This window comes from Sceloporus occidentalis, unplaced genomic scaffold (assembly GCF_023333645.1).
Source record: "Sceloporus occidentalis isolate IW3139 unplaced genomic scaffold, rSceOcc1.0.p SCAF_5, whole genome shotgun sequence".
Classification (NCBI taxonomy): Eukaryota; Metazoa; Chordata; class Lepidosauria; order Squamata; family Phrynosomatidae; genus Sceloporus; species Sceloporus occidentalis.
Genome location: NW_028316985.1, coordinates 102,528,464 through 102,672,642, shown reverse-complemented (window position 1 = coordinate 102,672,642; position 144,179 = coordinate 102,528,464). Strand labels below are relative to the sequence as shown.

Here is a 144,179-nt window from a genome sequence, read left to right as displayed (position 1 = left end):
CTGGAGGTCGCAGCCCAATACCTGGGGGCCCCTACCATAAGTACCTCCGTTTTGTCTGGATTCAACTTGAGCTTGAGCTTGAGTCTTTTTAGCTGATAAGGACTGGGTTTTTAATGTTGTGGTATACAAATTTTAATGGTTGGCATTTTTAACATGTTATTTTTTAACTTATATCTGTTTTAACTCTTAAAATTGTTTAATTGTTTTTTAATTTTATATTATATATTTTAATATTGTTGTACTGTTTTAAAATTGCATTGTTTTATACTTGTTGTTCACCACCTTGAGTCCCTATATTGAAAGGCAGCATATAAGAAAATACTACTACTACTACTCCTAATAATAATAATGTAAAAATTGTGTCTGTTGGGATTTTGTAAGTCCTTTGGCACTATTTTCCCTGGGTTCATCCTTTACATCCTTTGTTACATGCTCCTATGTTTTACTCTTGACTTATTCACAGGTCATATAAAAATACATAATTTTGGCCCCCAAACCTGCCCTCGACTTATACCTGAGGTCAACTTATAGTCAAGTATATACATTAGGTCTAAAATATCATTTAGGATTGTGCCAATAAATAGACAGGAAACTACTGGGATAATGGTATTTAATAATCTTCCGTTTGCCACTTTCTCGTGCACTTTGCCACCCAACTTTTTTCCTAGCCCGAAACACCCCCCCCCAAAAAAAAAAACTATCTTTTTCCTATGGATGAAATGTGATGTGGTTGTCAAAAAAGCCAATGCAGTTCTAGGCTACATCAAAAGGAGCATTGTGTCTAGACTGAGGAGAGTTATAATATCATTCTATGCTATTTTGGCCAGACCTCACCTGGAATACTGTGTTCATTCCTTGGCACAACAATTCAAGAGGGATATTGACAAGTTGGAGCATGGCCAAAGGAGGGCAACCAAGATGGTAAAAAATCTGGAAACCAAGCCCCATCAGGGACATCTTAGAGAGCTGGGTATGTTTAGCTTACAGTAGAGAAGACTCAGAGATAATATAGTAGCCATATTTAAATACCTGAAGATGGTATGTAGAAGATGGGCTGAACTTGTTTTCTGCTGCTCCAGATAGAAGAACTAGAAATTCTGCATTTCTAGTCTGCCCTGTAAGAATAGGCATGTCTTGTGGTTTCCTTCTGCTTTGGCATCATTTGCTTTGGGAAGGAGTCAAGGAAATGCATCCGGATCAGTGTCATCAGTGAAGTCACCAGTGTTGCTTAATACAAGTTGGAAGGAATGTGAACTTAACACAGGGTTGCTGTTTTTATTTTTAGTTCTCCTCCGCCTTTCTTAATGATTTTTTTGGGTGAGGCTGCAATAATGGTTATGTCCAAGGCCAGGCTTTCAAAACCATGATTTGGAAAAAGCTGAAAAAAACTTTAAATTTGGGGAAGAGCTCTTGTATTCATATACCCACAGATTGGTACTAGATATGATTTGTGCTCTCTCTCTCTCTCTCTCTCTCTCTCTCTCTCTCTCTCTCTCTCTGTTGGATTTGCTTTTTTACATTGCACTGGATTGATGGGATTTTCTGAGCTTGAAATAAACCTTTGCCTGGAACAGTTAAATAAAATGAAATAAAGTATTTTGAGCCATTCCATTTTATAGTCCCATTTTTCTGCTGAAACACAAACACCTTTAAAGGAAGTGAGAGATAGCATGTAGGGAAAAAAGAAAAGAGAAGAAAGAAAATCTTTTGGAAAGCAGAAAGCACCTTTCTGCTCCAGTCCTTTGATCATAATCTGCAGCAACTGTTTTGACGCTGATGTTTCATAGTTCATCGTTTTCTGTTTTTGCTTATTTTACCTTTTGATCTTGCTTTGTTATCCATCTCACATCTTGTGTACGTGAGAGGAATAAACAAATCTGACAGCCTTCTTGGCACAAGAGAGAAAGATTGCTTGAGCTACGGTACTTAATTAAGTTGGATGTTTTGGAAATTCATCTGGGGAATCCGAATTTAGTGATTCTCTTGGATAGTAAATCTGACATTTGCCTGGCACAAATTGGACGTCATCTGCCTGCTTAAAATTCCTTTAAGTTTGGCTTGCGATTTTCTGTGGAAATGTCATTGAGTCTCACTGGTGCTTATCTTTTGGGCTCTCAAGATTAAACTTTTTGGAACATGATGTTTTTTCATGTCAGTCTCCAAGGCTATAATGGATGGCATCAAAGCACTAGACATTAAACATGAATATTGGCAAAAGTTATCCACATTTAAGTCCAGAGGTGCCTTCTAGAAGTCCTGTGTCTGGAGTCTATATTGCAGTAATACCATTATTATGCTCACCAATAAGGTAAACAAATCTCTGTGCAAGCTTTTTACAGTGAAAAAATGATTCACTGGGTAAAGATGTTTTTAAAAAGCATGCTGGAGAAGCAGTGGGAGGAAGTCATAGTGTTAGAGTTATATGGTCTGCATGTAAGGCTTGCAGATTATCGAACTAGGTCCATCTGGCCACACCCCAACATACACAACCTAAACACAGGTCAATGCCATTCAAACATTTCAAAGTTTTTACGATTGCTGCTTTTGCTGTTTGTTTGTTTTGGTACCGAGAATGGTGACAAATGGTTCAATAACACATTTTGCTTCAGAAACCCAGAGCAGGTTTACAGGTAAAACTTAAATACAGCCTTAGGCAGACTGTAATTTTCAGCAATGTGGAATGAGAGCTTGGTGGCAGGAGGACTCAGCCAGTGATTCATTGTATGAGAAGCATGGTATCCTTTTACCAATGTGGCATTGGAGAGCAACATGAGTATTATTAGGTAAGCTGAGACAGACCCTAGAGGTTGAGGCAGGGTAGAAATTTATTGGTGTCAAATGTGCATCACACAGACCATCCTGTGCCTTCTAAGGCAGCCTGCTGTCATCAGGTAGAGGAGACAAAGCCAGGGTTGAGGTAAGCCTAAACTGCTACCCTTGTCTTTTTCTGGAAATGGAATGGAAGAAGCAGATGCCCTCTTATCCTTGCTTGATGCAGCAAAGCATCTTGCTCCAGGCCTTATGAGTAAGGATAATAATAATATTCAATAATAATATTTATTTACAGCCCGCCTCTCCCTGGAGGATCGGGGTGGGTTACAATTAAGAATAAAACATAGTCAAATAATAACACAACCTCTAACCCACAATTAAAATACAACAGCATAAAAATCAGTTATTAAAATGGCATTAAAATTACAATAAAATTTAATCTCCATTACAATGAGGTGATTTAAGGGAGAGTCAAGGAGGCAGAGTTGTGGGACAGTGGACAGGGCTCATGTATTAGTCTGGGAATGCCCGCCAGAAGAGATCTGTTTTGATGGCTTTTTTAAAGGCCTCAAGAGATGTTATATGATGGATCTCCTCCAGTAGGTCATTTCAAAGTTTAGGAGAGGCCGATGAGAAAGTCCTCTGGGTAACCACAGCAAGTCTGGTCTTCTTTGTCTGTAGTAAATTTGTCCCAGAGGACCTGAGTGTTGCAGGGTGGATTGTATTGAAGGAGACGTTCCTTTAAGTAAGCTGGACCTAAGCCATATAAGGCTTTAAAGTTGATTACCAACACCTTGTACTGTGCCTGGAAAGTAATTGGCAGCTAGTGTAAAGATTTCAGAACTGGAGTTATATGGTTGCCTCTTGATTTTCCAGCAACCAACCTGGCTGCCATGTTTTGGATCAACTGAAGTTTCTGAGTTAGGTACAAGAGTGGCACCATGTAGAGCACATTGCAGAAATCCAATCAAGATGTTAGCAGAGCGTATACTACTGTTTCTAGATCACCTGATGCCAGGTAGGGTCATAGTTGGCGTATCAGCCGAAGCTGATAACAAGTGCTCCTGGCCGTTGTATCTATCTGAGCTGTCAACTGAAGGAATGAGTCCATGAGCACTTCCAAACTACAAACACAGTCCTCTAGGGGAAGTGTAACCCCATCTTGGAACGGATGTTTTTGAAACTTTGATGTTTCATTATTGGAATGAAATGGAACAAAGTTACAGCCAGTCCTCCTTATCCATGGATCCCTTATGCACAGATTCAACCATTCATGGCTTCAAAATATTAAACAATATATATACGTTCCAAAAAACATACCTTGATTTTGTCATTTTATAAAAGAGATGCTATTTTACTACACAATTGAACACCTACAGATTTTGCTATCCAAGGGGAGTCCTGGAACCAAACCTCAGAGGATACCAAGAGTTTACTATATTTGAGTATTAGTTCTGATGTTCTAGAGTTCACATTATCAAATGCATAAAGAAACACACATACATAAGTATATAGAGGTATATAGCAGGGGGAAATATAAGCAATGGATATAAAAGGTCTGAAATGCAAGAAGCATCAGTGGGTCTGAGATATTTTCCACTGAATGCTCAAATGCATACTAGTGACCATTCACAATGTTAGTTTTGCCATGCGAAGCAAATATCTGAGGTGGAAAAGAAATAAACAGCCTTAAGATGTAGACCAGGGATGGGCATATTGTGGCCCTGCAGTTGTTGTCAGACCTCAACCCATTTCTCATCAGTATAAGTGAAGGATGAGGCGAGCTGTAGCCCAAAACCACCTGCAGGGCCACAAGATGCTCTCATTTAGGTGAAGAGTCTGATTTGTTAGCAGCTCTTAGCTTATTTTTTTAAAGTAAATTCCAAGAAAGGATTCCTTTAATATCTTCCTGCATACAATAGCAGCACTACAGAATTAAACTAGTTTCAAGAAATAAGCAAGAAACCAACAGATCTGCACAGGACAGGCAGGCCCACTGATGCAAATTTGCCTCTGCCTCTTAATCAACTGAAGTTTTAGTTGACTGAACTGATTTTAATCTCTGATTACAGTTTGCCTTTGCCTATAAATCACCTAAAGCATTAGTTGATTCCTGATTAAACCATCCAGTCCTGAAAGAAATCATAATATACAGAGGAGATGTGATACCCTGTGAGGTACTGGAGATTATTTATTACATTTATTGATTTTTAAAAAGCATTTTAGCCCCCTCTTAGCCAAAGAAAGAAAAAGGCTTCCGGAGAGGTTTACAACGCTTAATAATAAGACTAATAAATAGTAAGTTTCTCTTTTGAACTGAATACTAGGTCATGGTAACATTTAGAATGTAGAAAATATAATAAATTAACAAATGCTGGTCATAATATTAATTTGTGAGAACGTTTTGCCCTTCTGTTTTCCTGTGTAATTTAGATGGGGCAGCTCATATCATCCTGTTTCATTTATCTGTTGCCACTTTACAGCTGCCTTTTCCTGAAGCCAGCATTTTGAAAGCCATTTCTGTTTTTTTAATGCTCACTGAGGTGCAGTATGCCAGGTCTCTGCTGTGTAAGAAGGATGCCATGAACTGATCATTCACCCACAAGAGCAGACACTCAGGCCTGGCAAGATAACGGGGAGAACACTCACCATCTGTGAAGATAGATTGGATTTTCTGAAAACAGTGCAGTGTGGCAAACAAAGAGCCTTTTCTAATATCAGTTTATAGTCCTGGAAAAAATGTCATCCTGATATTACATTTGCTAGCATTTCAATTGAACTTGGAGATGTTTTGCCAAGCACTGTCAAGCTGAGTTTACAGTGAATATATTTTTTTCATGCAGAGTGCAGACTGGACTTTTCATATTATGCAAAGGGTTCTTGTAGCACCTTTGAGACTAACTGAAAGAAAGAAGCTGGTAGCATGAACTTTTATAGACTTGAGTCTACTTCCAGTCCACCCCATGAATCTGAGCAAGTAGACTCAAGTCTATGAAAGCTCAGGCTACCAAGTTCTTTCAGTTAGTCTGAAAGGTGCTACTAGATCCCTTTGCATACTGATTTTCCAGACTAACACAGCTACGTCTTTTCATATTGTTTTTAGAGAAGGAGCTGGTAGATATGTTTTTCATCCTTCTCCTCTTTCTTTTCACTCTTTTTGCCCAACCACCAGAATTATAAGGAGATTATCCCATTACAAAAAAACCTGATTTACCTTTCCTATTTTACAGTCGAATACAGGATGCAGACGGGTATTATCACAGGGAAAATGCCACTGATGCCGCCGATGCTACCACCTGACTGCATCCCACCTAAAACCCGGTTGCATGCTGTACTTAGCTGGCCAATTTGTAAACTTGGCAGCTCCCTGGCTTTTCAAATCAGCCGGCTGAGGGCAGCTTGCAGCTGGGTTTTAGGCAGGATGCAGCTGGGCAGTGGCATTGGTGGCATTTTCCCTGTGGTAATACCCGACTGCATCCCGTATTCGACTGTAAAATGAGAGAGGTAAGTTGTTTTTTTTTTTTGTAATGGGATAATCTCCTAAAACAAAACAAATGGCCAAGAAAGAGGGTTCCTTGGCAGTATTAAATCTAAAGAAAACTGTACAGCCATTCTCTCTACAGTTCATTTTCTAGCTAAGTGTTAACATGAGGAAGTGCTGTGGAGTCTGGACATACTCCTAGAGAGGCTCTTTGCTGGTCTAGGTGTGCAGTAATAATTCTAGGCCAGAGCACCCCAACTCAAGACCTTTTGCTCCTACTGTGTCTGTGGAGCAATAGAGTGGGTGATAAATTCTGAAATGCAGGATGTCACCATGAAAGTGGTGTAAACCCAACTTGGCATGGGTTCTTGACTACTGGCACACTTGGAGGTTTCTCCCTACTCGAAAACCTGTTCCTAATAATTTTCCACCACTCCAAAGCCAGTTTTCAGGGCATATGGGGAGAGAAAGAACTACACATCACAATTCCACCAGTGGAAGGAGTTCCATTAGCTGAACATCCTGGTTGGATTCTGCCTAGCAATTGTGGGTTCCATGTCTCTGGGACTGAGGAATCCATTTTGGGTTTTAACTAGTGGAGGCGTCAACATCTCAAATAACTCCTTTAAACTTCAGACTCTCTCCCCGACTGATATGGCAACCACCAGCCACCATTGCTGTTCAGTGGTATCGTATGAACAGTTACCTGGGAATAAACTCCATTTAAAATGGTTCTTATTTCTGACTGCTTACGTTGTAAAACACTATGGGAGTTTTAATAAAAGACCTGCCAGCTGAAATGCAGCCAAGGCTAGACGTTCAACTCATGTTAGACATTTTCTGTGCCAACTACATATGTTGCCTCTTCATTTCTGGACCTGATTTAAGGTACTGGAATAGACTATCTGAAGGACCACCCACATTCACACAAATCTGCCAGAGTTTTCAGATCAGCATCTGATAGTCTGCTCTCTGTTCTGTATGTAATAGATGTAAGATTGGTAAGAACTAAGAACAGGGCCTTTTCCGTACTAACATCACATTTTTGGAATGGATACCTCTGTAAGTGGTTGGGGCATCCTCTTTGGTGCTTTTCAGAAATTGTTGAAAGACACATTTCTTCAGTTCTGCATTTCATTAACTTTAATGTATTATGCTTCTAATAGTTATTATCTGCAGCTGTCACTTTATATGTTTGGTCTGTTTAATTGTTGTTTTAATTATTTATGTAGTATTTTTTTAAAAAATGTTATTTATGCAGTGAATTCTGATTTTAGGATTTGCATACGTAGTTTATTTTTAATTGTGAAGGTTTTACTCTGAAAAATAAGTTATAAATCTGTTCAGTCATAAACTGACAACAAAACAATAAAAATGTGAACATTTCCCAACTTGCAAACTTTTTTCAGCTCTAATTAAGACATACATTTCAGTCTGCTTTGTAAATCAATGAGGCTTTAATGTTTTGCTCCATCACGCTCAGTTAGTGTACACTACTGTCTTGGTCTGTGATAACCGGCAGAGAATCTCATTCTTTGTTAAACAAAAATAGGCAATTCCCAATAGTACTAAAAATAACATTAATTAAGTTGGTGACAAATTCCATCCAAAACAGTTAGTGGGACATTTGGGTGAATTTTCATCATTTCTTGAAAGCCAATGCAAGGACAGTTTCTGTGCAAAGTGGTAGGAACAAATTCCAGTTGCAATGTATGAATCTGACAGCAAGGGCAACATTGTCAAGGAGATTTGAAAATGCAAAAATGTGGGTGCTACCTGGGTTAGGCATTGTCCCTTATGAAAAGAATTCAGGTGGATACACTTTGTACGTCCACCATGACACTACATTTCCATGGTGGTGGGATTGCTTCTCCAGTGAGGCAAGAGGCTATGCTGATGATAGCAGTGCTGTTGGTAGGGTCTCCATGTCTAGACAGTCTTTTGAGGAGGAGCCAGACTAAAGTTCCAAAAAGCTACTGGGCAGCAGCAGTACTGGGAGGTGACACTAAGGAAGGATCTTTCAGAGACTACAGCAATAGCACACTAGTTAATACTTGTTAGTATTGTGCAAAAGGAAGCATGGCAACACCCCTTTGAATACATTTTACTACGAAAACCCTATGATGAAATAATCCAAAATGAAACAAGAAATAGTGCCAGAAGATGAGAATCCCAAGTCAGAAGGCACTCAACAAGCTACGGAGTACTGTTGTGGCTAATGACTGAACTGGACTCAAGTCAAAAGGACATTCATAGTTTTACCATGTATGGAGCAAGAACTGCCAGATGTCCAAGCTGGTTTCAGAAGAGTAATATTACAAACATACGTTGGATAAAGGAGCACACTAAAGAGTTTCAGACGAAAATCAGCCTGTGCTTTATAGATTATAGCAAAGCCTTTGATTGCATTGATTATGATAAACTTTAGATTGCACAATTGACTGTCCTGATTCATAACTTATACTCAGGACAAGGGGCTACTGTCAAGACAGAATATGGACAGAGTGGTTTCCAATTGGCAAGGGAGGGGGGGGGGGTCAGGAAAGGCTACATTTTATCACCCTGTTTGTTTAACTTGTACAATGAATGTATCATATGCAAAACAGGTTAAGACTTGGAGGAAGGAGGCATGAAAATTGGAGAAGTGGAGGAATGAACAATTTAAGATATGGAGATGATACCATATCACTATAAAAAAACAGCAAAGAGTTGGAACAACTACTGAAGAAAATCACAGGAGAAAATGCAAAAGCAGGTTTAAAGTTGAATATTAAGAAAAGAAAAATAACAATCACAGATGATTTACATAACTTTATAGTAATAATAATAATAATAATAATAATAATAATGATTTATTTCTATTCTACTTTTTTCTCACGAAATCAAAGTGGATTACAACAAAAGCACTAGATACAAAGTATGCTCCCCACCAAATAAAACTTAACTGACATAATAATAATAATAATAATAATAATAATAATAATAATAATAAAGCAGAATAATTATTGAAGATACAGCAAACATAGTCAATAGTAGATGAAGAAGACACTGAAATAGTTCAAGATTTTCCAGATGCTGACTCAATCATTCTTCAGAATGGAGACTGCAGTCTAGAAATCAGAAGAAGATTAGGATTTGAAGGGCAGCTATAAAGGAACTAGATAAGATCCAGAAGTGTCATTTCTAAAGGCAGAAAGCTGTAAATGAGTTTGAGAGCACAAATGCAAGATTTCTCTTCTCTAGTCAATTTGGTGAATCCTAAAGATAGAATTTTTCATGCCATTGTATTTCCCATTTCTATGTATGGTTGTGAAAGCTGAACAGTAAAGGAGGCTGACAGGAAGAAAATAAACTCATATAAAATGTGGTGCTGGAGAAGACTTCTATGGATATTGTGGACTGTAAAAATACCAATAACGTATCCTAGATAAAATCAAGGCTCAACTCTCCATAGATGTCATGACGACTAAACTGAGAACACCATACTTTGGTTGTAACAAGAGAAGACATGACTCACTAGAAAAAGGTATACAGTTGCCCCTGCCCTCCCACATTCACAGGGGTTGTGGACATAGCCCCCACCCCCAAAATGGGGAAATCATGAATATAAATAAATCTAAATAAAAATAGTAAACACCATTTTTTTTAACCTGCGAGAAAACTTCTTTAGGAACCTCTAAGTACTCCAGCATAACTCAACGGTCAACTTCCATTTGGGTCCTCCACATTTCAGAATTATAGCACTATGTTTCCACTTTAACTCCCATGACTGCATCCTAGAATCTTGGGAATTATAGTTTGGCGAGCCACAAGAGCTCTTTGACTGAGAATTCTGAATAACTGTCCCTAAACTTCAAATCCCAGGATTCCATAGAATGCCACCATGGCAGTTAAACATGGAACCATATTGTTATAATTGTGTACTGTGAAAGGATTTCTGGTCTGATATTGTCTTATGAAGTGTCTGACCCTTACTATATTGCTAGAGCAATCCTCCTGTGAGTTGGCCTCTGTGTTGTTTACATGACTAGATGGCAAACTGAGTTCAGTAGTGAGATGGTCCTCCTCCTTTCACATCCTTCACCATCTAAAAGGCTGGTTCAGCACAGTTTTGTTTTGCTTCAAGACTTACCTTCACAGGATAATATCATAATCTGTATTAGTGTAATACTTTTGTTTTGGCAACTGAAATATTACAAGCAGTGTACAAGCTTTCAGGATCTTCAGATCTCCCCAGTAGATGGGATGCTTCCAAAAGCAAGTTGCGAAGAGCAGAGAGAAAAATGGGAACTGGCACTTTCTACCACCTAAGTATGACAACACAGGAGGAAGTTGATCAATCTTTCTTTGTGTTCTTTCTGAACTTCAGACATGAGGGCACAACCAATGGATAAAAGGTTTCATCAATCATAGGCTCGCACAAGACTGATCTTGTGACTGACTCATCCTGTCCAAATTGATTAGAGAAGAGAAATCTTGCATTCGTGCTCTCAAACTCATTTGCCGCTTTCTGTCTTTAGAAATGATAAAGCATGTGTGTGCATGTTTCATACAGATTCATTGTGGATCATTATATTTTTAGATGAGATTGTGTGAAGATTATGTTAAATATTCAGATTGCATGTGGGAAATACATTTTGTTCCTTCTGCCATAATCATCAGAGTTTGTGAAACTTACACAACATGGCTTTTCTCCACCATTCTCCAGCTCAGGACATTTATGCATGTTTTAAAATTTCTCTGATGGCTGATTTTACATATGCCAAGAGAATCAGTTTCATTAATCTTGTAGTGCTTGGGCTTCTCATCTTTACTTTCTGATTAAACTTTACACAGTAGATGTGAAGAATCTCTTTATAGCTGTGGTAGGCAATCCTTTTGTCAGGGATCTTTTGGACACCCTGTTCCCCTCCCATTTGAAAGCTCAAACAAGAAGTACAACAGGAAAAATTAAGACAGTTTTAGGTCTAGTGAGATAGAAATTATGGAAAAGATTTGCGAATCTTTCTCCCCATGAGACAAATGGAGGTGATAGAAATTTGGCACTTTTATTGCTTCATGATGCTTGGCACATGAAATAATATTCACAAATAATCTAATGACCAATGAAATTTCTATTTAAAACAAACTAATATACCATGGGTAAAAGTTAGATCCCTCTCCTTGGTACACTAGTTTATAATCAGTAGGGAAGTTCTTCAATATGAGGGTAGTAATGCTGGCCTGTCTAACAGGCCTCTTGCAATGATTGCTGAATTCCACTGATGGCCATTGCTGAACACTCTAAATAATATTGATGTGCGATATATTGTTAGAAAAGTACTATCTGATAGCTCTGCAGGAACTCTAGGTTTGGAGTAAAGAATGGCATTGAAGGCAGGTCTGGATTAAGAATTTTAGAGGCCCTAGGCCTTAAAATATTTTGGTGTCCCCATATATATCACGATCACATGAGCCTCGGTGCACCATGTGGCAGTTTACCAGTTACCAAATTCTATAATTGTGTTGTATTCCCAAAATGAATGTATATCATTAACCTCTATTATTACTATTTTATTATTTTTTTATTTTAGCTATCACACCCACCCACATGTACAGTGGACCCTTGTTATACGCTGGGGTTTGGTTCCAGGATCCCCTGTGGATAATCCATGGATGCTCAAGTCCCATTAAATATAACGACATAGCAAAATGGTGTCCCTTATAAAAAATGGAAAATCAAGGTTTGATATTTGAAGTTTATACTTTTTTTGAACATTTTCAAACTGAGGGTGCTTGAATCTGTGTATAAAAAATCTGTGTATAAGAAGGGCTAATTTTGTGTGTGTGTGTGTGTGTGTGTGTGTGTGTGCATTTCATTTATTATGGGAATACTTTTTGTGGAACCTGATTCAATGTGAAGTCGAAGGCTTTCATGGCCGGCAGTTTTGCACCATATGGTCCATAATAAATTCAGCAATGGAAAATTTCTGTGGTGCTCCCCTTCCCTTGATGCCATAAGCATGTGCGTATTTTGTTTAATAGTTGGTCCAGCCCTGGTTGATTTGGTGAGGACCAGTTAGCAGGTATATGTGATAGCCACATTCCTTTATGGTCATCAGACAGGTGTTGAAGCCACATCTTTGCTTAGAGAAATCACAGGTAACTGACACAAAATTTGACCCATTTCTTTCTGTATAGCTGAAGAGAGAGTGGAGGCAAGCTGAATGGTTAAAATGAAACAAGAAAGATAGAAGGAAAGAAGGAAAGACATGCTGAATTGAAGGTCTCGCTCTTGCAGGATGAGAAGCAGAAGATTTCTGCTTTTAAAAGTGCAGTAGTTCTTTTATCCCCATCCATGCTTCAATTTTCTACTTGTGATGAAAACCAAAACATTATGGAATGTCGTGCCTAGTTATCTCTCCTTCCAAAAAACCCCAAAACAATAAAAAAAACAAAACAAAAAACTAAAGCTAGGTAAGCTCTTGAATCTCTTGTGGCCGAGGAAAGAAAGTAAGCACATATTTCCCCCCACTACAGATTTTCTGGATCAAACTATGACACAGCAATCATTCCTTTTCTTAAAAAAAAAGAGCAGTTTTGAAAGAGATGACTGTGTTGTCTGTTTCAGTATAAAAAGAAGAGGAATATTGGAAATGAGGTCACTGTAAGTGTACCGATGTAACAGTAGTGTGTGAGTGAGTTACACCCACACCCACATCCATCTTGTACTCATAACTTACCATTATATGGAAATAAAATACACACAAAATTTTAGGGAACTCTAGTGAAGAGATTGTGTCTGAGTCCAAATGGATGTAATGAGTTCCATGTATAATATTTCTAGATAAAATTGTTCTCTTGAGCATCGTTGTGTTAATATTATTTTATTCCAGAGAAATAGATTTGTCTTAGTGGAAGACTTTCATGGCCAGCATCTATATATTTTTTGTGGGTTTTTCGGGCTATGTGGCCATGTTCTAGAAGAGTTTCTTCCTGATGTTTCACCAGCATCTGTGGCTGTCTGAATGATTCAGATTCTCTGAAGATGCCAGCCACAGATGCTGGCGAAACGTCAGGAAGAAACTCTTTTAGAACATGGCCACATAGCCTGAAAAACCCACAAAAAACTATAGATTTGTCTTAGTTTTTCTGTATCTCACTTAGGATGTTGGGGGGAAATAGAGATCCACTGTATCTTCTATATAGATCCCTATATCATCTGCTACATTTCAGAATAAGTCTCTTTTTCACACTGTCCCTTCTCCTCTTCAAAGTTTAGAAAAATATTTTCTGCTTTACACTAGATCTGCCTCTGTTTCTGGCAGTTTCCAGCATGGCTCTCCAGCATTTCATGCCTGTTGGACCCATCGTCATCTCACCTTTCATCTTGCTTGTTATCATGTCTTTTTCAGCACTACACATACAGCAGATGGTCATGTAATTAAAGGGCTGAGATCAGAGCTAGGAGAATTCTGTTTTTTCCCCTGCAAGTTGACTTGGTGTGCAATATTTGACATCAATTTGCAGTTACTGTTTTCAGCATCAGTTTTTTTTATCAAGTATACAGAAACAGACTTTTGTTCCTCATGTGATTGTTCTCTGTACTTTGTTGATGGAAAAATATAGTTCTTTAATCTTTCTGGAACATGGCTGAGTGAGAACTGGCATATATACAATAGTTTTTCCCAGTCTATCTCTATCAGGTGATGGATCAGATGATTGAAGACTCTACCACAATATATTTTACTAGAAGAATTAACCTTTGGGGAGAAGTGTTCTGCCTTGGTCTTTCCTTTAACATGGTTGCCTCAAATGTCTTTGCTTTTGCTTTTTTCAGAAAAATAGCACAGAAACACCTGTGGATAGATATGGTGCAATCAATTTGCTTCGTGACCAGTTCAAGAGATTTTGCTGCCTGAGGCAAAGGACATGTCCATTCCAAATGTGCTGGACTGGCAGTTGAATTTTATTTCAACATTGGCAGTGGCAAAGTATCCTTTTGAAGTCAGGAGGTTTGTTGTGGTATTTGTCTGTATTGGACAGGAGGTCATGGGTTGTGATAAATGGGAGTTCCTCCATTTATCAGAGATTTCTTCCCATATAGGAAAGGGTTAAATGTTGGGTTGGGGGGGGGGTTACATCACAGGTGATGAGATGGCAACTGCCCAGTGAGATGTGGAGTTGGGCAGAAGCATGAACCTTCAAGATGCTTCTAAGAGAGTGGTTTTTAAAAGACTGGATACAACAGGAGGGTAGAAAGTCTGCCTTTTGGGGCCTGGCTGTGTAGATCTGCCTGCCTGCTGTCAGGGAGAGGAAGCTGGTAGAGCTGGATGATGGAGTCCAGGCTCTCAGCTGTTCTGAAACATCAAGAACTACAAATCCCATCTGAGCTGTGGGTACGATTAGGAACGTGTAATAGTGACATTAAGATTTTTGGTTTGTTTTACTGGCTTGGCTGAAATGATTGTACAATGAGCCAGTGCCATACGCAGACACATTACAGGAGAACGGGAGAATGGCGTGAGCGCACATGGCATGCATGCATGGCCACGCAGCAAGCACAAGCCCCATTATATCTAATGAGACTTGAGCATACACGCTTTTTGCCTTATGTGGGGGGAGGGGGTCTGGAACGGATCCCCCACGAAAGGCAAGAGGGGACTGTACTCTGGAACTTACACTTTCTGTTTGTGTTTGGAGGACAAGTTGGTCCTTCATATAGTGACTAGAATTCGAACAGTTGGTAGAAAGGGTAATATGTGCTTTGTCAATCATTATTAATAGGTTGCAATAGTTTGCAAGCTGCCTTGAATCCCAATACTGGGGGGGGGGGGGGGGAGGATTGAGAAATAAATGAAATCATCATCATCATCTGAAAAATCTCATTCAATTATAACTATGTTAGACATGGGACAATTTTAATGATAGGTTTGTTTTGTGGAAGAATGTCTCTCCCCTCTCCTCGCCTACAAAGTAGAAGAGTCCTGCTGTGAAAATGAAACCTTGATAACTTCCTTTCTTCTTGTTCTTCAACAGCTGCATGCTGTTCTTTTTTTGCTAGGACACTGTTGTTGTTGTTTTGGTCATTCTGGACTTGCACCTAAAGTGGAATATTAGAGCCAATGTGTCCAAAACATAAATCAGAAAAGGGGGAATTCATCACAAAAATAAATTAAAGGGGAGAGAGATGGAGAGAGAGATGGAGAGAGCGAGAGCGAGAGCGAGAGAGAGCGTGTGTGCCATGTTATTTTCTATTCCTGGTAGGGCCCATACAGAAACTCAGCTGGCAGAGCTGGCCATCCCTATCCCTGCAAAAATCCCACCTCTTGGAATTTGGGTTTGCCTGTCTGCCAATTGTTGAAATCCTGTAGAGAGGGTACGGAGGGGGAAGATAGGTGAACTTTCATTAATTAAATTAATGTCTTGATTCAGAATAATTTCTGATTTTTTTTCTATGTGCTGATTTGATCACGATGAAGACCATGACAGTAATAATAATACAACTGAAATATGCAATAAAACAATGTTAAATGTCAAGATGTGTGTGTGTGTGTATTTTGCTGATAATCTGCCCAATCCAGTCCCATATACTTTTGTCCCGGTTTTGTAGAAGAGAACTATGGCAATGCTACCTCTGAAAATGCAGCCTAAATGTCCTGCAACTTTTTCATTCTAGGCCCCCTGAATGCATTGTTCAGGATTCATGCTGGTTCCAGGATTGAGAGGCTTGTAGTACAAAATGAAAACTTCCCTGTGTTTTGAGTGCAGCAGTCAAACAATGCTACCACCACTGGGGTGAAAGGAAGGGTGTTTTTGCCTTGTCCTCAAATCTACTGCTTTCTTTACACCTTGTGTAGTAGGATAAGTGGAAGAGAACAGAAGAGAATGACTAATTAAAAAAGGCCTCTGCTATCAGTGCTGATGTTTAATTATGACTTGGGGACAATTACTTGGCGGCATTAGCTTCTCCTTTTTAACAACATCATTAATCTGAAAATCAGTAGAAATAATGTATCTCATTCAACATACTCACATCCCTAGGTCTTGCAGTCACTTTCTACGGTTTTCTAAATCAAAATGGTAGTTTCTTTATAGCTCAAAACCCAGGCTGTTTGGCTTTGTACAAAGGTATGCCATATGTGGTAGCTGATGCAAACAGTCCAATGCTACCTGCAGTTATTAATTTTGGAAGCCATAGGTAGCGATTTGGAAGTCATTTTGTGTCACTGTACTTAAAGCCATCCTTTTATATTCTGTTCCATCTGTAGCATTCATTCAGTCCAATTGCTTATTATGTTATGTAATGTATCTTGGTCTTAATGAGGGATTGTTAGGCACATAAAAAGATTTAACCTTGGCCTGATCTTGTGCTATATTCTTCAAAATCTTCATAATATTAATGAGACCATTAAGTGTGTATTTCTCTCTCTCTCTCTCAAAATTGCTAAATTTTGGTTCAAATTACTGATACAATATTTTTAATTTTTAAAGCTTTCTGGAAAATCTAATGGGGAGTCATGATCTAAAGTAACTTTTTGGTTTTTAAATGTATTTATTTTAAAAAGAAGTTGTTACAACACCATAACAAATGAAATATGAAACGGTTTTCAAACAAATAAACAATGGCTTAAGTACTTGGATCACTACTTAACACAGTTCTCTTTTCTGCTTTGTTCTCAGGAAATGCCATACAGGAAAATATATCAAACCATTATGTCACATTGATGTGGCTAGGAGAATTTTCTTCACATAGAGAAGATGAATCCCAAAACAATATGTCCTTCCAGAAATCTTTTTGGTCACATGGAGGTTGTATTTGGCATGGATTTTATTGACATATTCAATAAAGATGAACCAGTCTTCTTGGAATGTATTATGTCTGTTGTGTCAATGGGAGTATCTATACTATGTGAAAATTTTCCAGTAGCCAGATGTTCCATATTCTTGACCACCATGTCATATTAAGAAACCCTATCTTCCAGTGTTTAAACAGGGCTAACATATCACCTCTTAACCTTCTCTTCTCCAGGCTAAACAGCCCCAGCTCCCTAAGTCGTTCCTCATAGGGCATGTCATATTTCAATTCTCCTGTCATGAGGTCATAGACTGTCTCCTCCTTAAAAACTCTAATAAATTGAATATGAAAAGTTTGCTTTAAGAAATTACTCATCAGTGAGAGCTGAATAGGTACAAGAGACTGTTTAAATATCAATATTATGCATTTAATTCTTCCTACACCAGGTAAATATTGGTACTCACTCAAGTCAATGGTTTCTTTTTGATAATTTAAAAGTTGGGAGAGTTGTGACACTATAGTCTCCTGACTGTTTCATCTGTAGACATTCCCATGCACTTCTAGTAAAAGTTGTCTCCTCTGCAATGTACGATAATAATCTATTGCCCAGATAGGTCTTTATGTCTTCTAAATTTAGGACACGCTGTAAGATCACCAACAACTTTAGGTTCCTCTGCCAGAGCAGTCTACTGTTTACCATGCAAACTTTGCTGTTTCAAAGTCTGCTGAAGGCTGACCATCATAACTGTTTGAAGCATCATTCAAATGGTGATGTATTAAAATCAATGTTTCTGCAGCCAGAAGAAAAATCTCTTTCTTGGTAAGTCTGTATTGTATAAATAATTATGAACAGCTAGCTTTTGAAGACTATCACTGTGATTTTTCAGAATTAGAGTCTTGCTTGGATTGCAGTTCTGTGATAATGAAGAGAGGGTTGTTTTGAAACATACATTTGTGATAGAAATCAGAGAAAATTCAGAAGCAGTAAAACAGGTATGCAACTTTTGCACTACCTCCGTAGTAGTAAGATATGTGTCAATCTTCCTCTGTTGCTTTGCTTTGGTAGTTTCAAAAACCTCTATCATGTTGCTAGGGCTAGTCCAATATCTTTTTAAAGCTTACCGTCAGATAAATCTGTTGATAGTTTTGCCCTTCACAAAATCATAGAGTTGGAAGGGGACACACAAGTCATCTGGTCTAACCCCTTGCCTGCAGGAATTGATTTTAATACATAACTAAAGAACTTCTTAAAGACGGCTATTCAACTTCTTTTTGAAGACCTCCAAAGGAGGACCGTCCACCACACTCCAAGGCAATTGATTCCACTGTTGAAAAATGTGGATCAGGTTTGGAGAGAAAGGGAAATGGGAGCTTTGATCAGAGTGCTCCCTAGAATCATGGGTCAGATGATGTTAAAGGTAAAGGTCCACCCCAAGTCCCTCCACTGACCATTTCCCTATTTCTCAGTACAGAGAGAGTATCCATTTTACCTTTGTCAGTGCCAAGAGTGAGGGAGGGCAGAAAGCTTCCCTTAGCCCAGTGCCTTAATCTAACCTTGCATCCAGTACCACTGGCAATGAAAGGATGTCATTTGATGCTGCCATGGATATGTACACCTCTTTCCAGATATGCTAGGAAGTGCTGCAGATATTCACAAACGCTTCTGTACTTGCTGCAGCTTTGACTGGTTATGCATGGAATCATCGAGTCTGCGCTTTCTGGGTGCCTAGATATCCTGGTCATTGCTGTGTATGCTTGGGAAACATCTAGTAGAACATTGGAAATAACACGATATAAATAACAATTATAACATAATTGCAACACTTTTAGGGTAATTATGAGGTGGCATTAATTTAAATAAACAATGTAAAACCTGCTAGATTCCCAAGTGTTTCTTTTTGATACACCAAATAGTATTTATTAATTACTTCAGAACACAAGGGGGTTCATGGATTTGGGGGGCATTTTTATATTTTAAAGCATTTTTTTAAAAAAGCAATGAGTAATGAGCAATGAATTGCTTTTTTTAAAAAAAAAGTAATGTTAATGCAAACACTCTAGTTTTGGCAATATACTTCCCTGGCCTCTAGGATTTAACAGAGGACCCCCACCACCACTTCAACCCTTCCCACCCATGCCTTTCCTCTTTGGTAAAATGAAGAAAAGGATTTGGGTAGTGGGGAGAGCTTCAGAAAACCAAAACAGGATTGATTCCAGGTTGGTGTAGACACAGGGTCCAATCTAAAATGATCTAGTGGTGGACCTATGAATGTGGCATCTGAATTTATCTCTGTGGCTTGCTGTGTTTGAGCTTAAGCCCTGTACAAAGTCAGCTTTTCCTTTGATTATAATTTGTTTTTCATCTCTCATATAAACAAAAATCTTGTCTAATGTAAGCTGTTGCAGCTCTCCAGAGAGTTTCATCTGCTCCTCTTTAACCCTCTAAATACTTTACAGCAAGAAGAAACCACACTCTGTTGCAAGAATTGATCAGAGCACGTTCTCTGCTAAGAATTGATCACTGCAGTTTCAGAAATGCCTTCCTTGCCATTAAGAAATGTTGGATAATGTATCTGATGCTAGCTTTGAAATATTTCTTTTATTTCTAGGGACTGAAATTTATGTATTTAAAATAAATCTTAATATTGCTGAAATCTGCATTAAAAGTCTGTTCTACAATAAACTTGAATGGCTTTTAATGGGATTTGAGCAATTCATGAAGGATAGGACTTCAGTGATTATTTACTGTATAAATGAAATAGGACCACCATGTATATAGTCAGTATACTCCTGAATGAATGCCAAATGTTGGGACAAGCTAGGCCTGTTACAGACAGCCAAAATAAAGCTGCTTCGAGTCACAGTGGAGGTATGGTGTTTCAATGATGCATGCGTCCTAAGAGTCCAGAAGTTGCACCAAAGCCACACTCCAGCCCTAAGGACTGGAGCGTGGCTTTGGTGTGGCTTCTGGACTCTTAGGACGCATGCATCATTGAAACACCATACCTCCACTGTGACTCGAAGCAGCTTTATTTTGGCTGTCTGTAACAGGCCATAGGGAAGCTGTGGTCCTCCAGGTATCATCATCATCATCACCATCGTTGTTGTTGTCGTCTCCCTTCAAGTCATTTCTGACTTATGTTGAACCTATCATGGGGTTTTCCTGACAAGTTTTCTTTATAGGAGATTTGCCATTTTCTTCCCCTGAGAGAGTGTGATTTGCCCAGGGTAACCCAATGGGTTCTTTTTGGATGAGAGGGGATTTGAACCTTTATCTCCCAATCTTCTAAGGAATTTATCAGACAAGGGGAATTGGAAGTATAATCCAATGGCAATCTGAATGCAATCATGGAGTTTCACGTTATTGCGTGATAACCCACTACACACAAATTCGGGCAATGAGAAGTCAGTCTGAACGCAATCATATGGTTTCATGTTATTGCGTAATAGACTGCCACACACAAATTCGGGCAATGGCATGCTATTTTCAGGCAATGGGAAGCCAGTTCGAATGCAATGTGTATTCACTTAATTGCGCGAAACTAGTGACTTTAAGTGAATGTGTTCTGGTCCCACTTTCTTTTCATTTGAATTTAAGAGAAATTCCTCCCATTTGATAAACTCCTAAGCTGCATCTACACTTCAGAATTAATGCAACTTGACAATGTTTTAACTGCTGTGGCTCAATGCTATGGAATTTTGGGATTTGTAGTTTTGTGAGATAGTCTTCTCTATCAGAGAGCTCTAGTGCTGCAACAAACTATCAATCCCAGGATTCTATAGGATGGAGCCGTGACAATTAAAGTGGTGTCAAACTGCATTAATTCTGCAGTGTGGCAGCACCTCTTTTCCACCACTCAAACAATAACACTGCACTGGCTCTCAACTATACCTTGTGAAATTCCCTCATCTACAAAACTATTAAAGGGAAAGAAGTCATATCTTTTCATGTGGCCACTCTACCTCCTATCAGGACCTCTACACCAGACTGGCTGCAACTTCCATAATTCCATGGAACTGGCTATGTTGGCTGTTCATTCTGGGAATTAATGTCCAAAATAGCTGGAGTAGCAAAGGCTCCCCACCCTTGCTATCGAACATCTCCAGCAGATCTGGGGGCTGCCTTTATGTCCTGGGACCCTCTAGGTATGTTGTTGTTGTTGTTGTTGTTGTTGAAGTTGTATGCCTTCAAGTCATTTCTGACTTGGGGTCAGAATAATCTATCATGGGGTTTTCCTGGCAAGATTTCTTTACAGGAGATTTGCCTGGATTAATGAAAAATAAAACACCCCTCCACAAAGTGGCCAGAAATCCACTTCAGGTTCTCAGAAATGGCTGTTGTTTAATATTAAACAATACAATGATAACTTACAGCCTAATGACACAGGGCTATTGTACATAGAGCTTCCATGATCAGCAATTCACTCTCTCTTTTTTGGCCAGGGAAAGGTCAGTCTGGGGATTGTGGAAGGTTTAATGCACCACAAAAATAGAGTTTGCCCACTCTTGCTATAGAGGAAGGGCACCTGCTTGGGCATCTTCAGAAGCACCTGGCTGAATGTCACTGGGGAAAAGAATATGGGACTAAATGGATTTCTTCTGATCCAGCAGAATGTTAATTCCTTCTTACAGTAGGTCTCTTTCTTTTTCTCTATCCTCACCCTTCCTCTCCTCTTATTTCTTTTAAATCAAGTTATCATTTGATATCTACAAGAATTCCCCCCTTTTCTTGTCTTGCCTTTGGTGATATAAAGCTTTGATTCCTGAATGCAAAGGTTGCTCACTCCAGTTGCTAATTTATGCTCTAAGGATGAAAACCAGGGTGACCGTTTTCCCACTAGAGATGACTCAGAGGTTACCTGTTGTTGCACCTTGTGGCACTGGGAAATGCTTGCCACATCTGAGGCTTGAAAGCTGGGCTCTTAGTTCAGGTTTGTACTTATTTAAGGACATGACTGGGAGTGCTTACAATGATATTCAAAGCACATTGGGTTCTATCTGTGTGATTTTAAAAAATGAATTAGAATTCTAAGGTTGCATATATTTTAGAAGGTTACATTGGGTGGTATCCAATTAAATGCTCCTGCTGTTGACGTTGCTTGGTAGTGGAACAAGTGAAACCTCCCTTCCCTTCCCTCCTGCACTATATGTGTTGGAAATCTGCTATGGGGAGTACTTTGTAACATTGGGCGACACTGCAGGATGCTGTTCTGGGGAGAGAAAGTCTCATTCTTTGACCACACATCTGTTTGTGTGATGTGGGATTTAACCCATATTTTATAAGCAAATTAGCTTGCCTTGAGTTATAAAGGCTACATAAAAAATCTCTATAAATGAAGAAAAAATCAGCTACATGAATAATTCTTTTGGTTTAGGCTCAGCTAGGGTATTTAGGGAGAATGTAACTTCCTCTCATCTGGTGAAATGGCACCTCTGTGGTCAAGGGAATCACTTCTCAATAACATCCCAAAGTTGATCGGTGCCTCGATTTCAAAGGTGAAAGAAACCAATAATAGAAAAGCAGCAGCATTTTCTTTCAGTCAGTTGGTTACAAAAGGATTATAAAATTTTAAAACACAATTTAAAACAGTCTGGGAGCATTAATGCATGATTTAGTAGAGTGATGTAAATTTTAACTTGTTAAAATCTCAATCCCTCTTTGACAGATTTCTTATGTGGGTTCTATGAATCCATCTAGATATGAAGAAATGTAAAGAACTGTGGTCCAGGTACACAACTTCAGTGTCCTGTGATGTTTGTCTTGTCTGGATCAGTGGTTCCCAACCTGTGGGTCAGGACTCCTTTGGGGGTCGAATGACCCTTTCATGGGGGTCGCCTAAGACCATTGGAAAACATCTATTTAATTACAGTTATGAAGTAGCACCAAAAATAATTTCATGGGTTTGGGTCACCACAACATGAGGAACTGTATTAACGGGTCATGGCATTAGGAAGGTTGGGAACCACTGGTCTAGATGGTTTCATGGGACCCAAATAAGAATCGAATGTCGAGGACAATCAGAGGATGATGGGCATTCTGTTTGTAAACTTTCAGGAGTACCTGATTGCTCACCATTGGAGACATAATCTAAGGCTAGATAAGACTGTCTGTCTGACCTGTAAAGAATGTGATGCAAGTTTTTACATTGTTCTCCTATGCAAGGCAGTAGTTTATTTCCTTGGTTGCTTCTTTGGAAAGACAACATAATTTAACAAGAGACAGGGAGCTATAATTAGCAAAACAGAGTATGCCTGGTTCTGTTGTATTGAAGACCAGCTGTTGTGAAAGTAATCCCATTTTCAAGGTAATGAGAAAACCCAAACAAATAGGGGGCACTGCAACCCAAGGATTTCTCATTAGACAGTTACAGAACTGAAAATCTGACTGCTGTGGCCGGTTCGGCTATGAATGCAAAGCAGGAAGCTCTTAGTGTAGGTTGTTATGAATCAGATGTATGAGAAGAAATGGCAGTATAGGAATGGGGAACAAGTGGCCCTCCAGAGGTTGTCAGCTTGTACCTCCCATCAGTGGAATAGGATGAGAGGACCCTGCAGAATGGAGATAGGGGAAAGATAAGAAGACATATCACTGCCTGGCATAGGGTTGGACTGGATGGCCTTTGTGCTACCTCCCAACTATGATTCTATATGATGTTGGGGGTGAATTCTCAATGACAACAATGATCGTTACAAAGTTTCATACTTTGTTACTGCAAAAAACACCTGCAACAACAGGTGTTCTTTTAGCAGTTTTGGATGGCTTTTGTGCCAGATTTAGTGTTCACACTGAGAAACCAATTAAACCAGAAGAGAACAGAATGTGTGGGAAAAGCAGCAGATCTTTTGAGAGCATGCTGTTCTGTGTAAAATTCAAGTACTACCTGACTCTTGGATAGTAAACTCATTATGTGATCCCTTTTCTTTCTTGCAGCCCCAAATCCAGGCTTAAATGTTAACCAAGGCAACATCTTTGGATGAAAAAGCAGTGTCTTTCATCTGATCCCTTTTCTGAAACAAATCAACATTTCCTTCAGTTTGAAGATTTGGGAGCTGCATTGCCTGTTTCAAGCACATTCTGGAAAATCTTACATTCAAACAGCAAACTCATTCTTCCAAGTGCTGTGTCTTATGTTGGTAAAGCAGCTTCATCCCAGATCTTGGAAAAGCTGTAGCTGGACTGAAACTCCCAATGTTCTTCACCATTAATATTTATCAGTATATACCATTGCAATTTCACTCTTACATGCAGTATGGGGTGAATTGTGGTATGGACAAAGTAGAGTCTTCATCTGTGAGTGCCGCCATCCCACTCACAAAAGGAAGACTCAGAATTAATGGTTGAATGACAGGAGTTACTCTTGCAAAAATAACAGGACTTCAACCCAGACACAAATCTCTTTGGAGCAGAGGGTGATGTCAGATGTTATAGTAAATCTTGGGGTGGGCAGCAAGGTGAACACCAGTGATACTTTTCTATTTTAAGGACCAAAAGGAAACTTGACACATCTCCGCTCCATCAGGAAAATGGATAAGTTACTTCACATTGCAAAATGCATGGATGTTCATGGTGGTCAAAGGATCACCAAATGTCCACATAAGGTAAGGAAAGTACTGTCATTTCTGGAAGGTCTTTCACCATTCCCTGTATTTCATAGTGTCTGAAGTTCTACTTTCAGTAGTCCTATCATGCACCACTTCAAACTGAATTGGGTGGAAAGCTTTCCTATGAAAAAGTTCTCTGTCCATAGAGAAGCAGCAGATTGAGCAAATTACTAGGCAGACTATTTTGTTCCTGAAAAGCCTTGTTTTTGTCCATCTTTCTTCTTTTAATAGGTAGGAAAACAGTCAGTCGTAGTCTTTCACCCAAATCACCAGGCATCAGAAGGAGTATTACTGTTTAATTTGCTGTTCATGTGTGTGATTTATGACTATGGATTTTAATGGGCTTTTATGCACTAGACATGGACCTGGATTCAAAGAGTGAGGTCTTGAAAGCGGATCTGAAAGCTGTAACACCATATTTCTGCACATTGCTTGTGCAAGGTGTGATTTTATTACACCTGATCAGATGGAGTGGGTTTAGTAATATATGGCTCACAGCTATGGAGTCTTTAACTGAGGTATGGACAACAAGCACTAGAAAGAAGTTCTGTAGTCTAGCAACTCTCTTTAAGCTGGAGTTTGAGTCCTAGATTTTACTGGAAATATTAATTTTTTATTGATGGTTACTCTGAAACATTACAAACAGCAAATGATGAGGGGTTATGAACTATTTTTATATACAACATTAAATTTAAGGCCAGGTTATTCATTAATCCCAGTCATGATCCAACATTCAGCTAAAATAAAGGACTATTTTGTTTTATTATTACTGACCATTGGCACACTGTTCTATTACAATATGGATTTTATCAACATATGCAAATATTTTCGGCAATATGAAAATCTCAACCAGATTGATATCTATCGAATATCAATCTATTCCTTACAGGGAGTCAAAAAGCACATCAGTTACAACATACACAAACTAGAAGCATAAAACTGCTCATTAAATACACACAGTTCCCAAAGGGAAATCAACCCTTTACAAAATACAGTGAGTCACACAAACCATTATCTAATACAAATTCCTTCATAAACACAAGCTTTTTACAAAGATCTCTGTGACAATCTCAACTTCACAATGAAATAGATCATTAAAAAAAAACCCACGCAATTCAGAATTTTTAGTTTGGAAGAAAACCAAATGAATATGTACAGAAAAATAACATGTTTCAGTATATATATATATATATTGGGTAAAATAATATTTGTTGAAAATGTTGCTTAAGATAAAACATAATATTGCCTGATCAATCCTTCTGTTTCTGCCATTCAATTAAGCTTTATTTTTAGATGTATATGTACTCAGACTAAAAAAGAAAATAAAATATGCACCCAGGCAATCCCAGTTCTGAACAAACTATGTCATCTGAAGGAATATACTGACTTTACTAATTTACTCTGATTTTCCTAGTGATGGGTTTGGGTCTATGTCAATGCTCTAGCCATTCAAGCCTTTTTAGCCACTCCTCTAGGTTATAAGAATCAGCAAACTTTTCCTACATTTCCAAAGTAGGAGTTGTGAAATCCTCCTTATGGTACATGAAGGGATCTTGTAACACCTTTGAGACTAACTGTGTGAAAGAAATTGTAGTATAATATTTTGTCAACTTGGTCTGTTTCCTGTTGGATCTCCATGCATCTGAGGAAACAGACCAAGTCCATGAAAGCTTATGATGTGACTTCTTTCACACAGTTAGTCACAAAGGTGCATACTGATATTCCAGACTAAGATGGCGGTGGCCCTATACAGACAGGCCAAAGTAAAGCTGCTTCAAGTCACTTTGGAGGTATGGTGTTTCAATGATGCATGCATCTTAAGAGTCTGGAAGCTGCACCAAAGCTGCACTCCGTTCCTTAGGATTGGAGCATGGCTTTGGTGCAGTTTCTGGACTCTTAGGACACATGTATCATTTAAACAGCATACCTCCAAAAAGACTCGAAGCAGCTTTATTTTGGCCTGTCTGTATCAGGCCTATGTCTCTGAATTTCCCCTTCCGCATGGTATTTAACTGCAGATGGCAGTATTCTGCAACATTGCCTGTGCTGGATAGGACTACTGGGAATTGCAGACCAACCAGTGGCATCCCCACCCATGCTGTAATCCGGTACAAGTGGGAGGCTGTTGGTAGGAGGGTGGTGGCCAATAGGGCGCACTCAGCTCCCTTTTGCACCAGTGGAGGTCTCCTTATGAGGACCCTCTGCCTCTGTGGCAAGCTGGGAGTGTCTGACTAGGTGTCACCCCTCTTTTGGGGTGTCACCTGGTGCAGACTGCATCCCCTGCAGTCCTAGTGATGCCACTGAACCCAACAACAGTTAGAGAACCACACAACCCACTGTCGACCTTCCTACCTACCCCTCTCCCCAATATATGTTCACAGCCATTAGCAATTGTCAGCAATGTGGCAAGAGTCCTAATCCATGTATGTCACTGCTACACAATGTGGCAGGGGAGAGGGGTTTTGGAAATTTCCCACAGAAATAAAGATCCCGGTGTGGGAAATTGTGTGGCCCGGGCTTTAAAGTGTTGCCTAAATCACATTCTTAGTCCCAATCAGCATACGCTATGTGAAGTGCTGGCCTACAAAGCTCCTACTGGTTCAATGGGTCTACTCTAGTGGATAGAGTAGAATAACAATTTGATTTAGGTCTCTCTCAGAAGACATCTGTTCAGAAATTTGTGGTGGCATTTGGTTGCCTGGGGAGGGAAGTGTTGGTTATTCGGTTTTAATACTGAGCCAAATCAAAGGATGAATGGGACTTTCTTGGGCTGAATAGTAGAGAAAATATATTATTTAACCAAATTAATTCTGTTACACCCTGTTCAGACAAGGGGTCTTTAGTGCCTCTGAACTGTGAGGTTCATTGGAGCCCTAATGAACTGGCTATTGATGTGAATGAGGATGTGTATCTGCAATCCAAAGTTCCCCATGCTTATGGGTGACCAGTTGCCTGCAACTGTAATTGGACTGGAGTTTTTTCCTGCTGACCCTATTTCCTCCTTTGCTCAGCCCTGTGAGTTTGAGGAAGATGCTAGGGAACAGTTAAATTAATTCTAAAATATAACATGTATTACTTTGAATCCGACTGAAGAAGCATTACTTGACACAGTTTATTGTATATCCATTAATTCTGGCTATGCCAGCAGAATGTGTAACCCATTAACCATGTATGATTTCTCATCTTGAAAGAACTGGTGTCACTCATCAGGGGAATGCATCTGGCACAAGGCATAGATAGCAAGCAATATTTGGCCTGCCCTACTCTGTAGAATGTCTGCAGTTCTGCTACATTAATACAGTGGATATGACTGGTCCATATATAGTTTCAAGGCCAAGTGTATACTGTAGTTATAAAGAAATGAGTGAGAAGGTTCAAGACTTAGGAGAGGGAACTGCAGAAATGTCTGCATATCAACTGGCGAGTAACTAGCGCAAAGGAATGCAAGATGCCTGCACCTTGTAATAGGCATGCAGAAGAGGCTTTCATGAAATGCAGCTTTCTTCAGCTCTGCATGACAAACTGCATTTGCCAAAATGTCCTTTTCTAGCCAGCTACTGAAGCTACAGAGGTCTATTGTCTTCTACACTTGATTATCTCAGACAGTGGGGGTTTCTGATTGAATGAGAAGTAAATGGAAGAAGTAGCTTTGCTGCTTTAGTGGTCAGACCAAAAGCAGAGGTATTTCATCTTTATGCTCCTGGCAAGAGGAGTAGCAGGACAAATCAGGCCATAGGGTCTACCTACAGAATATGCTTTTGCCTAAACATTGCTTGCATGTCCAGGACTTAGTATGGATGCCTTTTTGGTAGCGTGCTTTCTCTGCTCCTGCCACCTTTGATTAAAGTGCATCAGATGAGGCTGCTACAGTATTGAGAACATCTTTTCTAGAAAGCAGGAAGCTCAAAGGCTGAAACAAACTAATGACTTGAAAACCTGTCGACTCTGTTAATTCAAATGCTACATCCACTGCTGTGTAAATAAAACAAAGGCTATTCTAAGGATTTGCAAAATCCTGGTCCTAGTGGAGTATGAGGGAGCCCTGTTCATGTCAGAGCTGGTAGAAGAATAGAGCACAAGAGAGATGGTGTCTCTAGGAATGCTGTAGGAAATATGTGCTGAGACTCTAGGACCCAAAACAGATGGCCTGGATGGAGAAGCCTTGTGCTGCTCTGGCACTGTTCACGCCGCAGCAACCTCACTTGCCCAGTCCCGATCAGGGCTCCTGCCAACACCACAGTCATGAACTGGGCTGCCAGAAGGAGCAGATTCTGGTGGCGCAGTGGTTAAATGCCTATACTGAAGCCACTCACTCACAAACCATAAGGTTGTGAGTTCAATACCAGCTCGGGGCTCAAGTTCGACTCAGGCTTGCATCCTTCCAAAGTTGCTAAAATGAGTACTCAGATTGTCAGGGACAATTAGCTTACACTTTGTAAACTGCTTAGGGAGTGCTTAAGTGCACTGATAAGTAGTATAGAAATATACCTGCTATTGCTATTCTATCTGCTCCTTCTTGGCTTGGTTTTTCTGTGATGGCATGGTGTCAGGCCATGTTCGGGGCATGCGTAATGTAAACAACATGCCCCCAACATGGCCTGAAGCCCATCATGTTGCCTGTGTGTTTCAGGCCTACATTGCAGTGGTAGAATCTTCCTCATGGGAGGTGGCAAAGGCTGTCTGCTTTCCACAGCACAAAACAATTTCTGGAACCTGCTGGGTGCAGCTTGATCTCCCTGGGCACTGACTGGTTGCATGGATGCCCCTGGGCTAGTTCTGACTGCTCTTGAAAAAGGAAAGAAGCACTGACTGCCTCCAATGTACGGCTGCTCCTTTCTCAGTCAGTGATCAAGAGTAGCCAGAACACAATTAGCCACATGCTGTCCTGGTTTATATCTGGGCAGATGGTGCTGAGATGAGTGGGCCTTGCAGAATGAGGTGGCCCCTTCTGCATGGTCCAGAAAAGTACATATGCAGGCATAACCCCATTAGTCATTAATTGCGTGTTGGCCATAATCCCCTGCAGGGTTATATATAGGGCGATTAAAAAAGAATGGTGCAAAAGTAAAACTGTTCTCATCTGGTTTTGCACCATTCTCTTTGAATCACCCATTACCTCTTTAGATTATGCCCTGCGAAGAGGAGAGATAAACTCTTCCCTTTCCTATGTGTCCTTGTCTAATTTGGAACAGGCCCATGTAATCCTAGGATAGGATTCTGGCTCAGCAATTGGCAATGTGCACAGCACACATAAGGTGACAGGTTGAACTCTGGGCAGCAATATAACGATGCAGGAAATCAGGGACAAGGAACATGTAGTGGACCAAATGTTGTTAGACTGTTATGCCCATCAGCCCTAGCAAGCCCTAGCCAGCATGGCCAACAGTGGAAGATGAGAGTTGCAGTCTGACAACACAAGGATCACATGCTCCCAGTTTCTATAGTAAAGGGTATGTGACAGCAAAGCCTTTGGCAGAAAGTGGCTGAGCTGTCTGAATAACAGAAAGACAACAATAAAAAAGAGGAGGAGGAGGAGGAGGAGGAGGAGGAGGAGGAGGAGGAGGAGTGGGCCTAGTTTCTAAGTGCTCTAAGGACAGTGAGGGAGCTTGGTCCACAGGAAGAGAAATCTGGTGAAAGCATCCTAAGGGAAATGTACGACCTCATCCCATGGGCCCTGGAGAACAGGCCCGGTGTGGAATGAAAGGGGGCGGGAAGGGAGGGGAATGGGGTTATTACCCATTTTACCACACACTGGAACACCAACGGTGCCGGAAGTTCCTGTTCTGTTCCCCATCCGTCCCGCAGAGGCCGATTTTCAGAAACTATTCTGAACAGTTCCTGAAAATCAGCCTCTCTGGCATGGATGGGGAATGGAACAGGGACTTCCTGTGGCGTTGACGGCATTCCAGTGTGCTGTAAAATGGGTAATAATCCAGTTCTGCTCCCTTCCCACCCCCTTTTGTTCTGCACTGGGCCTGTTCCCCAAGGTCCAAGCAATAGGAGAGAAAGGGCAGATGGACATGGCTAGCAATGCAGAGGTGATAAATTTCAAACTGACTGGAAATAAATAGCTAAATCTTTGGCTATTAAATCTGATCTCCAATTAAAGGTTGGAGGGACCACTATTCTGATTTAGCATCAGACAGTTCTTTATACAACCCAATCTGCACCAACCAGTGTGGTACAAGAAATAAACACACAGGGTTGGATGTTTGTGTATGCATGCACATACTCTCACAGGTCCACACCCACTTCCATAATCTATTATATCCCTACGATCAAACAACCCATGTTTTTTCAGCATAAAAATCCCAAAGTCAAATGCCTTCCTTGATGGAAATACTTTTCTAGAGAAGACCTAAGAATAACTGAACAAATGCAATGTGCCTTTTCAATACTGATTTGTTATCTTGCAGGGTTGTATTCTTTGTTTTACATGTCAGGTGCCTAACTAAAATTTTGTAAGAACACACTTCAAATCCTCAAATTATATTCCCTTTATATTCCCTCTGTCTTTTTTCAGAGTGCACAATACCCAACTATTGCCATAATCCTCAGTAAGAGAATCAGTGCCAACCTGCGTTTTAAGGATGTCATCAAGTTCCTGAGGGGCAGGTAATTTTTAAGGCCAGTGTATGGGCAAGTGGTACCTCACAATAACAAAACTGAACTATGGCCTTGTTTAATGGAGGACATCTATTTTATTGCTTTATATTATTACAGGTGTTTTTATTTTTATTTTTTTCCAGTTGCGGGTCACAATGAAAGAGGTACCCTCCCTCAAATTCCCCATCAGCGCAGGCAAGAGAAGCTGCTGCAGTGTGCTCAGGAACATGAAACCAAAGCTTGCCATGTGTCATGGATAAAAATGGGAAGATCACATGATCTAAAATGAGAGCTGTTCTCCCTTCCTGGGTTCCAAAAGAGGGCTCTCTTGTGTAAGAAAAAAAATTGAAACAATGCGGATCTCTATCTACCTTATTGTAACAGTATTCACTAGAGAACTTTGGAAAAAACTTGCATTTATTATTTTGACATGTAAGAGTAGGCTCAAATGGCAATTTAATAGATGAGGGAGGCAAATAAACTATAACTACCAAAGGTTCACATTATAGTATGTGTCCACTCTCCGCTTGGATTCCAACTGGAACAACATGGTTTTCATTGCTGTAAGCATTCCCTCAAATACATTTGTCCTTTTTCATGAAAACTGTTCCTTCTCTCAAGATATTGCTTGCATACTGTCTCCTCACCACTATTTCTTCATGTCATCGAGTGCCACCGTGACGGTTCTCTCCAAACAGCTAGATGAATTGCCATGTCCTCTGAGGGTTTTTTTCAGTTCAGTAATTTCTCCTCCTTGTTGGACAAAGCTGCTCTTCTCGCACTGTAATCTTACCTCTCCCATCTTGAGGCACATCAAAATGTTTTTCTAGAAAATAAATAAAAGAATTATTATTGTATTATTTTCTATAATTATTTGTAACCTGCATGCTAAAAACATAAATAAATCTGAATGATTTTTCCAACATTTTTTCCTAAATGATGGGAAATTGCTTTCTATTTGCCTCTTTAACAGATACATTAACAAAATTAAATTCTGGGCTACAATTCCTGACTAGGATCTTGACTGGGAGTTATAATGTTGTAGCTACACACCATCTCCAAATCTGACCCCCTAAAACTCTCCTTTAAAGCTAGGCAGCTGTTGGCAAGTGGGAGGCTGAAGGATGATGTATCCAGACCCCTCTTGTCAGTGTAATGAACAGAAGCAGAGTCCTGTTGCAACTCATTGCACTCCAGCTTGCTGGCTGGATGCGTCATCCTTCAGTACCACAGAATTTGTTTGCCTGGTACAGCTGCCTGACTTTTAAGGTGGGTCTTAGGGGCATTTGAGGTCATGGCAATGGTGCCATGATCATAAACGTGAATATGAAACAGGTACAAGGTTTTAAGGCTAACTTATGACATTGTAACTGCTCAACAAGTTGCCAGTCCCCATTGTTAAGTGAGTGTCACTACATCTATTGTGCATCTTTCTATGTATTGACATTCACAATGCAATAAAGTTAATTTTTTACTTCTTCCTTCCCTCTGGACTGTTCTATCTATATATTTGTACATATTGTAATTTTGACTGCAAATAAATGTAGCTCACAAAGATCTTGATGTGACATTTGTCTACTCAAAACCATACAAATGGGTGTCAGCTAACCAGTAAATGGCTTGTGGACTCTGTTCAGCTTGATGGTGTTTAGGCCTGAACTAGTGGCACTGGAACCTGATTCTTCATGCTGGTTTGATAACATCTATTCGTATTATCATCTTGATGAAGTATATGGAATATTATCAGTGTGATAGGATGATGCAAATCATAGAGGAGGAAAAAGAAGTATTCCATGTTCTGCAGTTATACAACTATCCATGTTCCTTGGGAACAAGTCTCATAGAGTTCAGTGGATAGTATTGAATGATTTTTGTTTCAGAACATTTTATGCCACTTGCCATTTAAAAAAAATTCAAACAATTTTAGACCAAAATTATTGTACTATCTGTAAGTGTCTATAAATATAGAGGATTCTATACAGGGGATTCAGGTGTTCAAAACAGATTTAAGCTTGGGATTTTTAGTCACCTCCTCACATTTCACAAGTGATCCCAATCACACCCCCCAAAATCTAAACATGATCATTAGCTTCACCAGATACAAGGTACCATGGATATAGTAGAGTCAGCAATAATACTTCAAGCACAGCATATTTCTATTGTAAACTAAAGTGAACTATTTATTGTAGATCACAAAAAAAGCACATAAAGCAAATATGTTTAAAACAGAATACAGCACACAAATGAGTGGTTAAATGTCTGTATTGCAGCCACAAGGTTGTGAGTTCAGTCCCAGGGGCTCCAAGGCCTATTCAGCCTTGCACCTTTCTGTAGGTCACTAAAAGCTTGTTGGGGGCAATTAGCTTACACTTTGTAAACCACTTAGAGAGTGCTAGTTCACTGATAAGTAGTATAGAAATGTACTTGCTGTTGCTATTAGTACATTTAGTATGTCAAGAAATTAAAGTCTTACAAAGTTATAAGGTAGAGCAGCAAAGCATTTGCTGTAGAAGCAGCCAACTTTCTAAGCTAAGTCGCAGTGGCCAACTTTCAGCACCAATCATCGATAGCTCCATGGTTCTTTTTGTGCATCCAGCTGAAGGTGAATTCTGCCCTCTGACAATAGATTCTTAAAGCAAAAGATGAAATTGGACCTATATAATATGTGGTCCATCAAATCAAATGCAATTCACCACTAGTTCACAGGGGGGCTGTTAATAGTTGTTGGTTTTTTTGGCTGATGCTACATTGCAAAACAGAGTGATCAAACATCTGGCTGCCTACAGCACATGAATGATGAACTGCTTGGCTTGATGGGCCATAAGTTGTGCAAATTTGCACTAAAGGATTGGGCAAAAGATAATGTGAGTCCGATGACAGCTGGCCAGTTTTAAGGATTCAACCAAGCAAGTCATTGGTTTAATTTTCCCAGGCTTATTTAACACTGCTCTATCTATGGTTGGGCCAGTGTGCTGTAGTGGTTTGGACGTTGGACTAAGACTCTGCATATCAGGGTTCAAATCCTGGTTTAACCATTTAAGCCCACTGGGTGACTTTGGGTAAGTCACACTCTCTCAGCTTTGCATAAGCCAGTAATAACTTGAAGGCACACAACAACAACAGCAACAATCTATTCAACACACCTGACATACAGTTGAGTTTATCCAAAAAACTAAGAAGTGATCCAATCTATTTGAATCTGTTTGAAGTCCAGCCTCGTTTTTTTACAAAGAGGACCTTCTGAGGACCTTCATGGATGAATTCACTCTATTGTCTAGAAGTGGTAAAATCTCAATCTAATCTTGTGGCATATCAAACTGCAGGTGCAGCCTCACATGATCCATGTGGTTTTCAAAAAATAAATACATTTCCTTCACTTGGAAAAATAGCATGTTGGCGAGATGGGATCTGGCCTAGCTTCTTCAAACAAGTTAGTTGGGTTATTTTAAAATGTGGATAAAGGTTTTTCCCTTTTTGAATGGAAGAATATTCAATAATTTGGCGTCCCCTCTGCCATTTTAAGTGACATAGCAAGACATAAATTTTGTTCTAGAGAAACATGAGAATGTTACCAAACCAATGGAAGACCATCACAACAGCTGTAAAAAAAAGGAGTGTAAAATATTATTTGTTTTATTTATATATTTCCCTCCCTCCCAACCCAGGGTGAGTCAAAACATAATGAAATACATGTAATATATAATAATTTAAACAATAAGGTACAAAACCAAAATCTCAATGTAACACAATGAACAAGATCTCAGCATGAAAGTTCCACTAAAGTGCATCCCCCAAGCTGCAGAAAATGAACAAATACATTTTTAATCATTGCTTTAAACTAAGTGGAGTGGTAGCGTTCATGCTTGCCTAGAGAGAGAATTCCACTGGAAAATGGGGGGAAACTGCATTATTAGTAGAAGCTGTAAGGTGACTAAATTATAAGTTCATGGCAACTGAATGACATTTCTGCAGTTTCTAACACCAGCACAGCAACACAGCATGTCCCCAAACATAACTGAACAATTCATTTGTTACACACTTGGGGGATAATATCAGCATTCGTTGAGTAGGAACTCCTTCAAGTGTTTTCCAAGGTAAAAGGGACACCATGAGTCCAAACAGGTTTTCTCGGGATCATACTATGCTTTTTTAAAAAAGGTACATTTCTAAAAAGAGGGTGATGACAAAGAGAAAGAAAGAACTAAATAAACAAATAAATTGGAGGAAGTCGCTCAAAAGCTGATGCAAGTGGTAATTCAACATGAAGGGAGAGATTCTGTTGATTGATCCTGGGATGGTAATGAATTCCAAATGGTAAGAGGAAGGTAAGAGAAAGAAGAGTGGAGATGACATGGAGGAGGAAGCAGCAGCATATGTAATCCCGCACCTCTGTCTGACACAACCGAGGCAGCTTACAGCAATTAAAACATACATTCCACATCCCAAAATCCCACCCTCCTTAAAATACAATTAAACAATTTGCAACTAAAACATAGCACATAAAATAGCTTAAAATAATAGACAGACAAACAATAACTGTAGCCAAGTAGGGTATAACAAGTGGGCCTTATATTGGTGACCGGGATTTAGTCGGGAAAAGTCTGCCAGAAGAGATCCATCTTAACAGCTTTTAAAAAAACTGTTTAAGGTGGTAATGTGATGGATCTCCTCTGGCAGGTCATTCCATAATCTGAGAGCGGTTGCCAAAAAGGTCCTCTGTCCGATAGCAGCCAACCTAGTTTTTATAGGTTGCAACAGATTCCTCCCAGAACACCAGAGTACACGGGGTGGATTATATGGGAGGAAGCGGTCTTGGATGTAGGTTGGACCCAAGCCATTTAGGGCTTTAAAGGTGATAACCAACACCTTGTACTGGGCCCGGAAACTGATGCAATGTTTGATTTGTCTTGTTTTGGTCTGCTTCTAGGCATCAAGTTGAAGTTGTAAGTGAACCTGACTAAACTGACTGTAGTGCCTCTTCACTGACAGTTAAAATACTGCTCAATATTATGTTGAATGGATATCATCTAGATTGCGCTGCAATGAATTCCATCAGCCATTTTATTTCCCAGTTGCTACGTGTAGAGATTCTGTGCTGATAGTTTCAAATCTTCATTAGTTGACATTATTTCCTAATGTAAGAAAAATCTGGAGTGTAAGTGAGGGGGTAAAACTTTTTCCCCCTTTAGCAGAAGCACAAAAGCTGAATATGAAAGTCTATTCCATAGATGAAAAATATACAAGTGTAGCAAGACTGAAGGGAGATGAAATAGGAAACGAAGAGTAGGGACATCAGTAAATCCAGGAAGCTTATCACTTGTCTAAATTCATTACCGTTTGGAAAGAAGAGCCGCTTTATAAATTCCCTGGACAGCTCAGACTGCCAATGAGTTTAACATTGTGTTGACAGAAGAGGTATTCCACTGTAAAAACATAATGATTTATGGGAACCTTTTAAATTAAATCAATTAACAATATCTAATGTGGGCTAAATGAAACAAATCCTACTGAAATGTCTTTCTTTGGATACTGATGATCAAACATAGTTCAGCTCCTTGGAAAAGTGGGCACTGATGTGCTTAAAAAAATTTATTAACCAAATAAGCAAAATCATACATGGGCAGTTAACCAAGGTATTTACTATGTCCAGGATCCAAAATGAACCAAGTGGAAAGCTCTTCTTTGAATATTCCCAGAGTTTAACATTTTTCATTCATCATCTATTAATAATTCATTCAGAATTAAATTCAATTCAGGAAGTTCTTTTTAACATTTGAAACATCTTTATGGTGATGGAGGGCAAGGTTTGTTGTTGTTATTATTATGCACTCTTGAGTTGATCTTGACCCATGGCAATCATGTAGATGAGACATCTCCAAGACTCCCTGTCCTCCACTGCTCTGCTCAGTTCCCGCAAATTCATACTCATGACCTCTTTTATAGTCCACCCATCTAACATGTGGCCTTTGTCTCTTTCTGCTTCCTTCCATCTTTCCTAGTATCATTGTGTTTTCCAATGAAAACTTCTCTTGAAGTGGCCAAAATACGGCAGCATTAGTATAGTCATCTTGGCTTCCAGAGAGATTTCTGGCTTAATCTGTTCTAGCACCCATTTGTTTGACTTCTTGGCTGTCCATGGTATCCTCAGCACTTTTCTCCAGCACCACATTTTGAATGAATGGATTTTCTTCCTATCAGCTTTCTTAACTGTCTAGCTTTTGCATCCATAATGGTAACAGGGAATACAGTGGCTTGTGTGATTTTAACGTTTGTGCTCAGTTGTACATCATTACATTTTAGGAACTTTTCTAGTTCTTTCATAGCTGCCTTCCCCTTTCTTAGTTTTCTTATGATTTCTCGACTGCAGTCCCCATTCCTATCAATGTTTGATCCCAGGTATGAGAACTCTTTTACTATTTCTGTTTCTAGGTTGAATTTGTGTAATGTCTCCATAGGCATTATACTTGTTTTCTTTATGTTCAGCAATAAGCCTGCCTTTGCACTTTCTTCCTTGATCTTCCTCAGTCTGTGATGTTTTCTGCTAGTAGTAATGTCTCATCTGCATACCTTAAACTGTTGATATCCCTTCCTCCTGTTTTCTCTCCTTATTCTTCTGTGTTAAAGCCTGCTTCTTGTATAATATGGATGGCAAGGTACTATTATCAAATGGGTTGAAACATCTGATTACAGCTAGCAATGTTTACCGGGATATAGAAGTCTCCGTTTTTGAAAACACATGTGTAATTTGATACCACACATACCACTAAGTTATGCAGTCTAAAACCTCTACCAAAGGGCTCAGTTTAGTTGCAGACTTCAAGACCACATTTGGCCAAATATATACATTTCTCAGCTTCGTCTACACCCTTCTAATTTTTTATACCATCAAACCTCATGAAGACGTCAGGACAGGTCAAAAGCTTACACATTTTGCTGAAATTTTAATTGACTTAGTTAAAAATATTGCCCACCTGTGCAGTTTGGTTTAGTTCTCATGAACCAACCTGGCTACCTTTGCTTTTACAGTTTCTGACATGAATTGGAGCAATATGACCATTTGCCTTCAACAAGCAAACATGTAGTCACATTCTGCATCTGAGGTTTTCACATGGTTTTGAAAGGTAGCCCCATGTAGAACACACTACTCATTCTTGAAGCAAGTAGTACAGGCACAACTGAGCACTTGGCATTCCAGGCCTAAGCTGCTAAAAGGCATTCTTGGCTGATGCAAGGATCACTTGTACTTTTACAGCCAGTGTCAAATCCAAAAGAAACCACAAATGGTGAAATTCAAGGTGAGTGCAACCCATATACACAGATCACCTTGTTTTCCTTCCCACAGCACCTCTTTCATGCCCTGTTTTCTTTGGTATGACACTTTTATTCACTCCCAAACTGCTTCTATATGACTCTTCAAGAATTTTGTGCAGTCCCATTGGATTTGCTAGTAAAGCTGAAGGTCATCATCACGTTAACAACACCAAGCACAAACTGTTGGAGGACTTTCCCAAGTAGTTGCATGTAGATGCTGTTTAGTTTTCTAGCAATGTATCTGAGTGAAATTAATTATTTGAACTGTTCCATCAGAAAGAGAGAGAAACCAGTGAGAGTTTTTTGTGGGTTTTTCGGGCTATGTGGCCATGTTCTATAAGAGTTTATTCCTGATGTTTCACCAGCATCTGTGGCTGGCATCTTTCTCTGAAGATGCCAGCCACAGATGCTGGTGAAACATCAGGAATAAACTCTTATAGAACATGACCATATAGCCTGAAAAACCCACAAAAAGCTATGGATGCTGGCCATAAAAGCCTGCAGCTTCACATACGAGTGAGACATTGGAGATGATTACATGCGACTATTCACAATGGGATAGATGCATGTTTAACCATCAATGGCAGATCTTACTGCATTCCCCTTTAGCTGGGCTGTAGGTAGCCCATATGCAACCACCAGCTTTCAAGCTTATAACATGGCTTTTCAAGAACGGGAAAATCCAATTTTCAAGCTTATCCCACAGCTTTTCAAGAATGGGGGAATGCAGCAAGATCCATCATTGATGGTTAAACACATGTCTCTCCTGTCAAGGATAGTTGGGTGCAATAATCTGTTAACAAGAGGGTTGCAGTGGGCCACTGTTCTCTTCTGGCTACAATTTATCCCAATGAACAAATGTGCATGCCAGATTGTTTCAGAGCATTTAGTAGGTGACAAACTGATTTTTTAAAATAAGATCTCAGTAAACAATGAGGGCTAGGACCAATCTATTAAACAAATGTAGGTTCTGGAAAACTTGATGGAGGTTCTAGAGAACCCATACACACAACCAAATTCTGAATTTTCCTATACAATCCTGGCTGGGTTGAAAAATAACTGAGTCTGGATTCACGACCTAGAGTTATGTACACATTCATAACTGATCTGTATTTACAATCCCTATGTAGTGTAGGAAATGTAGAGATGGTAAAAGTACTCTAATCCCAACTAACTGGGCAGCAGCCACTGCCAGTGATGGTAGTCTGTTCTCCTCTTGATTGGGATGCAGCAGACTGACATTTCCACCACACTCTTGCCAGTGATCTCTGTTGCAAGGATGAATCACAATAAGTACTGTATCCTGTTTCTGACTGTCACATTGGAGATCACTGGAGGCAGAAATGTGATCCTTCTGCATTCGATCTTCTGTTGACAGGAGAATAGACTCCCATTGCTCACAGTAGTGGCTGCCCAGTAAGTTAGGAAGTGGTGGGTATGGTAGAAGATGCTATTTAACTATGCAGCTAAGGTAGTTATATGACTAGGTAGCACATCTAGAACTCTGGCCACCATTTGTAATTAAAGTGTAAATCGAAAAGATGAAGTGATTGCATATATTTTTGGCCTTCTGACTGCAAATGGCACTGGGAAGAGGCAACTTGTGGTTCAGTCACCAAATTGTTGCAGGTCCATAAAAAAGTATCAAATGTCACTATGTCAAGTTTTCACAGAGGTTGTACACATTTGCTCTTAGTCTATGCTTCTTTTGATTGAAACCACAAGTCTAACTCCACACTGAAGATGAAAATGTCAGAGAGAAGGCTCAACTAGAACTCTTTACCTGGACTGCCCATGGTCTATGTTAGTGGTGGCGAACCTATGGCACGCGTGTCAGAGGTGGCACTCAGAGCCCTCTCTGTGGGCACATGCACCATCTTCCCAGCACAGAATTCACCAGAGTTTGTTACTAGAAAACCAGAGGGATGTGCCACTTTGCGATAAATAAATGTGTTTTGGGTTGCAGTTTGGATACTCTGTCTCTAAAAGATTTACCATCACTGGTCTAGGCTTAGGGCCACAGCCCTAAATGGCAAGGCAAGGTGCCCCCTTGCTTGGACCACAAGCTGCTGGTGTTCTTAACCCTGTTGACTAGTTTTAAATAGGGAAGGTTTTTTTTCTTTATGGAAAAATATACAAAACCATGACTCTTCAGCTGAAACTAATACAGCCTCCAAAGATTCCCCACTTCAGTGATCATTTGGGCCTGGCCTGACAGGATTTCAGCTCTTGATGTCAACAACAGGGTGGCATTAGTTCACTAAAACAGTTTTCTACCATAAGAGTTGTTAAATCTGGATGGTATGAAATGAACATAAATTCTCATCAAAATTATTCACTGTTTCTGAATTATTAATGATACTTTACAAACTTTCAAAGTATGCTTTTGCAAAAGCTCTTCTAGCATTTTTGGGAGATGTTCTGCACTAAATTTACAATTCACACTGAGCAACCTATTAAATTGGAACATAATCGGTGGGAAAAGCAGGGAAGGCTTTAAGACAGCATGCAGTTTTGCATACATTTCTGGTGTTTTAAAGTTCTGGTGTTTTAAAAGTTGAGGGCAGAGGGACTCTTGGCTAGTGCATTCCTTAAGTGATACTATTTTTGTTTCAAATTCAAGTTTAAATGCTAACCAAAGAAAGAAGTTATTGGGAAATGCAGTGTGTTTCATCTTATCTTAATTAAGTAACAAAACAGCAATCCCTTCAATTTGGACATTTGCGAGTTTTGCTATGGGACAGTTTGGTGAGAGAGACTCTGAATGTCTTAAGAGTTGCACAAGTATGCATTTTTTGTCTTGTTTAATTATAAAATACCATTTCCATAATGGGTATGCCTGTCCTGACAATGGTTTATACAATTATGTATGGTGCGGAGATAGAGGATAGAGAGAACTTTCTTCTCTCTCATCATTTTAGTGTTTGAGATTGTCCAGTGACATTGTATGGCAATATAAAACCAGCACAGACAACAGGAACTACTTCACAGAACCAAGATTTAATTTCTGTAACACATTCTTGAAAGATGCAGTGGTGGCCATGGAATTAAAAAAAAAAGGAGGGGGTTGTTAGACAAGTTGATGTAGGATGTGCATACCAGTATCTGTAACTTGTGATGCATATATGAATCTTCATGCTCAAAAGCAACATGGCTCTGGATTCCAGTCACCAAGAAATGGCTTGCGGGGAGGGGGCACAATTTATCCAATGCTTTTCAAACTAAAAAGGAATACCTTGTAACAAGCCCATCTTCCTCAGTCATATGTTTATCATTCTCAGTATCCACAGCCAGCTTTAGTGGGGATGTGATGTGTGGGATGCATTCCTTTTGCTGCAGACCTTGCCAATGAGTAGAAAAAGCAATCAAGTGCAGATAATGTCTTCTAAATCTTTCTGATGCTTAAGCTGGGCAGCAAGTTTGAACACAAATCATATTTGGTCATGTTTTTGTATAATGGTGATTTCTTGGCATACAGTTGTGCAAAAATAATAATAATGTTAACATGTTATTTGTACCCATCAGGATTAAGACTACCAATTTTCCAGATCTTTCTCTATCGTACAGCTGACTCATGCACCACACAGATAAACTAATGTTTGTAGCTTTCAAAGTTAAAAACTTCCCCTCACAAGGAGTTAAGTTATAACCGGGTAAGAATTTCTTGTATGGCTAACCTCACTACCATTTTGAAATGGTCATTTTGGGCTCCTTGTAAATATCCACAGAAATAAATATAAACAGTAATAAAACCCACAGTTCTCAAGTTTCCAATGTTCCAGCACAAACACAAGTTTAAGCAAATACGGCTAAGCAAGTCAACAGGACCAAGTTTCAGTTTTGAAAGCAAGACTTTTGCTTACATGTGCTTTTAGGAACCGGGGCTGGAAAGTTCAGCCACATGACATTTCTTAAAAACAAGGCTGGGAATAAAATTCTATAATGTTTACATTTCTTGCATTTTATGAGATATCTGTCTTTCCATGGTAGAATATCCTTGTGAGTCACAAATCACACAAACTTCAAAAGAAATAGCGTTTGTGAAATTAAACATACACAATCCACCCACTGCCTGGCTGCCCCTTGTCCTCCAGTTCACTCCACTTGATATACATACCTGAAATGTAAACAGTAGGTATAAAAGCTGTTGACTATGGTTTATTGCTTCTGTCTGCGTCACATCATTTTCACTAAGGTCAAGCCAAAAGAGGTCACCAATCTTCAGTTGTGATTTCTAAAAAGGCTTTCTGGTTGTGCAATAATTTTTGCAATGCTTAGGGGGGAAAGACTTTTCATTTAGAATTTCCCTCACTGCCAATAGTTTGTAGTGGCATAGCTACATTTGATTAGGCATGATTTCCCCCCCTGATTTCCAGAGGCAGTTACTGTGCCAGGCTGCAAAACCATCTTCTCCATTATCTGGGGCACTTCCACACTACATAAATATAGCATTATGTGTCCACTTTAACTGTCATGGCTACATCCTATGAAATTCTGAGGTTTGTAGTTGGATGAGGGACTAGACATCTGTAGATGAGAATTCAAAATATCCCACCCTAAACTCCAAATCCCAGGATTCCTTGATGGGACCATGGCAATTTTAAAGTGGAAGTACTCTCAGTTTAGTGTGAAAGGGCCTTAATCTCTGACATTGAACACAATAGACTACACTGGAGTTGGGTGAAGGTAGAGGTGGAGAATAACACTGAGATGGCAAAAAGGGTTATAGCATGATCATAAATCTATTTCAGGAAAAATATTTTATCCAGCCAAAATTGTGATCTGTGTAAAAAACGAAACCTTAGGAATATTTGCCTTAGCTTTTAACATTTCTTTTAGGGAAACGTGGACTGGCAATACACATAAAGATACAAAGTCACAAGTTTCACTGACACACCACATAAACACACAGACAAATACACACTTATGCATTAACTGTGTAACTGCACTAATTATTAATGGACATTTACAAGAGGTCTACATAACACAGTCTGTAATCTTCAGCCTGCTTGGGTCTTCCTTTAGTTTCTTCCATCTTTTTATGAAAATCTGTTGCAATGGTTGCGGGGGCAATATGAATACAATGCTTTTCAGTTCTAAGATAGAGAAGCTCTCTATGTTAAAGCACCCTTAGTTTATCTTCTACTTGGTATGATTTCATCCCAAGATATATTGCTGATTGCCACTATAATTAAAAACATAACCTAAGAGGCAACCCATGGCTTTACCCTTTATTCAGAAGCCATGTTCCTCCAACCTTTCTCACATTAAACATGTCCCTAACTCTGTAGCAGCAATATGGCAAGGTCCCACCATCACCTCTAAAATGTTCTCTAACATGTGCCCTAAGTAATGATGTGATCATTTATGATGTGCAGATCCTTACCATCACAGTCCTCACCCTAAAGACAGGTCACAAATGCACACATCTGTGTTTGAATACTTTTAAAAAGGCATTTGATGCAGCTTTCTTAACTAGGTAGTTTATAAAGCTAATTGTTGTTCCCCATATAAGACAGGAATTTGGATTACAACAGGGGCAGTTCACTACTCTATACTGTTGCTTGGAACATCCATTTCACCTCCTGCTAATATTGCAACTAAACACAGAGGGAACTGGGAAGTGAGCATTGTGAGATGGGTGGTGTGGTAAGTCTCTGCTCATGTCCAGGGTTGTGATCTTACAAATCCTGGCTCAGTCACACCACCAGTCCTAAGTTTTTATGCCTGCATATCTGCTCTTCATACTTATCTATTTACTGGGGCGAAGACTGTTGAATCTTGCTGCCACTGCTTGCAGGAATGATCACTTTTTAAAATAAAATAAAATAAAAACCTAAGATGAAAACATTTTTTTTCTTATTGGCACTATTTATTGTTATTAGTTTACATGGTACCATCCATCCAAATCTTCTCCAGAACTTAAGATGAATTCACAGGACAAGAAATGGGAAAACAATCATCTGATATCCTGAGGAATCAATGGCAACCACTCTCTGACAGCTTTTGAGAAAGCAATCTGACCTACTGCCAGTTTCATTTGCATTTATACATTTTAATTAAGACCAGTCCTCAGCTTCTGCATCACCTTTTCAAATGCAAAGTGAAACTGATATTAACCAATCCAGACTGCTTTGAAGAGCTTTTGAGAGCCAAGCACAGAATGACTAATGTCTCCCTTTTGAAATGCAGTTGTTACACATGGCTCAGAAAAAGATTGCTGGGCCAGTGTCCAGATTTATTATCAAATGCAAACAACTAAAACAAAACAAAACAAGACAAGACAAGAGCTTTTAAACAGCTCCTAGATTTGTTGTTGCAATGAAACATCAGAGATTCAAGTGCATCAGAACAGGTTATGGTAGATAGATCTATGGATCAGGATACATACAAGACACTAAATGTGTATTTGTATTTTAAGATTAGGATTCTACTCTTCCCCCTCCTCTCATTCTTTAGAACAGGCACTTTTAAGATCACCCAGAAATGTGCATTTGGACATTAGAAATAAGGTTTAAACCATTTTCCCACCCCTCTGTGCAATGTTATCATTTCCCTCCTCCAAATACTATTAATAGTTTTGTGCTTAGCCAGCAAGAAATCACAGAATCATAGAATCTTAAGAGTTGGAAGAGACCAGAAGGGCCATTCAGGCTAACCTCTTGCCATGCAGGAACTCTCAGTGAAAGCATCCCCAACAGATGGCCATCCAGCCTCTGTTTAAAGATCTCCAAGGAAGGAGACTCCACCACTCTCCTAGGAAGTGTGTTCCATAGTCAAACAGCCCTTATTGTCAGTGAAAGTGGTCTCAGACTGGATTATTTCTTCAGTGTGTTTTGGATGACACTCTTTGAATTAGTCTTCTGTCTCAAGTGCTCTGAAAGGACCTATCCCATCACTAGCATTGAAATAAACATCACCTGCTGGGCCACTTTACTTCTGCATGTGGAACTAGAGTTGTGGTATCATTTCTTTGTTTCAAACCAGCCCAAGATATGATGGAAGAACTCTCATGGGCTAAAAAAATTCTAAATTCTGGGTGATGCTTAGGAAAAGCCCAGCTCTGCCCCTCCCAATAATTCTCCAAAAGAGCTCATAAGTAGTGATGTAATCAAACATGATTAATTTTGCATGTATTTCATCAGATCAGGTGCTCTCATCTGCAAAGAACTCTTTTCGGATGCTAGAAGAGTTTGGAGGGAAAATAATATGCAAAATGATCCACACTTTTTCTTCTGGGCACCATTCTACAGTGAACTCACTTACATGCATCTGTATATGCAAAAATACTCCCTCCTCCCTTCTCTTTCATTTGCATTTCTTTCATCATCAACACATTCAAAAATAATGCAATATTTCCCACAGGCATATACACAGATATTTTTGCAAATTTCAAAGGCAGTGGATCCTTCCCACCAGGTCACAGATCCCACTGAGACAAGGCAGTCCAACATCACAAAGATGTTACCCCATTGGAACAAAGAAAAACTGGTGCTGACTGGCTTGCTGGCAGATTTCACTGGCATTCCTTCGCATAATATGCAGATGGATCCCGATAAGCAGGGCTCACCTTTGCTACTTCTGAAATGCTACCACCGCAGGGGAAATTTGGGAAGGAGAAAGCGTCAGTCCCACTAATTTCATGTCCATGCATTAGATCATGGCAAGAAAAAGGGCACACCCTGATAAATGAAATGTCATATGGGTAATCATTAATGTATTTTATTTATTTATTATGAGAATGTAAACCCTGCTTTTCCATCAGGAACTTAAGCTTACAACAACAAAAATATATATACAATAACATATGCAGCATCAAGTGGAACAAAATTCACAACCAAACAAGTTGAAATACTTTCAAAAGTTAGCAATAGTCCACATTTATATCAAATGTAGTGGTTGTTGTGGTTGTTTTTAAACATAGAAATAAATGTTCTTAACTGCCCATCTAAAGGCAAACAGCAATGGGAATAAATAGGACTTTCTTGAGAGATGCAGGATTAGACTTATGTTGTTAGCAACTGTTTATCAGAGTAATGGAAAGTATGGGCTGAGGTTGGCATGTTTTGGAGTGAAGGCAATATGTTTGTTTGGATGAAGTTCTATCTTTGTGATGGTAGTAGGAACAGCATGGTTTCAGTCAAGGAATACTGAAGCTCTTCATCACACTAGGGTTGTGTGTGTGTGTGTGTGTGTCCACATAAACTGTAGAGGCTAGGACTCAGACCATAACAAAAGGCTATGACCTTACCAAGCAATGGGCACACAGTTATACACTCATGAATACCACTGATTTTGACAAAGAATTCATAATGCGAATTGAATTATAGCCAATTTTATAGTGCTTTTGGTATCCAAAATGTTACATACATCTTTTACAAGACATGTGAAACATGGCATTAACAATCCTATTTCACAGATAGGTATCTGGGACCACAAAACTGGCTTGTTTAAAATCTCATCAAGAAATTCACCAAAGAGGCACAATTTAAGCACAAAGCACCCACATGTCCATGTTCAATGCTTCATTCAGCAGCCTCACAAAATAAATGCTGAATCACAATAGGCTTGTCGATTTCAAAACGTATTGCTCTTGGATATAGACAGAATATGCAAAATGTTGCATTGTTTTGTTCTTTTTGCAGTGACTGTTCTGACATTTGGCATTAGTCATCTAGTGCAAATCAGGTTTCAACTCCCCTAACTCTCTTTCATAAAACGAGGAAATTTGATCCAGTTGTCTTGCTTTTTTCTCCACAAATATCATCATTATTCAGTCATCCAGAATGCTTCCGGTAATGTCATCAATGCAAAGGAACACAACAAACTCAAAAGTTAAAAAAATAAAATTAAACTTCATTGTAGAGGAACTGTAATAATAATCACAGAAGCAATTAGCCTAAGGTTAATAATGGGATAATTTTGCGAAATTATAATTTTATGAACACCTTAATCTAAGTGGTCATAATTATACATGATTGACACAATCTGAAATGAGAATCATATATATATATATATATATATATATACACACACACACACACACACACACACACACACACACACACACACAAAGCTAGGTATCCAGAATGTGATTTCTTTCATCTAGGATGGGCATGGAACTACAGTGCCATCACCCCTAGCAAAAAAATGAAACTGATATTGTTTGTTTTACATGGATAGGGGGGAAAAACCTACCATTTTGACACGACTCCCAGAATCCTCAGCTAGCAGTATGACCACTGGCCATGTGGCCTAAGGGATTCATTCTTCAAGTTCTAGTCCAAACAAACAATAAAATTCCAAACTCTGATTTTCAACTCCCAACATTCACAGTTCAACTCCAATGAACTCAGGTTTCAGATGTGGTCTTCCACTATGAAAAAAGCATAGGAAAAGAACAGGCCCAATGAAGTACCCCCATGTTCTGTGCTACTGCAGGAGCTGCAGCGTAGTGTCCCATTCTGGCCCCTATGACAAGCTTTGGGGGAACCAAGGGGTTACATGGATCCTATTTTGGGTTCTAGGTTACTGAGGAAAAGGAATAAATAACCTCTGGAATGGAATGGAGAAGTATTTGGTTTGGCTCATATACAGTACAGCTGACTATTTCCTGTTGGAAAAGGCAGATATTTCTCTCTTTTGGAATTTGTTGGAATGAGTAAAACACAGATGAATGGCCAAGCTGTAAGACAGTGGAACAGTATAGAAAAGCTACCAAGTTGGATACTTTTGATACTATCAATTGCTTTATGCCTAAACTGTATTGCAATAAGATCCTGTGGTCATATTATTTGACCAAAGACAAAAGAATGCTGTAGTGTGGTGTGGCGTCCTTTTCTTCAGAACTTAGCATCTACCGATCTGAAACTTAATTTTAGTGATGATGGACAAGAAACCAGTTAGAAAGGAGAAAAATTAGGATGCCCAATGATCAAAAAGGTCTCTTCTGTTTTCCGCTTCTCTTATTTGAATTTAAAATTTTACATTCCTTTTTTGTTTGATTTAAAAACCATTAAACTAGATTATTGGTATCATTTCATCTTCACTATAAACCTCTAACAAATTCATCTAACATATTGATAGTTATTGCCTTTCCATTCTAATCTGGCATTAAAAGATAAAAGAAAAGGAGATGAAAGAAAGTGGTAATGTCTTTACCACTTTGAACAGTACTGAAGTTTTCAAATGCAACTGTGCTGAAGTCTTTGTAGTCCTGAAAACCTTCTTGAATACAACTAAAGACTGGCTAACATTTCTTCATTATCCAACACATGTGTTGACATTTACACCGGCAGTGTCAGATCTGTGACAGTTTATTGTATGAAAGTCATCCTCTGAAATTATGGCTGCCAAGCAAACAACATGCATGACTGAAGAAGGAGATTATTGTATTAGCTTCACTGCTGGGCTAGACCCGGGATGTAACTTTCTTAAGGCGAATTTTATCTCATTTACTTATTGCTGGGCAGTATGCAGCCTGTATGCAACCCAGGTTTCTCTGGGCTTGTTCCGCATTTTTTCAAGAATGGGAAAATCCTGTTCCTGAAAAGCTGCGAGAGAAGCCCGGGTTGCATACAGGCTGCATACTGCCCAGCGATGGTTGAATACAATAAGATCTGCTTTAAGAAAGTTACATCCTGGGTCTATCCCAGCAGCAAAACTAATGAGATAATCTCCTGAATCAAGAGGGACAGGGGAGCCCCAAGCACCATGGCTACATCCTTCCTGTTTCCTGGGAGCAAGCCAGCTGCCCCTTGGGAGCCAAATCACAGCAGAAGCAGGAAGATGGTGTTCCTGATGCCTGGGTCTTCCTGCCCCAGCCTCCTTCCCTTTCCTGAGACTTCTTCTTAGCCTGGCTGCCATCAATTGCAGATTAAAAAAAAATTAAATGTTTCTTAATTCAAGTCTGCATATGCTGAAATCCATGGATACCAAATCAGCTGATACAGAGGGCCCACTGTACTGTATATACGAGTGGTGTATCAGGAAAAGAAGATTTAAAAGTGTAAAAATGAAAGATTAAAGCAGCACAAATTAACATTCACTTGCCTACACAAACTTCCCTTCCCTATTCACTGATATCAGGCTGAGGAAAATCCTAATGAAAGCTGGGATTGTGCCAGTGAAAACCAGAATGAGCCTGGTTTTCAAACATTCTCACTGATGGGGAAGGAAGGGGAAACAATCTTTACATTGTGAAGGCAAAGGCTTTCATGGCAGGCATCCATAGTTTTTTGTGAGTTTTGCATTCTCTGAAGATGCCAGCCACAGATACCAGCGAAACGTCAGGAATAAACATGGCCACATAGCCCAGAAAACCCACAAAAAATGCTCTTTACATTCCTCCTGTCTGTGTACTGGGGGAAAGGGAAGCCAATCCAGTGGTTATTCCCAGTGAATCAGTATGAACTTGGTAAGTCAACATGTATGTAAGTTTCATTGAACTCATCATTGCATTTATGCTGGGGTCATGGGCAACAGGGAGAGAAATACAGAAAAAAGGTCCCTGCAAACCCTGGGGTCCTGATCAAAGATGCTGGTTTTTCCACTGGACCAAAAGGTCTTGACTGCATCAGGTTATACCCTGCATGCACATCCACCTTTATCAAGTTTCGTCCTCAGCCACATGGCCACAGCATCTAGCAGCTACATGCTCCCATTTGCAGCTACTAATTTGTTCTGTCAGCATTTGCTTTGTCCTGAAACTCTTGGGGAAAACAGATGCAAAACAAACAAGGCCCTCTAGAAAGAATGCTTTTCAGTCAAAAATCTCATCCACAGAGCCTTTATTTGGCTTATTATCTAAAACTGGCAGGTTCAAAATTCTGGCTTAACTGTCTTCAATAAATTAGTTTCCCTCAAGCTTTAACAGCTGTTGGGACTGGGTGAACTTATGATCTTGCTGATGACTGGAGTAGGACAAAAGGAGATGCCTTTTTTTTATTCAGAGGCCTCTTATTCTAAAAGACTGGTGCCAAGTGTGGTGCCGTTTTGTTTATGTTGCGGATGCATATCTAACAGAATCTTGATTCAGATCACACAGCAATCAGATGGTTTCCAGACTAAAGAGAAAGAAATTCTGTAATTAGTGAGAGAATCTACTTGCTGTTAGAAGTGTGCTGCAGCATCAAAGTCAATGTTACGGTTGCTGAACGTAATTATTCTTGCCTCTTCCTTTATAAAACTCCAAGTCTGGTACAGAGTAGCCAAGAATGTATGATAGATCCCAGACTCCGCTGGCTATAATAATATTTTGACTATACATAGACATCTTTGCAGCAAACAAATAACTAAGGTGCCTGCTAGAACCAAAAAGTCCAAACAATTCCAAAACCTTTGCTTTCTCATCTTGCTTTTGTGTTTTTTTCAAAAGGGAGACTTGTCCTGTTCTTTCAAGGCACTATTGCATTTTTGCAGCATATAAAATGAAAGCTGTTTATATAAATGAGGCCTCATGTCGATTTTGTTTCAATTAAATTGTAACACGTACATAAAATGCACATTGAGAGAATGATGATTTATATTACAAACGCATGCTCTCCTGTCATTACAACAGGGACTCTTAATCTGGGATCGATGGACTCTGGGATGTCCATGGATGGGTTTCAGGGAGACTGTGAACTGGCTACAAAAATTGTAGTTTCCTTTCTCTTACTATGAATTTTTCCTGTAATGGAGAATTTTAAAATATCTTTTTGTTGTTGTAACACTGTTTATTGTAAATGTTTTTGTTCCAGACTAGCCTATATGAAATAAATTTCACATAATCCAACAAAAGAAATTGAATTCTTTGTTGTATATGATTATGTTTTTTTTATTCTGGGAAGGGATTTATAGCTTTCATCAAATTATCAAAGGTATCCATGGATGAGACCACCAGTTTACAGCAGTTAAGAAGACATTGATGCATATAGGTGAAAAGAGGTTCAAAGATGCTTTCATCTGGGAAAATCCAAGGATTTGGTTGGAAAGAGATGCAAGGGACTGTTTGACGTAAGTAAGAGCAGCATGCATGTAAGATATTATTTTATCCTGAAACAGCTCATCGGTTTCTTATCTAACTGGAAGTTGTGGACCACTGTTAATTTGTCAGAGGCACTAGTCAGTAAGTTACATCACAGAACAGATTTGCTCTTTCTCCTTCCAACAACTAATCATAATATGGAGAAGGCCTCATTCATGAGGTGAGTGCTGAAATAATGAAAGGCAAGTATGTGCATTGGGAGGTGAGGGTTGAAGGAAAGCTGGCCATAGAATCATAGAATCATAGAGCTGGAAGAGACCACAAGGGCCATCCAGTCCAACCCCCTGCCATGCAGGAACTCTCAATCAAAGCATACCTGACAGATAGCCATCCAGCCTCTGTTTAAAGACCTCTAAGGAAGGAGACTCCACCACTCTATGAGGAAGTGTGTTCCACTTTTGAACAGCCCTTATGGCCAGGAAGTTCCTCCTAATGTTCAGATGGAATCTCTTTTCCTGTAGCTTGCATCGATTGTCTGGGTCCTGTTCTCTGGAGCAGCAGAAAACAAGCTTGCTCCATCCTCAATATGACATCCCTTTAAACATTTAAACAGGGCTTTCATATCACCTCTTAACCTCCTTTTCTCCAACCTAAACATCCCCAGCCCCCTAAGTGGTTCCTCATAGGGCATGGTTTCAAGACCCATTACCATTTTAGTCGGCTGCCTTTGGATACACTCCAGTTTCTCAACGTCCTTTTTGAGTTGTGGTGTCCAGTACTGGACACAGTATTCGGGGTGGGACCTGACCAAAGAAGAATAGAGTGGCACTATTGCTTCCTTTGACCTAGGCACTATACTTGTATTGATGCAGCCTAAAATTGCATTGGACTTTTTAGCTGCCACATTGCACTGTTGACTCATGTTCAAGTTGTGGTCTACTTGGACTCCTAGATCCCTTTCACATATAGTATCGTTCAGCCAGGTGTCTCCCATCCTATATCTGTGCATTTTGTTTTTCTGCCCTAAGTGCAGTACCTTACATTTTTCCATATTTCACTGAATTTCATTTTGTTAGCTTTGGCCCAGGTTTCTAGTCTATTCAGGTCATTTTGAAATTTGATCTTTTCCTCTGGGGTATTAGCTACTTCTCTTAATTTGGTGTCATCTGCAAATTTGATAAATATGCCCCCAATTCTGCCATCCAAGTCATTGATAAAGATGTTGAATAGCACTGGGCCCAGGACAGAGCTCTGTGGGCCGTAGTTACTTATTTTCACAAGTATTGTATAGTTTGAGAAGGGGACTAGAACCATCCCCTCTTTGACCTGTTAAAACTTTATGACATTCTCTTATTAATCCTAAAGTTTCTTCTGTCAGAAAACAAGTGATAGAAAAGTACTGAGCAGGACAACAAGTAACAAAACATGTTACTTTTTCAATTAGCATTGCAACAAGTACTGTTATGTGTAATGAGATTCATTACTTTTAAAATTAACCTTCCAAGTGCTAGAAGTAATGCAGTATTTTAAAACTAAACTGTATTTGAGAATGCTATGAAATCACTATCACAGTACCCATGGTGATTTGGCATCCTTTTATCATCCTACCAATTATGTAGTGGAACTCTATATGCTCTTCTTGTCTGAGTATGGAAAATATTTGCTATGTAGTGACTGACATTTTTTTGTTGGTGATAAATGAGCTGTTTTTAACATTTGCACTGGGAATATTATTACTGTTGAAAGGAAACAGAGCAAGTTCATAAACAGAAACTATGTTAAGTAGTAAAACACTGCTGTGAATCAAAGCAATAAAAGCATTAGCCTTTGAAATTGTTGAGCAGAGAGAATGATTTGTTTATTCCTGAATTTCATGACTGATTTGGGATGTGGCATTCTCTAGGTTTTCTGCAATATTTTGTGTTCACTGCCTGCTGCTGGTTAAATGTGAACTTAGCTCTTCTTTAGATTGGTGAGGCTATAAACTGTCAAATGCAATAAAACAACCTTAATTTTAAAAATAAACATAAATTCAGCTTAAAATATTTCATAGACTGGATGGATCCACTTGGAGAAATGAACAAAAAGGTAGTCTTTTGTAGATGGTGATGGTAAATTAAACCATGACCTTAGATATATGCACCAACATCTCCTTTTAATACAAGAATCTCTAACTTTAGCACTGCTTCCATTATGGATTATGAACACAGAAGATGAAAGTGGACATTGTGGCTGCAAACTTCAGCCCAAATTGTGAATATTCAGAAGAAAGGAGGTGGATATTGTGGATATTCACTTGAAAGGTTTTCAAACATTCTCACTGATGGGTCTTGTAAGACAGTCTTACAAACAGCCCCCCCCCCCAACTTATATTTAATGAAGATGCACACATTGGTTGACATCTGGTTGCACATTTAAAAATTAAATTGGTATTACAAATATTTTGCCAGTGTTCTTTATATCAGATGAAAGACGAAATGAAAATTAATGATTGTTTTTGTTTATTTTTAGTATGATTAAGTGTGTTTAAGTCTATGTTCAAGGGTAGCTACTAGTTTCTATACTGAATAGTAAATTTTATAAGTGTAGGTCACATAAATGCTGAGAGTGAGGTATATTGCATTTGGGGAGCTAGGGTAAATCAGGGAAAATCTACAGCAGTAGCACAAGGATTGAGGGAACAGCTAAGCAGGAGATGTCATTGTTCTTCCAGACATTATGGCCAACAAATACTACCAAACTCAGTGTTATTAAGACCCACTGGTTTCACTGAGAAAGCTAAGCTAAACACATTCAAACACACAGACATCTGCATATCGAAGGAGAAAGAGGGCACACTCTGTCACTGTGAAGCAGTGAAAGATATTGGGAAAAATCAGGAACAAGTGGGTCACGCACAGGAAATGTAAATATTAATCCTTCAAAATGCTTGAGATTTTTAGGGGGGGGGGGAAAGGAATAGCTAGGGAAAGAACATGGAAAAATCAGGGTTGGGGGGCTTCCCCATCACAGATGTGATTACAGATGTATCACCTGTATGGGACGTGCTCACCTGATCCTAACATAGGTTCCTCGTTTAATGCTTTAGAAGACAAATGAGAACAAAAACACACACAAAAAAATACATGTTAACAATGTAACAGTATATATCTTATATACGGTACTTGCATTTCCTTTTCAAGACTAAGAAAACTACTACATACTAATGAAAAAGTTTAAATTGTGGACCCTTATATTCCCTGGAAGTCACCATTAATATTCAACACACACATAGGCTGCAGCATTCTTAACAGGTACATTGTCTAATGGTTATTCAGGTTTATTTATACTTAACACAAGCTCAAGCCTGACCCTAGTCTACACTTGTACTGCATCTCTGCACTTAATCCCCCTGTGGCATCTCACTCTGCGTGTTGGCTACAGCAGTCAAGAGTCAGGGGAGAAGACCGAGTGTGTACTCATGACAAAAAGCTCCCCCAGTGCAGTACCTAGGACATGAATCACTCAACACAGAAGAAACTAAGAACCAGGACAGACAGGCCAAAAGCAGCGTGCCGTCGCTGATACTAAGGTTCGGGAACATGGTGGCATCCCATCCACATGGGCACCGCCATGATGACATAAGCGACATGCAGCATACAGACATAGCTGCATGTCGCTTATGTCACCGGTGTGTCAATGGTGCACTTGTGACGTGCGCCAGGTGCCTTTAAAAGAACCCAGTTTTTCTGGGTTCTATTTGCTGCGGAGGGACTCCACGCAGTTTGGCTGCTGCGGCATCCCTCCGGAAGAAAAATGGATACCTTCAGCCCACCCTTTCAGAGTGGTATGTACCACACCTAAAAGAGTATGCTTCTTTCTGCCTAAAATCTAAGACACTGAGAATTGAACCTTCTTTCTACCTCTGTAGTCCATCTGGCATTATCTCAAACTAGAATCAGACAGAATGTTGGCAACCTGAAAGTTAAACCATTTCATAGGTGGCCAGCTTGATTCTAGGGTCCATCAAAGATGACTGGAAAACTAGCTAGAATGTTTCAAAAAAAGTCAAATTTTAGTGGGAAACTCCTCAATCTGTGCAGGTGCCATTAACATGTTTATATACTGTATCATTAAATAAAGACATATAACCTGTCAGAAACCCACAGATGGTGAATATAGAGCCTAAGATTCATAGCATTGTCTGCCCATTTTCTTACTTGAAATAAAAGAAAGGAAAAAAGTTGTTTAGATTTCAAGTTTGGGAAGTTTGTTTCCTTAAAATATGTATGCAAAACCCATAAAGAATGACCTCAGATCACCCTGCAAGTTAGTACACTGGAGATATCTTAAATCAGCTAGTAGAGTAAATGTAGCCTTCCTGAGAAAAGTTCCTGATAAGCCCTGCTAGTAAGAATAGTTCATGAAGAATAGTTTCAGTAACAGTTGAGATTGTATTCTATCATGGATAATTGTTTGAGTATTGATAAAAAAGTCCAGATAAACATGGCTATATAACTTAAAATAAGATGCCTTACAGATAATATAATGGAACATATTGGAATAATAATAAAGGGGATGCACATATATGTATACATCAGTGAATAATTATAATAATTATAATATATACCCTAAAAGAGTAACAAAAGAGTCTCTTCCTTCTCATGTAAATATCCTGAAATTCCTATACTTGAAAATGTTTGGTTTAACCACTATTGTAAGATGAGAACTCTGGTGATAAGAAGTTGATAAAGGAGACCCCAAAAAGGACCCAGACAACTGGCAAGGACTTCCTCAAGCTCTCTGCATGAGGGGTGGGAAACCATGCCTGTTTGAAATTACCAAAGGTGGTTGTGACAGAACATGTGCTTCAAATTCGACAGCAAGAGTACCTCTTTTCTAGCAAAGAAAATTCAGAGAACAGCCTTAACAGCTGCACAAAGTATCAATCACCATGTTTAATGTCACTCCTGTGATGGTGATAACGGTCCATACCCAATCAGCACATCAATACACCAAATTGTATTTGTGATTTCATCCACAATGCACAATCTGTTTTATACATTGCAGAATGGATCCAGACTAACATGGCTTTCATGCTACAGTCAGCCCTCAACTTTCCCAGGAGTTAGGGTGTAGGACCCCCACAAGAGTAGAAAAAACATAAATATCTCTAGCCCCTCCAAAAACCATCTTACACACACACACACACACACACACCTGTACTGGTGGGGCGGGCGGGCCTGGTGACTCACTGACTTGTTCTGAGGAATGGGGGTGGAGGGAACAGGATGGAAGGGTGAGTGGAAGGAAAAGGGGGACACCAACCCCATCCCCTTCCCCCTGCATGAGAAAGGGAATATGCGAACCCTCCCTCCTTGCACTTCCCCATCTTATTCCCCTTCTGCTACCTGCCTGCATGAGTGAAAGCACAGCCTTCCTCCTCAGACTCCCCCATCTCATTCCCTTCCCCACTCCATACATGTGAGTGAGGCAACACATGTACACTTCCTCTTTCTGTTCCCCGTCCCATTCTCTTCCCTCTGCCTGCCCATGTGAATGTGCAAAGGAACATTACCATCACATTTCTGCTGATCTCCTATCACATCACCTTTTCCACTCCTGTGTACATGAGCAAGTGGAATGCACATGCAGCCAGGCCCAGCCATCCTACCAGTTTGATTTCTTCCCAGCGACACCTGTGTTATTGAAGTCCCTGTTAAAAGTGGTGTAGGGCAGCAGTGGAGCTGGTGGCAAATACAGTACACTCGTCCCTTGGTATCCAAGGACTTGCCATTCATGGTTTTGATCATTCATGGATGACAAGTCCTTCCTCCCTCCCCTCCTTCTTCTCCTCAGTGCTAGGGCTGCCGGGGCCTGTAATCCATGGGGACTCACTTTCCCAGCAGCGCTTGGGGCCCAGTGTGTGCACACCATGCCCCTTCTGCCACAGCCAACTGACGTATCGCGCACCCATTGGCTGCGGCAGAGTTGGGCATGGCTCTCCTCCAGCAACACTGAATTGTTCAGGGAGAGGGAATTTCCTCTGAATGCAGTTTCCATTCAGGGGAAATTGCCTTTCCCCAAACGATTCAGGGATGCTGGAGGAGAGCCGGTGATTCCCTGATGCTGAGGAAGTGTGCCAGGCTTTCTCACACACACAGTTCCTCATTGTTTTAGAGGTGATTTACCAGTGCTTAAGCGCTGGTTTGATAATCTTCAGTGTCTGACTACAACCAATGTATTTTGTGTCCCTAAAATATAAAATTAGTTTTGATATTTGAAGAAAGGAAGTACTGAATAAATTTATTACTTCATGTTAAAATGTGTATGTCAGTTTTTAGACACCAAAGATATTCCAAAGCAGTTTACAATCAAACAGAAATAGGCAGCAAGTGGCCTAAATACAAGATCATCTCTCTCTGGCTTTGCTTCACGAACGAAGATTCAGGAAGGACTCATCCCGCGCTTTGTACAAGCGCGTTGGTGACTAAAAAGGCCAATTCGGGATAAACAAGATCATACTGGTGAATTTATTTCCCCTTCTCTGGCCTACACTCTGTTCTCTGGCTGCAGCCCCCTAGAGAACATTCTGGGGGAAGACAAGGGCCTGTCTTTGGAAAGGAGTCATCACCTATATTTTGACTAGAATCCATAGTTCAACATCAGCAGGCGAGCCAAACGGAAGAAAAATCAACTCTTCTGCTAGATAAATCAACCCTATCAATTAAATATCTGACTAAAGAAGACTGTCTTTGCTACCCTTTAAAAAGTTAGAAGGGGACATATGAGATGTTCCTCTGATAGAAGAGTGTTCCAGTGCCATTATCCAGAAGGCCTGTTCTACATAAACCCCAGCTACATTTCAGAGAGGTGGTGGAATATTTAAGTGGAATATGAAGTAGCAACACCTATCAAGCTACAACCAGGCAACCAGAATCTTGTAAGTAGGGAGGGTCCTTCAGATATCTTATTATCAAGCTATTTAGTGGGATAAATGTGAATGACAAGAGCACTGAGCTGGTGGAAAGGCACTGTGAGGCAATGCAGATCAACGAAGGCACACATTATTTCAGTAACCCCACACAATCTCCTTTGTAAAAAATACAACCTGGAGGGAACATAACATACTAGGGCAGAAATAACTTGGAAATAATAGGGCTAGGTTTCTGGACCACAAAAAATAAGAGATGATTGGACATGTTTTGGCAGACTTTTAATCCAGAACTAAGGATGTGCACATGTGAAATGGAGCAACCAGATCAGGTAAGCATTGCACAAGTAACAAAAACATGTGGAATCTTCTAGAGAGCACTTCAAGGCTTCTTCCAAAATGCATCGTTCACCAGCTTCCACTTCTCAAAATAATTTCCATTTTGGTGGCCAAATTTGAGGAGCTATGCTTTTTTCTTTTCTTTAAAAAAACATGCTAGAGAGATTTGGTGAGGCTTCTCTGGTCTTCTCTTTTCTCTGTTTTGCTGTTTATACATGCTCAGTAACAGATTCCAAAGGCAGCTGCTGTTTATCTTGCCTGTTGTAAGAAGGCACATGTAGCTACAGCTGGATCAGCTAGAGTAGAATTCTGTTATTTCCCTACTCAAGCTTTATAGTATGGTTTACTGCAGACATGCTTCTGCAGCCCAACACCAAAAGTTTGTATTTCCTCAGGACTCCTTCACCATCCTCCTAATATTGATGCTGCTGAAAAAGTCTAGATAGACAGGGAAGAAAAGGATGCTGCGGAGGCATAAAAAGATTTTGTAAAAAGAAGCTTCTTTCTCAGAGGCTGATTTTAATAATTGTCATTGGTATTATTGTAGCCGTATATGTAAGAGTAATTGTTTGTATTGCATTGTTTGTATTATATATTCTGTTGTAATCCTGCTTCGATCCTTGGGAGAAGCGGGAAATACAAATAAATCGTATTATTATTATTATTATTATTATTATTATTATTATTGAGTTATGTCTATATAAAAGAGGAGCCCTGCACTTACATCTTGGCTCATTTGGGCTATGGAGCTCCCCAAGGTTTAGTTGACAAGCTCAAAAACTTCACTACAATCTTCTCCTCTAGGACCAAAAATCCTCTGAGTAGTGTAGGGCCTTAACTCAGGTCCTGTACAGTTCCCTGCAGCCTTAAACACCTCTCTTTATGTACTTCTTCTGCACAGATGGACTCAAGCTGTGAGTAAAGCCCAATGCTTGGGGGGGAAAAAACAGCAGCTGAAAACAGTAGGCAGGATCATAAAGTACAAGCAACCCTACAAGCAGTGAAAGAACTTTTGGGAATCAGTGAGCTTTCTTCTTTGATAGTTCTCTGAGAAGGTTGAGTTCTATCTGAACTGAGCTGAGGGGAGTTTGCCCAACATTAATGCTACACTACACATACGGGATATTTATTATTCCACTTTCAAGAGGTGGAGTGGAGGATTTTTAATAGAGAACAAAGTTGGCTTCCTCTCAACCTGTATAATCACTGTAAAATAAGCAAGTTTTTATTGTTGAACAATATGGTATACTCAATTTTCCATTTTCTTTTCATTCACATAAAACCCCAGCTCTGTGGAACAACCCTTTTAGAGTTTAGGAATGTTATTTTTTATCTTTTGATAGAACTCAAATAACTCACAACATATCCCTTGCATTGTGTGTGTGTGTGTGTGTGTCATTCTAGCAGGTCAGAGGAGAATGCTGGAGATGGCCTCCAGTTTACACACCTTGCATGCCTGGTTGATTCAACAAGTCCAAGTCAAGTTCTACAAATGGAAGAAAAAGATCTTGTTCTTTGACTCAGGCAGTCATTGACCCCCCTCTCTATATACATAGTTATGCAAGAGACTGAGCTTGCATAATGACAGATGATGGAACTTGTAGGAGGGGAGTAAACATTGAAACATTTTCTTATATTTGCTATGAGAAAGTTTCTGAACACACTGACACATTCCACTTCAAAAACAATCAATGTTTTGATATTTTTCACATTTCAGAATTTTGTAGTGAAAGCCCGGTTTACATTAAAAACGTCTCTCATCCTCTTTTTGTGCAAAAACAAAGACCTGTTTGCATAAAACCTTTTTTTGACATCTTCATTTTGTGGATCACCTTGAATCCCAAGAGGAGAAAAAGATAGGGTGTTAAATAAATAAATGCCGGCTTTGAACTTTTTGTGCAAACAAATTTTTCACAAACAGTCCTGGATGTGAGAAATAATCTAAAAATCCTGTAAAAACTTTTGTAATCTCATTAATAACTTTTGAAACAATTTGCTCTTTGATGTGCAAATGAAATAAGCAAAGATTTACATCTATTTTCAGGAGCTGGAACATGGAGGTTTACATGGAAATGGACAATAATGTAGGCTCAGTATAAGGTATCTCTATGTGTTTTTATGCAAAAGGTCCCAGTTTTGACCATGTGAAGCTTAGCATTGAGCCAGAAACAGCTGCAGTTTAAACTACAAACAAAAATGCAATGCAATGTTTTGGTACTGTGCAGCAAAGAACATTATCACATCTAGCAGAGACAGCAAGAAAAAAAGGAGGGGAAAAAAGTAGCTTTAGCTTTCTAGACTGAAACACATTAACACAGGTGTGTCTCATATTCATTTTATTAATATATTTTTTTGTAAAAATAAAACCCTCTCTGTTTCCCACAGAAACAGCATTAATCCCCAGATATAGATTCACAATATTAAAAAAGTAAGTTAAGTTTGTTTTTGGTGTTTTCATTTCCATAGTTTTAAAGACAAGGCCTATTTTTCATTTTTCAATTACTGCATATACTCGACTATAAGTCGACCTCGTGTATACGTCAAGAGCAAGTTTTGTAGCCACAATTATGGATTTTGATATGATCCGTGGATAAGTCGAGGGTAAAACTTAGGAACATGTAACAAAGGATATAAAGAACAAAGTAACAAATGATGCCAAAGAACACCATTATTTTCCCAGACTGGCTTTAAAAAAGGCCAGAAGTATAGCAGCAATGGAGGGAGCAGAGGGGACTAGTGCTTCTTTTAGGTTCTCCCAGGATGGACTAAACTCTCACCGTTCACTACTCAGAAAAGAGAATAGTTTCCATTTTGATAAGAGTTAAAGTACAGTACATACACTGACCCAAAGTCAACACAGGGTTTTTTGGGTTGAATTTTTTGACTAATATTTTTAGACTTATACATGAGTATATACAACAGTGTACAGCAAACACAATACAGCATTTCAGGACAAAGGTTTCTGTTTGGATTCATCTCTAACCAATAAGACATTTAAAAAATAAGCTGATAGAAGTCACATAAAATTAGAGATGGGCAAATGCTCTTGTGCCTGCATCAGCAAGGCTAATAAAATTTAGCCACATGACTTCCTCCCAAAATCAGAAACAAACTATTGCTAACAGATTGTATAAAGCTGCCAGCGGGAAACAGCATACAGAAAGATTTATGATATCAAATGGGGAGTAGTTTATTTCCCAGGGAAGTAAGATTTCAGTGTCATTATTTGTTACATATTAATTTTTGGGAGATAATGGGTATTTCATGATGTTACTTTTATGTTTACAATTTTTTTGGAAAGTGTGTGGAAAAAGTGGCATCTTAGAGATTGGATTTTGGAGTCTATACTTAGCTGGGATATATAGTTCACTACAATTGATGAAGATATATCAAAACCGCTTCAAAAAACCTCTGGAGGAAGTCATCTTTTCCGTGCTACTTTCCCACTATCATTGCTTTCGGTTTACTTTTGACAGTATCTACAATCAGTATGCTGTATTGCTGCAACCACTTAAGTGGGGACCATTATCTATGAGTTGTGGAAACAAAGCTTGGAATTGGAGCTCTGAAGATCAGAGAAAGTAGTAATCTACCATTTGTGGAACCTTTTGCCAACCTCCACTAATAGAACCTTTTTCACTGCAGCAGAGGTTTGGACCTAGTTTGGGATACATTGCTCTCTATAGCACTTTGGATGTATATTTATTGCTTTTCAGAATTACTACGAGACTACTGTATGTTAGCAATTTATTATTATTTGTAAGTTTAGAGCAGAGATGTCCAAATGCTGGTCCTACAGGTGTTTTGGACTTCAGCTCCCAGAAGCCTCAGCCATTGTGGATAATGGTCTGGGATTCTGGGAGCTGATGTCCAAAACACCTGGTAGGCCAGAGTTTGGACATCACTGGTTTAGAGTGATGCTTTTATTCCTTGGGAACATTTAGTCCTTTGACATATTGAAGTTCAGTGCATTGTCCGTTTCTCTCTTCTACTTTTTCCTGTGTTGTTTGTGAAACCCTCATATTGTGTTTGTACTGTTGAATGCCTTCAAGTCATCTCTGATTTATGGGGATCCTATCCTAGGATTTTCTTGGCATGTTTTATTCAGAGGAGGTTTGCTATTGTTTTCCTCTTAATCTGAGAGAGTGTGACTTGCTCAAGGGCACACAGTGGGTTTCCATGGGAGGTTATTCAAAGCATTTCATCATATTGGCTCTCCACTTGCTGAACTATAGGCGGGATACAGACCGCCCAAAAAGGGCAGTCTGCTGCTGCCTCCATTTCTGCTGGTGGGAAGCTTCAGCTGCCAAACGGCAAGGCTTCCCGGTGGCGGAAAAAGAACCCGCAAAAGTGGGTTCTTTTTGCGTCGGGCTTGCGACGCCCGAGTGTGCAAATGGTGCACTCGTGACGTCGCAAGTGCGACAGGATGTGCGGATGCTACGTGTCCATCACGTCAAAATGGTGGTGCCCATGTGAATAGGGTGCTGCCATTTTGACGTCCCCGTCACATGCTAGGGGTGAGACCAATATGGATGGTGCGCCTTCGGCCAACCCCTACCACGTGATGGGGGCAGCGCAAAGGCCCATCTAAATCAGGGCATAGTAAGAAAAAAAAGATACTTGCATCTGTATCTCATTGGAATGTAAAATCTGAAGTGTTGCAGCAATAAAGTAAACCATAGGGCTATAACAATTCTTTTTCTAAGAAAAGATACTTGGTGTTTGCTGCACTTGCTGGGTGTATTTGTATATAAGCATATTCTTTCCCAAATGTTATTATTCCACAGCTGTTTAGACGGTTGCTTTGGAGATTAACAATTACATGCTGTGCAAAACTTCAGTGCCACAGACAAGTGCTTGAGAAGGTTTTGATTCAGAAATACAGGTCATCGGGTTTAAAATCATGAAAAGCAGAGCTGGGAGGAGAGAGAAGATAGACAACCACACTTTTCATTTAGTTTATGTGTACATCAACCCACTGTAACATATGCTAACGTTTCAGTAGGTGAACTCACTGAAATACAACTTTTAAGTCATTCCCACACGGATGCTCCTGATGTTAGTATCTCTAATTAGGATTGTTATCCACTTCTAACTGTTTTATATGACTAACATTTAGTGTTTACACGTTCTTTAAACCCTGGAAACAGATTAATTGTTTGATACACATTCCAAAAAACTTTCTTCAACTAGAGACAGTCACTAGCACATGGAATTAATGTATTAACTGGGTGCACCAGAACTAGGCACCATGCTGCCAGACATTCAAACAGAGCATATAAGATAATCTCAGTTTTTCAGCTCCTCTGCGAACAGACAGTACTCATTTGTCGGTGGGGAAAATAAAAATGTCATTGTTTTTTCTGAGGACACTGATCATATTAAGTATCTCAGCATTGTTTTGATCAGTGAGTCCATTGCAGAATTCATACTACACCTTTTAAAATGTACTTCTCCTACTGCTACATCAGGCCTCTGCTCCTTTTGTCTTCTCAAAATGAAACTCAAAACCGAGGAGTATATCAGCAGAGCTTGGAAAATGTACTTTTGAATTACAAGTCTCATAATTCCCCAGTTGTAATGAGCACTGGCCATGCCGCTGGGGGATTCTGGGTGTTGTAGTCCAAAATGTAACTTTCAAAAGCACTGCAAATCAGTTATGTAAAGCTATCACCAGTTTGGCTGATATGGTCTGCATCTCTATTTTCACAATGGCTACCTGAAATCTAACTTTTATTTATCTGGATATTATCACTTAGCAGCATAATGACATTATGACAGATGTACATTTTTGACAAGGTGGACTCCACTCATTGTTGCACACTGCATACATTTTAGTACCAACTGAAGGCCTCAGGTTATCTGTTTAAAAGGGCAGACAGTAGTACAGTGTAGATCCAAATCACTGTTGCACATTAAGTGCATACTAGTATTTACAGTGCATTTAATTATATAATAGACTTTCTACAGTGGTACCCCGGGATACGAATGCGCCGCCTTACGAAATTTCCGGGTTACGAAAAAAATCCATTGAAAAAAACATTTCCGGGTTACGAAGGTTATTTCGGGTTACGAAGAAAAATTTGGTGCTTTTCGGCGCGATTTCACACGGAATCGCGGCTTTCGCTATTAGCGCCTATGGGCTTTTCGGCTAGCGAAAGTTTCCGGGTTACGAAAGCGGCGGCGGAACGAATTAATTTCGTAACCCGGGGTACCACTGTATGAAAAAGCATAGAAAGTGGTATATAAAATTATGGCATATGTACTTGTATCAAAAATAATTTACTCACTTATCGTGTTCTATATTCAAAAGTACAGCACTATAATGCCATTGTTCTGTATCATAACTGCAGATCCAGCAGGTTTTAAAAATTTAGAGCCACTGTGATGTAGTGGTTTGATTCCTCAGGTGTAGAAGTCGATCAAATCTATGAAAGCTTATGCTACAATTTCTTTTGCTCAGTTAGTCTCAAAGGTGCTACAAGACCCATCTGCATACAGATATTCCAGACTAATGTGGCTATTTATCTGAATTCTAACAACATAAGAGATTTAAGACAAAAAATAAAAAAGCAAATATTTCTCCTTCACCTTTTATAATATTCACATTTTCCCTAAGCATAATAGCATTCCATGTTCTTTCAACATTAGTTTTTGAAAAGGTTTTAAAATTCCATATGAACATTAAAAGGAATTTTAATGTGTACACATTTTCACCTCTTCTATACATTTGTCTAAACACTTCCATTATATATATATTGTGTGCATGCCGCTTCCCCTGATATCACTATTTTTACAAACAGTTTCCAGGAAGATATATATTTTTAAAAAACTAGAGAACTGTATCATAAAATTCAGAAGCATGAAAACATGGAAAGATAATTTCATTCTGGTTTGTGTACTAGTTTCAGTTAATGCAGATTGTATTGCTTCATTGTAAAATATGAACAAAAGTAGTATTTTTTTTGGAGTAGTGAATAAATCCAGAATGTTGAGAAAATGTCACTGGCACCATCACAAAATGGCTGCTGTAGTGGGCATAGACAGGTATAAAACACACATTTCACAAAGGCAAATCAATGAGACTCAAGACAAGCAATCAGCCCAAGAAACTGAGTAGAAGGTAGGCAAGAGGGCTGACCCATAGAATACAAAACCACACCTCTGAATCGACAATTTTCTGAACAATATATCCATTTCAAAGATAATGCAACCTGGTAAGGTTAAAAAACTTGAAACACAGCACCCTGCACAGAAAAGACACACAAGAAACTCACTGCAAAGAAAGTCACAAAGAAAACATATTCAGCTTTCCTCTTCTTGCAACTTTCCTCTTCTTGCAACCTCTGCATTGGACTTCCCTAACACCACAGTAGTTCCTGGTGGCTTCCCTTTTTCCCCTACTGCCTGCTTCTAGCCCCCAAGCAGGGCCCAGGCAAACAGAAGTAGAAATCTCTGTGCTCAGATGTGGCTTTGTATTCAAAGTTTTGTTTACACAAGCAGACAGCAGACAGTGCTTGGAAACCCAGTTTTAGGATGAATGAATATAACATGCTGTTACCACCTATAAGCTTAAACTAAAGGGTTGGAAACCCTCTTTCAGTCTATCCCTGCTCATTTATACAAGGGTCCTCCAGGTTATTACATGCAATGTGCCCTTGCTTTACATGGGGGATTTGTTCCGGATGCCCCCCCCCCCCATGTAAGGCAAATTCTGTGTATGCTTGAATCCCATTGAAAATAATGGGGCTCATGTATGTGGTGCAGTGCCTGTGCCATGGGCTATTTCCTGTTTGTATGACGTAGGCACACTGTATTGAAAAGTAACTCTTCTGAAGTTTCTTCTTATTTGTTCTTGTGAGCTTTCTAGTTGTTTCCAACTTATGGCAACCAAAAGGCGCACTTACCATGGCATTTTCTTGGCAAGATTTATGCAGAGGCAGTTGGCCACTGGTCTCCTCTGGGGCTGAGAGAGAGAGAGAGTTCTCCATGGTTATCCAGTGGGTTGCCAGGCTGAGGAGGGATTCAAACTCTAGTTTCCTGGAGTCCTAGTCCAACACTCAAACCACTACATCTTACCAGCTCCAGGTATATTCTCCCTATACCCATCCCCAATTACGATTTAAATATTGGCAGAAGGTGGGTTGCCTCTACACAGAGTAATTACTACAAGGAATGGTTCAGAATTATCACTTCCACCTGAAATAGTACAGTCAACTCTATCGTGGAATTCTATCAACTTTTCCTTCAGAATGCAGAGATCTAGTGTAAGCCACTGAATTATTGAGGTTTGCATTCTCTTTCTCACTACAGACACCAAGTGTTTTAAAATAACCAAAACTTTCCACTCATTGTCAGAAATGAGTCAGTATTACAACATTTGAAAAGGCACTGTGGGCTAAAAAACTTACCAGGCAGTTGAACTTGGAAAAGACATCAGCGGTGGATTTAAAGCTTCTCCTTTTAACGCATGTACTGCCTGCGATGTTTGAGGTGTAGGCTGAGGTTGAGCCTGAGTCTGTACTTGTCTTGGGTCCTGAGAAGGTTTAATCCACCGGCTTGGTTCCGGTTTCATCCATTTCCCCTGGATTCCCCAACTTGCTAGGTATAGTTTGCAAATATCGTAGTTCATTGAGGAGTAATACAAAAGGTCCAGTACCAGCAAGACCACAACAAAAAAGCCATAGATCCACACTCCTAGTAATGCACTGTAATTACTGCGAAGAGAAATGACAAAATAAATGTTAACAATGAGCAATTACTTGTTGCCATTGTCTTCAACCAATAAATATTTTAAAATACATATTCTCACTATCTATTTGCCAGTTAACTATTTTTACTTATTACACTTTTACATCTCTAAAAGCAGCTTACCTTACAGAAAACTCTCCAGATATTGATAATATCTGTACATACTTAGGGTCTTTCATCATTATATCCTAACTCCATTCAAAATACCTATAATAATGGTACAGTTCATCATGAAAGTTATTTATTACCTATGAGTCAGGCAAAAATACAAGCTTCCTTTGCAGGAGTGTTTTATTATTAGGGATGTGCAATAAGAATTGCTACAAAATCCTGCAAGAACAGTGTACCTAGGAATGTAGTATGATAGGGGAAAAACGGAGATGCCTAAATGTTGATACTAGTTTCTCACGTCTAAGGGCTTCTGTTGTTGTGTGCCTTCAAGCCATTCCTGGCTTATGGTGACCCTCAGGTGACCCAATCATGGGGTTTTCTGGGATGGAGAGTACTTTATATATTCATGTATAAGTCTAGAAATTTTAGTCAAAAATTGACCCAAAAAACCTAGGTCGATTTATCCATGGGTCAATGTAAGTATCCATGGGTCAATGTACTACTTTAACTCTCTCTCTCTCTCACACACGAAGTATCCCCTTTCTCTGAACAGAGTGGTAAAAGGCGAGAGCTTTGTCCATCCTGGGAGCACCAAAAAGAAGCATGGATGCCCTCTACTCTCTCTCATCTATCCATCCATCCATCCTTTAGGATAAGCACAAACAATTATGCCTGCCAGAATTTTCTAAGTTCTTTGGCATCATTTTCCTTTGCATCATCCTTAACATCCTTTGTTACATGCCGCTATGTTTTACCCTCGACTTATTTATGGATCATATCAAAATCCATAATTTTGGCCCCATAACCTGCCCTTGCCTTATACATGAGATCAACTTATGGTTGAGTATATACAGTATGTGACTTGTCAAAAGTCACCCAGTGGTGATCTTTCCATGCCCAAAGGGAGAGTTGAATGCTGGCCTCCAGAGTCGCACTCCAACACTCAAACTCCTAGACCATGTTGGCTCTAAGGGCTATTCTACACTGATGAAAAGATGGCCTCACTTCACAACTGCCATAAGCCAGGCATGCACTGTTCTTGACAATTTGCAGCCATGAGATCAGTAGTGAGGGGTTAGATTGGGCTATTTCTCCCTCTTTCTCTTCCATGACAAAGTCCAACCCACCAGCAGTATTGTCTTTGCTTTAATTTCAGTGAATGGAGAGCATGCATTACCTCTACCCCCATCTTTCAGTCACTTTTCATGCAGAGATCTGCAATGTATGACTGGACAGTATGTTTGAGAGCCAGTGTGGCATAGTGGTTTGAGTGTTGGACTACAACTCTAGAGACCAGGCTTCGATTCCCAGCTTGGCTATGAAATCCAGTGGGTGACCTTGGGCAAGGCACAAGCTCTCACCCTTAGGGGAAAGGAATGACAAGCTTCCTCTGAACAAACCTTGCAAAGAAAACCCCATGATAAGTTTGTTTTAGGGTCACCATAGGTTGGAAGCGACTTGAAGGCACACAACAACAAATGGGCATTTCAGTCTTATCTGTACCAACTGTGTGTCAATGTCATACCTACACACAGTTCTTTCTGAAATCCAAATTGTATAACTAGTCCAAAAGGGTACATCTGTGAACCTGGTTCACTCCATCAAGTTCTGCCTGTTACTGTGGAACTAGCAAAAATACCAAGCTTTGTTTGGGTTCAAATTCACTCACTTTCCACCAGTATTATAACCAGTAGTATTTGTTCAATACTTATTGAGCCACACATGTTTTGCTTGGGTTGGAAACTACAGTGGTGTAGTTTGGTTGGAACAGAAGATTAAAAAAAACAAACTCCTAGCTTGAAGAACTTTGTAAATTGTTTTGTGATGATAGATTTCCCCCCTTCTGAGACCTTAAGAAGTGTGAATATTGTGACGAATTGAAGCCACCCATAACTTTTCAAGCTCGGCATTTAAGCATGAAATTGCTCAGTCCAATAAGTACTGCACCATATGATTCCGCCAACTGTGTAGTTCAGCTCTAAGAAAAAACACAGGTACTGCCAAATTATTCCCTCTGGTCTTGCTTTCAGGCTGTTGAGTGCTGCATCTTTAAATGGAGGACCAACTTAATGGAACACAGTGTGCTGTAAACAAAAACAGTATGAAATGTGTGTGTGCATGCGGGGCGGATGGGTTTGGGAGTCACTGAATCAGCCTGAAAACTAAATGCCTTGTTGTTTCTGTCAATGCTTTTGCAAAACCTATTATACAATTATGTTCACAGTCTGCTTCACTTACAGAATACCTCACTGTCCAGAATGTCATGCATATTACATTTGAATGCCTCAAATTTCTTTTGGAGCATATTATATGTAAATTTTATTTCTCCAACAAGCATGGAAAACAAAAGACAAAAAGAGGATTTTTTTTTTTGGGGGGGGGGGCAATTTAAAAACTCTAAAGAGAGCTGCTAAGTGATTTCCCTTCTTTCCAAGTGTGATGGTTTGATACTCACCTGACGAGCTGCATCACACTACTCCACTGTTGTACAGTAGTGGATGTGATACCACTAACACAGTGGTATTTTAATTTTAATTAGGACCACCATATGTTTTACACTACAGAAAGTATATTGCAGCTGAGATTTGCTTAATTGTTGTGTGGACTCTCTTACTCTAAAGGAATTGGAGAGTCCTCTTCAGGGACTGCTATGCTCCATCACCTGCAGTTAGAGACTAAAGTTGCCCAAAACCCTAATTAGCTGTGCTTGAATTAGCTGTTCAAGAGGAAAATTTGCCACACAGTCATCTGCCCATTAGAGTGGGACTTTCAGAATGGCACTACTCATGTCATTCTAAGCTGGAAGGGTGGCAACATGACAACTAACACATTTATGACTTGGTGAACTTTCAGTGATTACACAGCCACAGACCAACAGTTTTCAAACATTTTATAAGCAAAGCTGCCAACAGAAATTCCAAAGGAGTTGTCATAAAAACAAGACTCATAAACCTGTAGGACAAGACTAATGCTCCTGAACACCAACCTTTTACTGGGAACTGTTTTGATGTTACCACTGACAAAGTAGAAACCACACCAATATATACTAAATAAAATTCATAGCTTTTACACAGTGCTTTCCTGTGGTTGTTAAAGCATTTATAATACTTTATGTCTTTCGTTTTTGTAAATATTTCATTTTGTAAATATTGTAATCTTCCACATTACAGCTGGGGACTTGAGGCAGAGTGCAAGTGATTTACCAAAGGCTACCAGTCAGTTTGTGCCCAAGGAGCAATTGTAAGTATAGCGCGTGTGCAGACCATCAGTTCTCCAGCTATGTACCATTAGTTGTGAAATGTGTACTGCACATTGGAAGTACAGGGTAGTAAACAAATACAAAACCCCATTCAAAGAGAACACAATAAAACAAAATTCAATGAATACGATATTTTAAATGACCAATGCTATTCCAGTGCCAGCATTCAGCCGCAGATTTACATTTGAACATCTCCCTGTTTCTTTGAAGTATTCTTAGTTAAAATTAAACCTTTGGAGGTGGGTCCTCAGGCATAGCCAGTTCTTCAGTGTATGAGAATGAACTTAGTAGAGTGTCTAGCCAGTAACATTTTCCTCTTTTTCACACCCTGGCATAACAAAAAGAATAATGGTGGGGAACTGAAATCAGTCTGGCATGTAAAACAGCAGCATATCAAATATGTAAGTGAGAGAAAGAGGTTTTAAAAAATCTTTTGAGATTGAATAATAGATAGAATTATAGAATTACAAAATTGGAAGGGTTGCCCCCCAGGGTAAGCAATCCCTCGCTAGTATAAGCATTTAGTATTCTTCACAGATGGTCATCCAATCTCTGCCTTAAAACCTCAAAGAAAGGAGAAAATTTATTCTTTATTTTGAGTGATTTGAAGTAGGGAATCAAAGAAATTAAGAAAAAACTAATGGCAAAGATAGAACTGATTCTGCTGAAATTACCTTTTTTAAAAAACCCTACAAGTTTTTAGCATCCGAATTGAATGGTGTGAAAATGGGAATGTTATCCAGATCAGGCCACTCATAGGAAACCTCTTCTCAGTGAACGAGAGCTTGGAAAAGTTACATATAGAATTATAATTTCCAGAAGCCAGCAGTCAACATTGGCAGAGCTCATGCAAGCTAAGGGGTTCTGTGAGATGTAGTAAGTAAAGTAATATTTCCATGTTCTACAGCAAATCAACGTGGGCCTTCAGTGTTTGGGAAGGATATGAAGGATGCTTCCAATATCAGTTTGAAAGTTTTTACATGCTTTCTATATTTTTAGAAGTCACATCCCTTGTGGAAGAATAAGGACTTGGCGACACAAACATTAGCACCTCTCACAATTGCATCATCTGTCTCTCTGTATATATTGTTCTGGAGGCATTCAGTTCAGTTCATTAAAACCATTTAGTGAAAAATGAACACTATTTTAAAACAACATTTTATTAGATGGGGCCATATGTAGGATCTCCATCTGTTCCTTAAAAACAACATCTGCTTCTGACAATTACAAAAAAGGGGAAAAAAGAAACAAAGAGTGCTTTAGCTTAATTTAAATATAACAGCTATTGCTTTACTTTTGTTGAAAAAATGTTTTATTTAAATCAGAAGATAAAAAAGGGTACATCTTTGAACCTGTTTCAAAGTTCTGCCTTTTATTGTGGAACTAGTAAAAATATCAAGCTTTGTCTGGGTTCAAATTCACTCTCTTTCCACTAGTATTATAACCAGTAGTATTTCTTCAATACTTATTGAGCCGCACATGTTTTACTTGGGTCGGAAACTACAATTCTTTCCCACCCTCAACTCACAAACTTGCCTTTTCTCCTCTGCTCCTTCTCCTCTGCACTATGTTTTAATATTATAGTATTGAACTGATTATTTTGGAAGCATGGAACAAATTCACAAGCACCATCTTGATGGTTTCTATAGGAAAAATCGTGTTGTTGTGTGCTGAGTTATGGTGACTATAAGGCATGCCTATCACAGGGTTTTCTTGGTGACTTTGTTCAGCAGGGGTCTCCTTTGCTTTCCTCTGAGGCTGAGAGAGTGTGACTTGTCCAAGTCACCCAGTGTGCAAGTAGAAAGACACATATTTCTGCCATCACATTGGCATTACCAGTGTTGGGGGGCGAGGAGAATAATTTCTGTTTCCCCTCAACCATTACTGCAGTTGTAGCTCTGTTATATTTTACCGCAGAGCCAGTGGAACCCATGCACATGTAAGAGAAAATGAATTCAAGTCCATGATAAGTAAATGCATGTCAGGTAGCTGGTTATAAATATAGACTATGTAGGATGTATTTGTCAAGAGAGAATATGCCAGTATACACACTGCTGTCTAATCTGATACATCAGCAGTCCTACTGCATTAGTTGGTAACATTCATGCACATGAAACTTCAGCCCCTTTATTTGTTATGGATAAGTATGCATAGCAGCACTTATTTCTTGTAAATTGGTAATGCCAGGAAAAATTACAAATTTTTCTTGCCCTTGATGAAAAAGTGTATCTTGAATTAAAAAAAAATTGCCACATTTCTTACACAGAAAACAATGCCTTCTGCACAAAAGACACTGTTTCTCTCTCTCTCTGGCTTTGCTTCACGAACGAAGATTCAGGAAGGACTCATCCCGCACTTTGTACAAGCACGTTGCTGACTAAAAAGGCCAATTCGGGATAAACAGGTCCAGTTTGCTTCTGCACAAAAGACACTGTTTACTGCACAAAGAAATCCACCTTGTTTTATACACATTAAACATTTCTGTGCTAATGAATTTTTCTTTGCAAAAAAGGTCCCAAAATGCAAACAATCATTAAAACATGCAAAATGCTTGTAATCTCAGCCAATGGGGAATTAGAGAATCTTTGGAAATTCTTGGTTTTTACATGCACAAAGTAAATGAGAGTTTACATTCTCAACATAATTTATGACAGATCTGTAGTTCAGATTCACTTTGCAAAACAAAAAAAGTGCAGAGGAACAGAACTGAGTACCTGAAAAACAGCCTGAAATTTTGAAACAAATCACATTTTTCAATTGAATTTTCACCATTCTCATAACTGTAGTTCATTCTGAAGAACCCCATATTTTCAGTATATATTACAATTTAGGTTCTTTTCCATATCAGCAATGATATTGCAAAGCATGGAATGCTGACCTTGGAACACTGTGTAGATCTCTGGAAACTATACTTTTTGATTTTTTTTTTAATTTAAAAAGCATTTGATGATGATCCGTGAATTAATAGCACTTTGAAGTCCACTGATTACAAAGGGTTAAGATATTTGGCCATGACTCCAACCAATGCAAAGTAAAGACTATTCATGAACAAGAAAACACCTCCCTTCCTTCTTTATACTATAAAGAAATTAAATAACATCCAAACAATGATACCTTTATTGGGCCAACCAAAATACACAGTTCAGATGTTCAGATGCTGTGGCAATGGAGATAGCAACAAAATAGACAAACTAGGTAGCCCAAGAGGGGGGGGGGGAATGGAGTGAAAGGGGAGCATGCTTGTACCTTGCTAGTGTCTTAATGGGCGAACCTCTGCTCTGATGCCCTGTCCTGGTGGAGGGCTGCATATGTGACTGTGTGAAGGATCAAGGGGATGGCCATCCAATGCAATGGCAGGCACTGGTGGTTTGATAGTGTGCAGGGATAGTGGGGGGGGGGGAGTAAAAAAGAGCACTCAGTGGTGCAGCTTGATGGAGGCTCAATGTGGCTTCAGAAAAAGCAGCTTCAAGCCACTTTTTCTTGCCCATCTGCTTTGCCCCTAGACTTATAAACCATGCCCTATAAGGAACGCCTTAGGGAGCTGGGGATGTTTAGCCTGGAGAAGAGAAGGTTAAGAGGTGATATGATAGACCCGTTTAAATGTCAGGAACTTCCTGGCAGTAAGGGCTGTTTGACAGCAGAACACACTCCCTCGGAGAGTAGTGGAGTCTCCTTCCTTGGAGGTCTTTAAGCAGAGGCTGGATGGCCATCTGTTGGGGATGCTTTGATTGAGAGTTCCTGCATGGCAAAGGGTTGGACTGGATGGTCCTTGTAGTCTCTTCCAACTCTACGATTCTATGATTCTAAGCTTACCTCAAAGTAGACAAGCACAGGATTGTACTCTTAATCTTTAAAAATTCACAGAGAGAGAGAGAGAGAGAGAGAGAGAGAGAGAGAGAGAGAGTGCCAGTGTGCTCACAAAATGCCCAAATGCAAAGCCCATGAAGAATTCAAATGAATAATTCATAAAAATTTGATGGCCTTAACCATAAAACACTTTTAAAATGAAGTGAAACTTATATAAAATTGAAGCATAAAAAGAGAAAGTGGAATGAATTCAATTTGCTGGTAAGGTGCTTTAATTGTCATTAGCACATTAAACACTAAGCATTTATGTGCATTAATTACTGTACTCCATAATTGCATGAAACCTACAAGCTAGTGAAGTACCTCTTTCCATACTTAAGACATGAGAAAAATCTACAGCAAAAGACTAATCATGATGCTGAATGTCATCAGCTAAGGGAATAAATTTTCTGGTTGGTTCCCCTTGACTAAATTGGAAAGAGTGTTAAAGCACTTTTAAGCCACTGGGAGAATTGGACATGAATGCCCATCTCTTTGTAATAGGAAAAAACCATGTGGTGTCCACCTTTCCTATTCTTGAATCCCAGTCACTGCACAGTTGTAATTGCTTCCTCCTGTGGAATGTAAACCACCTGCCCACAGAAGAAGATATCATATGGTCACTAGTTGGGGTGGGCAGTTCTCTTATTTCTGTGCCAGGTCCAAGTGGACCATTCACTCATTCTCAAACTGGGCTGAATATGGAGGAATCCATATAGGTCACCACTAGTTGAATGTGTGTGCTTCTCCCAGGAAAGATCAAGAGTATACTCTGAAATAAATTCAGATTGAGTGTTTCCTCAGGAGATCGGATTTTAGACATACCATGCAAAAGAATGGCTGAGCGGGTGACTATACTTGGCTACATTCTTCCAATGAAATGAGACAGACACAAAGTAATTAACTTTGGTTGGATAGATAAGTGGTGGCAGGTGTTGCACAAATATATAATTTACCTATTATAATTAACAGGTACAGCTAGCTTATAATGAACAGGTTCTAAACTGGGCAAACATTTGCTTGATTTGCACCAATTTGGCCTAAATGTATACTGCATATATAAGAAGGGCTGACTATCTATCTATCTATCTATCTATCTATCTATCTATCTATCTATCTATCTATCTATCTATCTATATGTTTCCTTGTTGTTAACTGCTGTTAAGTCAACCTTGACCTCTGGATACTCCATAAACGAGAGACCTCCAAGACACCCTGTCATCAATAGCCCTGCTCAGGTCTTGCAAACTCAGGGCTATAGCTATCTTGATTGAGTCTATCCACGTTTAATGTGGTCTTCTTAGTTTCTTCCTGCCTTCTACCTCAGCAAGCATTATTGTCTTTTTTTTTTTGTGTGTGGTTTTTTTGGGCTATGTGGCCATGTTCTAGAAGAGTTGTCTTCTAGAACATGGCCACATTTTTGTCTTCTCACGATGAAGCTAAAGTCTAGTTTTGTCCTCTTGGCTTCTAGGGAGAGTTCAGGCTTGATTTCCTTTAGGACCTATTTATTTGTCCTTTTACCAATCCAGAGTACTCACAGAACTCTCCTCCAGCACCGTATTTTAAATGAGTTGATTTTTTTTTCTTATCAGCTTCTTTCATTGTCTAGCTTTCACAAGAATACATAGAGAATGGAAATACAATGGCATGGACCATCCTAACTTTAGTATTTAGTGATATATCTTGACACTTCAAGATCTTGTCTAGCTCCTTGATAGCTGCCCTTCCAAGACCTGATCTTCTTTTGATTTCTTGACTTGGATTATTTCAAGGTTTCCATCATCTCCTTTAAAGTTATGTAAATCATCTGTGGTCATTACAGTTGGCTCTCTATATCCATCGATTCCTTGCCCATGGAGTCAACCATTCACAGTTTAAAAATATTTTAAAATATATATAAATTCAAAAAACTTGATTTTCCATTTTATATAAGGGACACCATATTACTGTACCATTGTATTTAATGGGATTTGAGCATCAACCAATTTTGATATCCATGAGGGGTCCTGAAACCAAACCCCAGCAGATACCAAAGGTCCACTGTATTTGTTTCTTAATGTTCAACTGTAAACCTGCCTTTGCACTTTTTTCCTTGACCTTCCTCAGTAATCTTTCCAAGTGTTTGCTATTTGTTGCTAGTAGTATGGTGCCAACTGCATATCTTAAATTATTGATGTTCCTTCCTCCAATTTTCACACCTCCTTCTTCTGAGTCTAATTCTGCTTTATGTATGATATATTCAGCATATGTTAAACTGTGACCTGCTGATCCCACCGATTCTTTGTGTCTATGCTACAGTGGCAATTGGATTTAGGCCCAAAACAGAAGTAAAAAAGAATAAATGATGCAAGGTAAAAAGAAAGAAAGAAAGAAAAGATCACAGAGGTGTTGTTAATTTGCACAATTCAGACTTTCATTTCCTCCCTGCACATAATGTGAAGATGCTGTGTAAAAGGCCTGCTACTCAGTGATGTCAATGGCTGCTACATATGATATTCATAAAACAATTTCCACTGGTTCCACAGCAGAATGTTAGATACTTGTTCAATTTTTGATAACATATTTGTAAGTAAAACTGTTGGCTTTATTCAGAAAATGGAAACTGGCAAATATTCACTGGATCTGTAGATTCATCAGTCCAGTGACATTTACTGTTTGTTTTCTGAAAAGATGCATATATATGAGGGAACAGGCAATGGAACAGTCAGGTTCCTTGTCACATCTATCAACATTGTCCATGTTTATTTCATTAGCGTAACCTTAGTGACATTAGTAGCAACTGGGGTTTAGAGCCTTCATTACTAGTTACAGAATTATTTCTCAAAAAAGCTACCAGTGTTACAAAATGTTATTTCTACTTTTGCATCACATTTCACATGGAGTTAACTTAGGGCAACACTGGTTGCGAGCAATTCACCTTTATAAAGAAATAATGCCAAGAGAGTAATATATCCCCGGGGCTATTTAGAAGAGCAAAGATCAAAATGCAGGGAATTCTAGTACAGCTCAATTTCGTTATAGAATTGATCTAAGACCATAGAATGATATCACTTTCCTCAGAGATCATTGAAGCCTCTCATTTCAAAATCACAAACTTGAAAGGGAAAAAATGAATTGCATCCAAGAGTCCTATGACTTTCATCTTGCATAGAATGCCAAACAGTATACATTGTGTATATGTGTGCATATATATACACACACACTTTTCTGTTTACTGCCTGTCTTCTGTAGCCTGACAGCTAGATTAATTCATACGTACAAGTTTCAGCATCCACTAATGTGACACACATGCATGTCTGCACTTAATTGAGATAAATTTTAGCAAATAATCCCAGCTGCCAACAGCCAACTTCAGTGTTCAACAGTTGTGTGATAAGCTTGTTGTGTGCCTTCAAGTCATTCCCGGCATGTCAATCCTAAAGTGAACATATCACAGGGTTTTCTCGGCAACATTTGTTCTGATGAGATTTACCATTTTCTTCCTCTGAGGATGAGGGAATATGACTTGCCCAAGATCATCCAGTGAGCTTTCACAAATGAGTAGAGATTTGAGTCTTGGGAGATTATCGCACTGCGTTCTGAGACCGTTCTCATCACGTGATGAGAACGGAACGCATTTGAGTATACCGCACGTATGTGTTCCAATCGGGTTCTCAGAACGCTTAAATGTGTTCCAAATGTGTTCCAGGAGGGTACAGATATGAATGTGTTCCCAGAGAGCTGAAATGGGATGAGAACGTTCCAACAGAAGTGTGTGTGATATTCTTATGTGTTCTCAAATCCGTTCTCTCATTCCTCCGTCTCCTGATTGGCTGAAAGAATGACAGGCAGGGAGGGAGGCAGGCAGGCAAGCGACTGCAGTGAGGGAAGGGGTGTGTGTGTGTGAGGGGGGAAAGAAGGAGGGAGGGAAGGGAGGAAAGTTGGGACAAGTGAGAGAAGAGGAAAGAAGGGAAAGAGAGAGAAAGAGAGAGGGAAACAGGGGGGCCAGAGCAGAGAGCAAGAGGGAGAGGGTCTGGCTGCTTCTGCGGGGGCCTCTAGTGTCATGTCCAGCGGGGCTCCTGTGCTGGCAGCCTGCAGGAGGCAAGGATGGCACGGATGCCCAGGACCTTCTCCTCCTTCCCTCCAGGAAGGAACCCACAAAAGCTCCTCTGTTTGGAGCAACACACAAAAGCAAGCAAACAACTCCCAGAATTCCATAGCAAAGAGCCAGACAAGAATTAAAGCGGGGAGGGAAGCTCACAGGCCCCACCTGGAATATTGTGTCCAGTTCTGGGCACCACAATTCAAAAAGGAGCGTGTCCAAAGGAGGGCGACTAAAATGGTGAAAGGTCTGGAAACCATGCCCTACAAGGAACGACTTAGGGAGCTGGGGATGTTTAGCCTGGAGAAGAGAAGATTAAGAGGTGATATGATAGCCCTGTTTAAATATTTGAAGGGATGTCATATTGATGAGGGAGCAAGCTTGTTTTCTGCTGCTCCAGAGACTAGGACCCGGAGCAATGGATGCAAGCTCCAGGAAAAGAGATCCCACTTCAATATTAGGAGGAACTTCCTGAGAGTAAGGGCTGTTCGACAGTGGAACACACTCTTTCCTCAGAGTGTAGTGGAGTCTCCTTCCTTGGAGGTCTTTAAGCAGAGGCTGGATGGCCATCTGTTGGGGATGCTTTGATTGTGATTTCCTGCATGGCAGAATGGGGTTGGACTGGATGGCCCTTGTGGTCTCTTCCAACTCTATGATTCTATGATTCTATGAAGGCACACATTACATGCGCACACACACAGGAGGCAAAAGGCTGACAAGCAGCCAAAATGGGGAATTGGGATGACAGCAGAGGACTCTTCTTTTCTAACCGGTTTAAAGAGCTGCTATGGCTGCCGGGGCTCTGCCCTTGGCCCAGTCCCCTCCCTGGCAACTTGCTTTTCTTCGGCTTGAAGAGACCTGCATGGAGCTCCTCCTTCTTCCCAGCCTTGCAAAGGAGGTTTGGGATGTAACTTGCATCCCCATTTCTCTTTCTCCCTGCCTTCCTCCCGATCCCTCCTTCTTCCCTCCCTTCCCTCCCTCCTCCTTTCCCCCCTCTCTCTCTCACACACACCCCTTCCCTCACTGCAGTCGCTCGCCTGCCTGCTTCAATGCCTCCCTGCCTGTCATTCTTTCAGCCAATCAGGAGACGGAGGCGGCCTTGGTGGAATATGTTCTCGGAACGGTTTCAGGAATCGCTGTGCGGTAAAATGCAGTTCTGATCACGTTTTGATCACGTTCTAGTTTACTAATGCAGTAATATCTGTTCCAGGAACGTTCTCATCACGTGATGATAGGAACGGTCTCAGAACGCAGTGCGATAATCTCCTTGGTCTCACAGAGACCTAATCCAGCACTCAAAGTAGTACAGCATGCTAGTTCTTTAATTTTAGGCCTAAAAACACCTTCTTCTTTCAGTGATCAATGCATTCTATAAAGTCATGTTCTTACATAGTTATTGCATAATGCTTACATGGTGCTATATTCACCAATACCTTGTTCACCATTAACACAGTTTTCATAATTACAGACCTTGGAGCAGAAAGCAAGTTGCACGCATTCTATAGCAGGGAATCTTTGCTCCTTTACATGCTTTGGACAACTCAGCCAGCATGACCAATGGTAAAGAATTATGGAGCTTGTAACCTAAAACATCTGGCAGTTCAAAGGTTTCCTGCTCCTATTCTACAAAAGAACTACTGCTCACACAGGCAAAGGAAAAGGTTAAGAGGTTAGGCAGGCTGGTGCCAAGTATACACAGATTTTACAACAAAAAGGTTTGCAAATGTACAGCCAAACGTACATAAGAATATTTTGCTCTTTTGCAGATAATCCATACTGATTTGAAAAAGGGTTTTCAACACAGTGAAGCAAACAAATTAAAAAAAAAAACAGCTACAATGAAACAAGCCTTTACTCTCACAACCAAATTTTAACAGTAGAGGATTAAAATTCTGTGGAAGGGAAAAAAAGAAGAGAAGGGAGTGTGGTAGCAAAAAGGGGAAGGAGCAATGGTACATGATGTTGTGTGTGCCTTCAAGTTGTTTCTGACTTATGAAGGTCCTAAGACAAACTTATCAAAGGTTTTTCTGAGGTTGAGAGCATGTGACTCACCGAAGGTAATCTAGCAGATTTCCATAGCCAAGTGAGGAACTGAACCTTGGTCTCCAGCATCCTAGACCTACCCTCAAACCACTACACCAGTCTGGTTTTGTTTCCTACAGAAATTTTCACTGCCACTTTTCTTGAATGATATATTTCATTTGCAAGCACTCTACACTGGGGATTGACAGAGGGTTATCAATGCACAGTTCATTGCAGGCAGCACAGAAATATTTTCAGATAAAATAAATAAGGGCTGGCATCTTATTCAATATGCATGAGCTTGTAATCCTATCACCACATCTTGTAACATTTGGAATTCACACTTATGGTAATTAATGACCAAATATAATACACACACCCCAAACCATTTTCTCAAGGCAACCAGCATTCCAGCTGAACATTTTCCAAGGTGGAGATTAAGGCCCTGGGAAATAATGGACCCGAACAGACAGGTCAAAATAAAGCTGCTTCAGGTCACTTTGGAGGTATACTGTTTAAATGATGCATGCATCCTAAGAGGCCGGAAGCTGTGCCAAAGCCACACTCCAGTCCTAAGAACTGCAGTGCAGCTTTGGCACAGCTTCTGGTCTCTTAAGATGCATGTGTCATTTAAACAGCACACTTCCAAAGTGACCCGAAGCAGCTTTATTTTGCCCTGTCTGTTCGGGCCCAATGTCTGCGGTGCTCTTCCAGTTTCAGGACATGCAAGAGAACCAGTTCTGACAAGAACCTAAGGGATATTTAAATGTGCCCCATAACAGAACTTCTCTTGTTTATGCTCCAATTTCCAAATATGTAGTGCTTCAAAAACTCTTTGATTGGGGTACTTGCTGGCTTAGGAGATAGAATTTTTGGGGAGCAGGGTGAGGTAGCATTGACCGAAATAACTATGTCTGATAATGATGAAGGATCTTGGCCGAAGCTTCTAAAGCCTCACTGATGGCCTTTTGTCTAGCTTCTGGAAGAGCATCTGATGCTTGCTTGTTGTTGGGATTTTTGTAAATAGTGCTGCACTCCATGGTCTTCCTTACATCCTTAAGTATATGTACATCCTTAGTATAATGGACAACAGATTAAGACATCTTGAGTCAGCAATCTTAACTGGAAAATTCTATGCACATTAATGGACTGCAGATTAAAAATAAAAAGTAGATCATCATGGAAGACTTGCCTCAGTCTTGCTTTAAGCCTTCTCTTCCTGCTAATAAGGACAAGCTCAGTTGCCTGGTACATAGCAATTATGGAGGTTGTTTAGCTGGAACACCTGAAGTATAAATTATGCTTAATAAAGCACAATCAGTTTGTTCTTACAGTGAAAAGACCTCCTCCCCAGCTCCTCGTTCAATCTCGTTTAGAAAGATGTAATTACAGACTGAAAATAAGCCAGCAAATTGATAATTCACATCATGTCTGAAATAATAATAAACTATGTGTGCAGTTATTATGACCAAATCATGTTTTGTGCAAGAAAGGATAGGGGAATAAGCAGGGTGTAATATTCTCCAGAAAATTCTCCCCCAATTTTCATTTTGCTCTTCTCTGCTACTCTACCCTTCCATAGGAGTAGTTTTGATGCAGTTTTGTGAAAAAAGAAAAGAATTCCTCTTAATTCTAGCTATGTGCGCCAAATCAATCAAGTATCATCAGGCCACCCCAATGATATAGCACTGAAGTTGGGGAAAGCTACTTTTAGAACAACTCCCAGAATCTCTCAGCCAACACAAACAGGTTGTAGTCCAAAAATTCCACATGGAACCATGTAGCAGTTATGATCAGCCCTGTGATATCTCAGAACTGCAAATGAATGAAGACAATGCTTTCCTCAAACTCTGGCTCTTTTGAAAAACTCCTTTCCAATATGCCTGCATATATGCCCACCCTCCAGGGGATGCTCTACTTTCCCTGTAGGCATAAACATTATATTTTCAGCTATGGAAAGGGAAGTCAAAGGATATACTTAGGGCCACTATATGACTGAAGGTGATCATCCCTGTTCTTACTTGCAGCAGCTCTTTCAGGTTCTGTTTTTGGTAAACTGGTGTGATCAAATATTAATTTCATCACACCAGTTTCAATATTGTTTCATATTTCCCATTTCTTCAAGCAGTGAGAGGTTCTGTTGTGTTCTCTGGAAGTCAGAGAAGGTTTATGGTGTTTTAGTAACATTTGTTTATTTACAGATATCCAACTATAGCATAACTGGAGGCAAGCAGCATTCCATTCCCATGAGCCAGTGAATCTGTTCCTATCTCAGATCAAATCACCAGAGAGGAACAATCTTCCCTCCCAGGAGCTTCTGGCAAACCTTTCTGTTGCAAAATATCTTCTATTGTTACAGAGACCTTTCTCTATCTCTTTTCAAAAGGTGAGGAAGGCATCACTGAATATCTGGCAAACATTAGCTTGCATTAAAAATACCCCCATGGCTATGCTACATAATTAGCATGCAATCTCTCTCAGAAAGAAAATTGTCTAGTCACTAACTGTTTCTCTATAAATTACAAACTAGGAGGAACAGAGAAGGCCTGACTGGTAACGGTTGCAGATTTTTTCAACCCTGGTACTGGACTACAGCTCTCATTCTGTCATGGCCAAGATGGCCAAATGTGATCTAAGTATAGTCCCACAACATCTGAGAACCTAAAATGGGAGAAAATGCTAAGGCCCTGCAGTTAGTGTATGGCCTCATTCCCACTTACAGATAATTCGGTTTCTGAACCAAATTGATGAAATGGTTCAGCAGCAGAGCATGGTTCACACTACATTTGTGCCGATCGAAGCTGCTCCTTCACCCCCCCCCCCCCCCCCGGTCAAGCCAGCGGCAGAGGTTCCCTCCCCACGCCTGATGCTTCACCCATGGTGGGAGCGATACATGCAGTAGGGGCCATCTGGGCCAGGCACCAGGCAGGAGGGAGTGAGGGAAGGGTGGCTAGTGGCTGGAAAGCCCATGCTGGATCCCTCCTGTCCTTTCTCCTGGAACGGGATCCACGGCAGGTCTCCCGGCAAGAGTTGAGGCAAGGCAGGTGCATTGGCTTTCCTCATACGGTGGCAGCCTCCTCCTCCTCCTCTTCTTCCGTCTCTCCTTTCGCCCTGCTCTTGCCAAGTGGTTTCTGGAGGAGGATGCCAGCTTGAAGCTATTTGTGGGCAGCATCCATTTCACAATACTCCGATAAAAAGACCCACCATGACATTTTAATACTGTGCACTAAAATCAGGCAAATTTAAAGCTAATTTGTATTAGTAGTCATTTCCAACTCATGGTGACCCTAAGGAAATCTATCACAGGGTTTTCTTGCCAAGATTTGTTCAGAAGGGGTTTGCCTTTGCCTTTCTCTGAGGTTGAAAGAATGTGATTTGCCAGTGCATTTCTATGGCCAAGTAGGGATTCAAACCACTACACCATGCTGGCTCTATTTAATACTAATAGATGTATTACACTGTAGAGGAAAGTTTTTTGTACAGCAGGGAAGAGTTCTTAATAAGCTTTAAGAGATTTAATCAGACTTTTAATTAAGAGTTTTGTAGACTAGAAGAGCAAGGATTTCCTTTTGAAGGGAAAAAGAAACATACAGGATATTCCTTTCACTATGGATATTACCAGAGACAGGCAGCATTAGAAGGTGATGTGGCTCCCCTTCCTACTATTATAAACTGTACTTTATTTGAATTCACACAGTTCCTCAGTCACCAATGAAAGAAGTTATAGTCTAAAAGATAGGTTTCCCAAGCTCTGTCTTGCCATTTAGTGGCATAGTTTCTGAAGATTTTAGGTCAAAGGTGAGAAAAGTGTGGCCCATGGAGTGCACACAGCCACTAGACCCACTTTTGTGGCCCCTGAAGCCATTGGTACCACAAAGCCCCCTAACCGCCTCAACCCCAAGCACCCCAAAACTGCTCTGTGTCAATGTGAGAGAAAAGCAGAAAATCAATCTATTATTTAAAAATTCAGGATTCCTCTTCTGAAAATCACATAGAACCACCACCACCCCACCATGTGGGAAAACATACAAAGATGTTCCCCATCACCCACCTCTACTGAATAGTAATTATTAGCAATACTATATTTTATTTGTTATATGCTTATACCTGCTGCTTTTGTTTTAGTATAATCCTATCAGAGGTTTTGCAGTTCTGTGCTTAGTATTACTGTTAGTTGTTTTGAGTCCCAAACTTGAACGAGGTAGGAATCAGATCATCATCATCATCATCATCATCATCATCCTCATCATCAAACAGCAATAGCAATAGCAAGTACATTTCTACACCGCTTATCAGTGAACTAGCACTCCTTAAGCAGTGTACAATGTATAACAAGCTGGTTACTCATTTTACCAACCTATGAAAAGGTGGAAGGCTGAGTTGATCTTGGAGCCTTCCATGATCAAACTTACAATGCTGTGGCTGCAGGACTGGCATATGAACTAGTTCTTGTTATTTAACAGTAAGGGTACTAAGTATGCATATGCTCAACAGCACTCTATTGCTGGGTTCAGATGCAACAGTACATAATTGTTTAGTATTTAAAGAACAAGATTCAGGACTGTGTACTCCTCCCTCTTCTTTCCTCCTTTGGCATAGTTGTGTAGAGAGTGAAATCATTCATCTCCATTTTCCACTAGCCACAGTGCGTGATTTTGTCTGAACTGGTACAACCTATGGTTAATATAGTTTGCCCAAACAAGCCAAAGCAATCCATGTTTTCTAACCTTAGATTTTTTTTTTTACAAGCTATACTTACAACTAACCAGAGTATGTCTCAGTTTTGGCAAAGTAAGTAACATTGACAGAAATATGGAGACTATCAAATGGGGGGAAATCATGGCATTTTCCTTGCAAAGTCTTGTGATCACGGCAAAGATTTTCAGATGATGTTGTGATCAGAGAGGACTTATCCCGGGAAGAACCAGGAATGCTCCAGCAAGAAATCACTCATAGGATTTCATGTTCAAGGTGAAGATTTTCTGAGAGATAAATCCTCTCAGAAAATCTTCACCATGAACCGAGTGTGTCCTTTACTCCCAGCTTCCCCTCACCCCCATGTGATAGTCTCCATTGTCTCCTAAAAACATGCTATTGGAGGACAGGGAGTAGGGTTCAGGTGCCTCCCTTCTGGGTGCTATATTTGAATTAGGTCACTGTTCCTACTTTATCTTTTGCTGGGACAGAGTTCTCAGAAAGAAAACAGATTGTGATTTTAGTGGGCTTGGCTTAAGTGCAATCTTGATTTGAAATTAGCTTCCATCTTTCATGGTTCTTCAAATCCTGTTCTAAAAGACATTTGTATGATTAAAAATGTAGACAAATGGGGGAAATAAAGCGGGCCACAGAGTTTAAGATTAAATTGTACAATGGATTCTTAAGGAGAACTTACACTCCAATAAGATACCTTCCAATGCACCTTGCTGTTTAAGTGCAAGTGGTTGTAGGCAATTAATATGCAGCTTGCACAAATTTAAAACAGCAATTAGGCACACATAACATTTTGGGCTACATGGAAAATGTCAATTCCCCGTCTTCCTCGCTTGTCACTTTTACTGCTTTCTTTATTTTTTATTTTTAGTTATGGACATGCGTTTAAACATTCTGCTACCTGCTTCGATGACTCACTACAGTTTTGATTATATTCAGAATAAATTTTGAAGAAGAACAACAAAAAAGAGATTCCATCTTATTTACTTACTTATGCATATATCCATCTGTTTCCACTGTTAGGTTCATCTGCATAACAGTCTGAAACTCTGTCTCATTACAGCAATATTTAAACACGGTGTTGTTATGGTGACAGCAAAAGATGTATGATTTATTGTCAGAAAGACGTGGACAGTGGAATCCAAAATGGGAGCGGCCTTTGTAGTCTGTATATGGCTCACAGACGCGAAAATGTGCGGATAGTGCTGTAAGGCAAAAAGCAAATCTCTTTGTAACTCAGTTGCAACAGTAAGATAAGAGTTAGTTTTTATAGAACACCATATATACCTCTAAAATCCCAGTTCTTTTCTGTGCTATGGGGGCTGGGATGGGGCAGGGAGCTGGTGGAAAGAATATTTTTTTTCTAAGGCAGGGGTGAGGATTTTGTGGCCCTCTAGATGTTGCTGAACTGCACCACCCAGTATTCGTCTCCATTGGGTATACTGGAGGCATAGTTCAGCAATCTGTGCAAGGCTTACAGTTCTCACCCTTGGCATAAGGCCACATTGTAGATACTATCTTGTGGCTGCAGTGAGATTTAAACTAGGGACTTACCAGCCCACCTTCTTCACTACACTCTTACATATATGACAACTGAACAGCCATTTGTCTATTTTCTGCAAAGCTGAGGAACATGTAGGTCTTATACATTGTTGGATCACAATTTCTCCCATCATTCCCTTTTGGTTACACTAACTAGGACTGAGGAAACTGCAGATCAACATCTGGAAGGTCATATGTTATTCAATCCAAATTTGCAGTGCAATCTTCTGTACATTTTTTCAAAAGGAAATCCCATTGACCTCAATTATACTTAGCATCAAATAAGTGGTTATATGATTACAGCCTAATAGCATAAATGTAGTAGGAGAGCAACTTCTTGTTAGAGGAAATTACTTAAATGCTACAAAACAATAAAATAAAATTCAAAATTATGACAATCAATGAGACTGTAATATAGAAAATAAAACCCTTTGAAGCCCCATTGATTTTCAATGTGAGAGGTGTAACCATGTATTTAATTTTTTATTCAAATCAATGGGACAAACTGAGGCAGAATTATGTGTTTATTGTGTTGTGCAAAACACAGAATCTATTTCCATGGTATTTGATGTTGTTGTAATCAGTCCTTAACTGATTTGAAACAAGGGATAGCCCTAGCAGCTAGAATAAATACATGACAAACTTTAGTTTTGAAGTGTAGATACAGTACAGAGGGCCTGTTCTTAAATAAAATGTAAAGACATTGTAAGTTATTTATGACAATATTCATTTTTAAAAAAATTTCCAAAAGCAGGGCATAATGATAAAACAGTTTAACAATATGAACAAAGCAACAGTGTTTGTGACCAGATTCCTATAGTCCTAAGAAGCAAGAAAGCTCCTATTCCTTCCTTTGTTGTGAAACTCCATGGGCTGCTACTGCCACCAAGAGAAAACCCATTGAATCTTACATGAGTAAAGTATTGACTTATCATTCAGTAACTGATTCACTGGGTCTACTCCAGTTAGGACTACTGATTGGATTTAGTTCCATGATGTTACTTCCAAATGTAGTCTACCATTCCTACATAAAGACCATTCCTGGAGCCATGATATTTTTAGTCAACAAATACAGTTGGCACTCTGTATCCATGGATTTTTTATCCATGGATTCAAGCATCCACGGCTTGAAAATATATTGCCATTTTATATAAAAGACACCATTTTACTGTGCCATTGTATATAATGGGACTTGAGCATCCATAGATTTTGTTATCCATGGGGGATCCTGGAACCAAACCCCAGCAGATGCCAAGGCCCCATTGTAATAGATATTGCAGCCCTTGTATGTAAAATCTTTGGCTTATCTGAACATCCTAGATTTTTATGACCTTATGGGTGCACAGCTATTGAAAGTATCGTTCCTAAACAAGAAGCTTTGCTTTCTTTAAACAAAGCTTTCTTTGCTTTCTTTCATTATTAACTATATCCTGAGCCCATGCAATTTAATAGTTTATTTTAGGGGGGAGTAACAACTGACTCACTTGGCCAAAGTATGACAGCCTCAGTTTAATCATCTTGGCTTCCAGGGAGATTTCAGGCTTGATCTGTTCTAGGACCCATTTATTTGTTTTTGTTTTTTTGGGTTGTCCACAGTATCCTCAGCACTCTTCTCCAGCACCACATTTCAAATGAATTTATTTTCTTTTTATCTGTTTTCTTTGTTATCCACCTCTCACATCTGTACATGGCAATGGAGAATACAACTGCTTGTATGATTCTAATTTTCATGCTTAGTTATATATCTTTGCTCTTTATGATCTTTTCTAGTTCTTTCATAGCTGCCTCCCCCATTCTTTTCTTCTTCTGATTTCTATGTTTGATCCAAGTATAGGAATTGTTTACTGTTTCTATTTCCTCATTGTCTAGGCACATCTAGCCACAATGTTCATGCCTTAATTATCTCCCAATTAGGCTACTGTAATGTGCTCTATGTGGGGCTGCCCTTGAAAAGTGTTTGGAAGCTGCACCTAGAGAAAAATGCAGCAACCAGGCTGGTCTCAGATTTGCATTTTAGAGAATCTATAAAACTGCTTTTGCTTTCAATTTGCTTCCAAGCTCATTTCAAGGTGCTGTTGTCCTGCAAAGCCCTAAATGACTTTGGGTCAGCAAAGCTGAAAGACTGTTTCCTCTCATATAATCCATCTAGAAATCTGAGATCTTTAGAAGAGACCCCATTGCAGGTCTCAATACCTTGTGAAGTTAGGTTGGTGGGTAGACATAACATGGCTTTCACTACAGCAGCGCTTCGACTGTGGAACTCCCTACCCAAAGAGGTTAGGCTGGTGGGTAGCTGGAACAGTGCTGTTCTGCATGGCACCCAGTGTTTGAAACTGCTATTTAACTGTTTTAAAACTGGATTCTAGGATTGTTTTTAGACTGATTTTAGGAGTTTTTTTAAAGAGTATTTCAAAGTATATTAAAAATATTGTTAGAATTGTAATGTTTTAATTGTTTTTTTATTTGCTCATCATCTCAGGAGCCTTTGTGGGTTGGTAGGTCATACAGAAATACATTAAATAAATAAATAAATAAATTCAGAATAGCTTATGTTGCACGTAAATATATATTAAGTTTGTCATTTAAACTCACAGGATTCCTCAACACATACCTTATGGACATGTTTGTAATGTAGCTTGAAATTGGATGTAAATTATTTCCTATGTGAAAGTGGTGGCAACAACAACAGCATATAATATTAGTAGACAAGAGAAGATGGATTGTAATGGCTGAATGTTTGATATGCTCTCCAGCCATATGATTTCCTCTGGTTTTCGACAAAGTAATTTTCGAAACTTTTGAAAAAGGACAGGTGCAAAATATTACAGTTCCTCACAGCTTATATAAGACTTTAAAGTTACTGGATGTTCATACAAGATTTTGTTAGATACTTTTTTCCCCCTTGACCAAAGGAAATCAATTCTTTCGAATGACAGAATGTCACAGTCCAATAAATACTGAGACTCACAGTCTGGGATTCACTACAGTAAAAGACAGTTAAAGCAAAGCAGATTATGTGATATCTATGTAAAATGTTATAAATAATCATTTGGTAGAAATTCATATATTCTCAGTGTCCTCTTGGTTGCTTATTTAGGACTGCATTACTGGTCACATTAACATCTGCTTGCCCCAAACAAAGCAGGGCTTCATTTTAGTCACTGAAACCAATAAAGGATATCTGTGCACACTGTGCAAATACAGGTCTGAATGCAAAATAGCAACCCAAGCATGATCCTTATGTAGGTCCAATGAACTAAGCAAGATGCAACAACTGAGAAATGGGGAGGTACATCTACTAACACGAGTCATGAGCTATAGGCCTGATGAGAGTAGATTTTGACTGAGACCCAAAATATGTATCTACCATTCTACAAATGGAAGAAGAGGAATATGTACCACCTGTAGATGGAATTTTAACCTTTGTACGCTTCTCTCCAGCCACTAAGTAACAGCACCAATTTGGCTTCTTGCGTGTGATTTTTTTAACCTAGATCATAACCCCAAATTATGCTCCAACTTTGCTAATATACTTTTCTTATCTGCCTATGGAAAGGATAGGTGTACTTCAACTAAGAATAGAGAAAAACATAAATAACACTTGCACTTTACACTTTCAAAAACAGTACAAATGTCTATGACATAAAATAAGACAACTCTTTATGCTAGTAGTCCCAGGTATTGATTTAAGTGTTCATCTCTTTCTCCAATACAACTGATGACTCTGACCATGCAATTTTCATGACCTATACCAAGTCTGCCTTTTCATTCTTTTCTTGCTCTTTGATCTTGCCTGATAAAAAGATACAGAAATCATGAACTTGCATACAATTCTGTATCTATTTGGTTCATCCCAAGAAACATAATTACTTGAGCACAGATTTTCCTCATGGGTTCACATGTCTTTCCCCAAGCCATAATGCAGATATTTTAAGGGGCAAAATATTATCAAGCACACTCTTGTGAGTACACTAAGCTTTCTTTTCTTTTTCAGTCTCTCTTGGTCTTTCCTGAGAAATGAAACAAACCCAAAGTATCCTTTAAAACTCTTCATTCCCTATGCACACGGTCTAAATTTTAAATCAGTGGGCAAGGAGTAATACTAAATCAGGGACAGGGAACATATGGCTCTCCAGCTGTTGTTGGACAGCAATTTCCAGCATTCCTCACTGTTAGCTATGCTGGCTAGAGCTGCTGAGAGGTGCAGTCCAACAATTCCTGGATGGCTACACGCTTTCTGTCCTGGACTAAACAGAAGTATTGTGGCATAAGCTTTTGCGGACAGGTGTTTGCTTCCTCTAATTCACCTGATCAAATCTGACCAATGGAAACTCATACTTTAAAGTGCTGTGAGAAATGTTGTTTTTGCAAGACAAGGTTAGTAGAATTTAGCAAGCAAGCACCCCCAAAGAAATGATAGCATAAACTTTACCTGCTGGCAAGAGCACAGAGAACACGACCATCAGTGTATTTAAGGACTGTAGACCACAACTTGTCATCGTTTTGTTTTCATTGATCCGTCTGAGAATTACCTGCTTAAGAAAGATGAAATTTTGGCATTAGAAGGTACTGGTGATTTGGCATGTGTGCATTATATATTTAACTGACCAAAAACCTAAACACTGTGGCTTAATGTATGAAAGTTGTACAAGGTTCTAAGACACAGTTCTGCAGGAACTTCAACTCTTTTCTCCAAGCATTGTACAGTCAGTACCACTGGGCACCATCATCTGCACTGTGCATACATTTAGTAAGGTTAACTGGGTATCTTTATCACAAATTGCGGCAGGGGTGAGACAATATAACTTACTGTTGGCAAAGAATCTACAAGAGCACTGTTCAAATTTCCCTGTCATTTGCATAGATGGATTCTCAGTTACAGTATTTTGTAGTGCCAGAAACTAGAGTCTAAGGATTTAAAGCTGCAAAAGGTCAGGTTAAAGGTGATTCTTCTAATCCTTGCCCAATTTGTCATGGTGGCTGTCATGAGCAAACACAAATCAACTGCCAAAACCTAAGCTTCAAAAACTAACTTTTAGAGGACTAGCCAAAATATAGTGATTTACATGATATACCACTTAGGCTGCTCTTTTTGGGGGAACATTACTTATGTTCCTTCCTTTATGTCACATGAGCTTCCTCTTCTCTTCTCCCCCTTCCAGCACTCCTTTTTCAGACTATACATTTCTACTGCACTTTCACCATCTCTTGTATTAGTTACTACAGCAAGTCTGCACATTTTACTACTCTCAAGTTCCAAAATGCTGGGTTAGTTCCTGACATGTAGAACTTAATACATGAAGGGAAGAAGCTTGCTTTAGTTTTTCAGTCTCTTGAGCTTTCCTCAGAAATGGAACATAAACCCAAAGTATCCTTTAAACCTCTCCTCATTCCCCCCCCCCCCCCCACACACACACTTTTAAATCTGTGGGCAATGAGTGACCCTTCAGATGTTGTTGAAATGTATCTCTTATAATTCCTCAGAACTGATTACTCTGGCTCACCCTGATGGGAATTGCAGTGCAGTAACATCTGGAAGGTGACTTGTTCCCAGACCTGCTTTTAAATCATCAACTTGTTGAGCGTGATACCACTTTACTTTTGATTCTGTTGTAAGCATCACAGAGATTGATAACTATATATTTATCCTGATACTTTTCTTTAGAGCAATTCAGGTATCTCACAGTCATCATTTTGACCTAAAAAACTCTTTTAAGTATAGAGCTTGGAAACTTTGGGAGACTACAGTTCTCAGTGTCCCCGAGCCACTATGGTTACTGCACATACTGTTTGGGGGATCTGGGGATCTGTCTATGGTCTCCAAAAGTTACTTTTCCAAACTCTGTTGCCTATTAGTATCAAACAGCTGATGAGATAAGTTGAAAGGCTGGAAAAAAAATAATGATTTGCCTACCCACCTTGCATATATGTGGCCAAAGCATGACCTACAATCAGTCACACCTAGAAATACAATACTTGACACCCCCAAAGAGGTACCTCCAAAGAGATAATCAAAAGACATTGCAGTATAATAGTATTTTTAACTGGTACAATGGAGGCCCAGGCTCAAAATTCAAGTTAGCCATCAAGCTTAGTGGATAACCTGGGGTCAGAGTCTGTTCGCTCAGACACTCTGGCTAACCTGCCATATAGAGAACTGTATGTGCTACCTTGTGTTCCCTGGAGGAAAACCAGTAGAATACATACCTAATAATAACAAATGTTCAGCTTTAAGGCCTGGTGTTCCCGAAGTAGCAAGCTATTGGAGAGGGGAAAGGGGCAACCCTTCTGTGGCCTACATTGTGTGTGTGGGGGATAGGCTTAGTTCAGATTGGTTTGGGGAAAATGATGTGCTATTTTATTGTTTTTATTATAATTTTTATTAAGTTTCTCTATGTAGTAAGAATTTTTAAAAAGGTGAGGAAAAAGTAGAAAAATGAAAAAAGGGGGAAAAAACTAACAGGGCAGATGTAAACATACAAACATACAGACATATAAGCATATGACAACCATTCTACATCCCCACGTATTCCATGTGTAAATTCTTCAATAACTTATAATTACAAAGTTCTTTACTTGACAGTGAAGTCTATTTCTAAGATACTTATTATATTTATATCTTATCCTAGTCCCACAATTTTTCCACCTTCCTCCATTTACTTTCATATTGTTGGATTGTTTTCCCTGCAGTATACATAGTCAATCTGTCTATAAGCGTGAAATCATTAACTTTTAATTTCCACTCTTCTAGGGATGGTATTACCTTGGATTTCCAATCTTTAGCGTAAACCATGCACGCTGCTGATGTGCTATTTTCTAATTGGGAGGGTTTGCAAACTTCTGACACCAAATTACAAAAACAATGAGTTTCACCTTCTTTCTTCTCTTGAATTAAAATGCTGATCAGCTGATTTATGTCAGTTCTTTGTTAGGATTGCCAGATGAAAAATAGTACAGGGCTCCTGTGCTTCTAATATTTGTGCAGAAGAAGGAATTTCAGCAAGGACAGCTTGTGTGACAAGAAATAACCAAATAACAACCATTAATGGTACCTGAGCCCTGTCCTATTTTATTTTTCACCTAGGAACCCTAGTCTCTGTGGTGTAAAACATTTGGCCTCTTTGGTCATCATGATTAATACACACACACACACACACACACATTCTGAAAACCAAATGAGCAAGAGAGAAACTCTTAATCCAGTGAATTCAAAATAGTGGCCCATGGACCAGTAATGGTTCAAAATAATTGAATGTTAGTCTACAGAGTTTCCAGGAAAGAAAGAAACATATTTATGCCAATAGGCACAAATATGATACCAGTCCCTGGTACATTAGGGCAGAAAAGATGCTGGTCCTTAAGACAGAAGCACTGTCTTAGTCAATTTCGGAGAGGGAAGTGAAATGTCACTTAGCCATGTCAGAGAGAGAAAATGACTCAGCTGTGAGGCTGTATTTGCCCCTTTTAACGTCAACCCTCATTACAGGTGTGGAAGCTATACCATTTATAATTGGATTTCTGAGTAGCTCAGTACTTGCACTGAAGTGGGGTGAGAGGAAGAGAAAAGCTAGTTTGTACACTGGGGGTATCCCTATCTAGATTCTGCAGTGTGTCTGTTTTTGGCCACTATTCCAGTCACAGGTATCTCTTTTGGCACATACTGAACTCTCAGGTGTTTATACCCAAGAAATTTCCTGGCCACAAGGATTGCTACTGAAACTTGCTCTTTGAATAGTCTATGTAGTGACAAGCCCTGTCCCCACCATCTTCATGTGCACAACAGGAGTTTACTGTGAAATTCTTTTGAACTGAAAAATATCAAGAGGATAAAGGCCTCTCCTCCTCACCCAAGACAGTCCTAAGAACACTAGAAGTCCACTTAATATAAAGTTTGGACCTAAATGGCTAACTTCTAGACTATAAAGGATAATAGCTATGACTGAGAGGGAAAAGTGGGTGGCAGATGCAGAGGAGATTGGGTACAAAAAGATACTTTGCTTTTTCAAAAATCAACAAACCAAGGATGGTAAAGTGTACCCTAGAGAAATACATATTTAAACACCCAGGCTTCTACAACACACTTGTTGCAACCAATTCCAAATTGTAGGAAAGGCTGTATTGCTGACAAATCTTGTGAATATCAAACAACTCAGACATATATCAGTGAATGCTGACAATCATTTATACATGACAGCTTTCAGAGAAAGTAGTCTTGTTAGGCTTTGGAGAAAAATTGAGTTTGTCACTGCTGATGCAAAGATATTACCCCTCTGAAATGTGTCACTGTGGAAGGTAGCTGATTTAGCCATATGAAATGAAAAACCATCTGCCTCATTTTATGTGCACATTCCCCACTATACCTACTGTGGCAAAGAATTTTTATAAAGTGGGCTCTGACCCATAATGCTTACGGAACAATAAATTTCTAAGATATAGGGCCCGAACAGACCGGCCAAAATAAAGCTGCTTCAAGTTACTTTGGAGGTATGCTGCTTAAATGATGCATGTGTCCTAAGAGGCCAGAAGCTGTGCCAAAGCCACGCTCCAGTCCTAAGGACGGGAACACAGCTTTGGGGCAGCTTCTGGCCTCATAGGATACACATGTCATTTAAACAGCATACCTTCAAAGTGATCCGAAGCAGCTTTATTTTGGCCTGTCTGTTCGGGCCCATAGCCGTGTTAGTCTGTAGAATCAGTATGTAGAGAGATCTTGTAGCACCTTTGAGACTAACTGAAAGAACGAAATTGGATGTATGCCCAGGCTTGTATCCAGTTTTGCAAGCCATGAGCCTGGAAACCCTGGGGGTGAAGGGCAGAGAGAAAGGTCTGTACTCTGTTTTGCAAGCTATGAGCCTTGGGAATATTGGGGTGAAGAGAAGAAAGAGAGAGTGGGGTCTGCTCTCTCTTTTGCAAGTGTGTGTGTGTGCCAAGGTTTGTTTCCCCTTTTCCATGCCGAGACTGTGACCCTTGGGAGAGGTCCAGAGAGGGAGATATAGGGAGGGAAGTGGTGTTTTGTTTCCCCCCATTAGATCTTTTATAACATGCTCCAGTGTTTGACCCTCGATTTATCCATGGGTCACATCAAAATCCATGATGCTGGCCCCAAAAACCGCCCCCAACTTATACATGAAGTCGACTTATACATGAGTATATACGGTAGGCTGCATCTGAGGAAGTAGATAATGCATCTGAGGAAGCAGACTGAAGTCTATGTAAGCTCATGCTGCCAATTTCTTTCTTTCAATTAGTCTCAAAGGTGACACAATACATTTGTTAGTCCTTAAGAAGCCACATGCCTTTCTGTTGTTTTTTTTTAAATGCAAAAATGTTGACAATTACTGGTATATGTCCAAGGAGTGGATTAAAAGGTATTTTCAGATATTTCCACAATTTTGGCTATGGAAACAATGTTGTGGTATTTGTTAGAAAGTCAGCAAAAGTTTATTATTTTAAAGAATTCTAAATATATTTAATAGACATCAGACTGTGTCAGAATAGTCTGATATTTATTGGTAAATCTGAAGCCTGAGGGTTCTGAAGCCTGAATGTCACCATCATTTACTGTGGCTGGTTTGTACATATGACATGGGCATTTCTCATATTTACTGGTATATTTCAAATCAAATTTAGTTTTGATAAGAGAGATATATGTCATGCATTTGCAAAATTCTTGTACTGACAGATAGTGAGCCCATTTAAAGTGGCATATTTTACTGTAGAATCAGTACAGCATGGGTACGAATCAAATACTGAATGGTTTAATAAGAACGCATTATGATAAAAGAATTCAACAGAAACTTAGTACTGGAATATGACCAAAAACGATTCATTGCACTGTTACATTGACAAATGGTTGTAGTTGTCTATCTACTGCCAATCTGAGCCAAATGTCTGTGCCAAAGAAGTATTTTGTCACACAAGCCAAGCCCTCCACCAATGGTCTGACTCTCCACTGTTGGTCCCACCACAAAGTGGGAGGTTCACAAACTTGGACTACTGTATTGTATAAGTCCAACCCCTGCCATGCAGGAATACACAACTAAAGCACTCCTGATAAATGTCCACCCAACTTTTGTTTAAAGACCTCTAAATGAGGAGAGCTTACTACTCTTCAAGACAGCCTATTCCACTGTCCTCACAAACATTGAAAATTAAAATAGAGATGTTACACCTCAAATAGAGAACGCTTCTATACCTCAAGCAATTTTCTCTTCCTTACCAGTGGAAATTAGAAAACATTTAGTCACATCTTGATTTATAATCTGGAAGCCATTTAAAGTTGTTGGCAGGCTAAATTTGACCCCTGGAATGCCAGCTGGCCACCCTTGCTTTAAGGATGAGAGCAAAGCTTTCTTTCTTTCAAAGACTTTGCCATTTAAGTACGACACAGATATTCATTCAGAAACTGAAGAACATTATTATTTGCAGAGTCCTGAAAAAGTTGCTCCTTTAGAGTTCAACTCCCAGCATACTCCGTGCCCCCAAGCATAACCACCTGACATGCTGGCTGGGAGATTCTACGAGATGCAGTCCAAAAAGTTACTTTTTCAGATTATTTATATAGTGCCATCATTATACACAGTACTTTACAGAGTACAAAATGACAGGTCCCTAACCAAAGGGCTTGCAATCTATTATTCAATACACAGGAGACAGAGGAAGGGGAGGCAAGAAAAAAAAGTGCTATCATTATGTAGTCAGGAAAAAGAAATGTGCTGTCATTTCACTTACATGTACTTAGCCTTACTTACACTTGGATTTAAGGACTGGGAGAATGTGCCAAAGGCTTTAATGGAAAATAGATTTTGAGGAAAAATTTGAAGGAATTATTGTTCTTAAGGGATAGCAAGGGCGATGCACATAAAATCAACAGTAACCTCTTCATCATATGCCTCCATTTTTTTATTTTCACACAACTGAACAGCCATGGAATCCACAGTCCTACTCTGTGGTGCTGGCCATTAGTAAAATTATTGGTTGCCAATGTATTTGGGTACTAGAGCATTCCTACCAGATATGGATGTAGTATGTTGGAAGAGAAACACATGCTTCTTTTAAAACTTACTTGTGGATAGCACAATAAGCAAACTAATAAGTGATGCTACTTTAAAAAGGAGGAGGAGGAGGAGGAGGAGGAGGAGGAGGAGGAAAAATCACCAACAAAACACAACTTGTACCTTCAGTTTGGGTTCGTAATTATTGAAGAAGGAGGTCTACTCAGAAGCCAAGCCTTCTCGCTTGGAAGCTTTTGCCCTAATGACAGTTATGTCACTTACATGGAGGTTTTCCAAAACAAAATTGCTTGAAGTGGCAGACAACCAACTACCATTATCACAAAAAATGGGACATCATAAAAACAAGCAGTAACAGAAGCATAAATGCTGATTTCTTTGAAAAGGACATCACCTGCTTTTTTTAAAAAAATAAATTTTACATGCCCTAGTAAACAGAAAGATCTTAACTGGTTGGCTGGCAGAATGCAGCAGACAGAGAGGTGCCCTGATGTGTGACCATGCCAACTGGGAAATTCTGGGAGTTACAGTCCCAAAAAACATTTCATACCTCTGGAATGGGCACCATTTAGTTAATCTTAGGACAAATTATGGCCCTACAGACATAGAGTCACAGAATCACAGATGGGAGAGACAAGGAAGAGACAAGGGCCATCCTGTCCAATCCCCCTGCCATGCAGGAACGCACAATCAAAGCACCCCCTACAGATGGTCATCTTGCCTCTGTGTAAAAACTTCCAAAGAAGGAGAATCCATCATTGGACTGCATCTGTCATTAGCTCTACCCACAAGAGCCAATGGCGAGGAATGTTGGGACTTCCACTCCTACAATTTCTGTTTGGTCACACTTTAACATATTTCATTTCACATGTCACTGAACTATACAGAGGACATCCATTTCAACTGGGATGGTTCATTTCACCAGAAAAGTGTTATTGCTGGCCCTACCACACCATTGTGATCCAATCTCATGCCATTTTACTAAAATAGGAACACAAAAGCCTCATTAGAACAACGGAATTATGGGAAAAGAACTACAGTGGGTCCTCCACATTTCCTGGAATTAGGGGCACAGGACCCCCGTGAAAGTGGGAAAACTGCAAATACAAGACAGTACTTTTTTTTATCTGAAAGTACACAAGTATAGTAATGTCTTCATCCTTCAGTGCAACCCTGTGGTCAATATCTGCCAGAAGCTGACCATAGATTTATACTGGAGGACCTACGAAGGCCCAAAGAAGTGTTTCCCTATTAATCTCTAGGTACTGCAGCACCACTCTATAAATTTCCAGCAGAATTGTGCTGGAGGACCTAGAGATTCCTAGAGAGCACATGTCAACCAAATTTGCAAATAATCAAATTCGTAAAAGTCAAAGCTGCAAATGCGAAAGACCAACCATACTGCTATATATCAGATCAGATCCAACATTCTTGCATTACTAGCAATGGCATGGAAAAGATTCATAGGGAAAACAGACATACCATGCTCTTGACACACAGAATGGCTGCATTTGGAATGGGCCTTGGTGAGCCTCAGGATTGTGCCTCCCCCATCCTATATGGATGCAAGAAAGCAGAATTTCTCTTCCACTTTTTGCTAAACACAGTTATTTTATTATAATCAGTAGCTGTGGTTAAGAACATAAGTCATGGTTTAAAGTTAACTTGCTTCACCAAAACATAGTTAGTGGTGTCCCTACTCCAAGGGGGGCCTTTTGAGGGGCAGGGCTTCTGGGGGGCCTCCGGGGATGACATATGCTCCCTTCTCCTGTGCCATCCCATCCTTTGGCTGATGAGGAAAGGGACAGAACAGCATGCATGGAGAGTGCAAGGATAGATCATGTGCGGGGAGAGTGTGGGGGAAGTGCTGGGCCTGACCGGGTGCCACGTCACTTCTGGGGTGTCTCTGCATCACCACATTCCCCTAGTGATGCCACTGACCATAGTTATAACTGGAGCTTTTCTGGATTTAGTGGATTATTGTAGTTTAAAATAGATCCAATAGCTTCCGAATACTTCCTCAGGGTCATGTTATAGGTGAGAGGGGAGGTGGAGGAGGTTCATAATCCTGTATTATATGATACAGTACATTCCCAATAAACATTGTCCTAGCCGGAGCTTGTGTGTGTGTGTGTGTGTGGGAAATGGGACTGTGATGCAGGGGGAAAGAGGTTAAACTCACACCTTGCACACATCATAGTCTTGGATCTGCTCAGTTCAGGCCAGCATACCTTACCTCATGCAGGTGTGCTACTGGGAAAGGACAGTTATGTTTTCATATAAGTACGACAATTTTTACATGGGAAGTTTTTGCTCCTGGGGCAGTTATATTTCACATGCCACACAGCTGATCACTGGCAGGGCTAAGTAGGTTGCTGAGCAGCAACATGGTCAGCCTTGCAAATAAATCTTCCAAAAATGTTTACTTGTCTGTTTGCTGTTGTTTTTGCCCTGTAAAGATTGGTACAGTAAGAGAGAGAGAGAGAGAGAGACAGTGGATCAGCTGTTTTATTAAATCAGTTTTCTCTAGTTGACTAAATGCAACCTTTTGCAATGAGACCATCTGGATTCTTAGGTTATCTGGAGAGACATGGAATTGCCCTCAATACTGAGGTCGTGAGAAGAGTGCAACGTCGGCTCCAGGCAGAAGTGTCTTATCCTGTCACAAACTATACCATGTGGTGAACAGGTGGGAAAAAAAATCCTGACACTTACTAAAATAAAACAATGAAGCAATGAACTGCAAATGCAAGTGGTGTAAGTTGTCCTTGAACTGACAACTACCTTTTTTGTTGCAAAAAAGGGAAACATTCTCAAAATTGGTCTCCTATTTTTCCTCCATAAAACACAACCCACCCAGATCCTGAATTTACATTAGCGCACACTGACAGTAAAGCATCTTATGACTTGCAGATGGAAAGCATGCTATGAATCATCTATAAAATAAACATGACTGAACCAGGTATTTTATTCAGCTCAATTAGTTTACACTGTGGAAATTTCTTCCTCATAGAGGTCAGTCCAGTTATGTTATGTTACGTTATATCTGTTCTTTAATAGTACAATTCAATTCTATCATACTAGTCGGATGACAACAAAAGGACAATAATTCCACTTTCCAAAATTTCCACTTTCAAATCCAAAACTTCAGTAGCTTCAACACTGAATGACCCAGCAAGCCAACATAGGGACATAATCCCAAAGCCTGAAGAACTGAGGATATAGTACAGTTTCAGTGAGAGCTTGGAAACATTATTTTTTTGAATGACAAATCCCTAAATTCCTTGCCTGATATGATTCTGGGAGTGGTGATTCAAAAAGCAGTATTTCAAAGCTCTGATTCCAATTTACTGTGATTATGTACATCCTGGCAAAAACATGGACAATTTCATTAACAATATTGCAATTTTTCTCTAGTCAGCATCCAAAACCAGAACTCGTAGTATCTCCTTCTACACAAACAGGTAAAGGAAACTCTTTGTTAAGCATATTGTCTACAAAAAGCCAACTAGTTGGTAAACTCATGGTCATGTTTGTGCCAATCTGAATTGAATTAAGGGTTTATGTATCACAACACTGAACAGAGTAAAATGTTTAATCTGTGGTAATAAATACACAGCTGGCCTTTCACTGTGTTATCCCCTTTTCAACTGAAAAAGAGATTTTTAAATTTATTATTGTGTGCCTTCAAGTTATTTTGATTTATGGTGACCCTAAGGTGAGCCTATCATGAAATTTTCTTGGCAAGAATTGTCTTCCTCCGAGTCTGAAAGAATGTGACTTGCTCAAAGTCACCTTGTGGGTTTCCATACCATACCAATATGATTAAGATGTCAACATGATACTAGTGCACACACAGACGCACCACCAGTCCCAAGCGGATGTCCTTCTATTTTACCATGCAAAGTACATGCCCATTCCCAATACTGGGAATGCTCCCACATTCATTTTTTAGCAGCCTGCTCCTCCACTGGCAGTATTTAAGCAGCCTCCTTCTGCTTCTTCAATGGGGAAAAGAAAAGTGGCCAGACTTGTTCTCCTTGAATATCTCAACATCCCACCAGCATCCTGTTCTAACCGAGTTCCAGCTCAGGTTGTGATACTTTCTTCTTCTTCTTTCTGGATTCATTTCCAATGCAACAGCATGTTTTTGTGCATTTTTGAAATGTTGAAGTATGTTAGTAATGTGCATTTCTGATATACATAGGTCTAAAATACATGACATGCTTGGCAGGGGTACAGATTACTGAAGCAGGATGTGCTCTGTTCTATTTCCAGTCTTGGGAAGTGCAAAATGAATAATTCTGTATGAAAATGTGAATGGGGTGAAATCCTTTCCCCTTCACACAGGGAACAGATAATCCTATGACGATACCTGTACAGAGCTGTATTTGTGCCTGACACATGCAGGACAGAAGGGTTGTGTTCTTATTCATTTGGCCACTCAAAGAATACAATCCAGCTAATCAGCAAGAATCATCTGTATAAAGGCCAGAATCCTGCTGGTGCCTTATGACTTTGTCATGGCCCATTACATTAGTATTGGGCAATTTTTGAGAGCAGGAACATGGTGATGTCAGATAAAGCTATCTTCCTTGCCAAAGAAAGCTGTCCAGCCATCCAGCAGGGCAGCTTTCTCTCCCAAAAGAAAGGGGTTTCGCTGCTATCCCACCACTGTTGCAGTTCTCATAGCCACTTTATATCTGCCACCACACATTTATCTACACCAGTTCAGCCTGTGAAGCTAGCCAAAACCTCTAAATAAGCAGTGTTCTTCCATGAAAAATGCCAGACAAAGGCAGTACCTGTAGCTCGACTAAAAGGAGGATATTTGTTACTTGGTGATTATTTCCTGAATTTCATTTGGATGAGATGGTTATTTATTTATTTAGAGTATTTATATCCTGCTCTTTCTAAAATTACACATTAGGCATGATAGAAAAATAGAAAGTTTTTATTTTATTTTTTTATGAAGTACGCATGAGATCAAGGAGGGAAAGACACTTATGTGAGCTACAAGGGTCTCCCTGGAGCTCAGCAGCATGCACCCAGGATATGCTATCACCCCATGCTTTAGTAAAGAATCTATAACTTTTAAATTTATGAAATTTTCCTCACTCTGAAATGGATGAATTGAATCCAGAAATCTTTGCATGTGGGTTTCTACAAACTCAAATAGGCCGGCTCAAATAGACAAGCTAGAAGTTCCATGTAATGAAAAATTCTTACCCACAACAGAGAATTTCCAAGAGTCAAATTGTTTTTTTCATTGGGGAATTCTTACTCAGAACAGAGAATTTCTAAGAGTCACATCTTTTTTTTTCAATGTACAGAAAAAGAATGGCCAGTTTAGTTTGAACTGAAAGTTGCTGCAATAGCGGCTCACCTCTAAAGCAGACCTATTATCTATTTTCAAAATGCTGCCCTTACTAGACAAAAATCCTGCAGCAGCCCCACAGACACTCCCAAGAGGAGATTAAAGTAGTTTGGTCCCTGGAGTAGTTCTGAAAACAGTTTCATGCACATGTGTAAGCTTTATTAGAAGTGGTGGCATATAAATTAAACAATCCATCAGTCAAACAAAAAATATTAAGTCACCTGCAACGTACAATGGATAGCAGTATAAAAATCTTGACATGTGAACCCAGTTTCAGCCCTGTGACTTTAGTGAGATCTATAGCCTGATTCTAGGCATTTTTATTCTATTACTTAAGTAAAACATGATATACTGATGACAAAAGACACAATGAAAAATTCAAGAAGTGACTGGGTGAAAAGCTACATTTTCCCTTAAGCCCTGGGCCCCTATCCACTGAGGCACCTGGACGAATTACACCAACTGAACCACTCATAACCTGATGTCTCCATTCACCAGCATGCCTTTCCCCAAACAGGTGAGTTTCAGTGTTACCAAAACTCCAACAGAGACCTCTTCTTGCCAGAGCATCCCAATGTTTGCCATGCAAAATCCTCCTAATGTGACAAACCAACTTCCACTCCATAATCTCACCAGCCAAGATGACACCTGTAATGGTGACAAGATGCATTCCATCCCATTGCCCTCTGTCCATATTCCACCATAACTTCAATTCTTAATTCATGAGGGTTGGTGGTGATAGTATGGTACAGAGTAGCAACTATTGGTTGAATCAGCACAGCTGGCACAAGATATTCCATGCACAAAAGCTGATGGGATTAGCAGTTAAACTTTTCCTCTACATTGGCTATGGCAGAGCATCCTCTACCGTACCTGAAGGTTGAGAATTAACCTGAGGATGCAAGATACCCGGTTCTTTCCTCCAACATTTTGCTGTCATTGTCTCTGTACAGATAGGCCACAATAAAGCTGTTTCGGGTCACTTTGGAGGTATGCTGTTTAAATGATTCATGTGTCCTAAGAGTCCAGAAGCCATGCCAAAGCCATGCTCCAGTCCTAAGGACTGGAACGTGGCTTTGGTGCAGCATCTGGACTCTTAGGACGCATGCATCATTTAAACAGCATACCTCCAAAGTGACCCAGAGCAGCTTTATTTTGGCCTGTCTGTATGGGCCCATTATTTGGTATCTGCCACCTGAGGCAGCTGCTGCACACTGCATAATGTACCACTTGCTCTATGAATCAGCCCCTCTGCAAGGGCTTGCCTTTCCTAGCCCCGAAGATGATCTTGCTTCTGCAGATATGATAGACATGCCACAAGCCACAGTGGAATGCTCAAATGCCCAGATAAACATAAAATCAGGAAGAGGGCAAGGTATTTGATATGCAAACCAAATTAAAGTTTTTCTTAGGATTAAGAAGATTCAGGCTTGCAACTTCCAGTTTGCCTTCAATATCCCACCTGACTACAGAATAAAAACTAATTGCTGCATGCCACCAGGGGGGCAGACACTATGAATTAAAACATGCATTCTTTTGTCAAACAAGACAAGCTAGAAGTTCCATGTAATGACAAATTAGAACTTTCCCATTCAACCTAAAACTTTATAAATGGGGAAGAAAGTGAGGAGGAAAAGAAGAAGGATGGGCCATCTCACTGTTGACAGGCACAAGGGAAAGGAGTGAGAAAAATGCAAACAAGACAAAGTTGAATGCAGTGCCTTAAAAACAGGGGGATGACATTTTTAGACTTCTAAAAGAAATAGCATAAAGGCACTGGATCCTGTCTGATCTTGGAAGCTAAGCAGGTTCATTCCTGGTTAGTACTTGGATGGGAGACTGCCAAGAAATACCAGGTGCTGTAGGCTATATTTCAGAGAATGAAACTGGCAAAACCATCTCAGACCATGCCAAAAAATGTCTATGAAATTAATGGGTTTGTCATAAATCGAGGGCAATTTGAACACACATACATACAACAGGCCAACTCTCTCTTGCAATATCCTATCACATTGTCAACACAACGGTAGCTTCTGATGGTTCTCTGGTTATTGTTCCAACCAACATCTTCTTACATATAACCTAGAAACTTCCAGAACACAGTCACTTTCATCAGCAATAAAACAGAAGTGAAACCAGTAAATCTATGCAGGAAACCATTCCACACAAACTGCATGCCATCATGGATTCATGCGATCAAGCTTCATGCAGTCAACTATATTCTTCTCTTTATATGTGCTCTAAAGTGCCAATTCTTTGGCCACCCTGAACCCAGTTTGAGAGAAGGGTGGGATAGAAATTCAGTAAAAATAAATAAATCTGTCCTGATGGCTTTGAAAAATAAGATCCAAACTTTTCCACTTTCAAGAAATGACTTTCACACTAATTTCCCTGCCAAAGAAAAACCAGGCAGTTGCAAAGGATTCTGGAGAGAGTGCTTGTTTGCATTCATCATCTGTGCTGAGAACTGACTAGACTAGAACAAACGTTCCATGGTTTCCTATTGACTGGTGTCTTAGGATGCTGCTGCTGCTGATTCTTCTTCCTCTTGATAGTAAATAAATGAAAATCATAAGGAATTCTGAGCCACACAGATACTGCAGTTGCTCTTGCTGCCATCCTGCCTTGCCAAATCCATGCCTGAACCCTGGTCAGCTTTGTTTTCTAGGCTTGACTGTTGGTGCCCAAGAACAGCAGAGTGATGACAACAAGTGGAAAATGATGTTTGTTTCTCCTGTCTCATGTGCCATGCCCTTTCTCCTACAAGGAATCCCTTTGCCTTTGCCATTTTATGAGAAGCAGACAAAAACTTAATAAAAATAGAGGAAACAAAAGAAACCATCAACATTATTGTCTCCTCTAGGACTCCGCTGTGGCAAGCAGATATAAAGTACTAATTCCCAGAAAAGAAAAGAAAAAGAAAAAGACCAGAAATTACAATGATATGAGATACTGCACACAACCTCCCAGCATTTTAAAAGTTAGCATAGCTCTTAGAGAGTCAGGAAGGAGATGTGAACTCTAGAAAGAAGCATCCAAGTATACATGCTCACATTCCAAATCTGCAAGGGAATGAGTCAGGGAAGTGGCTTTCACACATTAAGTATCCCCTACTGGATTGGAGTGCACTCTATTAAAAGAAGCAAAGCAATGTATTTTGGAACAGTTTTGACAAACTATTAAACTTCCAACCCTGAAGGACAATACATTGACAATGCTGTCATAAATTTTGAAACATCTTCAGATATGAAAAATCCAGCCCTAAAGCTCCCAGGAAGAGCCACAAATAGGCTGTTATCTACTATCAGTTTATTATTTATTGTTCTTGTCTTTATGAAAAGTGTAAGTTTGTCCACAACAACTTCCCAGTCTTAAAACCTTATTACAGGGACCACTTCAAATGAAAAATATTATGAACTGTGCTCAGTTGGAGGCATGAGGTTGAATGAATTCTGGAAAGGTAATAAACTCCTTTACAAGGATACCAAGAAGTAATTCAAACAGGAACATTTGCAATATCTTCCTAGCTACATCTCCTGGACATTTTATAGAAGAAACACAATTCATGCTCCCAAATGGGATAGGGTGGGGAGGGGACACAAAAAAGCAGCCGGGAGCATACAGGCAGAACTACTCATGCATGGAAGAGATCTATCTCACTGGATATTTGGTGCTTACTGCATGAATGAAACAGGGTCATTCAGAATCCAGTCAGTCTTCATTTTTCATTAAAACAGCCTGAACCTCTGGAATAAACAGAATGACTAAGACTTGAAAAGGTATTCATCTGTGAATTAACCATCAGGGAGTATTATTATTCCTAAAAATAGATGATGGCAAAAGTGGCAACCTCGGTGACAGGAAATTCAAGCCAAACAGTATTTGAAGGAATGCTTTCTTTCCCCCCCTTTAATCTGTCTGATAACTATGCAGACTTTAAAATTAAGGGTGCATGGCTAAAAACAAACAAACAAACAACCTCAATGGACACAGCACAGAAAAGGTATCAAAGAATATCCAAGAGAAAGTCCTGTTTTCAGAAGAGGCATTTGTACCTTGCCCATCTTATGTTGCCCTGATAGCCTGACCTCTTAGTATGGCTTACATAGTACGCTTGATTTCCCATTCAAGCAGATTCTCTTTGCTTTAATGTATGTGTGTATGTATGTATGTATGTATGTATGTAAACAGTCATGCACTTTAACCAATCACGTATGATTAACATTTGTTAAACTCAAAAGAAGGCAAATAAAATTTTCTTTGGGACCAGATATGGCTCACGAGCTGCTAGTAGGTCACGTCTCTACTCTTCCTTAAAAATCATTCTCCGCACCTATCCAAAGGTTTCTGTTAGGCTGTGTTAATATGATCTGTAGGGCTCCACTCTTTTGTTTTACTAACCATAGTGCAGTATGTTTTCCCCAGCTGATTCATTCATTGATTTGCTGTACAGTAAGTGGCTCAAATATCACTTTTCTGCCTTTCCTCTATGGCAAAGTGAGTCCTCCAGTGATTGTTGGACTGAAACTCCTCGTATTCCCCGCCATTGGCTATGCTGGCTAGGGCTGGTGTAAATGGATATTCAACAACATTTCTTTTTGGAGGGGTAGCACAATTTACTCATTTCTGGTCTATGGCAAGACTTTTTCCAGTGGACTTACTACTCAGGGGCTAGGCTGGTCAAAAGTCATTAAATCAATATAAATTACCTCTTTGCATCTTAAATTGCTCTCTCTCACAATGATTTATTTCTGTAATTTAGTAAGTTTGCTGAAACAAACACTAGTGCATTTGCAAGCTAGGCTGAATTATGTTTTCTATTTATCTGACCAGTGGAAAATGAGCAGTCTTAAATTGTACAAAAATTATTATCTACATAAAGAAAATGAATACCAATGGAGATATTGTGGATGTTTTCAGAGTACCTGTTATTTATCAATGATTAAACATTTATAATCCATATACCTTTCATCTACATACACTTTTATTACCATGGACAACCAAGACTTTCACAATTTGCAAATCTAACAGAGTTTTAACTAACATTAATTAGTTAATAGGATGGTACCTGGGCCTTCACATTCTAAGCTGTATCACACAGTGGGATGTCCCAAATGAGTGAAGTATGCGACCCAAGAAAGCTTTCCCCTTTTGTTGAAAACTCATTTTTGATTGAACTTCTACATTAGGGGTGGGCAGAGTGCAGCTCACAAGGTTGTTTTTGCATCCCTTTTGCATTCCTCTAGATCCCCTGGACTGCACCTTTTCAGGACAAAAGAGAAAGGTGACCCCCCCCCCCCCTCCATATCATTTTTTCTCCAAACCAGTAGTTGACTTCTAGACTTTTTTCTTTGTGTATGGTTGGGTCCTTCCTCCTATTTTCACTCCTCCTTCTTCTATGTTCAATGTTTATTTCTTGTGTACAAATTGAACAGATAGGGTGAAAGAATGCAGCCTTTCCTGACTCCTTTGCCAATTGGGAACCTTTCTTTTTCTCCATATTCTGTTCTAACAGTTGCCTCTTGTCCTAAGTACAGATTTTCCATTAAGACTATCAGCATGGTGGCATTTCCATATCTTTAACATACAAATAATATATATATAAAAACTAAATCATTCCTTAACATGGTTTAAAATAACAATCAGAACAGTCAGAGCCTCTGCCCTTGATTTAAAGCAGTGGTTTTCAACCTTCCTAATGCCACGACCCTTTAATACAGTTCCTCATGTTGTGGTGACCCCCAACCCATGATCTTGGTTCCTAAGACCATTGGATATATGTGTTTTCTGATGGTCTTAGGTGATCCCTGTGAAAGGGTCGTTTGACCCCTCCAAAGGGGTCATGACCCACAGATTGTGAACTGCTGATTTAAAGGATGGAAGAGTGTGCAAAATAATACAGTCTTAGCTGCTTGTCAGAAACTTAAAAGATAAGGAGCCAGACTGACTTCCCTTCAGAAGGTGTTCTACAGCAAGGACACTACTACAAAGAAACAGATATGTCACCTGATGTTACCCAAATTGCAAGTGGTCCCAAGAGGGTACCTACAAATTGTATCCGATGGGGAAATTAATTTAGCTTAATATCTTTGCAGTGAAAGGGCCAGAGTAACTTTGGTTGGGACACAAGCCTATTTTCACTGGTTGCAAAAAAAACTAGAACTTGAGGTTGTTGGAGATGATTTTCCAAGAACCCCATAAACAATGAGATTCCCACCTGACTGATGGATTTTACAAAAGGAATATTCTGGTTGATGGCAGTGACATTGATTTAATCAAACAGTGATAAGGCATGGACAACCACAGGGAGTTTGGGATAGGATGAGGTGTGGGAAAATACAATGGGGGCTAGCAGAAAGATTGGCTTAATGCTTTAAGCTAAGAGACCTTTTTGACTTTGACTTTCAAAAGGAAATGTATATAGCAAGGGGTTGGGAAGCAGCAATATTCACAGCACTTGGGTCCTTTACGTAAGCCCTTAGGTCTATGTGACTAGTCATTAAAAGTTCACTTAAAGGACATCATGTCCTTTTCAGGTTCATGTTATTTGGCCTCTCTGAAACTGCTATTATAACAAAATATAACAAAATATGTGTACCCCAAAATAATGCAGGGTATGCAGGATGTGATAACACTGAGGTTGTCATTCTTTTTCAACCAGGTGTTGGGGATGATCTAGGATCATGAGAGTGATGCTATCTGGGATGGATAGGGCTGGTCTCTTCCTTCAGCACTCTGGGTCCCAGTAAAAATCTTTTCTCCCCAAGTCCTGCATGGTTCAGATTGGCTGCAATGGAACTATCCTTACCATACTGATTTTTTTTTATCTACCTATATCTTTATTTATTTATCTATATAATTCATTCCTCCTCTTTCTCCCACAAATAGGGCTCAGTTTGGCTTACAAAAAAGGTAAATAAATAAAAATAAAAAGACCAAATTTACTTCAAAGATAATAATAATAAAAGCACACAAATTGTACAGTAGGCCTTCGGTTTCTGCTAGGGTTTGGTTCCAGGACCCCCCGTGGATACCAAAATCCATTGATGCTCAAGTCCCATTAAATATATATATAAAAAGCTTTGCCTATGGGCATTTGTATATTTATAAAGTATTCCAAGCTGTGGATGTTTGAATCCATGGATAAAAAATCCATGGATAAGAAGGGCTGACTGCATGTGTACCCTGGGAAGTATGAAAATGTTCCATTTTGTACAACACTGGGGGCAGATGGCGAAGTAAACACACTTGCATATTCTGCTCCCCTTTCAACTGTGCCAAATCTCCACAACACAACCTGAAGATGAAGTGTTTATGTCATCTGAGTCAGAATTTGTGTTTTGGTCAGAATAGAAGGTTCTAATCATGTATGCAATAAAGTAAAGGAGAATAATGTACATGCTGTGAAAAGAAATACTTAATATCTGATATAGCGCATGTTATATGTTAATAAGGTTGCAACAATACAGTAGCATTACAGGCAGTGCTGTTCCTGCACAAGACTCTATATGTAATCTGTATACCTACTATGTTGTTCTTTAATATTAAACATAATATTGGCTTTCTCTCTTTCATAAAGCATAAGAACATAACACTACTGCAAAGCCATTTCTCTCTCTACCAACACACACACACACACACACACACACCAGTACATATCTAAAAAGAACAATAAATTCCTACTCCAGAAACTGACTGTCTCTTTACAATAAAGAACAAGAGAGTTAATGAAAACTTGGCTGAGGAGCAGGGAAAGAGAACACAAAAGAAACTGTATCACAGCATCACAGTAAGAAATTTCTGAGTGCAGGTTTAAAAGCTTTGACAATTTGGTTTGATCTCAAAGGTTTGATGATGTCATCAACTAGGAAGGAATAGATTGAGATAATTCTGAAGAGTGGATGAATATCCTTGAGGTCTGAAAATTCTAATCTGGATTCAGTCTAGACTGGGCTGCTATGAACAGGCGTACAGGGATTATTGTGAGAGAAGATTTTGTCTTAAGGATTGAAAGATAGGAACTTCCAGGGTATCTAGAACTGCTGCGAGAGTGAATTGGGTGAGGATTGTATTGCCTGGGGGTGGCAGCAGAAGCATAGCAAATCCATCATCAGTGGGGCCTCTGGGCATCTATGCCATTCCTTCTCCTCTTTCTTGCCCTGCCAGGTGCTGGAGCCCTAAAAGTGGAGGATGTTCTAGTGCAGCTGCAGTTCTTCCAGGAGAGCTTCCTTTCAGGTGAGACAAAAAAGAGTCCAGAGGTTCTTGTTTGGGTTGCAGGATGAGGAGATCCTCCACATGGATTGGGAGCAGAAGCAGGCAGTCTGGAGGCTCTCCAACTTCACCAGTTTTGAAGCGCTTGGGGGCATGGTTCAAATGCCCATCCCAACCTGGTGGTCATGATGAAATGTACCAACCAGGCCCAACAGCAGAATGTCACTCTTCTGCAATTTTGTACTCCATAGGCCCAGTGAAGCTGGAGGAGCTCATCATCCTCATCTGCTTTATGAAGAAATTCTTTGATTAGGTCCTGAACATCATTGAAGAATGGGGAGGTGGTCTCTAAAGATGTACAAGAGCTGGACATCTACCCTGGTACGAACTTCACTTTCCACAACTTCTCCCACCTGACCTTCATCCTACTGCAAGGGGACAGCTACAGAACCTCCACTCCCTCCTTCTTCTGAACTTTCATCGCCCCTCACCAGGGCTCCCCTTCCTTGGTGACCCCTTCCTCCTCTTCCATGTTCTTGGAGAACTTACATGGCCCTCTCCACTTCTCACTAGCCTAGGTTTGGATGCATTCTTCCTCCCTGAAGCTTCCATCCCTCACTTCTACTCTGGGAAATGAAGATCAGACCTGCTTCCTCTTTTACACTGAGATGATTCCAGAGATTTCCAAACCACTCATTAGCCACCTTCAGTTCTTTAAACTTTCCCAAATAGAACTAGTTTCCTGCTCCCCTTGTCCAAATCCATTCCAATTTGCTTATACCCTTTTCTCCCAACCTTAGATGCAGGATTCAGAACCAGTGTAGAAGAATGCCTTCCTGTTCTCTAGGCACTATGCTTGTCTCCATGCTGTTATAACAATGCTTCTTGCAGAGCGGGTTGGACTAGAGAGCCCTTGGGGTTCCTTCAGCTCTAAGACTCTATGTAGATATGAGCCCTATATAAGCAATATTCCTTTAACAAAAAGGTTAGCACAAATACCCCCCTTTACATTACATTAGCCATTGCCAAATATACTGTACCTCCTTTCATGGGCATACTTAATATGGTGAAATTGATCTTACTATGAGATCAGTTGTATTTTTTACAAGGGTGGAAGAATAAAACAAAAATGATGAGTGGGCGTGAAAGTAAGGGCTATTGATATAAATACTGAGACAGAATATCAACAAGCAAAGGAAACGAAACAGCCAAGCTGTTGAGTAATCATTTTCAGCATTAAGAAAGGGAACAAAATATGAAATCAAATGTCATAAAATCTTAATGCAGAACACACTTAGACACACTTAACCTTAATGCAAGCTGTATAGCTGTGTTAATGTAAAGAAAGCACTTTAAAAATTTTAGTCTGCAGAGAAACTGTTGTAGTTGCTTATATTCTACCACCAGCCAGAGCTCATTCATTAACAATGATTAATAAGTGAGACTTATAAGTGATGGAAAATACTTTCAATGAAGTGGTCATCTTTCCACAGATGACAAGAATTTTGTTACTTAATTCATCAGATTGTTGCTGCTGCATATAAGTCCATCTATGTCATTTCTGAGATACTCTGTTACCCATTTTACAATAGTAGCTAGGGAGTATCAGAAAGGGGGGAAAGACAGATTATGTATCTGCTGAATCTTGTAAGAAACAATCTTTGAGACACCTCTAGATCAAGGAGGAACTGGCTTCAGAGGCTCTGAACTGTACACTCTATTTACTCCATTGCTATTTAATATATAGCATAATATTTGCTTTCTCTCTTTCATAAAACACACTGTAAGAATATAAACAGAACAAGTCATTGCACAAATTCAAGCTCAAAAGTGCTATGGTCATCTTACCACAACTGATTTTTTCTTTGCTCATTCATATTTAATCACTCCCAAACCTTGGGGTAGAGCCAATCATTTCTGTTTTAAGAAGAAAGGAATGCCCAAACTAGATGCCATCAACTTAGAGGTGACACCATGTTGAAAATGTTCAGATGATATCAGATAATAGTTTTATGTAGATAGTAAAGGGCATAAGAAACGGACAAAAAAAATGTTGCAGGGCATGTCTCACAGGGCAAAACAGTAGTCTGCGCCAGTTTTTCTTGTATCAACATGATACTCTTCTTTATGAATCTCAATCTAGCACATGTGGACTATAATTTGAAAAGATATAAGATATAAATTTGAAAAGACAAACTCATAATTACAAAGTGTGATTCCTATGAGATTCTTTGATACAGCTGGAACACAGAGTCCAAACAACTTTGTGCTTCTCATGTAGATAGTGCTCTAGTAGACAGAAAAAAGGGACAATAACAAAATCTCCTAGTTTAAAGAATCCTTCATGTTTTGTTATTCTCAACACATCAGAATACCCCACCAGAAAAAGTGGTGAACCACCATGATATATATATTTATATAGCGCATTTGTGGACTTTTAAAAACAAACAAACAAAGGAACAACTTTTTTAGTATGAAGGGATACTTTGCATACAAAACTGCATTTTGTACAAAATAATTTTTTTTGCAAAAACATTTTTTCAGTAATGAATATTTTTGCAAAAGTTCCAAAATATGAAAACCATTAGAAAATGGGTTTAAAAACATACAAACCTCTTGCAATTTTACCCAGTGTCAAGGGAAGAGGGGACTTTGAAATTTTTCATTCTTACATTTACATCTCCACTCCCAGAATTTGGCTCTAGCCATATTCCAAATGTGAACTCCAATTGATCCCAAACAGGAATTATAAAGAAGGATCTAGATGACTCCACCACTTGTCTAATAAGGCATATTTGTCAGAGCTACAAGGAAGGTTTTCCTTTAACCTCTAACAAGAGAGGAAACTGAATTGATTCTAGATAATCCATTTTATACTTAAACTAGAGTGCAACTGCCATGTCAAGCACCTTTGTTAAAAATGGAAGTAGGTTTCCGTTGAAAGCATAGGGGGATCAAAGCTAGGCATTTTCCAGCAGTGTCCTTACTACTGCTTCTTTTAAGTGTCTGGAATCTCCCTCCTACCCCCCACTTTCTCAGAAAAGCACTGAAATTCATCCAATAAAAGGTCTGGACACTTCGCAGAGAATTTAATACCCACACTGACATCAGAGTAGGAAGAAGTTGAAGGAAGAAAGAAAAGAGGAAAAGGAATTTGTTTTCCATGGAGAAAGAATTAAATACAATGGGAGTTACGTGGAAGAAGTTCCCTCAGCATTCAGAAAAGCAAGGCTGGGGGGATGCTAGGGTGAAAAGAGAAGAAGAAATGAGGCCTTCAACTGTCATGTTAAGTCAAATTCATTAAGGGGTTCTTCTCCTTCAGTTCCAGCTATCATTCTTAGTTGCCTGTCTGCTGCTTTCCATTATACAAGGAAACATCTAAGAGTATCATCCCTACCATCCAAATACTCGTTCTATGGCCTGTTACAGACTGCCACAATAAAGCTGCTTCGGGTCTCTTTGGAGGTATGCTGTTTAAATGATGCATGGGTCCTAAGAGTCCGGAGGTTGCGCCAAAGCCACACTCCATTCCTAAGCACTGGAGTGCAGCTTTGGTGCAGCTTCTGGATTCTTAGGATGCATGCATCATTTAAACAGCATACCTCCAAAGAGACCCGAAGCAGCTTTATTTTGGCAGTCTGTAACAGGCCAAACTCTACTATTGGAAAGGGCTTGAGAGACTCTATGGTACATCCAAACATATTCGTGAAATCAACATCTGAATCCATCAGCCAAAAGGGATAATCCATTCCAGTAGTTTCATTCTCTATGTAGAGGTCAAAAGATTTTACATCCAACATTAATTAAGTAGTGAGTTATCTAAAACAAATGAGTCACTACTGACTACCTTGCCCTCAGTGCTCCCATCTCACCTAGTGCAAGCTCACAAAATTCCACTGTACGACTTGTATACACCAAGGAGACATTCATATACTGGTAATTAAAGGTCAGATTGAGCCTAGAACAGGGATGGAGCAGCCTGTGACCAAAGGGTACCCCAGAACACCACTTTCGAGGCCACTGAAGCCCACTATCAGTCCTCCAAGCCCTTCATGTTAAAACATATTCTGTATAATTTTCACTCCTAAACTACACCAAAATACCCAGAAACTGATGGGGAAAAAACCCCACACTGCAGAATTCCCTGAAATTCTGCTTTTGGTGCAAGTTAATTTGGAGTTTGGATGTCTGGGTGCAGTTGGCTGCCCCACTGCTCAGCTAAGATAACACTTGTTCAGCCCTACCAGTTGGATGGGGCTACGGCCCATCCCCAATACTTTACAATGAGATTTTAAAAGACATGAAGAAAGTAAACAGCCTGTTTCAACACCCACACATCTTTACTTGAGATAGGCTTCACTTTGGGATCTGCTGAAGGCTCACAATTCTTTTGATAGCCAACAGAGCTGTTGAACACATTGCGGGGAAGTAAGAGAGGTGGAGCAGAATCATGTAGCTAGACTAGATTCTTGCTATGGTTGCCAATAGTGACATGACATTTAGATTAAAAACATCAATAACATTACCCTGTTAAAAAAGGGATTACAGTATATCACACACAACAGATGGCTTTCCTGATTGAGTTTGATTTTTTTCTAATAACTAGGCAATTTAATTCAGGCAACGTCTAACCTGTCCCTGGCTTTCATACAGGTTTTAATATCCAGTACCAATCCCGTACTTCTGACATGAGATAGAAAGGCCACCTGTGATATTTTTATCTGTACATTTTAATCAGGATTGTTTAACCTTTTATGTATGGATCACAGAAAACTCGTTATACAACATTATAAAATGAAGAGGAAAAACACACTGCCAATAATCTCTCCCTTAGACAGTTTATAATACTCTGTGCTTGGCTGTACAATCAGGAGAAGGTGCAAGTTTACCAACAGAGTTTTTTATCTATCAAAGAGAGGATCAAAAAGCTGCATGGTGTACATTTCCCATATGTAAGGTGCAGGTCGGGGAGAAAAGAGTCACTAGAATCAGTAGTAGAAAGGAGAAGAGAAGACTGAGGGGGAGGTAAGTACGGTGGGCAAACCGCTAAGCCCTTCCTTTGTTTCTCTGCCGCCTTCCAACACACACATATACACACACTTTTAGAGTAAAATACAATTACATGCAGTATGTAGCTTGGTCCTTAAATTTCCTCTTGGTTTTATCCATGACTTGCACAAATTATTAAAGGAATTTCAAGAGAAGCTGGAAGAGTTTTAATAAAAGTAGTGGACATCAGCAGAGCAGGGCAGTTTAACACATCCTTAATAAATGATATCATTCAGATCCCTTCCATTTAAGGTATTAGTATTTACTCACTGAGCCTGCAAGGTATAGTGATTTCAGCACTGGACTATGGCTCTGGACACCAGGGTTTGATTCCCATTTGACTATGAAACCCCTTGGGCAAGTCACATGCTCTCTGCCTCAGGGGAGGGCAATGGCGAACCTATGAACAAATCCTGCCAAGAAACCCCACAATAGGTTCACCTTAGGGTTGCCATAAATTGAAAACAACTTGAAGGCATACAACAGCAACAATTTACTCATTATTGTGACGTTGGCCTTCCCAAGACTGTCGAACGACAGTTCCTAGTCTTGGGTGCCTGCCACTCTCATGCCAGCCCAAGATCCCCCTTGAAAATCCTTCCTTGGATTTGGGGTGGCTGGGTCTCCAGGTGATCTCACTGGGGACTAGTGTGCGTGTGTTAGCTTTGGGTTCTTTATGGTAAGCGTGACCACCCCTAAGAGTGAAAGAAGACAGTCTGAGTCAGAGGTAGTTAAATAACAAAAGAATTAATGTGGCTTATTATATCCTGTAGAAAAGTAACTGCTTTAACAAGTTCCAAACATATATCAATATTCTGTCCGAGTTATGTCACACCTTTATCCTTCAATCAATTCAGACATTTAATAATGGCTCCTTTTCATCCTGGAGAGAAGTGACCAGTGGGGTCCCACAGGGTTCTGTCCTTGGCCCAGGGCTATTCAACAACTTTATCAATGACTTGGATGACAAAATTGAGGATATACTTATCAAATTTGCAGATGACACCAACATTAGGAGGAGTAGCTAATACCCCTGAGGACAGGATCAAACTTCAGAATGACCTTAATAGATTAGATAGAAACCTGGGCCAAAGCTAACAAAATGAATTTCAACACAGAGAAATGTAAGGTACTGCACTTAGGGTGGAAAATGAAATGAACAGATATAGGATGGGTGACACCTGGCTGAACAAGACTACATGTGAATGGGATCTGGAGGTCCAAATAGACCACAAATTGAACATTAGTCAACAGTGCAATGCAGCAGCTAAAAAGGCCAATGAGATTTTAGGCTGCATCAATGGAAGTATTGTGTCTAGATCAAGGGAACTAATAGTGCCACTCTATTCTGCTCTGGTCAGGCCCCACCTGGAATATTGTGTCCAGTTCTGGGCACCACAATTTAAACAAGATGTTGAGAAACTGGAGCGTGTCCAAAGGAGGGCAACCAAAATGGTGAAGGGTCTGGAAACCATGTCCTATGAGGACCGACTTAGTGAGCTGGGGATATTTAACCTGTAGAAGAGAATTTTAAGAGGTGATTTAATAGCCCTATTTAAATACTTGAAGGGATGTCATATTTAGGAGGGAGCAAGCTTGTTTTCTGCTGCTCCACAGAACAGGACCTGGAGCAATGGATGCAAGCTGCAGGAAAAGAGATTCCACCTCAACATTAGGAGGAACTTCTTGACAGTAAGGGCTGTTGGACAGTGGAACAAACTCCCTTGGAATGTAGTGGAATCCCCTTCCTTAGAGGTTTTTAAACAGAGGTGGATGGCTATCTGTCAGGGATCCTTTGACTGAGATTTCCTGCATGGCAGGGGATTGGACTGGTTGGTCCTTACAGTCTCTTCCAACTCTATAATTCTATGATACTATGATTCCCCACTGACTCTTCCAACTGACTCTTCCAACTAACTTAACTTCACTCTGTTTCTCTGGTCTGAAAAACACTGCAGAAATAATCCAGTTTGAGACCACTTTAACTACTCTGGCTCAATGCTAGGGAATTCTGGGAACTGTTGTTTTATGAGACATTTAGCCTTCTGTGTCAGAGAGCTCTGGTGCCACAATGAACCACGATTTCTAGAATTCCCTAGAGTTGATCCAGGGTAGTTAAAGCAGTCTCAAACTGGAACATTTCCTTAGTGTGTTATGGACCTCTGTCTGAATCGCCTCAGACACACACACACCTGTATTTATACTTTCTGATCCTCCTGAGGCCCCTTCACAGTTTCTCCAATTAGTTAACTTGAAGTCAAGCCTGCCTAGCACCATCTTTCACAATTATTATACTGGTTTTTTTAGCATGTGCTCATCCATATGCCTATGTGGAAGTAAAGACCAACGAATATAGTTGGACTATGCTCAAGTCCCATTAAACATAGTAAAATGTTGTCCCTTATGGAAAATGGCAAAATCAAGGCTCAGTTTTTAGAATTTCTAGTTTTTTAAAAACATTTTCAACACATGAATGATTGAATAAGTGGATAAAGAATTTGTGGATAGGGAAGTCAGACTGTATTCAGAGGGGAACGAAAAATAAACTCTTTGTAATGCAATTTCTATACTGCATTTGCTTCTATTTGGAATGTTTTATTTAGAGTTGTAAGGTTGCATCAAATGTTGCAGAAATATTGAGCAGCATAGGCAGAAAAGTCGTGCCATCAAGTCTTGTGTTGGCACCTCATTGAATGCATGGAACATTTGGGACAGTGCACATGTGCCAGATTTAATATATAATTTGTATTTTTTTATAGAGAGAGAGAGAGGGTGGAGGGGATGTAAAATGCAATTATGTTTAAAATTCCACTAATAAGATTCCACCTAGTAGGTCCCACAAAACCCAGAAAGAGGTACCCATAAAAACAGGGAGTTGTAGCTAACTGACTTCTTTACAGACACATATTTATATATCTACAGATCTTAGATATATGACTAAAATGTGTAAAATGGTTCAAGAATAGTTTCCTTCATTAGACTCTTTCATAGGACACTATGATTCTACTTTAACTGTCATGGTTCCATCCTAGAAAATGCTGGAATTTGTAATTTAGAGACAGTTACTTATAATTCTCAGCCCAAACTACAAACCCCAGGTATCCACAGGATGGAGCCACAGCAGTTAAAGTGGAATCATAGTGCTCTAATTGTGTAGTGGTAAAGGGCCCCTTGACACAGACATCATATTCACCATGTGCAAGCGGCAGTTCTGAGTACCAAGAATTCAAAGCAAACAGAGTTGTTTATTGCTGCACATCTCCTGTCCTCTTTAGCAGCTAATTCTCCCAAGGGGTGAGAAGGAAGGAGCAGGGAAAATTAGGTGCTACAGAAAAAGGAAGATAAGCTGAGATAAACAACTCAGCTTGCCTCTGGAGGAGCTTTCAGAACTCTGACAATCAGAGTCTGGCTTATACATGTCTGCTTTGGACTTGATGGGAGAAAGACTGCCACATCCAGTATAAGGAAAGCTCCAATTATTAATCATTAGAACTAGAAGCAAACCAAAGATAATTGGAATTACATATGGTAATCTAATAAAATCAAGCAACATGTGCGGATATATTCTTGTATTAAAGCTGAAACAATATTGAGATGTTTCCAGTGTGATCTATAATCTTGCTGTGTTTGTGGGATATCTTTCCAGAACAAGTATAGAATCTTAAAAAACCCAAAGTATTTGGGAACAAGAATACTAAATGATTTGGTAGGCCTGAAGCAACAACACAACTAAACCACGAGGAGCAGACACAAAAGTCCTCTCTGGAAGCAACAAGATAAGGGCATCTATTCCCCCCTCAACCAGGTTTCAGAAGCATTGGCAATTACTACAGGCCACTACTACAGATTAGGATATGTTTTTAGTTGCTTTCATTATGAAGATTATGGATGTTAATTTCCTCAGGGAAATGTCCCTGAGATTCCATATTCTGTAAACTTTTATAGTCGTACAATAATAGCAGAGAGGCAATGGGGGGATGATTTTTCCTACTGTTGGACATCTTTTTTCAGGATTCTCTGAGTTTCCAACTGGTATGAACCTCTCAGGATCACATACCCTCCAACTGTCTAAATTTGGCAGGGACCATCCTGACTAAACCTCTGTCATCCCACTTTTACAGATGCTTTATAATGTCCCACTTCCTCTCTCCTTTTCCCACTCTCCCTCTTGTCATCAGCTTACTTCAATTGCTCTAAACTGAGTTCAAAAAGTAGTTCTTACTCAGGCAAACAGCACAATCTTGTCCTTTCTAGTGGGTCCAGACAAAAGTACACTGTAGCAGTATCTCTTGATCTCTGCATCCTTCCTCATTAATAGCTTTTGCCATCTTGACCACACTCTGATGTTGCTTGGCCACATAAGTCCTTGTTTTTATCTGTGAAATGGAGAGTATGGGTTGAACCTTGTGACACACCCTATTTCGAAAAGAGCACATTTGTTTGATCCAGATAGCCTATAGTACAAACATGACAAAACAAAAAACAAAACAAAACCCTGAAGTTTTCAAACTGTATTGGAGAATAAAAGGGTGAGATATGCTTATGCACACAGAGGACTCAAACATCATTTTGGGAACCTCATATCAATTTTTTCCCTTAAACAAATAAGCAATACACCCAATAAAACCCACAGAAAAAACATTATCATATAATCAACAAAAAGATCTTTCAAACTATACAAGGAGACATGTTTCCATATAGAATTCATAACCTTTATTATTCTCCTAAATTCCTATGTTTATATGTGTAAAAAAATAATAATGAATGCATCACCAGGTCTTTCTGTGTTTACATGAGAAGTTGGCATACTGACTTCATCTGTAATGCAGTGAGCATGAGAAATAAATGGATGCCAGAAGACAAGCCTGAATCCTGGAGAAAGGGAAAAGAGAAACCTTTGCCTCTAAGTCTCATGTGATTTTATTGTAATTTGCATTTTATTGTCATTTTCTGTTTTGTAATTCGTGTTGATTCCTTCGGGAAAAGGCAGAACATAAATAAATAAATAAATAAATAAATAAATAAATAAATAAATAAATAAAATTATTATTTAAACTCACTCATGTATTGGCAAACCATGGCTTCTTTTAGGTCTGAACTGGGCCAGTGTGAGATGCAAATGATGATGAGCACTTTATGAACTCACTTTATTCCAGCCTCTCATCTAAGAGAACAAATGAGCATTGAGGGAGACTAAAGCAGCCCTGAGGCATTTTCAGAGCAATACCTTATGTTTGTTGTATTGACAGTTCTAGTTCAATTGGACAAATGGGTGTATTTTCACTTGCAATGCAGAAAACAAAAGAAGTAGAAGAGGAACTGCTCTGTTTCTTAAGAGTAAAAATTTATGTTGTGGCCTGTGAAGGATCAATATTGTGAGATGTCTGAACTGAAGCATACAACACGCAACAGGTAAGGAGTGATTTTTCTAGAACTAGTTGATAAATGGTAAGAGAAACTATAAAATATGAACTGCCAGAAAAGGGAAGTATCTGCACATATGAACACCTGCTTCTGAATTATGCAGAATGAATTATGCATATGAAATTTCAAAAGGGATCCTTCTTTAAAAACACACACACACAAATCAGCTTATCACCAAGAAAGGAGAAGGGGAGAATTAAAATAGGAAAAAAAGGCTATGATACCTGAATTATGCAACCAAAGTGTCAAATGAGTTTCACTTCATTACTTAAGGGAACTAGGCACTGATCCAAACATTTTTTGTGTGTGTGACAGCACATACTCACCATAATACGAAGAGGCAAGGGAGCTATAGTATTTGTACATTTGTTCAGTTAGCCAACCCTGTGGACACCAGTGACAGGTTAGTATTGTGATTGGGTTATTCAGGCTAGATTTAAAAAGGGGCACTTCTTCACTTAGTGTAGAGTTAAACTGTGGGATTCACTACCATAAGATGTTGGCTTCAAAGGGGATAAATTAAATTAATGGACAGTAGGGCCATCAATGGCTGTTCATTAGGATGTTAGGTGTCATTTGTGATATGAAATGGAAAGTGCCCCTGCGTATTGCTTGCCAGGGAAGATAGGATGGAGTAGAGAGTGGCATTCATAATCTTGCTGGTGGCTTCCAATTGGCAACTGTTTGGCCCCTTTGTGAACAGAACATTGAACAAAGTAGGCCTTTAGTCTCATCCAGAATGGCTCTTATATTTTTAACTTTGTGGATCTATTCTAAGGCTATGTGAGCAACGATTTTAATTTATAAGAACCAGTGAACTTTTAAAAAGTGTTGCTACTAATGCAGTGTTAACAATTACCTTTTGTTTCAATGAATGAATGAATGAATAAAGTATACTTTCTTCATATCAATTGCCCAAAAGTAGAGATACAAAATTTCTGGAACTTCTGAAGCCATGAAAGAAAGGGTCCTCCTGGTTCTTTGTAGGGGGAAATGGTATTTAAAAAAAACCTGACAAAAATGACATGCAATCAACTGAAATTCACTTTGGCGGGGTACAGACCGCCGATTTGCGGCGGTCTGCCGCCGCCGCCAGTAGGTCCGCGGGGGAGCCAGAGCCTTCAGACGGCCCAACTCCCGCGCGGACCGAAAAAAGAAGCTCCAAAATGGAGCTTCTTTTCAAGTCGCGTTTGCGACGTAGTGAGGCGCCAGGGGCGCGCTCGCTACGTCAGAAGCGGCGCGACACGTCTGGACGCTGTGCATCCAGTACGTAAAGATGGCGGCGCCCATGTGGAAGGGGCGCCGCCATCTTGTACGTATTCTATACGTACTAGGGTTAGGGGGGTGCGGAAGCACCGCCCCTTCCTAACCCTAGTACGTATAGAAGACGTACTAAATGGCGGTGTGTATCCCGCCTTTGTTACTTTAGGATCATATAATGCTTTGTATATAATTTGGTATGACAAAGCATGATCATGCTTGAGATACTGAAAGTCGTTAATCAGACAATAGTTCCAAATAGAATTTACTTTTTAAAATTTTGTTAGCAATAAAGCTACAAGGTCCTTAACTTTATGGACCTTTGGTTCTGTCAGTTTATGAGAAGCCTCCCAAAAACCCAGCAAGGGCAGAAGAAACCATCACCATTAGTAAAGCAAAGCAAATTATTTTGTCTCCTCCAGTCCTCTTTAGTAATAAGCAGACATAAAGCACTCCGGCCTATAAAAAGAACTGTGGAAAGGAAAGCAAAACTGGGAATTGCAATGTAATACTATACATGAGTCTTGTATAAAAGTCTACCACTTACATTATTTTTTTAGAAATAATAATAATGTAGAGGGAATGAATACATTGGTCCCTTGGAATCCACTGGGATTTGGTTCCAGGACTGCCCATGCATAACAAAATCCATGAATGTTCAAGTCCCATTAAATACAATGGTATAGTAAAATGGTATCCCTTATATAAAATGGCAAAATCAGGGTTTGCTTTTTGGAATTTAAATGTTTTAAAAAGTACTGTTGGCTCTCCTTATCCATGGATTTTTTTATCCACGGATTCAAGCATCCTCAGCTTGAAAATATTTTTTAAAAGTATACATTCCAAACAGTAAACTATGATTTTCCTTTTTATATAAGGGACACAATTTTACAGTGCCATTGTATTTAATGGGACTTGAGCATCCACAGATTTTGTTATCCACTGAAGTCTCTGGAACCAAACCTCAGTGGATACCAAGGGCCCACTGTATTTTCAAGACATGGATAGTTCAATCCATTCATATAGAGTGCTGACTGTATATGAACACCTTGTCTTAAATATTTTATGCATCTTTCTAAAATAAAATATCCTATAATCCATTTTTTCAATTTTGGGGGAATAAATCCATTTTTTTTTTCATTCTCCCTATTCCCTGGATTTCACATCTCTGTTCAAAGGGCAACTACATTTTTAATACTGTTCTGCTTATACCCAAATATAATAAATTCAAAGCAAGGTGATCAACTAAGAACTCTTTATTTGATTGACAGCCCTAATAAGAACACACATTTAAGGAGATACAGTAAAATGAATTATTGACACAGGTTATCCATGTAACTTACTCATTAGGTTTGTCCTTGGAAGACTTAAACGGAATGAACCCTGCTAATGGGATGGCTTCCAAAAACTCTTAGTGACAAGACAAAATGTTATTTGCGCCTGAACAATTTTATATCCCACAGGAAGATGGATGGGCAATCTCTTCCCATTTACACTAACAATTATGATTCATGTTATTTATCATTCACAGGTAGCATGACTGCAAACTAAACTGCAGCAAAAGTGTACAGGAAATTCTATCCCGGCAACAAAGTTTCTATATTAATATACAAAACTGGATAAAAAGATACAAAATAAATCAGGAAACAGATGCAAATGGTTAATAATACAGAACTCTATATACATTTAAAATGCATCATATCTGAAAGTAATATGTACACCAAACTAGGGCCCGGAACAGATGGGCCTTTGAGGCGCCCTCGTCATGTGCGAGGGCTGCCTGGTGGGCTGAGCGCCCACATGCCCGGCAGCCCTCGCATATGACGAGGGTGCCGCAGCTGCAGCATGCCCACCAGACGTGGTGTGTACTGGTGATGTCGCAGCTGCGCCGCCTCCAAACGGGGTGGCGCAGTTGCGACGTCACTGCAGCGTCACTGGTGCTTTAGGGCGCGGAAGTGCACCGCAAAAAAGGAGCCACTTCCCAGTGCTCCTTTTTTGCTGTGCAGGAGCGCCATGCAATTTGGTTGCTGCGGCCCTCCTGTGGAGCAAAGAGAGGCGCCGGGGACGTGCCTCTTTCTGGCGGTTTGTACCCTGCCTAAATGTCAGAAATGACAGTGCTATGAAGGCCATAGTTCCAGTTGGCTTTCTGATATTAATGCAAAACAAAAATTAAAAGTGTTCACACAAACAGGCCTTCATCAGCCTCCTTCCCCGTTAAATTGCATTTTAAAAAAAAGAAAGAAAAAAAAAGGGGGGGGGGAAGAACCCTTTCCACCAGTTAGAACCATGCTCACTGTCACTCATACCATACTGCTTAGGATTGCCAGGCCATGACGGTTTCTTAGATTTTATCACCAAAACCTGAGACCTACAGGTGACCCCCTTGTAATGTCACAGGGGGAGGTTCTATTGACTGTACTAGGGGTGACCCCTACTGGCCCCATTAAGCATCAATCACAGTTGCACAGAGTATGCAATTCAAATAAAAAATGTCAAATTTAACAAATAAGGACAAACCAGGGTTGCATATTCCAGTTCCTCATACCTGGGCATCTAATTTGTACAATATGTGTATTATTCATTCATTCATTCATTCATTCATTCATTCATTCATTCTGGTTATGCATATTCAACACATTAATCATTGCATTTTTTTTCTATCATCATTTTACAAACTCAGTACAGTTGGCCCTTGGTATCAGCTGAAGTTTGGTTCCAGGACCCACTTCGGATACCAAAATCTGTGGGTGCTCAAGTGGTAAATACAAGAGCCTAGTAAAAAGTTGTCCTTTACATAAAATAGCAGAGTAGCAAACCAGAGAGCCTAGAAGGCAGGATGAGCTGGTGCAAGTGCCCATCTTCTTACACAGTTTCCTGCTTCCTTGCCACTGCCACATTTTGACCTATCCATCAGCCTGTGATGAAGGAGAAATCCAGAATTTACTGCATCAATTGGCCCCAGCCAGCTGGGACATTTTCTACTTCCTTCAATCTGGGATCTTCCAGGTTTTCCAGGACAAATGGCAACCATAAAACACATTTACACCTCTCAAGTCAGTGCTCTTGTCCCAGGTTTCTTCCCTTTGCTCTGAGGATCTAGAAATCTCTAGATCCTCCGGAGCAACATTGTGGTCAACATCTGCCAGGCACTGACCATATAACTGCACCAGAGGAGCTACAAATGCTTAGCGGAGTGTTCCTTCTAGGAATCTCTAGGTCCTTGAGTGTGGCTTTTGCTTAAGGCTGACATAGGGTTGCACTGGAGGACTTAGATATTCTTAGAGAACATATTGATAAAATCTGTGAATCATCAAATCCACAAGAATCAAAGCCACAAACATGGAGGGATGAGTGTAGTGGCCAATCACTGCACAAATAATTAATGCACAGTTCTTAAACAGTACTGGTTTCTTACTATGGAAACTGCTTTAACCCATTGTGGACCATTCCACATCTTCACTGAGTCTATTAGAAATCTTGTTCTCAAAGGTACATATGCAAAAGAGTTCTCACAGAAGGAGTATCTTGAACAGCTGATGTTCATGTTTCTGAATGTTTTTGATGCAACAGAATTTCAAATATCTTTCATTGTTTCCCTTGTAAAAAAATTGCTTGATAACAGGGACTCCTGATTTACAATTTTTTTATACAACTCTTAGCTCCCAGAATACACAGATTTTATTACAGTGTCACAGCCCATCTCTTTGGTGTTGACAGTTATTAAAATGTCAGTGGATATTTGTCCTTGGAAACCCTGAGGCTGCATCCACACTGCAGAATTAATGCAGTTTGACACTGCTTTAACTGTCATTGCTCAATGATATGGAATCCTAGGATGTGTAGTTTGGTGAGATATTTAGCCTTCTCTATTAGAGAGCTCTAGTGTCCCAGAAAACTACCAAGCCCAGGATTCCATGCAATGGAGCCATGGCAGTTAAAGCAGTATCAAACTGGATTATTTCTGCAGTGCAGATCCAGCCTAAGTGATTTTGGACAACTCACACTCTCTCAGCCTCAGAGTAAGGCAAGGGAAAACACCCTCTGAACAAATGTTTTTAACAAAAACCTGTGATAGGTTTGCCTTAGGATTATCATAAATCAGAATGACTTGAAAGCACACAAGAACAACAACTGCAACAGATATTTCCTACCATTTCTTGCATTATAAAATCTCTCACTATGATATGGTGATTACAGGCATTACAACACCCATAACCTCTTCCACAATACATCACACTTATAAGCGGAGATAGTAAAGCAAATAGAATAGTGATGTAAATTAGTTCTTGGCAAGCTAAAACAGCTAATTCAATTACACTTACATTGAAGGAAGAAGAAGAAGAAAAAATACCTATTACAATTACAGATATGTTAAATTCCAGTTTAAATTTGAGTTTAAAGCCTACACTAAAAGTCATCCATGATTTTAGTCCACGTCTTGAGCTTGGGGGAAAAAAGGAAACACCTGCATGAATTTATGAAAACCAAATTTTTCATCCATGTCTCCCAAAATTCTTCTACTGCATTCCTCTACGCCTTCCCTTATAATCTCATGTTCTTAATTTCTTTGTTTCTTTATCTTACTGAGTCTCACAAGAATCTTAATAAAATTCTTAATATTTAGAGCTTCAAAAGAGACTCTATGTGATGTCTGTTGCAGAACAGAGAAGGATAACCTTAATGCAAAGAACACCAACATGTTCTTGCTACTCATTGGTTTAAAATCTTTTAACCTTGGAATTAACAAAACTATGGTATATTTAAAAGTACATCCAGTCTGCATATCAGTCAATAGCATAATAATTAATAAGAATATGCCAACCCTAGACTCCATATGCCATTTTTGTCCCACTGGCACATAAAAACTGGATCAGGTGCTCATCAGTTCCAGGTGCAGGTTTATTACCTAACCTTTGGCCCCTCCGCAATCCAATGGTTTCACTCTAATCAGCTAATGAAATTTTCCAGACAACCGACCAAAGCACAGCTGTGGTTTAACAGTGAGGATGTCCCATCAATGCACAAATGTGTATGAAGAAATACTAGCAGGATGTTAAAAACATTTTTCATCTAGTATTTGTGGAGAAGAAGATTCTTCACTCTTACCTGGAAGCTGAGCATATTTTGTAATGTTAAATTAACATTTTAATTGGTTTTACTGTATATTGGAGTGTAATTATGCTCCGAAAAGTAATTCTCTGTAAATAGTAAGTCTTTATGCAAACTTGGCTAATGCTTTCATTACCAAATTTGTTCCATTTAAAAATCGAAAAGATATTCTTCTTAAGTGCCATTACTGCAACTTCCACCAAAGCAGCAACTCTCAAACCACTCAAGGCTGATTAACTTTGACTGTTTTGGAGTGGCTGGCAAGATATCGACTGCTGGACAAACCAAAGCATTGCCATTCACTACAAAGTGGCTGTCTAAAAGCATTTTCACAGATGAAACGCAAATTGATTTGGAGCTTCTCTTGCTGTTTCTATGTAAGCATAAATGATACATGCAAGACAGGGAGAATAAGAGTGGTCATTTAAAAAACAATTGGCTGCACCTTCTAGCCAATTTAAGGTTTACATAAAATCACCAAATAACCGTTCATCCAGATAACTATCAGATAGCTAGGTAGAGGAGCTTTTATAGACTGGAAGAGTGATTGATAAAATGGAAATAGAACAGAACTTCAAAATAACTCATTTAATTAATTTTGTCATGTGGTAATTAGTTAGTCCTCCCCTCCCCCCAGTAAAACCTAAAACAATGAGTTACCGGAAGTTGAAAATAACAAGATAAATCTACTAGTTTAAGCTAGTCAAATTTATTTTTGTGCTTTCCATTCTCCCCCCAAGGCTGAATTAAAAGCAGGCACTGCTCCCATAGTACAAAGAATAAGAGATTTTACCTTTTTTATTTAAAAAAAAACCCCAAAGGTGAATTTAGGAAGATGAGGAGGAGGCTGACATGGTTCAGTTTTGGCTTGTAGAATTAAAAAGAAAGAAAAAGCCTACTGCTTGGGAGAAAAGAGTGCAGAGATCTGGAAACAGAGACCATGGAAGGCAAGCTGAGTATGTGAGAAGGAAGGCAGACCGAAGTATGTGAAAGAAAGGAGAGAAAGGAGACCAGAATAACTCTGAAATCTATGTGCTTTCCTGGTCCTGGACTAGCTGGCTTATTCTGCTTCTCCATTTCTCAGCCTGTTCCCAATACTCTTTAGTTACAATCCATCTAGGGGGTTGTTCTCACTTACGATTTACAACGATTTAAAATACACCGGTTCCGTTAAATCCGATTCAAAATAACACAGGTGTTATCCCACGTTCCAAATCGCTTGTTTTTCTTCGTTCTCAAGTACCAACTGAATCGCTGTAAATGATCCGCTTTTGTTCCTATTCAAGAATGAATCGGTGTATATATAACCCGGTTTTAGCATTATTTCGTTCGCACTCGCCTTTTTCGGCTGACAATCAAAGCACGTCATCATGACGTCACATTTCTTTGGAGTAACATACACCGATGTAGCCTGTACCTGCGTCCCCACTACCTGGCCGTTTTTAATTCGTTATAAATTTTGCGGTGGTTTTTTTTAAAAGAGCCAATCAGGAGGCGCTTATTCGTCCTCTTCTGTGTCTCCCCATATTAACTGCCATAACTCAGTGCTAGGGAATCCTGGGAATGGTAGTTTATTATGGCACCAGCACTCTCTGGCAGAGGAGGATAAATGTCTGACAAACACAACAAACACAACCATCCCATAGTTCCTCTGTAAAGAGCCTCGGTTCCGCAAATTCGCTTTGGCCGCCCCATGGGAGGAGAATCTTTGGGGAAGATTGCTCCCTGGGCTGCCTTGGGAGCCATCCCATAGTTCCTCTGGAAAGAGCCTCGGTTCCCCAGAGTCGCATATATATATATATATATATATATATATATATATATATATAATCATGTGTGTGTGCCTGCCTGTCTGTCTGTCTGTCTATCTATAGTGTGTGTGTGTGTGTGTGTTTGATAAATCGTATCAAGGAGGAGAAGGCAGTGGGTTTAAGTGGGTAGAGACTCTGGAACCAAAGCCCAGGGTTGGAAAATGGGATCAAGGAGGAGAAGGCAGTGGGTTTAAGTGGGATAGAGACACAAGACAGAAAAGGGGAAAAGAGAACAATCCCAGAGGCAAGAGGCTGCAGACCTAAGAGAGAGGAGAGAGTGAAAGCCCGAATAAAGCAAGAGCAAGAGACGTCCAGGATAGAAAGGAGGACACAATACAAAAGAGGAGAGGGCAGAAGTCTCCAGGGATAGAGATAAAGTGGAATACACACACGCACACACACACACACACACACACAAAACCATATCCAGGGTTTCCTATGTCTCCCCAGATTCCGTTTGGGAAAGAGAGAAGGAAAGGCTTTATTTCCCCCCAGATCGCTGTGCATCCAGCCTTTCTCCGTTACAAATGGTGTTCAGTGGTTCTCCTCAAACAGAGGGGAGGTTGCAATCCACCGGGGGGGGGGGGGGGAGTCTATGCAAATGGAAGAAAATGGCGCTGGCGATGCAGAAAGAGACCAAAGAGGGTGACACCCCCAGGCCAGCCCATCGCGCTCTGCTCCTTCCATCCAGTTAACCCGATTTCAGAGGCTGATCATTCCTATTTAAATACTCCGATTCCTGTCCCGAATCAAGGTGAAAAGGTAGGTTCAACCCTTCTATTTTTTTAACCCGCATTAAATGATGATAACACGGATCAAATAAAAACCCGCTTTACGATTCGATTTTAAGTGGGAACGATTGCGGGTTACTCTAGTACTGTTCTACAGTTAATTCGGTTTCCAATAGGAACGCCATTCCTTGGATTCGATTGGTAACCTGGCATAAAGGCCAGTGAGAACCAACCCTAGGATAGCTACTGTTCCTATCCCTTTCAGATATTTGTCAAGGCAACTTACAAAACTACAAAAGAAAACTTTTGATGGAGCCAATAACTAAATGGGGGAAAACATGCCCTTCTCTGTAAGTTCCATTCTGTTGAATTAAACTTCCAGCTTCCCATAATTAAGATCAACAAACTAATCCCCCCTTTCCAAAGATCACAGTCAACAAATTAATTTTAAATCTAACATTACAAGTGCTGGTTGGGAACCACAAATAGTAAAGACATAAAAAAATGTTTTGAGGCTAATGACTTCTGTGAACGTACTTGGAAGTTTCATTTGTTTTTACATTTTATCCTCCAGCTACTCCAGCTAAAAGTCCACAAAATGTAAATGTAAGAGAACTGGAAATGAATCATCATGCCCCAATCTCAGCTCACTACACAGCCATTTTGGACAGTTCATAGTATTAGGATAAGCTATGATCAAACAAACTTCACTTTCATACTTGAGACTTGCTACTCACCCCAATAAGCCAACACCTCACTAAAGGTGAATGCCTGTATGAACAGGTTCTTGCTGAAACAGTATCTCCCAAACCTTAAAAAAAGCATAGCCAAGTCATCAAGGTACTGATTAGATTGTTGAATTACTAGTTATTTACCCAAATATGCTAGGTTTTGACTACATGTTTTTACTCATCTTTAACACTAAGTTGTTAACAATTCAATGAGTAGAGTGTTTCCTGGCACAAAAGGTTGTAGGGGTAGCTTTGCCGCTGCATGTGGGTGAGTTGGCATGAATATGATATTCCAAAGGCACAGCAGCAAGGCCATATCCTTGTCAAGAAAATGAGAATCCTAGGGATCATTCACTCGTACTTTTTTGAACGAAGAGATTTGCATATCTGCACCGGTCAAGAACTGATTCAGAATTGGTTCAAAGTTCTCATTCCATTTACTGTGATGAAATCTCTCTATACCATTTTAACCCTGTTGCCATTCATATTTGCCACCATATCGATTTAAAATGGAAGCGCCTCCATTTCCGGAAATGATGCAGCGCGATCCAAATCAATTCGGTAATGTGGTCACACTACTGAAGATGCGGATTGTTGCGGCTCTTTTAAAAAGAACAAGTAAGAGGGCCACATGCAGGTTTAAGTGAGATTTTATACCTCCCCCCCCCTTCAAAAGAGAAAATGTGCTTGAAAAAACACATATTTGTCTCAATGAGAGGATGTAAGAGATATGAACAAAAGCAATATAGTGCTAAGGAGAAAGGGTGTAAATGCCACATCCCCAGCTAGTACTCACTTGACTTCTCCAAATCCTGGTCCACATGGCCCTATGGCTAGGTTTTGCCATAAGTCCACAGATGTCCCACTTTTAGCCTTCTCCACAATATTTAATTAAACATGAATGTTCTCCAAAGAATCTGGAGCAAGTAGTCAGTTTCAATGGAGAATGAAGAACCAGGACAGTGAAAAAAAAAAGTCTCCATCAACTGTACTTCTGTACAAGATGGAGAACTTCAAATATGATAAAAGTGCCACTCTCAAATGGTTACAGTGGAAGAATGCTGGGGAAATGACTGAAAGTGAACTTCAAATTGAAGAAATATACTAACCAATGATTCAAGAATTGTAAGGAATCAGAAATTTGATCATATACCTCACCCCTTCAGCACAGTTAGTATCAGCTCACAAACCTGATGAGAGCATGCTTAAAATGACACTCTTTTTTCCACACATGCATATCAACAGAGGAGGAAAGTCTCAAAAGCATATGAAGATAAAATCTACTGTGGTAGTGACTAATTCCTGGAATCTAATTCAGTAACATAATCATAGTACTATACTATGCATAATCAAAAGTAACAGCTGGGAATGTCTTTATAAACAATCCAGCGAAATGTCACTAAAACTAGTGATGGCGAGGAACCTTTCTCTTCCTCCTGCTTACATTTAGTTTATCATCCAGCCCAAAGCAGATTGCTCAGAAATTCAAAGGCTTGCTATTGTTTTTAAATTATACAAAGTTCTAGTTTTGACTCCAGTAGACTCACTGAATTTTATTGACTTAAACAAAGGGCAAACCAACCACCACAAAGTTTAAAATCACTGTTCTTGTGTTTGTGTAAAATCAGCAACATACGGATAAATTTTCATTTAACCCATTAGCATTTAACAAAAATACATCATGCATTGCAAAATACATGATCCATTTTTCTTTCTCTTCAGAGCAGGGATGGAAGACAGAGATACCTGCACGGGACAGTGCTAGGCAGAGGGGTAGGAGTTAATTTTAAAGCAGGTGATAAGGACAGCTAGCTGTATGACTATAAATATCAAGTCCAGGCAGAATGATAACCAGAACAATCTTAGGGGTCACATTGTCATGGAAACAAGTCTCCACTAATGAGCTCTCTAAGACACCAATGATTAAGAACGGCAAACACTGACTCATAATGCTAATGTACACCGAGCTTTGAAAGCCAGGGTGGGGTAGTGGTTTGAGTATGGACCAGGACACTGAGAGATCAAGATTCGGATCTCTGGTCATCCATAGAAACCCACTGGGTGACCTTGGGTGAGACATGACCTCTCAGCCTCAGAGGAAAGTAAGGACATAACCCCCCTGATAGATGAATCTTAGGGTTGCCATAAGTCAGAAATGACTTCAAGGTGCACATGCTCCACCTTTGCAACAAGCTGGCTTTTGGAAGGACATCTTGAACACTGACCACCCGACTGTGGCAAAATGATCTATGACTTCCCTTTCTGGATCTTTTTACAAAAAGATTGTATTATTGGGTGGGAATGCTTTTTGCTCATTCCCAAGGTCTGTTATTTCTATTGTTTGCAAGTTTGTTATTTCATAAAACTTAATGAAATTTAAAAAAACGAACAACACGACACCAAGCATTAAAAAAGTTGGATGTTTCAACATGATGAAGGCATGTGCCAACTTTATCCCACCTCCTCTCCACCCCAAAAGCACACAATAGTCTCCCTTACCTTTTATTCCTTGAGTTGCATCCCTAAAAGCTTCAGTTCATGTAATGAACTGGCACACATTTTTTATCCACCCCAAAAGCATACAAAGTCTCCCTTCCCTTTTATTTCTTGAGCTGCCTTCTCTCTGTCCCCAAAAGCTTCATTTCATGCAACGAACTGACACACAATTTTTATCAGTATTATTGGAGAGCTAAAAGGCTGATGCTCAGCTCCTTCTCTCTCTCTCTCTCTCTCTCTCTCTCTCTCTCTGTGTATATGTGTGTGTGTGTGTGTGTGTGTGTGTGTGTGTGTGTGTATACACACAGTATATGCCTTCATGTTGCCTGTTGATGTCTGGTGACCCCATGAATTTCATAGGTTTTCTCAGGCATGGAATAATCAGAGGTGGCTTTGCCAGTTCCTTCCTCTGAAATGTAGCCTACAGCACCTGGTGCTGTATTATGAGGGTGAGGCAAAAAAAAAAAAAAAGTCTGGAAACATAACTGGGAGAATGACTTCTCCTTTGTCGCTAACCTGCTTGCACAATTCTCATACCTAACAGAGGAGGAGGGGATGAGTTGCACTTGTGCACTCTGGGTTTGTTTGATTCATTTTGCACTACATAAGCCTTAGGAGTCCATCTCACTTTGGCCTCATCCTGGAAGAGGTGCACCACAGTTCAGGGATGTGATTTAGCCAGCAGTGGGGACCTAGTTTGACTGCTGGCCAAGAGATAGTCTAGGTAGAATTAGTTTAGGGGCCCAGCTCTACAACCAGCTGTATGAGGGTTAGGGTGCTTCTTTTCTGTAGATCATCTGCAGCATCATTTACCATCAATAAAGCTTATCGTATTAATAGCATGTGTCTGCATTCAGCACCTACAGAATCTTTAAGGAGGCCTTGAACTACACTCACTTCTGGCACAGAAGACCAACCCACTGGTTCTTTTGACCCACGATAAGAAAGATGCCTCATCTACCCCAGAATATGGCAACTGATGGCAATTATTTTTAGAACCAGCCAGATGTGGGAGAGCCATAATCAGATCTCTTGATGTTTTTAAACCTCTGAGCAGCTGCAGAAGGCTCTGACCTTCATCAAAGCAATGGCATTAGGGATGGGCAGGTTTCAGTGCTCCCCCTCATTTAATCTTCCCCCTGAAGCTATTATCAGTCCTATTGGAAAAAGAAGAAGAAGAAGAAGAATATTGCTACAGTGAACTTAACAGCAGCTTCTGGAGAGGGGGGGTGGATTTGAACTGGGGAAACTAGCAATGAAAAAATGGTCAACACTCCCCCTGAGTGCTACAGCCCCTGTACTCTCAATCCCTTAGAGAAGAGTGCAGGCAAGGAGGAGACAGTGTTCTTGAACATTGGCATTAAAGTATATTCAAATTCCAGTCTCTTTGGAGTTAGCTATCAACAAAGAAAGAAAATTTACCATCTGATGTCTCAGTGTGCTGTCTCAGGATGAAGGCACTGCCACCTGCAAGGTTATATCAGGTATTTTCCAGGTGTGTGTGTGTGTGTGTGTGTGTGTGTGTGTGTGAGAGAGAGAGACTTAGGAACAACAACCCAGTTATGAAAGCTGACTCAGGGAATAGGAAATGATGACTACTAGAGGGAACTCAGGGACTATAGGATGCCTAGAAGAGAGAGCCCTGGAGTGCGACTGGTGAAACAATAATGTTTGCTTAGCTACCAACCTCACTAGAAGTCAAAGTCTATGCATGCTTATTATATTATAATAAGTCCTGTGTGTTGAATGGGATTCACACCATAATAAGGAGTGAACAGAACAGACAGGCCAAAATAAATCTGCTTCAGGTCACTTTGGAGGTATGCTGTTTAAATAATTCATGCGTCCTAAGAGGCCAGAAGCTGCACCAAAGCCACGCTCCAGTCCTAAGGACTAGAGTGCCACTTTGGTGCAGCTTCTGGCCTCTTAGGATGCATGGATCATTTAAATAGCATCTCTCCAAAGTGACCCAAAGCAACTTTATTTCGGCCTGTCTGTTTGAGCCCAAGGACGCTCAGGATTGCAACCTGGGTAGACAGGATCTCTTAGTCTAACCTACCCATCTGGTAGGGTGGGGGTGAGAGATATGAATGACATGGGATACTGCTTAATAAGCAGCCTGATAGTTCCTGAAGGCTACTTTCCACCTTTCTCTTCCCACACATGCCTTATTTCTCCATTCAGCTGTGAATTAAATGAAATGTGACATGGAACTCTGTTTCACAACTCTAATCTTTTTTTCTTTCAGGAACAGAAAAACCCACCTTGGAGGCAGGATGAAGCACAGAGGGAAAGGGTACAAACCTTTGACTGAGTTTTTTGGGCCAGAGGGATTTGGGGCATCAAATTGGCAGCAGCAAATTGTCAACTACTTACCTTGTTGCTATTGTATTTTTTTTTTTTTAAAAAAACCTGCTAAGGATAGGAAGAGGCGTTTGAGGGATGCTATGCCTAACTGTTGCTGTTGTGTGCCTTCAGGTCCTTTCCAACATATGGCAACCCTAAGCAAGATTTGCTTTAGCGCCTTTCCCTGAGGCTATGAGCATGTGAATTGCCCAAGATCACTCAGTGGGTTTCATGGTCTGATGTCCCAAAGTAAGTTGGCTGGGACACACTATAGTACACTTTTATTTTGACAGCTCAGGGACACCATTTGCTGCTCTGCCTCAACCAACAAAATGCCATGGGCTTGCTCTGTTCATCCCAAATCCTCCCCCTCCCTCATTTTAGTTATTGGGGCCAAAACTAAAAAATTGACAGTGCCAGGAAGGCTTACCATGGACTTCCCACACTTTTTAGTTCCCTTCTCCAGCTCTTATTCCTTGCTCTAACACTTTATCCTTCTGACAGCTGCTATCTTACAGTCATTGCCCACATCATTCACATCTCTAAGGAGGCTTTATTCAGCAGGGGAAGACTAAACAAAACTAAATGTAATCCAATCGTTTGTCTTTGGGAGCTTTTAAAATTATTAGGTAGAATGCTGATCACGATCTGCGAGAGATCTCTGGATTTAGTAAAGTGGCAAGAAACTCTTACCAAAGGTTTAACAATGCCAACAAGGTTAAAAAAACAACAAAACCCTCCAAATGGAATAACTAGGAATGGATTTTTAGAGGAATGATGGTTGGTCCAGTCCTGTTTTGATCCTCAAAACAGATTCCTGGGCTCGGTATTCGTGAATTCCTACAGTTTGTCCCAGGGATTCATTGGCAGAACTTGGAAGGATTTTTAAAAGATGGATCCTGCAAACATGGCATTTGCCTATTCCGGATTTGTGTCCTCCCCCCTTGATTTGTGGATACCTCGCATGCGCGCTCATTTTTAAATTAAGCTTTACTTGTTTCAAAGTGGGTAAACTGACACAAATGAGGGTTTTCTTTTTAAATAAATAACTATAAACACATTGTTGTGATTACACCAAGATGTTTCATGTAAGTTATACTAAGATCACTTAAAGGTTTTAGGAATAACCTTAAAATAGGTCTTGTGTAACAGTGCCTTCCTCCAAAACAATCCCCCCTCCTACCTGCACCTTAAGGAAAAAGTATCTTTCACCTGAAAACAAACCCAGGCCTAGGATAGGAGCCTGGGCCACTTCTTTCTGGTGATGTGAGAAGTTTATGAACCAATTGCTTCAAAAGAAGTAAACCTGCTCTAGGCTTCTTCTTCTTTTTCACACCCCCCCCCCCTTTTATTATAAGTAAACAACGGTACACAAAATGTATCACAACAACGCTACACCCAGCTAAGTGTGTAAAGGATGACAACTGTAAGGGAGGTTTTTACATTATGTCACCTCCAAAACATTGTCGTCGTCGTGTGCCTTCATGTCATTTCTGACTTATGGCAACTCTATATATGTTTTCTTGGCAAGTTTCTTCAGAGGGGCTTTGCCACTGCCATCCTCTGAGGCTGAGAGAGTGTGACTACCCCAAGGTCACCCAGTGGGTTTCATGGCCAAGCTGAGAATCAAATCCTGGTCTCCAGAGTCATAGTTCAACACTGAAACTATTGCACCATGCTGGCTCTTTCCAAAACATTACCCCCTCCTAAATTTTACGGCACATGCATTTGTAAATCTTATTTTAAAAAGTATTAAAATGGGTGAATGTGTATTACAATTAAACTTTATGCACATTTAGGTGGGGTGTTGAGGTTTGAGGCTGGACTTGGGGTCTGGAGACCAGGGTTCGATTTTCCACTCAAACATAAAAAACCCACTGGGTGACCTTGGGCGAGTCACACTCTCTCAGCCTCAGAGGATGTCCATGGCACCCCCCCCCGAGAAACGTGTCAAGAAAACCCTAGGGTAGGGTCTTCATAGGTCCAAAAATGACTTGAAAGTATACCACACACACCACAACAGTTATGCCCTGAACAGAACCAGAAAAGCCCTTCAAGATCACCCCTGAATTTCTGACTAGAAGACTGTCCAGCTTCAAAATACCCCAAATACCCCATTTTCCAGAGGTAGACTCCATTTTCTCCCACTGTTGCCCTCTTTTCTTGTTCCCTTTCACCACCTCATTCTTCTCCCTTTCCTCCTGGGACACTTTCCTGCCAATTTACCTGGCTCCCCTTCACAGCATCCGCACTGCAGAAATAATCTGGTTTGACACCACTTTAACTACCATGGCTCCATGCTATGGAATTGTGGGATTCGTAATTTTGTGAGTTATTTAGCCTTCTCTGTCAGAGAGCTTTGGTGCTACCAATCCCAGGATTCCATCAGATGGAGCCCAGGCAGTTAAAGTGGTGTCAAACTGCATTAAGTTGGCAGTGTGACAGCAGCCAGTGATACATACAGTACAGAGATATCATGATCTGACCCAAGGCCTCTCCAGCAGTGTTAACAATAGTTCTCCAAAACATCCCAAGCATGGAAGAATGACTGGAAAAGGATCAAAATCCCAGTGGGATAAGTGGAGAAAAAAACACGAATCAACTCTGGTGCCACAACAAACCCCAAAGCCCAGAATTCCACAGCGTGGAGCCATGGCAGTTAAAGTGGTGTCAAACTGGATTATTTCTTCAGTGTGGATGCCCAGGGCTGCATCTAGGCTGGAGCACTAATGCAAGTTGACCTTGCTTTGACTGTCAAAACTCTCTCCTACAGAACTGTGGGATTTGCAGTTCGGTGAGGCACCAGAGCGCCCTAATTTGCTAAACTACCAATCCCAGGATTCTGTAGGATAGAGTCATGGCAGTTAAAGCGGCATCAAACCAGATGATTTCTGCAGTGCGGATGCCACAGGGGAAAAATAATCCAGTTTGAGATGGCTTTAACTGCCCTGGCTCAGGGCTAGGACATTCTGGGAAATGTAGTGTTTTTGAAACATTGAGCCTTCTCTGTCAGAGAGAGCTCTGGTGCCACAATAAAGTACAGTTCCCAGGATTCCTTAGCCCTAAGCCAAGGCTGTTAAAGTGGTTTCTAGAGGCAGCCAATGGGTGCAAAGCAAGCAGAGGAGGGAAGGCCAGTTGGGATCCAGCCTAATCCTCCTTTCCCAGCCCAGTCCCACCATCTCTGCCTGGATTTATGGAGTCAAATCCTAGCCCTCTATTAGGGCACATCTACACTGTAGAAATTAGGCACTTTGCCACTGCTTTCAGTGGTCTGGCTCCATCTGATAAGATCCTGGGACTGATAGTTTTGCAAGGTCTTTCACCCCCTCTGTCAAGGGGGGTGCCTCAGCAAACTACAAATCCCAGGATTGGGTAGGAGGGATCCCTGGCAGTCCAAGCTGCATTATTTCGACAGCATGGAGACATCCTTCAGGATTTGGTTCCCCTCTCAGCCATGGAAACCCACTGGGTGACCTTGGCCAAGTCACACTCTCTCAGCCTCAGGAAAAAGCAAAGGTAAACCTCCTCTGAACCAATCTGGCTAAGAAAACCCCAGGATAGGTCCACTTCTTACAGAAATGACTTGAAGGCGCACAGCAACGGTGACAAAAGGTCTTTAGCCTTCTCTGTCCAAGAGGGCTGGTGCCTTGCGAAACTACAAATCCCAAGATTGGATAGGATGGAGCCCTGGCAGTGCAAGGTGGGGTCTATTAAATGACATTATTTGTACAGCATAGATACCCCCTTTGGGCTAGACCAGGGTTCGAATCCTGGCTCACTCCTGTAAACCCACTGGGTGACCACCTCGGGCAGGTCACACTCTCTCAGCCTTAGGAGAAGGCAAAAGTCCCTCTGGAGAAATTTGCCAAGGGGGGGGGGGGAATAAAAATAAAACTGTGATGGCTTCGCCTAAGGTCGCCCGAAGTGGGAAACGACTTGAAAGGCAAACAAGAAAACAACAACAACAACAACAACAACAACAACAATAAAACACACCTTCTCAGCCCACCTTGAACTTCCAGAGCGGTAAAAATGGAAAGACCTAGTCTGGGGAATGCAAAGGGATCTGGCAAAAAGTATGTGAAGGGGTTTCGCAGGGATCTTGAAGAGGGAAAGAGGAGAGGGTGGCAGCCTTGAACCTACTTCCCCGGGTCTAGAGAGCAGGCTGGTGGGCATGGGAATAGGGTTGGGAATGAGAAGGGGCATGGGTCTGGCATGGGAATGGGATTGAGAGTAGGACTGGGATTGGGCATGGGATTGGGCATAGGACTGGGCATGGGCAATCCTATATGGGAGCCAGATTATATATGCCACTCTCCTGAACCGTTTTCACTTTTTTCCTTGGGTACGGGCATGGCATTGGCATGGGATTGGGAGTAGGATTAGCAAGGGGAAGGGGCATGCCATGGGAATGGGATTGGCACGAGAATGGGCATAGAAAAAGGGGCATGGGGGATAGGCATGGGTATGATCTTGGGAATGGGAGTGGGCACTGGCATGGGGAAGAGAGAAGGCATAAGGAAGGGCATGGGATTGGGCATGGGGCTGACCCACCTGAGAGGCAGGGGCTCCATGCCTTCCTGCTGCTGTTGCTGCTGCTGCTGCTGCTCTTCGTCCTGGACCGAGGTCCCGATCGTGGCCCTGGGCAGGGCGCCACCCTGCTGGCCTCTGCTGCTGCTGGCGATGGTGCTGCTGCTGCTGCTGCTGGTGCTGCTGCTGCTCCTTGGGGCGACGGAGGGAGCGCATCCCGCGGCCAGGCTCCGCCGCCCAGTGCTTCCACTCCCAGTCCCTCCGCCTTCCTTGGCTCCGGAATCAGAGAGAGGGAGAGGGGAGGGGAGGAAAGGGATCCCCAGCAGGAGCAAGGAAGGGAGGGAGGGAGGGAGGAGGGAAGATCCACAGTCCAAGAAAGGCACTACATCGCAGACTGGGGGGGGGGGGGGGACTCCTAAGGCTGCATCCACACTGGAGGGATAACCCGGTTTGGCACCACTTCCACTCTTGGTCTGGTTCAAAGCTATGGAATTCTTTGAGTTGGAGTTTGTTGTGGGGTGATGCCCTTTATATAAAACAACCAAATCAAGGTTTGCTTTGTGAAATATAATAATAATAATAATAATAATAATAATAATAATTTCAAACCATGGATACGGAGGGCCTGCTGTCCTGACTAGGAAGGATCTGGGTACGTTCAACCCAGACAAGGAGAAAATCAAAAGAGTGAAAAGATTTCCCATCCCTTGGGTCAAATATGGATCAGAAGATTGCAGTCAATGAAGGAGGAGGAGGAATGGCAAGGGCTGCCATGAAAGAACTAGGGAAGCTCCGAAAGTGCAAAGATGGACAACTGAGCCCTAAAGTTAGCATCATCCAAGCCATTGCGTTCCCAATGTAGGGATGGCAGAGCTGAACAGTGAAGAAAGTGGAGAGAAAGAAATCCAACCCATGTGAGATAGAATCATAGGATCGTAGCATTGGAAGAGACCACTAGGGCCATCCAGTCCAACCCCATTCTGCCATGCAGGAAATCACAATCAAAGCATCCCCGACAGATGGCCATCCAGCCTCCGTTTGAAGACCTCCAAGGAGGGAGACTCCACTACACTCCTAGGAAGTGTGTTCCACTGTCGAACAGCCCTTACTGTCATGAAGTTCCTCCTAATGTTGAGGTGGAATCTCTTTTTCTGCAGCTTGCATCCATTGCTCCGGGTCCTAGTCTCTGGAGCAGCAGAAAACAAGATGTGTTCTGAGATCGGAGGGAACGCAACATCCATGCAAGCATTCTCTGAAGATGCCAGCCACAGATGCCAGCAAAACGTCAGGAATAAACTCTTGCAAAACCTGGCCACATAGCCCGAAAAACCCCCACCAAAAACTAAAGACAGGGATAACTTGTTGGTATGTAAGGAAATATGTTGTATTAATAAACTTATTAAAAAATAAACTTAGATGCATTAAAAAAAATTCATTTGGGTTGTGATGCTGGAGAAGAGTACTAAGGACACTGTGGACAGCCAAAAAGGCAAACAAATGGTTCCTTGAACAGATCAAACCTGAACTCCCCCCACTGGAAGCCAAGATGATCCAGTTGAGGCTGCCGTACTTTGGCCACATCATGAGAAGGCATGACTCTTTAGAAAAGACAATGGAGTTTATCACACGGGAGGAACTTCTCTTAATTTCGAATGAAAAGAAAGTGGGGCCAGAATACATTCATGTGAATTCTCTAGTTCAGCGAATTTATGTGAATTCGAATTGCATTCAAACTGACTTCCCATTGCCTGAAAATAGCTTGTCATTGCCCAAAATTGCGTGTGGTAGTCTATCACGCAATAACGTTAAACCCCATTATTGCGTTTCGATTACCATTGGATTATACTTCCAATTTCCCTTGTCTGATAAACTCCAATGATGCTAGGAAAGGTCGAAGGTGCAGAAAGAGAGGAGGACCACACACCAGATGGCTAACTCAGTCATGGAGGTCACCTGCATCAATCTGCAGGAACTAAGTAGAGAAGTGGAGGATAGAGGATCTTGGAGATGTCTCATCCACATGCCTTTGGATTGCCTGTGATGTTGTTTGAGATATTCTTGTGAAATAGCATGAAATCCCATGGAAGGCCCCAGATTTTCCAATTTCCCCCGTGTCAAATAGTTGTCAAGTTGCCACGAGTCAGAGTCAATTCAAGGGCAGTTAACAACAAAAGCAAGACAAGCAATGCTAAGCTTACTTCTGAGGGGGCCGCTGAGGCCTGCTGGATCCATGGAAATTTTGTTTCAGAATTAGCAGAACTGAGAAAAGTTATTTATTTATTTATATTTTGGAGTGCAACCCACATCCGCCCCCCAGCAGCATGGCCTTCAAGGTGCCTGTCATGGCAACGTCATGATTTTTCAGAGGGTTCCCTTAGCCAAGGATTCCTCAGAGGCGGTTTTGTCAGTTCGTTCCTCTGATATTTGTGGGTGGTCTCCCATCCAAGTAGCTAATGCTGCTTAGCTTCCAAGATCAGAGGGGGATCTGGTACCTAGAATCATAGAATCATAGAGTTGGAAGAGATCACAAGGGCCATCCAGTCTAAGCCCCTGCCATGCAGGAACAATCAAAGCATCCCCAACAAATGGCCATCCAGCCTCTTTTTAAAAACCTCCAAGGAAGGAGACGACACTACACTCCGAGGAAGGAGTGTGTTCCAGTGTCAAAGAGCCCTTACTGTCAGGAAGTTCTTCCTAATGTTGAGCTGGAATCTCTTTTCTGAAAGCTTGCATCCATTGCTCTGGGTCCTGGTCTTTGGAGCAGCAGAAAACAAGCTTGCTCCCTCTTCAACATGACATCCCTTCTAGTATTTAAACAGGGCTATCATATCACCTCTTAACCTTCTCTTCTCCAGGCTAAACATCCCCAGCTCCCTAAGTTGTTCCTCATAGGATATGGTTTCCAGACCCTTCACCATTTTAGTCACCCTCCTTTGGACACGCTCCAGTTTCTCAACATCCCTTTTCAATTGTGGTGCCCAGAACTGGACACAATATTCCAG

At 40.1% G+C, this 144,179-nt stretch overlaps 1 protein-coding gene across 9 annotated transcripts; it reads right to left on the bottom strand.

Annotated features, from left to right (window-relative positions):
- Positions 1-26,584: 26,584 nt before the first annotated feature.
- LOC149312597 (protein shisa-like-1) lies at positions 26,585-141,398 on the bottom strand. 9 transcript variants are annotated; one of them, XM_089524945.1, is made up of 7 exons: positions 141,202-141,398; positions 91,523-91,625; positions 86,540-86,753; positions 67,180-67,485; positions 54,569-54,598; positions 47,748-47,925; positions 26,585-32,064 (listed from the first exon to the last, which is right to left on the bottom strand). In XM_089524945.1, exons 1-6 carry the CDS (start codon positions 141,391-141,393, stop codon positions 47,880-47,882), a joined length of 891 nt encoding a protein of 296 aa, XP_089381071.1. In that variant the 5' UTR covers positions 141,394-141,398; the 3' UTR covers positions 26,585-32,064; positions 47,748-47,879. The 9 variants fall into 9 exon arrangements, with proteins under 9 accessions (XP_089381071.1, XP_089381076.1, XP_089381077.1 ...); XM_089524942.1 differs by lacking the exon at positions 26,585-32,064 and adding an exon at positions 46,315-47,419; XM_089524943.1 differs by lacking the exon at positions 26,585-32,064 and adding an exon at positions 46,315-47,376.
- Positions 141,399-144,179: the final 2,781 nt, after the last annotated feature.

What these genes read in the sequence shown, in the direction of transcription:
- LOC149312597 (XM_089524945.1), bottom strand. Translation starts at nt 141,393, where the DNA reads ATGCGCTCCCTCCGTCGCCCCAAGGAGCAGCAGCAGCACCAGCAGCAG. An exon ending in ACAGATGGATATATGCATAA is followed by an intron (nt 67,486 to 86,539) that starts GTAAGTAAATAA and finishes TTCTCTTCGCAG; the next exon opens with TAATTACAGTGCATTACTAG. An exon ending in TTTCCAAGTTCAACTGCCTG is followed by an intron (nt 54,599 to 67,179) that starts GTAAGTTTTTTA and finishes TGTCTTCTAAAG; the next exon opens with CATTAAACGAGGAACCTATG.